Genomic DNA, 144,179 nt, shown 5'->3' with positions numbered 1-144,179 from the left:
AGCAACTAACCTCTGCATAAAGCACCTAACTTTTTGACCAGAAAAGTTATTTTTTCATCATGGATAATAGGCTTAGGAGAAATGCTCAGAAACTATCTGAGATATTCCATTATCCTGTAACAGAGTCAACCAAATTGATACCTGACTTATTTTCTAACTTATTCTTCCATCTGGGGATGGATGCCTCATAGTGTCCACAGGACATTGGTTACAATATTCAATTATCCCTATAGCTGTGAAGATTTTCCCAAGGTTTTCTTTAGCTTTGTTTGAATTTAAATGCAGACAGTATTCAGAGTTAATATTGAAAAATCAGGTTATTACCTGAGCAGTGAAACTGACTGAGCTTGGTTTTCCACAGATTTGTTTTACTTTCCTGTAAGCTGTTGCCATCTTCCTTCTGTGCCCCGTGACACTCTGGGCAGATAAAAATCATGGGAGTTGTGGCTGATTGGAAGCCACACACAGAGGTGTAGGGAACCCAGGTATATTAGAGTGAGTTGCGTGCCTTTACCTCTGCTGATGTCTTTCCAGCTTCTCTGTTGCTTAAAACTCATAGAAAGTGCCACTTTAGTTGAAATTGGTAGCTTAGGTAAGGGAGCTAATGTCCGAGAGAGATGTAATGCATAATTGCATAAACCTTATTTTGTAAGGAAATAAAGCTAAAAATTACCTGGAAGATCAGCTTATTAGTTACAGCTTTGTATTGGGATACAAAAAAGTTCAGGTCTTATTTTAGCCTAAGATGCTCTCCATTACCCAGGACAAGTCATTTAGTCTCTGTGTACTTTAGTTCTCCATCTGTAAAATGGAGATAATTATACATTCACTCCCACATTTCTAAATCTTATCTATTTTAACTGTCAACTTCTTAGGATAGGCACAATCTCTCATTAAATGTTTGCATTGTATATAAACTGGAATTCTGTCTGACTGGATCCTCCAGGCAATACTTAAACATAACCAACTACTAATGTGTATTTGACATTTGACTATGACTCAATCAAAGTCAGATCAGGACATTTAGATGTGGTTTTGGCCATTCCTTTATCTTATTAAAAAAAAAAACCAAACAAAACCCAACCAACACTGCATATACCACTCTCCCCCCAAAAAAAGAAAAAAAAAACAAACCCAAACCCCAAACAAACAAAACAACACAAACACAAGAAACACAATGGACCTTTGATTCAGTAAAATTTTAGCTTCAGTAATAACTAGTATAAATTTCAGAATTTTACCTGCACTTAGTGAAAAGTAAGATAACTTCACTGTTGTATCTATATCCTGTAAGGCACTTTTTCCCCTCGCTGAGTCCTAACTTGACCTTGCTCCTTGTGGTGAAAGGCTATGCTTTCTCTGAGGACATGAAGAGCAAATTTAAAAACAAATAAAACCCTAAACAAATCAAAATAAAGACAAACTACTTCTTTAAATGATCAGAGAAATGGTTTTTGCTAACAAGAACAGTCATAAGTGATCACAGCTGGCACTAATAGAAATTCAGTTGCCTGGTGTATTTTCCCCTCCCATCTCTGGGCTCAAGAGTCTTTGCATAATTTCTTAACTTTTTTTTTTCTTTACATTACACTTAAATACTATGCACCCGTCTAGCAGTAAAAGGTTATGAACTATTTTATTTTTGGATTACTGATGAAGACTGAGCAAAGGCAAAATAAGAAAAAAAGATGGATCTGGAAAAGATTAAATACAGGCTTTAAAACATTGTGCTGAGAATAGCTAATCAGCAAACGAAGGTGTGTGCGGGCTCTGTGCAATTAGCACTGCTTATAGCAGTGTCAAGTTGCTCTAACGCAGGCTAAAGCCTGTGCTGGCAGCCAAAACGCAAGCTCTTGAAGGGCCTAAGTTGCACAGCAGATGCTGTAGGCCTTGTTCAGGGCAATTTCACAAAAGGGTGGGCAATAGCTTTCCACATTCACCCTTTTCTTTTGGTCTACGCAAATTAGTCCTACATATGCTACATTGTTGTATTGTTATAAAGAGACGTTTCTTAAATGTGACTGTGACTACTAACTTTTTATTTTGACAGACTGTTGATTCAATATATCTCAAATTGCTGCTTGGTATGGGTTTGAATTTATCGGTCAGAGAGGCTGCAGGCAGAACAAGGACTATAATGTGACTAAAGATTTTGCACTTGATTCTGTTCTCGTCAAAGTGGCTAGCTAACCCGCAATTAACTGCTGTGGTTTATGGTCACATCCAAAGTGGAAAAAGTACTGCGTGCCTCTGCATACTGGACCGAGAGAAAAGGGGGTAAAGTGTGGTCTGTCTGTCACCTGTTAGGAGTTGTGAAGTCATGGCACTGACAGGCTGAGGTATTGTATCATGTATTTAGTCAAAGGCTGAGGCAGCTCTGCCCGGGGAACTCATTCGGTGCCTCAAATAACTTCTTAGCTGTACAGAGAGAGCCCTGTGCCTAGGATGAGTGCTCGATACATTGAGGGAGAGAGATCGTTATGCCCAGAAGCTTTTGACAGGTCTACTTTCATAAGAGAGACATAGTTAACCTGTTGCATGTACATCAATTGGGAAATTATGAAATCACAGCACATGTATTGTCGTCAAATATTTAGCTGAGATGGTAACTGCAAAAAGCTTTATTTTTCATTCTACTTGTAATCTCATAGCAGATGAAGGTGCACACTACATTATATCTTCTGACATTAAAAGAAAATTACCCACCACCACCCCCAAACATCCAAGGGATGTTTGTTCTACTGAGTACTCAATTGTTTAGTAATAAGCTTGAAAAACTAACAGCTGTTGCAACCTAGTTTGAACCCAGAATTATTTGGCTGTTTGAGGCTAACAGTAGATAAGCTTTGCGTGCTTAAATTTTTTTCATTGGCATGAGTGGTTCTAAGAAAACTGAGCTGGACGTGGTAATTCTTTTAAATATTTCATTTGTGTGTTTATTAAATAATTAGCAGGCCAATCATAAGCAGCTTTGAAGGTTCAAGTCCTTAAGGAGAGTTTGATCAGAGTATTGATGATATCTACTGACATCAGAAGAATCAGTTTATGATATACTTTATGTCTAGTTCCTGATACATGAATTATATTGCTTTTGGATATTATCAAACCACAGCAGCATCAGGAAACTCTGCTAAGCTACACAATCTGAAAAGATTATCATGACCTCTGGGTTCTTGTATTTCTAAAAGGAATTTGTACTGCTGCCGCTTTGTCTAGTGTCAGAACTGAACCTGATATGCAAGGCCATATGAACACCCTTCTTCATCATTGACATGTTTTGATCCTCTTCAGTATTCTTAGAGGGGCAAGAAAAACCAATACATTCAAATTATTTTAGGAGACGATGGCAGGAATGAAACCTGTGGTACGGTTATGATATAATCATGTCAAGTCCTGCACTTTGATCTTATGTAAGCAGACATTTGTCAGCAAATTTGTCTGGATTTCTCCTACCCAGAAAATGAGTTGATCCCTTAGAAGCCAAACCTCTAGAGCGAACTTCTGGTCAAGTCCGCTTTGGCAGATGAGTCTGTAACACTCTCTGTTTTCTGCCCTAGAAGAATTTGCTACAGATACAGAATCTTAGTCAGCCCTTAGCAGCTCCAGTCGAAGCGGCAACAACGATCTGCAAATACACATCTCCTTCTCTAGTGGTCTTCACCTTCCTAAAAATTTCAGTTTTGCTGGGGCTTTTGGTTATACTTTTCTTCCACTGGTACTATTTTCTAATGTTTGTTCTACTTTTGGAACCATGTGTTAAAAGTGAGTGAATCTGACAGATTTTCCTCACTAATTGATCAGCATCACTAACATGATTACCCAGCAAGCATTTCAAACTGGTTGATGCCAGATCATCTTAAAGCTTCCCATCTTCAAAAGCCTGTCATTCTTTTCACCTTTTTTGTTAAGGTGTTTTACAACCAGCCTGTTAGCTGAAGTTAAGGAGGCTCACCTGGTTTGCTCAGTAGGGTAAATCAGTCACAGCTGAGTGTTGTATATGTATGCAGGTTCCTAAAGTCTATAAAGCCACCAAACCAAGGTGCATCCTGGATTCTTGTGTAGTTGTAGTGTGTGTTAGCAGCCTTGTTGGATTATAGTCAGTTGTAATGTATCTCCTCTTAGCTGGCCAAACTAATCAAAGGCTTATTGTATTTAGTATTTATCATCTTTTCAAGGAAGCTGATATGATTTGGAGGCTCAAGATTGTTGCAGTAGTTTGTATGGAGAATATATACTGGATGAAGTGCTTGATCAGCTTTGTGTTACCAGTTTTGTCATATCTAAATTTTTACTTTCTGTGACTTCACCTATGAAAAATTCTGCAGCAATAACTTAAATGTAAAAATGCAGAGACTGCTTTCAGAAGTCATTTGTGCTAGTTAAAGTTATATGTTAGACTTCAATTTCAATTATGTTAGTTAGATCTATGGTTACTTCGTTGATGTGGCTGACTAATTTCAGCAGTGATTTGCTACAAGGTCTGCGGAAGGTATGTTATCTAAAGTTGAAATTTTCTGCCATTGATAAGATCTCTACAACTTTCTGTATAACTTTATGAAGGGTTGTATTGCTTTTAGACTTATTTTTATATCTAAAGATAGTAAAACATCATATAAAGTTGTCATATACTTCCCGCGTGGTCTGGGAGACAATGAATGCTGTGGCTGTGATATCGTTCTCTACGTGCAGTGACTTTGTGGGATTTACCTGAACTAGTACTGACGTTGGTGGTGCGATCCGTTTCAGAGAAGCTCATTTGCTTTAGAACTTCATAGTGGGTTTTACCTATGTTCATACCTGTGGTGGTTTAACCCAGCAGGCAGCTAAAACAACTACATGGCTGTTTGCTCACACCCTCTTTCCCTCCCTTCTCCCCCCCAGTGGGATGGGGGATGGAATCAGGGGAAAAAAAAAGGTAAAACTCATGGGTTGATATAAAGACAGCTTAATATGACAGAAAAAGAAGAGAATAATAACAACAGAAGAATATACAGAACAAACAATGCACAGCACAATTGCACTTGTGGTGTTGAACACCGAAGCTTATTCTAAACTCCAGTAGCTGTGACATTATATAAACATATCATCCCCTAAAAAGACTTATTTTCCTTATGTTTACTCCAAGTTATTTAATAAGTGTTCACTATTCAGTGTTTTATATGAAATAAACCAGTGCTTTTCATCTAGTTAATGGATCAAAGCGATGTTCAAAGAAAAAAAACCCCTTTTATTAGCATTTTGTAGCAAATTCAGCTGACACAATAAGAAAGTAATGGAGGTGGAAAATGACTTGCCCTTTCATCTTTGAGTGTAACTCGAGGTTACAGGTAACATGTGCGAGTGGTAGGATTATTACTATTTTTAATGGGTCTGTATAGAGATCTTCTATATATCTCATAACCTACCAATTTACTTGTGGGCTGAATCCACTTAAAATAATTTTAGGTGAACAACTATCTGACTAATAAAGAAGTCAAACATAATATTACTTAATCTGAAAGCAAAACCCAATGTTTTTCACTCTTCAAATGATGTGGAATAATTTGAGCACGTTACCTTTTTTGGCAAAATTTACTTAGTATTATTGGTTAATTTTGATCATATAGATTACCTTTTTTTGATGATGTATCTTGAGGAAATTACCCAAAATACAGAAGGTAAAAAGCTGGTTGCTAAATAAAGCAAAACTAAATAGAATAAATGTTACAAAACTTGCCGGTACAAGGTTTGGGGATTTGTGTATTTTTATTTTCGTGGATTTTTGGTTTGTTTTTTATTTCTGAGAGCAGTTTGAGAAAGGTTATTTTGTTTAAATCACAGTTTTAAAGTCTGTCATGATATTTCCATGCATACTTGTATATAATCTCTATGAACTTTTTTCAGCGCTATTAACCAGCGCTTCTATTTTTGTCTGGCAGGTTTCAGGTGCTCTGGGTTTTTTTCTTATAGGAGAAAATGGATTCAGAGGTTGACCTACCATATGGAAATATATCCATCGTTGTGCCTGATGTACGGATACATTACTTATGAAGAACCTGCTGTCCTAGCATACAAGATGAGTTATTTGTTTGTATCTCTTGCTCTGATTCTTTACAGACTTGGTCATTCAGGCTCCTGTCTCAGTCGTATTACTGGGGAGCAGCATGCGCTTTATGATGAGTTTTGTTTGGCTGTCACAAAGTATCCCAGCTAAGAAAATCAACAAAAAAATGTAATCTGTTATAACTACCTGTAACTGTCAGTATAGAGAAAAATAACTGACAGTATAGAGACAAGATCCGTAGTTAGTAAAGAGATGCTCTTTTTTTCTCTGATTGACCCACTGAAATAGGCTCTTACCAATTGAAGGTACTCATGTTTTTCATGTATATTCTTGATAAGATGCAACAACATTCACTAAGTTAGGGGCCGAGATCTTTCTATTATTTATTATTAGACATTAGCTTGGTACAGCTCTGTGGAGTCCAAATAAAACAAGTGTCAGGCTTAGTTCACTGTGCATTTGTCTTATGCACTGTCAGTAATCTTTCTGTCAGTGCTACTAATGCCTCAGGAATCACTAAGAAATTCACTGTGTAGCACTGAGCTACCTTAGCGTAGGGGCTGCCAGATCTTGTGATACTTAGAAATTTTCTAAGGAGGAAGACAAAGAAATGGTGGAAATAGAGTTGTAATTTGAATGAATGAAATCCTTGGCAGGGGTTATGAATACCCTTATTTAGCTGATGTGTGCCTTTGCGTGATTACAGGTATATTTGGAGGAGCAGAAAATTAAGTGCAGTGGATGTCACAGTGTTTATTCTTATTTCAGTGGTTTTCGTCATCTGTAATGTGATTTGTTCAAATGAAAATTCCTTTCCACGTTTTGCTGTCACCCTTTCAGTGATTACTAGAATCATTTTCAGATGTCTCTCTCCCATTGTTATGCTTTTACTTACAGACAGATAAAACTGTGGGCAGTACTGGAAGAAAGGAGAACGTTTTTCTTATTTAAGTATTCTTGAATCTGGAAGCCTGGTGTAATTATAATCTCTGTTTCCAATCTGGTGAAGTCTGCACACAAAATACCAATAAATCTGATGGAATTGATCATTACGTCACAGAACTGGGGCTAAAACATGGGTGGCTCTTAAGGGGGAGAGCAGAGACTCTTTTCTCCAGCACCTTCTTGCCCATATGGTTTTTGCGGCAGGGGCAATCACTAAAGGTAAGGTGCACTCCTACTGTGCAGCGCAGAAAGAGCAAATGGAAAACTGTTGAGAGAACAGTCAGAGCAAAATTGCTCTATCTTCCTCATAAACGTACGCATTACTGATGAGTCCAGAGATTATCTGTGCCTTATTTTTTCTTTGCGCCTAAGAGAGACAACCTAGGTTTAGAGAACTGCCTGGGGATGTCATGAGCATATGTTTCCGGTGTTGTTAGGCATGTTCTACTGCTTGTTGAATGAAATTCCACACTTGGGGGGGGGAAGTCAGTTTTTCTCATTGAGTCACCAGCTGTTTAATGTCTCTTCTCTGCGTGACTTTGTTCAGATTAACCTGTACTTGTATGACCATGTTGGGTGCGTGTGTGTCACCGCCTTTAATGAGCATGCATTGTGCAACTAAAGCACGCAATTGGCTTATTGCAGAGACGAGTTGGAGGAAGCAGCCCAGAAAATGTGTGGTCACTGAAGCGCAAGGTGAACTTCAGTGTAGCGGAATCAAAACTTATAATGAAGATGATAATACGTATTTCCAGTCTGCTGAAAAAAATAAGGAATACATAACATACTGTCTGCAGAGGGCAATACAGAAGGCCAGGGGAGGAAAGGATTTTTATTGTTTTGTGTATGTTTGTTTTCTCCAAATTCCACTCTGAATTTAAGCAAAAAGCTACTGAGTTTCGGATGTATGCACAGAGTAGGAAGCAGAAGGGAACCCCAGGGTCATGCAGAGCAGGGTGTGAAGCCTGGCGTTTGCTGGAGACCTGGGTAAGGGGAGTTACTGCGGGAAAGGAGGTGGGAAGAGAGGAGAGATTGTGCGGGCTGAGCTTCTTACGCCGTGCACTGGAAATGGATTAAACAATATGGGGACTAGTTCTTCAAAGCAAAGGGTGGCACCTACTGCTATTTTTCTTGTGCTGTCTGTCTTGGAGTATATTTCATCCCACCAGGCATATGCTATCTTGTTTTTTGCCACTGATTTCTGAACCTATTCTTCTGCTCTTCTTCCTGCTTGATTGTACCCTGTTTGATTTCTGGGCTTGTTCCTACTTTTTCTTCTGTCCTCATCTGCTTCTTGTCACTGATGTTCTCATGGTAATTTAGTTTGGTTTGAAAAGACTGATGTATTTTCTTTTCCTTTTTTCTTAAATATATCCCCTTATTTCAGGATTTACCCATTTCTCCCCTACAACAGGTGAATTTACTCACTTTTTTTACTTACTACTATATTGCTCTTTACTTCCAAAACTGGAAACTGTCCACGCTTCCTTTCCTTCCCTTGCCACCTTCTTGAAAGATTGTTATGGAGACACTTTATAAGGGCAACTCATGAGGTGTTTTTCTGTATAATCAATCGTCAAAGGGCAGCCATGGCTTCAGACCTGTCCTTTTGGAGATCCAGCAACACAAATGCACAGCGTTTTCTTTGAGTGTGACATTGGAGGTGAGAAGTGTGTACAGTGTACTGAGTGTAATGTAGCGTATAGAGAATAGCAAATGAAATTTGGAAACGCATTTTGCATATTACTCGAAATCTTATTATGGGGAAAAAAGAGAACATTGCATATACATGGAGCCAAGAGTTTATTGCTCTCCTAATCAAAATCTTAATCTAGTCAAAATACAACAAGGATATTATTAATGCAGTAATAATAGTGTTACCAGAATAATGGTGAACTCTGACTATGTTAAGGCAGAGACGTCTCATTAATAACTGTTATTCTAAAAAACTTACTAATACCAGCCCTTTTCTCTGGTGGTGTGGTCATTCTTTCGATGACCCTGAGTTCTAGAGTTGATGGACTTTAAGGTGACTTTTCTGTCTACACTACTGCTGGGAGGACCTACTCTAGAGGGAAGGGAGGCAGATCTGCTCTCAGAAAGGTGCAATTCCTGTCATGCTGCAAGGGGTAGGATCTGCTCGGGTGGAAAAGGTCTCAGAGACCCTGGTACAGCTCTATCAGGAGGTCAATCATACCGATGTCAATATTGCAAGGGAAGTAGTGCAGTGAGGTAGAAGAGAAGGGATAAGCCCTGGATAGGTGTCTTGTCCTCTTTGATCTTTCTGCCTTTTCTGGTGTATTATTCCTAACACCTACCCTGTTGTTTTTGCTAATTGCAAATGAAGTAATGATACAGTTAACAGTTAATCTTCCGTGTGGAGATTCATGGCTTCTTGTTACCAGTGTGAGAGCCTTGTTACGCCTCTTCCTCAGTAGGCTAGTTATGTCCTGCTTTTGACTAGAATGAAGGATTTTTCAAATGGAATTTAGATGTATGGCGTATGGACACACTGGGAACATGCATCTTGCAATCCTCTCCTCTAAAGCCCCTCTGGCACCCTGGGAACTGAAAACCAAAGAGGTAAGTGGCTGAGTTGGGAAAGAAAATCCTATGCTGTGTGACAGACAGTTTAAATACCAGAGACATTTATGCATCTAACTCTGGACAGCTATTGTATTTCAACACTTCTTAAATCCCAGGGTAAGGGGGGAGAAGTGGATGAATCAAGGAAAAAGACTAAGCTGCTTAAACTCAAGTAAACAGCAAAATCGGGGAGATGAACCTAGTGTAAAGATATATTTTATCAACAAGACAGGCATTTTCCATCTCTTATTACCCTGTATGTTATTAGCCTTATATTTTTCTCCAGGACTCTGGAGGAAATTTTAAAGTATACCCGATGAACCTTAAGGCTTGGATCAATATACACAACAGAATGTTTAAGAAAAAGCTTTAAACTAAGCCTTAACCTTATTGTGACATCTACTAGAAGAAACAGTTTCTGTTGGAAGGATTGCTTGCATGCTTCTCTTAAATTGCTTTTTGTGTACTATGTTCTATGCTGTTATAGGCTGTTAACATGAATAGTTTGAGGTCATGGCTATGTTATGAAGTGGACTACTCCAGTACGCTTTTATTTTCAGTCTGCTTGCACAACAAATGCAATTTTAACATTTATGAATGGCAGCTTGTAGTTATAAGATAAGAGTCGATAAAGACAAATAACTTGCATCATTTTATTTTTTCAGTCCTGTTGTCACAGAAATAAGGTTTTGTCCTCTGGTGAATACACTTGCCACATAATAATTAGCTCTCAGAAAAAAATCATCATAAATATTTATAAAACATTGTACCACTTAAAGAATTTTGTGTTTTACAAGATAAATTCTGATACCTTCCAGAACTTGTAGCTCTCTGCAAAGCAGACATAAGCCAACATGAATTCACAATGAGAGGTGTTAATGTCCAGGTAGCAGAGCGGTAGTGAGACTTAGGAGGGAAGGGTATCCAGGTCAGGTGCTCCTCTGAAAAGTGTCAAACATGGCAAATACACACCTGAATCCTGTGGGGTGGGTGTTGTGATTGTAACTGCTGCCCAGGGGGAGGGTCTGCATGTCTAAAAAGATGGGCTAAGCAGGCATCTAAAAAGATACGCTAAGCAGGAGTAGTGGAAGGGGCCTGGTGAGGAAGGAAAAGGTGTGGATGGACATGCCTGTGTGCTGGAAGGACTGAAGCCTGTGGGAGGCATCCTGGCTGTTTGGAGCGCCCTGATGTCTTCACTATAGCAAATTTCTACGTTAGTGGAGCCTCATGTCGTAGTACAGGCATCTGTTAGCTTGCAAAGGGAGTACAAGTGAAGTCAGATTTGACTATGGTGAAGGAACTGATGATTTGCAGATGTTACGTTCGAGGAGGAGGATGATTTTTTCTTCCACAGTAGAAGAATGTGACAAAGGCCTCTCATTAGTTACAAGTTAGGAGGAGGAGGAAGGAGTGCTTGAAATAAGGTAGATGTAGGGTGGAGAAGAGAATGCATCTTTTCTAATCAGATACCTATGAAAAATAGGAAAAGACTTCCAAAATCTTTGAGGGTTACAGGATGATAGCAATGCCTCACTGGTTTAGAAAGCCACAAAGACCATGATGTTCTTCATAAGGAAAAATGGGAATTCACTTTTTGCCCTCTCAACACCCTTGTTCTTTTAGCCCTTTCTATCGCTCTGCAGGTAAATAGCAAACTGGCTTGGGAAACGGAGTACTTGCTTTTTGTTCAGCGGCTGTGCTGCATGGACTCCTTGCTTTGGTTTGTTGTGATGATGAATGCTGCACAAGAACGAATAGTGGAGAGATGGGGAGTTGGCTTTAGCAGTGGGAGGCGAAGGGGAAGGGCAGCAGAGCCAGTTTGTGCTGGCCAGGACTGACTGTGGTACTCTGGCATAGTGCACGGACAGCGTTTGGTGGCAGGAGGTCTGATGTGCTCGTGATTTCACCTTCAGGCCTCATCCTGAGCTGTATTTGGTTTTTTTGTGAGGTGCTTTTTTTTTTTTTTTAGTCAGTTACGGGACTTCCTTAGTGGCTTTGGGGTGTCCCTGAAAATGTAGCATCCACATATCTTGCGAGACTGTCTCAAGGTGCTCTCCAAGCACAGCTCTGTATCCTTTCTTAGAGAGGAAGCCTGTTAGGCACAATTTAACTGTAAAGAAGTTACATAGTAGCCCAAAGTTTAAGAAAAGGATGTTTTTCCCTACTCGATGTAGTTGTCTCTTGCAACTACACGTTATCAATAATTAGTTCTCTAGAAATGTTGCCTCATTTTTCTGTCTTTATTGATTTAACTTTCTTCTTAGTGGACAGTCTTTTTTTACTGTAGCCTTTCCTCCACCTCTATCTTTGTATTTGCTTTTCAAGGTAATTTTCTCTCTCTCTAAATATGTATTCTCTGTGCACCCTGAAGTGTGCTATTACAATGCAGTAAACAGATATCTTCATGATGGTACAAAGTACTAGCAATTACAGCAGAGAGCCGCTGAAACCCTGAGATGCCTTTCACCTCTCGCTGAGTAATGCAGCATGTTTAAAACGTAAAATGGACAAAGAAACTATTACAGACCAAAGAAATGGCATCATACATAAAAGAATATATACTTATGGGGAGGACCCCCCCCCCCCCCCCCCCCGAAATATTTAATGTAATATTTTGTCTTCTAAATGAAGCAACCACCTCAGAGCACATACTATACAAATACTATGTTGTTTACAACTATTGGATTGCTATTTCAGGAAAACTCTTCTGCATTGGTGTCATGTGGAACTGTACAACATATCTGGTGTGAAAGAAAATGTGTTGTTAAATCCAATGAACTGTATGTTTGAGAAGCCGAACCAGTCACAAGAGAGTTGACATTAAGATTTCTGAGGTTTATTTGCTGGCTGACAGAACTGGAAAACAGTGAACTTTCAATCTGAGTCTAAAAGTCAGTATATAGGGTGATGAGTAAACAAGGACGAAGGTGAACAATTTAAGAAAGGGAACTCCAAACAAACAAAGTTTACATTAAAAAAAAAATGTTGTTAATGTTGACCTAAATTCATATGGAGTAAATATGGGAAGAGAATTTCTTTACAAGCTAGACGGGCCTAACAAGGGGATTAATGGGGGGGAAAGGATGAATCTTCAAGGATAACGTGGTGCTGCTTATTGTTCTGTGAAGACTGCAAATACACAGTGGCAAGAAGGATGTGTTCAACCTGGAGATCAGCCAGGGTGGGAATTCGAACAGTGGGATTGTGGTTGAAGGGAACACATGGAGACTTTAGGTAAACTGCAGCACATATGTGTGGAAGGGAATTGATCTGTCCCAGTCTGACATCAGCTTCTGTCTGTTTAGAGGACTACACTTTCAGCTTACAGTTGCTTCTGTGCTTCTGAGCTGCTTGTGCACAATCCTAATGGTAAAAGGCCTGTTCCTTCTCCCCTTCCAAACCTTTGTAACTGAAGCCACAAAAGCCTGAAGTCCTGTTTGCCTTCTCCCCACACCCCCATCCACATTGTTGTGTGGACTTTCTTCAGATCCCTGCTGAAAAATTACTTCTATGAAGCTATGCATGAAACACTGCATGTTGGTATGAAGGGGTTAATAAGAGTGGGGGTCCTTGGTGCCCTGGACCACACCTGAGGGTTGGGTGAGGCACAGGTGTGGGGAAGGCTGGCAGCCTTCATCTGGAACAGGCAGCAGGGAGAAGGTTTGCTGGGGGTAACTCCTCCGGCAGAGGTGAGCTGCAAAAGGACTTCTTGTCCTGCTGGAGTTGTGTGGGAAGTGGGAATCCTGCAAGGAGCTGAGCTGCTTTGGGAGCCCACCTGAGGGAGGTAAGCCAGCAGCTACATGGCAGCACAAGAGGCCAGACTGACCAAGGGGTAAAATACCTCCTTTTCTGAAAACTGGATTAGAAAATACAGAGAGAGGAGGAGATGGATATCAGTCCAGGTCTCACTGTGACTTGCTTCTGTTGGTCTTATATGTTCTAATGTTTTTCAATATTGTTTAATGAAGCAGAATCTGGGCTGGCTACTGTTCTTTCTAATGCCCACCTCCTGTCAGCTTGTGCAGCAGTCAGAAGTCTGTGTGGCAATTCTATGACAAGTCTTTATTAATTTGCTTTCTTGTTTAAATCCTTTTTACCTCAGAGGAATAGGGTGGTCACAGTTTCATCCGTACCGATGCCTGAGTCTCTAAAATGGGAGGAGGGAGCCCTCTCTGCAGCAGCACCAGCATGTTATTGGTAGCGAAGAGCAGCATGCACTGAAGCTCAAACAGAGCAATGTTCTGTAATTCTAGCCCTTGTGAGTAGTGCGTTGGGTAATTCTCCTTCCCAAGCAACACTGAGCACAACCAGACATGTAGACCAAAAGGCTGAGTGTAGCTCCTGAGACACTGACAACTCGGCTGGGCCAGTTCCTAAGTCAATAGCAAAAACAGAGAGTAGAGACATCTTTGAACCAATATTTTAAGCCCAAGGAATCAGTCTGGTGGTGTGATCACAAGTTGAAGGAGAAATTGCAGTCATTTTTAAATCCATTTATACTTTAATTCTAGCTGGGAATAAATCCTTTTTAGATGCTTCAGAGAATATTTACAAATCAGCTTCAGACTGCAGTTCCCTTACTGTCATGCTGCTTGGGTAATACAAATAATCATTAAGGTAGCGTTGCTCTAGGTGTGTCAGATCAGGTATACGCAGTGCTGGGTGATGAGCTCTCAGCTGTGCAGTCTGATGTCATCCTAAGATCTGAAACACAGTGGTCCCTTGGATGTCTTTCGTCTGTCCAGTGTCATTCAGTGTCAGATCCTGTGTTTTGGCTATGACTCCAGCTCTCACCCACGTTACTTTTGTTGTAAGTCTTCATGTGTTTGTTTTCCCCAGGGAAGAGGTTTCCTTGCTAACTTGTATACCAGGCAACCGTGACAATCTTGCTGTATAATACCCAGTTTCACTAGTTCAGGCTGGCATGCCATCTGCACTATCTAAAGGTCAGTTTGAGTGTTACTTGTAATTCTGTGGCTTCTTAATAAACGGCATTCTAGTGGTACACAGATTCTTGTTCCCTGATAACAGTAGCAGTAATCAAAATCCTGTCTTCCCCCCCTGCCAAAAAAAAAAAAAGGCATCTCTCACCTGGAAGAAACCTCTATGTCTTATCGCTCAGGAGCTGCTACTGCATTTCTGAACACTCAATTTCTTTGCTCTGATCTCATGAATTTTGCTTGATGTTGACGCATGCAGTGCTTTCCAAACTCTCCTGTCTTGATTCTAACAGTTAACAGCGGCCCCTTGTGATGGCAAGAAGGGCTTTTGCACTCAGGGTTTCCGTGTGAGCAGCCCGGGTTGAAGAGGCTCCCGAGCTGCTGCCGAACGGAAGGAAGTATGAGGTCTGGGAGATGGCTCTGCCTCCTACCTGCCAGGGCTACAGCTGCCCTAGGGGCAGCAGCATCGGTCAGGGTGAACAGCAGAAGGAAGGAAAGAAATGACAGAGGGAATCTCAGAAGTCCATCTGGCTGCAATGCCGGACCACCGCCTTGTCCCCGGCATGCTGAACTCCTGCTGGGATGTACTCCAGAAAAGCCTAGAGGTAGAGTTAGGGAAGTGAAGCACCTAAAAGAGACAGAACTGGGCTTTTAGAGGGAGGGTGAGCAGGGGTATTACCCAGTCTCGCAAAGAGAAATGGTTGGGAAGGGAGTGGCTGGCCAGCAGTGAGTGCTGTTTTGGGGCTCTGGTCCCTCCAGGAGCATGCATGGTAGGTGTCACAACTAGAACTGAACCCTTGAAAAATCTCAAAGATTCCTGTTGTTTTTTTGTTGTTGGTTTTACTGGTCCAGCAGTGTACTTTGAAGGAGGGGCACTTTGTAGTGGTGAGGTCTGGCTTATCAAAGGACGATGATATTGAAGAAATGTTCCATCTTGCCAAGTGTAATAAATGTTTCTCCACACACCATGAATGTACCTGTGTGTTTTGAGCTGTAGGAGATGCTTCTGGAATTCTCAGGAGGAAGCACCAGCAATGGGTCATGAAAGATGAACTGGAATTTGAAAGGTCTTTGGGCATGAGTGCCCGTGTTACGGTTGCCAGTGTTTCCCAAACCTGTGGCGTCAGTACTGTCGAGTTGCCCTGTGATGCTGTTGGGTGCTGATCTGGATTTGTCACAACATTCCTTTGAATGAACGTGGAAGTGAAATGTAAAAATATTGGTGGATAAAATCTTGTCAAGTCATAAGTGTATCTAACATAGTAGTTGTTTATTATTAGTTGAATAGAAGATATGTTGAGCTTTGTAAATCCTACTGAAAAGACACTTCACTGAGTTTGGATTAATTTCTATTATATAGTAATCAAAGTGCTTAGGAGGAATATTAAGAGGGAGCAAACTCTTCCTTTAATCTATGATATTCCCTGAAAGGAAAAACAACCATAATTCAGTTTTATTTTATGCGTTCTTATAGTCTTATATACTTTGAGATGCTGCATTACTAACTTCAGACTGTAGAGTTTGATATCATCTTTACCTGTTTTATTGGCCTTTGTAATGTTTTGTATTTAAAGTTAGTTGAAGGAGGGATAGAAGAAGGAATGATTAGAGCTAACACTTGAAGTAGTAACAGAGGTTTTAAATTACAACTAGTACTTTACCCGTGACTTTACAGTTTAAGATTTGAAACTGCAAATTAACATATTGACAAAACTATGCATGAGTGTTTGTAGCAGTGATTTCTGCAAAGCTTTGTTTCTAGTGGAAGAAATTACATTTCTTCAGTGCTGTGTTGCCTTAGAAAAGTGTAGAAGGAACTTTGTTGTAGGACATGGCTGACAGTATCACCATATAGTAACAGAGATGAAAAGCAATTTCAGAAACAGGGCGGTAAAAATAACTTCTCCCTGGTTCAGACACCAAACTGAAAACTTCATTCAGCACAGCTGCATGAAAGCTCCTGTATCTTGCTAAAATGAACATGAAAAAACCCAACCCCAAAACACCCTTGGGTCAAGTTAGTTCATCTTGAAAGGAAATTATCTTGTTTGTTTTATTTAACAAAATGATGAAGGAACAGAACTGAAATAATTCACAAAAACTGGGAGAAGGCACTAGTACAACTCTGCACCTTTATTCAGTGCTCCAAACTGCTGAAACAGTTGTGCTTTTTGTGGGAAACCTGGGTTAAAAACTCCGCTTTACGTAAAGCAGATTTTTCCATTTTTCACTTTTGAGGTCAGACCTGGCTGCTGCATAGATCTGTCTTTTGGGAACATCTGGTTATCTTTGGGCAGTAATTCTAATATTATTACCTGAACCTGAATTTGTGTCCCTGTACCACGACTGTCTGAATGAAAGCAGAAATGTGCAGCTTTTGTCCCCTGATACTGACTACACTCCTAATGTCACAGTGCCTGTGTGAGATCTGCTTTTAGACTAGATAACACCGAGCTGTTTGGATGAATGTTTTTGATAATGACCATGTTGGCAGGTGCTCTTTTGTCTCTTATATGTAGGAACAAAGAAAACATGAAAGGATTGTACAGAGAATCTGCAAATGCCCAGACCTGCGCTCTGTGATTTGGTTCAGGTTTCATTTTAGAAGCAGCAGACCAGATTGCCCAGTTCGACAATCTCAGTTTACCTCTTTGCTGCTTCTGCTATTAGTATTTGCATTTTTTTCTTAAATGCTGCATCCATGGGAACCGGGTACTTGGTTCATCTTGCTCAGTATCCTGTCTTTGTCAGTGGCCAGCCTCGTGGTCCTGAGGCAGTTTTGGCTGTGCCCCGGGTAGCATGGGCGTCTGATCCTTACGTGCTTTAGAAGTGTCGAGTCAGTGCCACGTTGTCTTTGATACTGTTTATTCTCATTCATTATTATCATTTTATTGTGTGATTTTCATGGTAAGACATTGGAAAGCAGTGAAACGTTTTGACTTTTCCCACAATGTACATAGATGCAGTGGGGAAAACGTGCTAGTCTTGCATTCTCCAAGGTTCCTGTTACAACTTGATTTTCCACCAGTTTTGTATTTATAGAACCGTCTGCTTTTCATGTGTTTTAAAATAAACTTTAATTTTTGATGTCTGAAAATTCTTCCTGAAACACTTCTGGATAACCTTACTCTGCACTGTACTTGCCAGAGTTTGTTCCTTCTTATTTTCCTCACTCTTGTACAACTTCAGCCTCCTGGAGTTCATAGCCTTCCTTGCTGTACTGCTGTACCATGCCAGTCTCCTTTTTGTCTTTCAAGTCTTGTTGAGATTAATGGTACAAGCTTGCCAATATGACATCTTTGGAAAATCTGTGCTCCATGATAAGAATTGCCTTTTAGCTGCCTCTTGGCCCTCTTTAAAAAGCTTGCTCACTTTTGTGGTGTTTGGATGTTTTTGATCAAGGTAGTAAGAAGTTTTGGCTGTGGATGCTCCTACAAAGTTTTAAAATTAAACTTTCTTTTGTTAAAGACTGTCTTCAACAGTATTATTACTCATTGGGTGCTGCGTATCACAAAGCACAAGTTCAAGAGATGCTTTTACTCTTAGGGGCTCATGGGATGGTTTATGCTGTGGAGGAGTCACTGACTGGGACGAGGTTGAAAGATGTTGCACATCATGAGGGTGTGCATGAAATACCAACACAAATGGGAATCATGGAGAGGATAGGTACCCTACCAATCTTGAGGTAAGGTACTATACAGTACCGTACAACCTTGTAGTAAACGAATGATATGTTGGAAACATAGAGCAATGAAGATACTGTGAATTACTCTGAAATGCTCCGTTCACCAGAGGATTCCTTCTTGAAGTGATTAGGGTCAGATTTTGTCAAGATGATCTCTGTTTTTCTTCATGCTTCCTCAGTGCCAGAAACCTCATTCATCTCAGTCACCAGGAATCTCATTTTGCCTCTGTTTATACATAAATAGACTTGATTTGATTCAGTAAAGTAAAAGGCTTTTTCTTGATTTAATGGGAAGCAAGACAGAACTTCTCTATAAAGAGTGGAGCATGATCGTTCTTGTGATCCAGAGTGATAGAGGCAAAGATCATGTTGGGGTTTTGGGGTTTTTTAATGGCAAGGGATTAAAATTTTCTCATCTTTGAGAATCTGTAGGTGTTTGGCCATTAATGGATGTTGATGTGTTTAGCTATTCTTAATGGCAAAGCCGCCTTAAGCATGGTATAGAAATGAGGTGTTTTCAACCTTGTACCCCAGTCCCGAGACATGGACTGAACTGTTCGATATCCCCTCCATACTTACAGCATCCTTTTGTACCGACTCTCTCTAGAGAGAGAGATAAAACTTGTTTGTTACTAGCTTTTCTTAAGACTGTTGTGAGAGATCAGCCAAGTTGGGCACTTGGGATTTTTTTAACTGAAGGCCATTCTTTTCCATATAGGGACCTAAGATGGATTGATTTAAACAAGTTTCTAGCAGAGTGGTTAAATCGAATATGAATGTAGGGGAAATTGATTAGTTATAGCCAAAAGGGAGAAAACACCCTAAAGATCAGGGCTGCTTAAAATAACATGCTTCACTCCAGATATAGAGAAATATTCTCTGGCATTTAAAGTACAGCGTAACTGGTACATTTTCCTTGTTTGAGGGGTGACTCAGTGATATCTGAATCCAGGTACGGTCTGAGCTGAATGTCAGCCCCTTAATGTGAGACTTTTCTCCACTTTTTTTTTTTTAACAGTAAGTGTGAATACCATTGCCTGCTGGGAATATAAATTCAGCCCGCCCTCCTGTGTGCTCCTGCTGTGGGGTTAAGAGGGGAGGAACTTTCGCTGATCTGCAAAGTGGCTGCAGACTGTTTAGCAGGCTTTTGGCACCAGGATTTATTAACCTCAACTAGTACTGAGGAAGTGGAGGGGAAATGAAGTGCTGTCCCCACGAGACCCAGGAGGCTTAATCATGAGTCTGTCTCACTTCCTTATAATGTTAAAATACTGATTGTGGTATTTTTAGGGTGGCTGATAGGAAAGTCATGGCAGCAACACGGTGATACATAAGGATTCTAGTAGCCCTGTTAAGATGAAATTATTTTCCTTCTCAGGAAGGCTATCAAGGGCAGCCCAGACAGGTTTGCTATCCCCAAAGTAAGATGGGACTTGAGGAACACAGCTTTGCATCTAGCTCTCAGAAAAGCTTGCACACTGAGCAAGAATTAGCCCACGCTAAATCAGAGGAAGCCTCTAGACTACAAATTTAAGCGTCTAAAATACCTGAGACATAGTCTGCTAGAAGACTTCGAAACTGTTGGTAGAATAGACTGACTTGAACTTAAAGCAAAACCTCTCTCTGCCTCAGTTGCTCTCTACTTTCAGTAGCTGTCTTCCTCTGATTTTCAAAATTCCTCATGCTTTGCTTCTGTGTGTACTTGGGTCTGAGCCGATAAGTTGTTTTTGTTGTGGGTTGTGAGTGTGTGGAGGGGTTTTTGTTGTCTTTTCTCACTGTTGTTTTGTTGCTTTTGTTTTCTTGGGAGACAAGGTGCATCTTTTGCCTTTATCTTTTCTGGTTGCCCAGGTGAGATGGCTTTCTGGCTTCCTCAGCAGGAGCTCTCAAGCTGGGTAATGAGTGAAGGATGTGGGTTTAAACACTTTAAGTCTTTAATCTATCATCTCAGGCAAAGTAAGTGTTCTCCTGCTTTCTAGGTGTTTCTGAACAGCTACATTGAATTTTTGGAGGAGAGTTCTGTGAAATTTCAGTGGGACAGAACAGTGCTTGGCTTTAAAACAAAGAAGCTCAATACATACAATCAAGCTCCAATTATTAGGATAATGATATTTTTACCTCTTCTCTCTGAGCTGAGGTCTTCCCCCACCCCCTGGTGAAGCTCAAGGCAGAAGTTCCTATTACCTATATGGCCATTGCAAGATATTAATTGTTTAAATGGGAGGCATTTGAACTCTTATGCTATAAATTAGTCAGCTTGAAGTTCTATAGAAAAAGATATGAAATTAGAAAATGGAGACTTTTTGATGCAGCAGCACAATCTTTCCCTTTTATATTTCTTCAAAGTTAAATGCAAGCTCTGAAAGCAATTCATCCTGCTTAGCATGTTTTCCAACTGGTACCCTGGGGATTATGTGAATGAGTCATACTATCATTAATTGGGCTTCTCAGTGCTTTTTCTCACACTCAAGGTTTCTACTCCAAACATATAAGAAAATAAGAAACTGAGAAATTATTATCTGCAGCAAAAAGTTTAGAAAGGCATACGGCTCACTTTGGTAAATCTTTTTAAATGAAACCGTTTGCTCTTGTTATAATAGTCATAATGACATGTTGTTACTTATAGCCTTGAGTCCTGTGTGGCTGCTGCAAATGCCCAACTTTTTTTGTGTAAAGTTTTATTAAATTTGTGTTATGATTGGAATGCTTCTGTGGATCAGATTTAACAATGGATGTTGGGCATTGGTTATCAGTAAGCTCTTGATTATCAGCAAGTCCAGAAATTTATTTACCTTAAATGAGGGGAAAATAATTCTACTAAGTTTCCTCTTAAGCTTTTGTCTCTAAGATCAAAGCAAAGAGCTCACCTTACCTGCTTTGCAGCTGTACTGGATATTGTGCTGTGCTGCTCTGATTTTTTTCCCCCACCCCAGTGGTGGAAGAAAGAGTAATGCTGCCAAAAATTACATCTGCTTCAGTGTGCTTGGTTTAATGGGGACTTCATCTTTCTAATATTTTTACAAAGGCTTGTGAGGGCTTGAAAGCCATTTAACACTAAAAATTGGTAAGAGCTATGAAAAGAACTGAGGCAGCCACCTCTTGGCTGTCTGACTTTTGTGCATGGAGTGCGTGCAGAGCTTTGCTGTGATGTGCACAGGCTCCTTGCGCGGAGGCTTCGGGTACCTTGGCTGGCAGTTAGCTGCGGTTCAGTGTGCAGAGCCGTGACCTGGACAGAGGTTGTGAATACAAAGTCAGGAGTCATCCTAGGCACTCTGGTGAACTGCACCTATTCAGATTTGTATCCCTCGGGCAGTGCAGGAGCTCTCCTTAGACTTGGTTGCTTGGGCCAGAAGGCAATGGGCAGAGCAGGGAACGGAGGACAAACAATCTGAAGTGTATTTTATGCCAAAATACAACCCGAGGCCAAAACTTGGTGCACCCTGACTGTGTTCCTTCTTATAAGTGTATAGAATTGTTTTGGTTGGAAAAGACCTTTAAGATCATCAAGTCCAACTGTTAAATGTATACTTCTATCCTGGAATTCTCAGACTAGGTGTGTGTTAAATACTGACTGAAAGAAGTTTTTCAAGATTGTTTGTTATTTTTTTTCTATATCCAGTACTATTAATCTGGTAGAACTGCAGTTTGTCCTCTGCTCCAAGGCAAAACGGTGGCATTTCATACATGCCAAATAAAATGTAGATGGGACAGAACGGCAATGAGTTTGACTCAAGTCTGCTCATTAAAACTTTAAATTCTATTAGCTCATAAGTTTTTCTGAAATAGAAGAAATAACTTGCATGTCCTCCTGTACAGGACAGACAGGGAGGGAAGTGAATCCAGCAAAGGGCCACTAGAATGGTTAAGGGACCAGAGTGTCTTTCATACAAGGAGAGGCTGACAGAGCTGGGACTGTTCAGTCTGGAGAAGAGAAGGTTCTGTGAGGAATTTATTAGTTTATAAATACCTGATGTGAAGATGTAAAGAGGGACAGAGCCAGGCTCTTCTCAGTGGTGTCCTATGGCAGGACAAGAAGCACTGGGCACAAACCAAAACAGAAGAAACCGCATCTGAATGTGAAACTCTTACTGTGAGGGAGGATGAACACTGGATAGGTTACCCAGAGAGGTTTTAGGGTCTCCACCCTTTGGAGATAGTCAAGAGATGCCTTCTGAACTCAACTGTTCTGTGATTCAGGGTAGTGCTTTAAGACCTTTTAATATGGATATGCCAGCTACTCAAAAGCTGAGAGATGAAGTTTGTATTTAGCCACTTGAAAAATCTGTATGAGGAATTAAGTAAAGCATATTAACAGTAACTATGAGGACTTCAGAAATTACTTATTTTTAAATGTTTGGCTCATAAATCATCTGGCCAATGCTTTTGAATGTGTTGGACTACCATTGAGTCAAACAGCAATGCTCTGCTGTGTCAGTGTTTTATTTGGGTTAAAAATGTCATCAGCTTGGTCCCATGTTTTGTTGTAGGTTTGTGTGGGGAAAACAGGTTTAATCACACTTAGCAGACTTGAATTAGGCAGTAAGAGCTACTGGTATGTCTACAAAAGGAGCATGTGTTGTTTAAGATGCTCTTGCTTTACTCACCAGCTGCAAAGCTGTTGTGTAGTTGAAACTGCCTGTTATTTCTGTGATTGCTCTGATGCCCTCTTGTCTTCTGCTGTGAAGTATAACCTGGGTGTTGCATGTTGCCTAGCAGCACAGCTCTCATGAAGAGGGGAAGAAAAAAAAAATATTCTAATACTTTCAACCAAGGTTTTCTTAAGCTGACTTGGGAGTCTCTTTGTAGAATAATGAGACATTGTTCCTTTTCAGCATGATGTTCTACATTAGCCTTCACAGTACTATGAATAAAAGTATGCTTGTGTTGAATTCCTGTCCTTCATGCTTATTAATTTTAAAAATCTGTTTTCAGACCTTTCTGCTGCAAATGAGTAACTTAAATGTATTTGTAGGCCAAGCTTTCATCTTTACTGGGAGTCCTTATCAACTGAGAAATGATAAGATCTGTGTAGTGTCTTCCTCTTATTGACTTCTGAGGTAAATTCCTACTGAGAAGCAGAGACTAAGAAATCTTGAGCAGAGCTGCCACTAAGCTTAACCTCCATAGCTCAAGATCAATCTTAAGCAGTGATCCTAACTACTCTAGAGAGCATGATACCCTTTCCTCACAGTTCCATAAGATTCTTCTAAAGCTATTAAATAAAAAAATGCTAACACTGTGCCCAATGTACAAAAAGCTCTTAATTATCAGGGTGAATATTGCAGCTTACAGACAGAACATGGTTTTAAACCCATTGATTTTAGCATTTTTATATACTTCATGACATTCTTACCTGTACTACAGTAAGTTAACACTGAGGACTCTCTGTGTGTGGCTCTCTGTCCTGTAATCCATCTATTTCCATTATACAGCTGCCAGGCTGGGAGTTGTTCCATTCTGTGCATAAGTTGCACTCCAAATACAAATCCTGTTCCCTTAGATGTTGAAAGGCCTAGGCTTAGCTCTTGTGTCTGAGAAAATCTGATATTGTACCTTTCCAGGCTACAGAATTTTATGAGACAATAGGAAAAAAAATGGTGGTAGAGCTCAAATGATTCTGGGCTACATAAAAAATTCACCAATGTGCTAGGAAATCTATTCTTAACTTAAAGTGTCCCTCATGCAAGAGGCAGAAGACAGTTACCTTATTCCTTTAGCTTACTCCCAGGGTGAATTTATGCTAGAGGACTTTGTTCTTTTATCTAGCAGCTTTTCTAACTAGAATATACAGGCAAACTGTATCCTGTCTTGACTTCAAGATAAGCTTCTAATGTGCACTTAATGCAAGAAACTACAATAAAATATAATTGCATTAAAAACCCCAATGTATTTATCACCAACTCAGAAACTGGCACAGAGATTTCAGCATGCAAGTGCAACTATTCATTAAAATAACTATTCAGGTGATTAAGAAAAAAAAGAAACTGCTTTAAAGAGCTTGAGTTTTTTTCTGTATGTATTTTTGGGACTTCAGAAAAAATACTCAGTAATTTACATAGCTGATATTGTATGTTTAAAGAAAAATGCAAACTACCGAGAAAGCTACTGAAGTTTGATACCCATCAATCTTTATTCATACTGGCCAGATTACTTTTTAAAACACCATTAAGTAGACACACACTGCCATCTAGTGAGCATCTCTAACATAGCTGTGGTTTGATTTCTGAGGAGAAGAGGAAAATGTGTTGCTCAGAGCAAGTAACTTAATACAGTACAAAACATTTACAGACTTAAAAATGCTGCACTGAATGCTTTGTCAATTGTATATTATATAATAGAGATACACAGAGCAAAGCTAAAGTATTTTATTAATAATTTATTGTCAGTAAGAAAGACTGGCTAATGGTAATTTTCAGTAAAAACCTTTACAAGACCATTGGATCACAAATATACAGACACTATAAAAACTGTGTCATGGTGGTTTTGGTTCTAAACTGGTATATAGAGGGTCCCCAACACACTTTCCAAGAAGGGAAAAAATGTTTACAGTTCTAAAATACAGCAACCCATTTAAGACATTTCCATGTAGCTGACCCAGAAAAATATCAGACCTAACCTATGTACAATTGGAATTGTGTGAATACTTTTTTTTTTATAATGAAATGTCAAACCTTAGTTTTCAGGGGAATACATACAGTGATGCCCTGATTATAAGTCAGGGTGCTAGTTTTTTAATGGCACACTAACACCACTAGTTTCAGTGGAAAAGAAATTCACAAAATATCTACAAAAATCTAGTTAAAACTATTAAAATCAAAGCTGTACATAAAATTTACAAAAAGTAGGAGAAAATTAATTGCATTAGAACTATATAAATATATGCATCATGCTAACATGGAGAAGTGGTATGTGATTTTTTTTTAACATAGACAATGTAAGTACAAAAGGGATGTTCAGAAAGGGCAGAGACAATGGAAATCTTGGAACTGTCCAATTACAGTAGGTCAGGAAATGGAAATAGGCTGATTTAGTAAAATGAACTGCATGATCCAATGCCGCCATGCCAGTTTAGCTCACTGAAACAAAAGCATTTGCTGTGACTGGGAAAAAGAAAAAAAAATAAAAAAGCTCTTGAAAGTTGTTCTAGAATTGACAAAGTTTGTTTGAGTCCAGGCACTTTTGTTGAGTGTGTCAGACTTCTGTATGTTGCTGGGAATCAAGTGGAGGAATTTTCACATCTGCAAAATGACCATCATCTCCACTCTCATAGTCACTCATCATGACTTCAGACTCCATTTCACAGCATGCTGACACATCAGAGCATGAAGCTGTGGAAGCGTACACAGACATGGACATGTTGTCTACAGCGGGTGCTTCAAAGTCTCTATTGTACCCTAATGCATAAGGAGCATAAGGTTCTCTGTAACTGCCGTTGACACCACTGGTTGTGGTCTGAGGTTCTGACATGTCTGCAGGATAGTGATGCGGAAGGTACTGATTAAGGTTAAATCTCTGCCTGCTTCTTGTAGAGGAACCCAAGCTACCTATGGCCGGCATGTCTCTGGGTGGCTGTATTGACTCAAACTGGTCGCTGTATTCTGGTGGTAACGGTGGAAGCTCATCAGGTGCAGGGAAGTCATCAGGTGGAGGTGGAAAATCACTTTCTATGTCATAACCGCCAGGGTAATAGTCTGTATCGATGGCGTTTGGATCCGTGTAGAGGGGAGCTGACTCCTCAACCACTTCATAATTTGGATACTCTTGGATACCTGGCAACTGAACGCTTGGCATCCAGTCTGATGTATCCCAGTGATAACCTGAAAAGTTAATTAAAAAAAAAAAGTACTATTAGTATCTTGTCTTCAAGTCAATCTGAACTGAAAAGTCAACACATATATTAAGACAATGCAATCACTGTGATTAGGACACTAGTTAGACAGCAGTTTGCCCCAGTTCCACAAAAGACATTCAACACGACACAACTTTACATTATGCCATGCATTAGATATTGCATCATTCACACTTGAACTTGTACACTTTCTCAGACATCTCACCTAACGTGGGAAGAGCTGTAGGTCACCTATGGAATGTGCTGTCACAATACATAATGGCATAGAATTGTTCACTGGATAGCAAAGAACCAACAACCTTCCTGGTGCAGCTAAATTCTTAATCAATTGTTGTCAAGTAATTACAGTTAAGGTGATTACAGCTGCCTGGTTTTCTTATGAATATGTTTAGCATATATAAACCATGCTTTTCTTATATAAAAGAAGTAATTTCTATTTAGTAAAGTATCCAGACCATTTAAAGCAACTTTGCCCCTTAACTGAATTGTAAAGTTCATTTCACAAAATGCTGTTAGCTCTACAGTAACTTCCACACATCTGCTAAAATTTTTGATTATTAGTAAAGACATTCCACATTCAAATACAAGAACAAAACAAGAACAATCAAGCTTAATCATGCATAAATGACTGAACTTGATCCTCTCTTGCAAACTCCCCTTAAATAAGTTTGTATTGGTCTGCTGGAAACTAGATGTAAGCCTCATCTCATTTTAAAAAAAATAAATTGTTTTTCTCATCTAAACTCCAAAAAGGAAAATACTACAGAATTGTAATAAGGTACAAATGTAGTAAAGAGTAATCACTGCAAACAAATGCACAGCAAGCAACTGATAGTAAGTCTGTGTTAAAACCAAGTATGAACAGAAATATTTTGGTGAACATCAATGAACTGCATGCAGAAGTCACCTCTTGAATTGCTGAGGTCAGGAACAGCAAAAGATTCTTTTAAGTGGCAGAATGAGAAGAAAAAGGAGAAAACATCTGTAGTTAGGAATCAAATAGTAGAACCAATGGGAAGACAAACAATGACTGTCACTATGATGTTCATGCTGCTTTTGTCCCTTATTACTAGGCAAAAATATGCCCGTTTACTTAACAGTACTAAAATGGGCAATTTTTTTTTTTCCTCCTGGGCTCCTTCTTTGTTAGACTTGAACTGTAGAATAGCTACTGAGTTAATGTAGCCCACCCGGGACACGGCTATATAGTGGCAAAATCTAGTCTGTAGAAATCTATCAGTAGATTTAGGACTTGTGCTAAAAAGGGTAACAAGGCCTGGTCCGATTTTTTTCTTTCCTTATATCCCCTTGCTTTTATATGCAGGGCTGCACCTGTTAGGACTTAAGACTTTGAAGTATCTCATGCAAAGATGGGAACTCTCCCTTTAGAATCTAGCAACCATACACTGTGCACCAGGACACCCGCCTCCCTTTGTACAGCGATCCCAACAACTCATGCTCAGCAGAGAGCTGTCCTGTGTTATCTGACAAATTTTAAACCCTTCTCTCTTCAGGAATCTATATTCCCTATTCAGGTCTGTAAGAACGATGGGCGATGCCTATCTTAATACTAGAATCTTCTCCTAAGAATTGATAGTTGTATCTATTCTTGGAAGACTAGAAGGAAAGAGGTTGACTCTTGGGGGGGGAAGTCTCTTTTTTTTTTTTTTTTTTTTTTAAAGTTTGCCTAGCCCAGACAAAAGTCCACACAGTCTGTTGTTATCTGTGATCTGAGACTCCTAAAACACGTCTGGCCTCATCTCCAAGAGAAGGTTGTGACACTAGTCTATTTAGAAGATGACATTCTTAATTTTTCTAGGGAAACTGGGTGCACAACTAAAGCCAACAGGCCTTATGATTTACATTACTTTTACCAAGGAGTGGGGAGATCTTGGTCTTGTCCTCTGCTTCTGAGGCAAAGGCCTTTAACATAAAATACAGAAACACAAACTAGAACCTGATGTGCCCATCTTTCTAGGTGCCAATCTGCTAGAGAGCCTTCCCTCAGGAGCAGCGCAGACAACACAGGCCTAAAAACTGTCCTAGGATGAGACTACAGTTCATGCTTGCAGGATACCTGCTGGACAGAACTGCTTGGGGAGAACTAAAGGAAAAGACCATCTGTCCCAGAGCTTGACCTTGCTGAAGGCTTGAGCAAAGATCTCTGCTGCTTGAACTGGCACTCTCCAGAGGGTGCTCAAAAGCAGAACTCAGGTTTACCTAATATGCTTTAAAGAAGGAATGCTTATTAAAAGAAAAAAAATCCAAGTGTTAAGGAGTAGCTGAGCAGGACATCTTTCACCTCTCTACAAATATTCTGCAGTGCATAAAAAAGATTTGTATTTATCTTACAGTGGTACTAAACCACCAGGCAATACTTTCAACTTTGACTTGAAAACTACATTCATCATTTTTATTTTCTACCAATTACAATCTCAGAGAAAATCTGAACAAGTTATTAAATATTTCCCGATAGATTTTGCCTCTTTTAGTCTTATAATTCTCCCTTTGACATGTACCAAGCATTACAATTTTTTAGCACTGAGGACTATGGTCTATAGGTACACATTAATGAAATGCTCTTGTATAATTAGAAGTCTTCGCATTTGTCTACTTTTTTTTTGTGAGTGTCTGCATACATTAGACAGGATGTACTTCAATTAGCAAACCAAAGAGAAACTTTAGCTACTATAATGAATTTTATGTTCTTAAAATGGCTTCTTTTTAAATAGGACTTAATAAAAAAGTAGGGTTTCCTAGTCTGTATTAAGAAACAGGAAACATACACTGTGGATGTTATTTCAGAAGTAACCTCTGCAGACTCACAGTCATGGAGTGAATTACTTGCATATTACTGGAACTTTAAGGATTTTTAAATCAATTAAAACCATAGTTAGCATTTGTAGAGATTCACTGGCACCATTATTTTGTAAAGAGTTTGTGTTTTCCAGAGTGGTCAGTTCTTAAATGTTAGCAGAGAAGAAAAAATTCCTTGTCTACTTCATCTCTCTCTAACTCCCAAATACATACTACACACACATAAATAAATGTGCGTGTACACATATACACCCAAACATACCTTTAAGATACTGATGTAAGGCTGGGTAGTAAGTAATTACTTAAACTAATAGGGATGTGCACGCCTATATACCTCAGCTGCATACTAGAAATCATTTTTTTCTGCTAAAGAGATTGATCTAAGACCAGGGAAGTGAGTACTGGTATCAGACTACTCCCATTCTGCTCAGCTGGACAAGGTGCCAACAGATGTGGGTGAGAGAAAAAAAGAAGCGGGGGCTGCTGCTTTTTCATCTACTCTAGTGTATGTAATTGCCTTTGATGCTGTCTCAATTCTGCTGGGAGCTTTAGCGTGACTATTTTCAGAAGAGACTAAGCACCAAAATCTTTTTATGCCAATACTTTTTTTTTTCCCTTCAAGAAATCACTCTGAAACGTGTCCACAGGGTAGCTACTGCATACACATGAAAATATGAACAGATACACAATATATTCTTTGCTAAAACATCAGAAAGTCCAAAACTTATCGGAAAGTTATAACAACTCCCATTTGCTAGGACTACATTACTAGAAGACAAACGTGCATTATTCTGCCAAAGCAGTAAATAAATATTAAAACAAGCATATACCTTCTTTTTCCACCGAGTCAACAACAGCATTGACAAGGTGTATTACAGTCACTACGGAAGCTTGTAAAAGGTATAAAAGGAGCAAATTAAAACAAACCTATAGTTAGTATCACTTTAAACAGCATACACATATACAAAAAAACACTGTAAAATTGTAGTTCATTACTATTTTATAAAGCAAGATTATTGGTGTACATATACATTCACTCTCTTATCTAGAAAGCAGTTGCATATAAGACATCAAATACATCTCTAAACTTGAATTTCATTCTTGACAAACATGGGAAAGTACTTGTAACTACTCCTGAAGCAAATTCTGCACAAGCACAAAGCTGCTTTGTGTTAGAATTTCTGAAATGTTGCTTAAAATATACTATTTGCATAATACTTCATTTAGATAGCAATAAACTAGGCTTTTCTAAAGGCTTATGTTGGGTGAATTAAAGAGTATTGCATTGGGCTTCCCCTTTAGACTGCAAATTATTTTTTCCCCTCCCTCAGGGTAAGAAATTTTCACTGAAATGAACTAAAAGGCTAGAATATGAAAAACATATACTGAAAACTGTTGCTGACCTACTTGTGTGTGAATAGTGGTATCACAGTAGGAATACCAAACTCAGGTTGTGATATTCTTATTTAAAAACGTCCAAAATGCATGTATTTTTTGTCTTCCCTTTTCCAAGATACTTTTGGAAGGGAGAATGATTTACAGGGTAGGATGAAGTAAGCATTTGTTTGCATGGCTCAGAGATTAGATTTCAAACTAATAAATTCAGAATCTACCAAAAAGGAACGAAGGAACAATATCTATGATGCTACAGCTATTTCTTTTAAAATGATGTATTAATGAGTAATCAATACATGACAAGAAATACGAGTAAGGATGTATGAAATATATGGGATGGAGAGGAGGGGAGAACAACATGTACTGCACAACACAACACCACAGGAAAAAAGTTGAAAGTTGACATCAGGTCTACTGATGAGTACTGTAAGCAAACCATTTTACTTTCACCAATCATTAACACAGATGTTTCTTTTCATGCTGGTAAGAACAAATCACTCTACTTCGTTGAGAAGCAGAATGCTCTTTTTTCCTAAACTAAAGGAATTTCAAATTCCTTTTTACGAGAGACAAAAGCAGAAATTGGAATTAAGAGTCAAAACACCTTAACTTAGTGAATTAGGTTATGAGACAATTGTGGCTTTGTCCAGTCAGTCTGAAATGTTTCTGAATACATAGATGTATTCATATCAACTGTAAAAGCATCTGTCATCACAATGGAAAAGTAAAATATTTCCAATTAATTATAATAAAACCCACAAATACATATGCTGATTACATTTGGATGGATTGGTGTTGTGATCAGAATATTTTTATTTTTATATTGGCTTTTTTCAATGTATGAATTTTTCAATGAATTCATTTTAATCATGGTGAAAGCCAAATATACTGTTCTGCTATAACAAAATTCCTTTTTTGTGCAGCTTCCTTCATTACTAAAGTAATCAAACTTACAAGCAGTCCCTTAAACTCTGCTCTCACTCAGAACTGATCTGATCCATATGGGAGCTGAGGTTGCAGCAAGAAAAAGAGAAGGAAACAAATGAAACTGTAACACCACAAAGCTTTACTGAAAGCTGAATGTCAAAGCGAAAGTAATATTTGTGCAGAGGCCACTTTTTAAATTCACTGTACTCTTGTGTAAAGTGATAACTAATGATTATGTACAAGAGTTTCTCTAATTTGAACACACTTCTAACACCTTTTAAACACAAGGCTCTGAACACCTTGTGGTGCATTTTCACTGTTAATATTCTAACAGCAGAATGAATATATATAATTTTAAGGTATAGTAATTAACATCAGGTGTAAGATAGGCAAAATACTTCAAAAATTTAACAGATCTAGGTATTAACATAAGTAAATACAGATATATATTAAATAAGCTATTATTTAATATATATTTGATATATGTAAGTCCTATTGATACTCAGAGATGCAAAGACAGAACAAAATGAATGTAAGTGGCAGTACAGAATGATTGTCTTTTACATACCATTGTCATCACATGATTCAGACTGGAAGGAGCTGAGCGACTGGACCTCAGACATGCTTTCTCTAGCACTGTAAGGATGGGAGCTTTTTTCATCCAGAGGCTTTTTTGAAAGGCAGGGGTCAAGATCTACTACTTTAGCTGAAAGAAAAAGTTTCGAGAGAGACGATTAATAGATTCTAGATTAAAGAGTCAATAAAATTTAAGGCTGAGATCTACACATTGTTACAAAACTTAATAGTGCACAAAGCCCGATCAGACTCAAAACCCAGTAAAGTCATAATGCCTTTTCTACCCTAACAGGCACAGAGACTTTGCACTCATATTAACATTGTACCAGCACACACCTGTAACAGAAAAGTAATAAAATAAGAACATTTCTTACTGTCATAGTCAAAATCCCAGCTTGGTTTCTGTATTGAATCGCTGTCTGAAGGAGAGTTGGAAGGAGGTGGAGGTGGCAAATTTGGTGCTACGCTGCAAACAGCTACAGCTTTCCGGTGACCGTGTACAGAATCTGGATTAAAAGTACTAAACTCTGGGTGCTCGGGGATAGCAGACCCCTCAAAAGAATTTCTGTCAAGATTGTTCCTGGAGTCGCTTGGAATGCTTGGAGTGTATGAAATGGGACGAACAGGAACCTGTGGTGGGATGTCAGAATAGATGTTCTTATTCAATTTTGCATCAAAATAAGGTCTTTGCAAGAAAGCTGTTGTAGCTCCCAGTTGCTTGTCTTCAGGTTCTGGCTGGTGCTTCTTCTTTCTACTAATCACTTTGCGGCAAACGACAAAAATCACAACTAACAAAAATATTCCTGCAATGAAAACAATAATCCCAATCACTTCGGCTAAGCTAATGTTCCAAGATGTTGAAACATATTTGTTAAGAACAATGTCTGTGCAGTGTTTTCCTCCAAATCCACGGCTACAATTGCAGTGATATGAACCATAAGTGTTCTCACAGAGGGCACCATTAAGACATGGGTTTTCAATGCATTCATCGACATCACTCAGGCACCTACCAGAAACAGAGCAATGACAGTTAGCTTACACCAGTTTGAGCTGTTACCTGTTAAGTAATACTGTTAAAAATTCAATACATGTGGAACACTACCCACCTTTCTCCACGAAAGCCTGCTTCACACTCACAAACAGGTCCATCCAAGCTGTCAATACACTTGCCGCTGTTTTTACAGGGATTGTCTTTGCAATATGGACCCAGCTGGCACCTGTAAAGGCAAAAAAAAAAAAAAAAAAAAAGCATGAATGAACCATTACCTTACTGCAAGTTAGTAGATAGTGTGGGATTCAGAACTGTAACATAGGGGCTGGCATTAACTTGAACTAACTTCAGTGGGTTTCAAAGTCTGAGTTTTAAGCAGGAAACATATAAAATAGCAGAAAAAGTGTTACATTTATAGCCTATTCACTAAGGGGTTCATCGGTACAATAAACCATACAAACATACCTTTGGCCTGTGTATTGTCCTCGGCACTGGCAGATAAAATCATCACTGACTGGGATGCAAGTACCACCATAAAGGCAGGGGTTGGAAGCACACGGGTTGACACTTACATCGCAGTGAGTTCCCATAAACAAAGGTGCACACTTGCAGTAGTAACCTGAAATCAAATACAGGCTTTTTGAAAGACACACATGACTTTACTGGATTTAAGATAAAATCCTCCCTGCCCATCTACGGATTTAAGATAAAATCCTCCCTGCCCACCTACCTGTTTGAAAAGAGAGAAGATGGGAGGAAATAGAAATATTTTTATCAAAAGATGAAGGGAAGCCTAACAGTAAGGTTTTTTTTGAATGTGATTGAAGGGTAACTTCCATGTCTCTCACAAAACTTAAGCTTGTCACAATGATTTCAGAATTTTTAAAGGAAGACTCTAGGGTAGGCAGTTAAGAGGATGGACCTCAGGTGTTGACACTGAAGATTAAATCCACACTTTGTCTACTTCATACTCCAAGAAATTGAGTCTAGAACACAGGCAGATACAGCCTTCCTACCTGCTCAACAACCAGCCTTCTACAACTCTCTGAGAAAGCAAGAATGACTCATAAAGTTGTTTTGTCCTTCAAGGCAGGGAAGTGAAAAAGCAGTTTTGAAAACTAACAGCAGAAGAATATAGCACAGCTTACCTCCATTTGACAGTGCATTGCAGATGCCTCCGTTCTGACACGGGCTGCTTGAACAACCTTCTGTGGTAGTCAGTAAGCACCCAGGAGTCACATCTACAGATTCTTCCATGTGTGCATAATTTCGTGGCTTACTGTTCAAGGGCAGCTCTTGTCCATTAAGTACAACAGAATCCATACACCCTCTGAAACCATTGCTAACCTGAGGACTTCTACCATGCCTTGTACCTTGCTGCCGAATATGACCACCAAAAAACACGTGATTATCTAGGTTTAGTGTCCTAAGCGTACCAGGAGCAGTACCAGAGGCAGTATGCACCCTATCCAGAACAAGTCGTGCGTAATTTCCGTCCACTTCAAGAGATACTGAATGCCACTGGCCATCGTTAATCTGAATGCTCTGAACGGAGACAATCCCAGGTCCACTGCCACAATCAAATTTGTATTGCAGCCTTCCATGGTGAATCTACAGAGGAAAGCCACAACATCAACAAATGGTCTGCACACTTAAAGAGGACAAAATATTGATGCCTATGAAAGTTTATGTTTGCTGGAGAGACAGGATGACGGTGGTGTTCATAAAAGGCAGTTTAATAGCATTGTATTCCAAACAGTCATAGTAACTGTGAGTCATTCTATATGGTTCTTTTAATTAAATAGATACTTTGTACATTTTTTTCCTCTAGTACAGTCATCAGAGATAATCATCAAAAGATTACAATACTTCAAGACTTTAAAATACTTCAAGACCTTTCATCTTGTACTTTAAGTGACTTTTTCTTTTTGGACTTAATGAGTATTATAAGCAAATAAATTTAAAGTTGTTATTTAATTCTGTACAAGTTTGTCACCTGGATGTATAACAAACTCTACCTTGAAGGTAATTCTCAATTATAACAATTCTGCAGAGATGTTATGATTCAATCTTTTAATTTGGCACAAAAAATAGTAAGGAGATGGTAAGAAGAAGAGAGGAAGAGATATGCACTCAGAGATTTTAAAATACCTCTAAGATACTGTAGTCTGTTCCTCGAGCATACATAACAACTGCATGAGCAGAGTAAGTTCTAAGTCTCATTGTCAGCTTCATTTCCTCTTTGTTCTCACTTTCCATGAGACGGTATTTCACATAGCTGCTCCCAGTAAATGTCACAGCAGAGCCCGCTGATGCTTCGGAATACAGAAAAGCATAAAATGTGTTAACACAGGACTGGAATCAAATTTATATTTAGAAAGTAATATGGTTTTACGAAGAGATTTTTAGAGTTAATTTCTTACCAGGACACTGTCCAGTTTTGCTGTCTTGGCAAACACAGGTGTATTTTCCTTCCTTTGGATCTCCTAAACATTCGGTACCTTCAGGGCATGGGTTTCCTTCACACACGCTATTCACCAGGGGGCATTTCCCTTCTGTAAAATGAAATACATTATTTTTGTGAAAAGGGACACTTAAGTACAGTAGCTGAAAGCAACTCAAATTATATTCCTAACTATCAGACAATGAAACGAAGTAACAGTCATGGGACGTGACTGGCACAAACACAGACTAGACAAATGGTGTATATAGTGGCTGGTGTTCATAGTTATCTTGATTACTCAATTCATTGGTAAAATTTGGAAACTGTTGTTGTGGTTTAAGGTTTACCATTGCTATCATACAGCATAAAAAACAACATGTAGATATTAAACGTGGACAGAGTGGGTTGGGGAGAGCAGGAGAAGAGCGTGTCGGTATTTGAGACAGAAAAGGAATGGGCTTTAAACATTTACTTAAGATGTGCAAGTTCACCCAGCAACGTTAAGTCATGATTTTAATAAGCAATGTTGTTTTCCTCAGATCTAAAGACAAATTAATCTTCTGATATAAATCTGTATACTTATATGTATCTTAATGAATATTCATTCCCCAGTTCACTCTCCCATTCCCAGCCAAGTTTGGAAGCTGTGTGGGCTATTCCTCTAAGCAGAAACCAGGAAGGATTCAGATTCTTTGCAAGAACTTACCTTCATGCATACAAGACTGAAAATGGCTGGCAATTTAGAACAGGCAACAAAAAAGGAACTTCTTTCATAAATAGGAAAATGAAGGTGTAACTATAAAAAAAAAAAAACCCCAAACCCTCCCATGTAAACTCTTTATATTATATGAACTCTTAAAATGAGGTAATGAGAAAAGAAAGAATTACTCCTTACTCTGAATAAAATTAGGCAAATGTTGCAGTGAGGGTTACAGAACATTCTTAGTCTTGTCCTGTAATACAAATTTTCTCCTGTGGATTATGGCTGTTCAAAACCAGAACAATCTTTTCGAGGATACTGTTTTCCTTACTACTTTTCTTACCTTTACAAAGACAAACTGCTGTTCTATGATGACGAGGAGTGACAAAACTCAACCTGGCTGTGCTGTGGGTTGACATGACGTTCTCATCCACTGTTACTTTTTCTTCACAAAATTTCAAAGGACAGTCTATGCCTGCGCAAAGCTTATGGAAAACATCGATTATCCGGACACCTAAAATCTCCTCTAGGTCAGGCACAGAGGAGTTTATCTTGTGGAGCAAAATTCTCATTGGGTGCTGAGAGCTGCCAGACTTTTCAATATTCAGGAGGACATCAAGGTTTGAAGGAGGATCAGAAGGCTGCAAACTAACAATCTGGATGTCATTTCTCCTCACGCCCAAAATGTTTCTTAAAGCTCTCTGGAAATTGCGCCAGTAATCACCGATGAATTCTTCAGGGGCAAGGTTTGCAAAGCGTATTGCAATGCTGTGATTTAGTAAATCTTGTGTGATTTGTCTGATGTGTACAGTAATGTCAGCTGCAGTTGTAAATTTTCCGTCTGTAACAGTGACATTTAGGAGGTACTGTCCTACGTCTAACCTTTTATGTGCTATTAGTTTGCCACCAGTACTGGAAACAGAGAACAAGGATTCCATTTTGGGGTCCAGACTGTATGTCAAAGTATCATAAACATCTTGATCGGTTGCATGAATTTTTCCAATGACACCACCTGAATATTCTTCCCCAAAGGCTGTGATAAAGATTTCTAGAGGCAGAATTGCTGGAGAATAAATGCTTTCCTCAATAACTCTAATATCAATGTAAGTCAAAGATGACAACGGTGGTTTTCCATTATCTGACACCTAAAGGAAGATGAGGGTAGAGTTAGATTTTTGCTTTATCTCAAATTCTACTGTAGATATTTGTATCGTATACAGTAGAGTGGTATTTTTCTGCAAAAAGAGTTCCTGCAGGTAAATGCTTCATGAAAATTTCATAACGCATGTCCTGACACGAAAGTTAGTACTGAAAATTTAAAAAGCTTATATAAGCAGACACACACAAATATGTTTTCACTTCTTGCAAGATTAAAAGCCTACAGTGCTCTTAAAACCTGGAAATGCCAGGAAGCTGCTAACGCTTCTAGCAAATACAGAGGAAATGCACAGTAGCTGGTTTCAGACAGCAGATGGTGCTTGAAGCTTTTTTATTTCAAGCGTGGAAATACATTACAAACTTGAAACGAATCACGCACTAGAAATTTACAACATGCTTCACCACAGTTATTAGGAGGTGGTCTTGAAGACAATATAAACACAATATGCCAAACAGTACTTCAAAAGGAAAAATAATATATGTAGAAAGTTATGATTAGTTATGTTGTCTTTCATAATTTATGATCGTGGAGAAGGAAAAAACCCACCTGTACTGCTATTTGCTTCAGACAATTAATTATCTTTAACAGAATCAGCCTAATTTAATTTTAAAGCCTTTTTAAACATCATGTCCCCTGGCCTCCACTCTTTTTTGACAAAAGCATACATTGTTGTTGTATGAAAAGGGGACAAAAGAGTAGAAAAGTGAGAAAAGAGCATTCCCTTGGGTTCACTTTCTATTTCTCAGTTCTTGTTTCCCTGTCTACCTTTTTCCCAGAGCTCTTTCCCAGTTACTGAAAATGAGACTAAAGAAATGGGCAAAGAAGAACTGGAGACATGTGAGGGGACAAAGGGGATACACAGGGCTCAGAAGGTAGAAGATATCCTGCACCGTTCAAAAGATTTTACAATAATTTTACAATGACTACAAGTAGTTGGTACACTCTGAAGATCTATGCAGAAAAGCTGCTTTTCATTTTTCATACAAATTTAAGTGAAAGAAGAAATATTCCAGGCACCAGATTATCTCTGGATGTGCACATAATCATAGCATTTTAAAAAAGGTAATGCATGTCTCACAGAACTACATGCCTTCATCCGTTAACTCGAGAAGACAGGCACGGCTAGAAATTTGCCCTCTAGTTACCCAAACATAAATAAGGAGAGAGAGCGCTCAAGTTGGCAAAGTTTTGTTTTGCCTAGATTTCTGCCTGGAAACAAGACAAGGCAGGCAGTTTAGCTACAGGAGAAATGCCCAAGGGAAACAAGAAAGGGCTTAAAACAAACAGGCAAGCAAAATTATAACAAATGGACAGCAAGTTGGAAAGAAGAGCCCCAGGAGAAATGATTTTTCAATAGTGCAGATATTTAAAAATCTGTTGTGGTTTTAAACTGAAGACTTCAGAGTGTGGCACAAAGGACTGTATGACTCATAGTTGAAGATTTCACACACTAATGCTGTGAGACATTTGTTAATGGATAATCTATTTCTTTTGGAAAGAGGGAAAGCAAATGTGAGTGGCATGCACATGTAGGTGGCTGCTGGGGAAAAAAAATAATCCTTATTCCTATTACAACCGCAAAAATAAAGTAAAACAAAGGCTTAATGTTAAGTAAAGGTTTTTGGCGGTAGTGAGTGTGTGGGGTGTGTATGGGAGGGGTTGTTTGTCAGGTTTTGGGGTTTGGCTTTTATTGTTGTTTTTTTTCCCCCTCAAAGTATGCCTGTAACATAAGACGACCTCTGCCAGCAATCCATTCAGAAAGCAACTAAGGTGAAAGCTGTCAATACTGAAAAGCACACCAGTGAAGGTCAGTTAAAAAACAAAACCAAGTATCAAGAGATCATACACAGCCATTAACTTGTGAGCTGCAAGATGAAAGTGCAGAAATTAAAGATACTGTAAACTTGAGAAGATGCCTTCCTACAGCTTTTGAAAAAATCCTTCTTTTAAATGAACAGGGGAAGAATATTTTTCCACAAAAGTCATGTATCTATTTTTGTGCGTATCATTGGAACTGAAGTCTTGTGATATGGAAATGCTAGTTTTAGTCTTAGATGCCTTCATACTCATGTATAGTGACTCACTAAGGAGAAGATAATAGCAAATTATAGCACTGTGTCTACTTAAAAAGCTATCATAGTATAAGATGTTAAATGGCAATTAAAAGACAGTGACATATTTCCAGAATCCAGGCAGGGAACTTGTAAATCAAGGGATTAGACAGGTTCAAAATGCTGAGATTGGGTAGTACAGCACACAGAAAAAAAAATGCACATTAGTATAGTCTGCTTTACAATCTCTAAGGAGTCTTTGTTCTAAATGAGTACATTTGTTTTAAGACCCTTGTTTAGCTACCGGATGCCATTAAAATAGCCCTTATTCATTCCCTAGAAAAAAGGTAGTTTTCAAGTGCTGTGCTAAAGAAAAGATAGCTGAAGTACTGACACGCTGTTTACAAGCATCCTACAGCCTAGGAAGTGGCTTGGAAATGAAAGAATTGCATGATTCCACCCAGAGGAAGGTATTAAATAGGCGTCTCATACTTAAGAGAAGGCAGGCACATTAGGAAGGGCCAAAGGTGCAGCTAAATCATGAAATGTGACAAAGACAGTGAAACAGTCTACACAGAACAGACGTAATTGCCTGCGTATGCGTTCACAGAAGTATGTTTTAGAAGCAAAATAAATAGAAATTAGTTATTGCTTAGAGAAAAGACAGAATAAAACATATGAATCTTGTATCACCCTGATTGCACATACAGGAAAAACATTGCTGGCTCCTCTTCCCTAAACAAAAAGGTGACTTTGGGGAATTGGTGTAGAACTTGGAAGCCTATTAGGGAAATACGACAAAGCCCAGCTCTACTGCTGTTTTGGACTCATGCAGCCTAGGAAGGCCAACACTTAGTACCTTGAAGGCTAATCAGTCCCACCACTAATTAGCAGATCACTATTGAAAAAAAAAAAAAAAGCTAACAGAGGAATGATATACCACCCTGCCCTCTTTTTAATCTCAATTCTTAAACCCTAAACTAAACTACATTTAAATGGAACCTTTACCTATGCTGGTTCTTACACTGATGGCTCCTGATAACACGTTTTAGTGACTCAGCCACATGACAGTACCTATGGGTATTTTTTTTCCTTCCCCAAAGAAAAAGAACAGATAGACATTGTGTAAATACACGACGATTATTACCCCAATGTGGACAGTACTGCTCTCAAACTCTGCAAGTGCGTGTTTATTCAGAAATTGTCTGCAATACTACGTATGAGAATAATTTGGAGATTGAAAGAAATTCCTAATGTAAAAATAAAGGTAAGAATTTTTCTCAAAACACAAATCCAGAAATGAAGTTTAAGAATTAAGGCCACCTATTTTTAGTCTACCAATTTTAAGTCCCCTGTTCACAGCTGCTTAATTTATAACTGAATTAAAAAGGCCTGGATAAGATTAAAAAATTTGGTTTAAACTTTTCTTACATAAGGTTACAAAAAAGTATTTTAGAGAACTTAGCTATGTTAACGTAACCTGGATTTTTGGACATGGACTGGTCTTTTTGCACAACAACGGCAAATGTAAGCGCATATTATAGTATTTCAGGGTAATTTTTGAGTTTTATGCTGTATTTTCCACTGTGAAATTCTGAGATCTCTAAGTATTGCGCTGTGAATTTCAATGCTATGACAAAGGTCCACTGACCTGGTTTTCCAAACTTAAAAAAAAGATGCTTTCAATCGCGACTGGAAAAAGAATGTGGCAGTACAGAAAAATATTTCAGTATTGCCGTGACGTGCAACTGTCAATATCCTTGGATCCACTGTATCAGTGTATTCCAGCTCGCAGCTTCAAGGGTGAAAGCGATAGGGGCAAGAGGAAGTCTGCAGCCAGTAGTAGGTGGCCCAAGGGACCTGTCCCCTGCTGGCTTTTCCAGAATCCCACAAGAAAGGCAAAGGGCTTATACAGACCACTCAACCAGTTAACATTTCCCTTACACCTTAACAATGAGTTTAATTCAGCTTACTGTTACACCTGTGCAGACTTCCATTTAAATCAACAGACATTGTCTTTGAAGACATTACCACAAGGGACATGCCTCAAATGATTATTTGGCACATCAGGATCTTGTAACAGAAAGATAAGGCGTAAGCAGGAAAAAGTGGTGGATTGGGCATGAGTAGGAAAAGTCAATACTTATAACTCAATAACATATAACTCAATACTTATAACACAAACCAGCTAGAGGTAGCACATCCTACCTTAACATGAAGTAAATAGTGATCCCTCACTTTGCGATTCAGTGCAGCAGTTGTTGTCAGCACCCCCTGCTGGTTAATCTGGAAAGTGTTCTCTTCGTTTCCACTCAGGATGGTGAAGAGAAAAGGAGGGCCATTGTGAGAAGAATCCTTGTCTGTCACCACTAGCTGTAGCACACTAAATCCAATAGGCTTATTTTCCTATAAATGCATAACACAATCACATTGGTTCTGTTATAATTGATCATATAGCCTGATGTTGATTTCTTTTTCACAACAACAAAATACCAAATTACTGGCAAACCAGTTAATCAGTATAAGAGAAATTAAGATGACAATATTGTTTAAGGAAACCTTCTGAGAATAATGACAAAAACAGTAAAAGGAGAAAGGCAGTACATTTTTAAACTTTTTTTTTTTTTAAATTTGCCTTATAGTTTTAAAAGTAGCTCAGCCTTGAAACTTTACATTTTCCACTTTTGGTATAAATTAAGATTACTGTAGATTAATTACCAAGTTGTCAAAGATTTCAAATTTAGCTAAAACACCTGTTAAGAATAATCCAATGCCTTTGTCAGGAGGACTAGAAAAACACACTCCTCCATCTGATCTCTTGTGTCCCTAATTAGTGTCCTGACTACAGTTGTGGCTGCTACTGCCACAGTCTGGTTACAATATGAAATCTGGGTTTTAAAATTTGCATCATAAAATCCCTTCAAGTTTGCATCATGTGCATGCCTGATGTTTCACAGACACTTCACACACTTTTGGTTTATCGTGTATCTGATACACACACACAACCTTACCTAACACTTGTAACACCTCTCCTGGAATATTTGTGCTAATCTGTACTGACCAAATTTTTATATGTATATACACGTCCTTTAAACGCAAAAAAAAGTAGAAGCGTTATTGTGAAGTACAACAACAACACAATGCTATCCTTTCACAGTTGTAAAACTCGTAATAACAAGCATACTCTTTGTTCTTGAGAGAGTAAGTAGGTAAAATTCTGTCAAGTTAATTATCAGATATTGCAGCTGAAACTTTTTTTCCCCTTGAGCAAAACAGACAAGGACCTTCATTTTAAAATACAAATATTTACATTTGGACACCAAAAGTAATTTGATTTTCATAATAGCTAAGCACATTTCCAACTGTGTCCAAATATATCCATCTCCAATATATTAAGAAATGCACACCAGCATTCTTGGCAACTCCTCCAGTTTTGTCTCTGCTACCCTCATACAGGCTGATATGAACGAACTATAAAACACAAGGTCTTCCTTTTTCATTGAGTAAGGGAAACATTACAGACACTGGCTATATTGTCTACAGTTTTAGGGGATACATTAACATTCACTTCAAGAAAGACTGTAACTGGGGAAAGCAAAATACCTTTCCCCCCACAAACGTATAAAACTGTAGCTTTAGGGAAAAAAAGAAAGATCCAGGACATCTTCCTTGCATACTCTCTATATGCTAGGTAGAGATGAATCACTTTGTCCTCTTTTGGAAAGCTACCTTTACAAATCATGTACATGGTCTCAAACAGAAGTGGTATGTTAGGATGGCACAGTGCACCAGATAACATTGCCCGATCCCCACTTATCTATTGTACAAGGCCAGGCACCAGCACCAGCAAAAGGACCCAAGGGATTGAGCTCACTTACGCTGCCAGTATAAAGGTCTTAATGCAGTTCCTTTGTTCCCTTCCATTTATTCTCTACTGGATTCAGGAAGACAAGAAGTAGAGATGGTGCCTCTGCTATCTTTGCTTTAGCAGAGTGTTTTCTGAATCAGGCAAGTACATGCTAGCCATTTGAGAATATGGCCCACTACTACCCTCCTAAGGTGCAAAATTAATCAAAGGATTGGTATGTAGTAATATGAAATACTACTCCTGTTTTAACTGCTTCTGATCCCAGACAGGGCCAATAGGAATTAAATCTCAAACTATGTGCTACAGTGCACAACACTTGCTTCACACTAACAGGTACCTGAAGTACCTTTTCCTAAGCAGTAACTCTAAGATTAAAAAGAAATAGCAAAATTATTACATATTTTTACCTATGTTATGCTAAGAACATTATAAACATTAATAAAATATATAATATATATACACATACACACAGTCAACTTGCAATGTAAATTTCTAAATAGGTTGCACAATGTGTAACACTCAGCACTTACTCAGGTTAGCAGTCTCACTGATAACCTTAAATAATTAAAAATACAGAAAATTGAAGCATTAGGTTTATCATCTTGCAGAATTCTTCAAGTCACAAATTAACACACAAATAATATTACTTATTTGATTACTAAAACTTCTCCACCTGTATTTATGTTACCTGGATGATAACGCTATAGTTTCCTTTTGAGAATACCGGAGGATTGTCATTTACATCAGAAACATCAATATTAACTGTGGTTGTGTTAAGTTTAGGTGGGTTTCCGTTATCTGAAGCTTGAACTGTCAAGGTATATCCTGAAATCTAAGGATAATAATAAAAAAATAAAAATAAAACATTCACTAAGGAGCAAAAAGTAACGAACTTGGCTTCTGTTTTAAGGAAGAAATATTTCAGTGCAAACCCCCAGTAAAGCTTGCCTTCATATATGTAATTCTTTCTCTTCCTCCCTGCTCCCAAAAAGCACTGACATAAATAGATGTTTTCAATTTATTACAGCTATATTAATTTTGGAACATGAAATGGTAATTTACAAATATAATTAAAAAATGGTGGTCATCAATTTTGTATCGCTAAATTAATCCCAACTGCTCAAAAAGCATCAAAAACTTACCTTTTCTCTGTCTAGAAGTTTAGTCACTTTTATTTCACCTCTGGTAGGGTCAATTGTAAAAGGATTTCCCTGATTGCCATCTATAATTGTGTAGTGAATGCGGTTGTTTGAAGGTCCATCGGCATCATCTGCCATAACCTACAGGGACAGTACAGTCTCATTTAAAATAGGTTGAAATAGACTCTCTCACTTTTCAGATAAACTCATCCTGAAGATGAGCAGAACTGTTTTGATCTAACATATTTCATAGTTCTCAGGAGAAACATCATCTGAATAGAACATACCAACATCACTTAATTTCCTGAATTTCTTCTCATGAGGAGAACACAAATATATTACAAAATATCATCTACTCTCCCATAGCATCTCAAGTCCCTGGTTCTGAAACTTTTTCAAAATAATTTTTCATTTCACTCAGTGGCAAACTTATCCATTTATGTCCATCTTCAAATCAGTATTTATTCCTTCAAGACTAAAAGCATGATTGTCATGACAGAGTATTTCAAAGTAAAAAAAACAACAATACGTACTGTAATGACTGATTGTTCAAGCATAGCATCTTCACTGATTACTGCAGTGTATGTGTCTTGGCTAAACACTGGAGTATTGTCGTTGATATCTGTTACATTAATATTCACTGTTACAACATCACTTAATGAAGGTGTGCCTCCATCTGTGGCTTCCACTGTTAAGTAGTACTCATGAGAACTTTCATAATCCAAGCTCTCAATGATAAAAATGGCTCCTAGGGAAGAAAAATAATAATAATTTAAAAAATCACACAAACTCTGCTATTATTATAGTATTATATATTCATAGAATCATCACAGAATGACAGAATGGTTTGGGTTGGAAAGGACCTTAAAGACCATCTAGGTCCAACCCCCCTGCCATGGGCAGGGACACCCTCCACTAGACCAGGTTGACCAAAACCCCATCCAACCTGGGCTTGAACACTTCCAGGGACGGGGCACGCACAGCTTCTCTGGGCAACCTGTTCCAGTGCCTCACCACCCTCATAGTAAACATTTTCTTCCTCATATCTAATCTAAACCTACCCTCTTTCAGTTTAAAGACATATTACCCCTTGTCCTGTCACTCCATGCCCTTGTATAGAGTCCCTCTCCAGCTTTCCTGTAGGCCCCCTTCATACTGGAAGGCTGCTCTAAGGTGTCCCTGGAGCCTTCTCTTCTCCAGGCTGAACAACCCCAACTCTCTCAGCCTGTCTTCGCAGGAGAGGTGCTCCAGCCCTCTGATCCTCTTTGTGGCCCTCCTCCGGTCTTGCTCCAACAGCTCCATGTCCTTCTGTTGGGGGCCCCAGAGCTGGATGCAGTACAGGGTGGGATCTCATGAGAGCAGAGTAGAGGGGCAGGATCACCTCCCTTGACCTGCTGGCCACGCTTCTTTTGATGCGGCCCAGGATATGGTTGGCTTTCTGGGCTGCAAACAGACATTGCCAGCTCATGTTGAGCTTCTCATCAACCAACAACCTCAAGTCCCTTCTCCTCAGGGCTGCTCTCAATCCATTCTCTGCCCAGCCTGTAGCTGTGCTTGGGATTGCCCTGATCCGTGTGCAGGACCTTGCATTTGGCCTTGTTGATCTTTGCACAGGCCCACCTCTCAAGCCTGTCAAGGTCCCACTGGATGGCATATTGCAACTTTTGATTTTGGTCTGACAAATACTCAGCTTCTTCAGGACTCGATTTGTCACTGTAAAGCTGGAGCTACACAGTGAAATGATTAGGCTTTACACATGAAAGTAAAAAAAATGAGAAGCTACTGCCAGTACCACAAAAGACTCGCACTTTAAAACCACCTGGCTCGCATTTTGTAATGAAAAAAGAATGAAGAAAAATAAAAAAGTTTTTAGAAAGTGTTCTTTTCTGAATTTTCAATTAATATTAATCAAAAATATGAAATGACCTTTAACTTGACTTTCCTTGCAACCAGAATTAAGGTATGGAGTATGCAGAGGTAGTAACAGAAGTGTCTGACCATGAATTTTGATTGATAGAAATACCCGAGTTAAAGTGTGTGATTTTAACCAACTACTTAAGATAGTGCAGTCCCCAACATACACATTGATTTGCTGCTGGAAGAGTGTTTTCCTGGAGCCTTTTTCCTCCTTTCTAATGTGTGAAGTTTAACTGGCGAAATACTTCTATACCATACTATCAGCATGCACACTAGAAAAAGCAGCTGCAAGAATTATAATTTCAATTACACTGACATAATTAACTATTATTAACTTTTGGGTAGAAATCTTATTTAAAAAAAAGAAAGTATACCAGAAATTAACTCTAGGAAAAGAACTATATAAGGAAACAAAACTAGAATTAAGGCATATATTGATTTTTAACAAAGAATTGTCACTAATAGGCAAAAATTCTCAACAGAACCTAAATGCTTCCTGAGACTAAATCTAACATGCAAACCGAAAATCTCCACTGTCATGCTGGATAAACGATTGAACAAAATATTCCAACCTCTCTTTAATGTCATATCAAACTCTCCTAGAATTACTTTGTGGACCAATGACTCATTTTCCCAATCAATTTAATTTCTGATCTTATTTTTACCAAGTCTGGCCACTCATTCTGATTATACAGCTTTTGTGAAAATACTATTATGCTTCTATCATTACAGAACTATGTCTTTTCACCCCCTCTGCTCCCAGGGTGGGGACTATTCCAGCTAGGAAACTCTTACTCTTGCCAACTAAATGAATCTAACCTAAATAACAATAAATAGCAGCAACAAATAAAGTTCCTATTCTACATTATACTGCGCTCCTCTAGTAAGCATGCTGGCAAAATGGGTGAACGGACAGTAAGTAGCACTGGCTTTACAGCCAGGACGATGTACACAGATTACACATAACCTGTTTGGTTGAATTACTGTAGAACATAGTATGACATTGTCCTTGGTTAGCCTAAGGTATATTCGCAGTTGTAATCTGTTACCTGTTGTTGAATCGATGCTGAATTTTCCATGTTCGTTCCCACTGACTATCGAGTACGTGATTTCAGCATTGGCTTCAATGTCCCTGCTTGCAGCATAGATCTGGAGAACTTCAGTTCCTACCAAAATGTCTTCTGATACACTTGCACTATACTCCCTATGCTCAAATACAGGTGGATTATCATTTATATCCAAAACAGAAACTATAAGACTACTTGTTGAAGACAGTCTTCTGGGTAAACCTTCATCTGTAGCCTTCAAAATTAGAGTGTACACAGCTTGTAATTCCCGATCCAAAGGCTTCTCCAGCCGAATGATTCCAGAGAATTCATCAACAGAGAACTGGCCCTCTGCAGAGTTCACCAGTGAATAATGGATTTTATGATTCATCCCTGCATTTTGAAAACAATTCCAGAATATGAAGCAGCCGTTAAAGTACACCAACATAATAAAAGATCTGATAGCTACAGAAATAAAGTATGCTTGCTAAATATTATCGGTCACGATAAAGTAAATTTCAGCAAGACTTAAAGGCTCTTGTGAAGGGCAGAATGATTTCCAAAAAGATGTAATCTGATTTAAAAAATTAAGCTAACACTTCATTGCACTGATTTTCTGCCACACCAAAACCATGAAGCGCAGTTCTGCTTCAGTCACAGTACTAGCTAATATGAAACAATTAGTAATATAAATCTAATTATAACTTTAGTACAACAGCATCTGCTTAGCAGGCTTATAAAAAACACGGGAGGATATGGGAGAGTTAGACTGCATCAAATAACTAGACTCAATTCCAGTATGTTTATTTAAGAACCATGTCCCAAAATTAACAGGAACATAATTTCTGGCAACATTTCTGTATAAAACAACCAACCAACCCACCCATACGCTTTTGGGCCAAGCATTTTGCTCCTCCTGAGCCTCAAACACTAGTGAGGTGTGAAAACATCTGCTGTTACCTTCCAATTCAGCAGCCTAGCTTTATCATAACACAAAGCAGGTTGGTTGTTTCATGAGACTGAGGCAACTATTAATTAATATTATTTGATTAATAAACTGATGATATATGGAAATCATACACCTTTGAAAAGGCCTTATGCTGTTGTATTCCTCACAGCAAAACCTAAGAACAAACTCTTTCTAATGTCATTTTCAGTTCATGTTCACTTAAATACTTGTAACTAAACTGTGAAGATAAAGAGGCAGCAAAAATCTTAATAGGGTAGCATATACTTAAAGCTACAACTGACCTGGGTTCTCTTTATGGTATGATCATTGATGGCTAGCCCGAGAAGCACACATTCAAAAATCAATGAATGCACATTTACACAAACAGACATGGCTTGATGTTCATTTTACTTACACCAGGAGTAAAAGGATGGACATAACTCATCATAACATTAATAGCTTATCACGCAAAAAATATCCTATATTTTGTTTCTTTCCCCTCTTTTTATCTCCTTTCTTCCAGAAACACAAAAGGGATGTTTTCCAAGCTACTTACACATGAAAGTCAGGTGTTACATGATTCAGTAGCCCTAAGTATATCTTTCAGGAGTCTAATCCTGAGAGGTACTGAACATCTGTCAGTTCTACTGAAAGACTTAACACCTCTCAGGATAAGACTAAATAAACATTACTGTAACTTTGAGACCATGACAAAAGTATTGGCCAAAGAATGCATACCTGCATCTGCATCTGTTGCCTGCACTCTTGTCAAAAGGGTTTTAGGCTCTGTGTTTTCAAATACTGTAATGGAGTAAGGATCAGCTGTAAACTCTGGGGCATTATCGTTCACGTCTTCCAGAGTCAGAATAATATTAGCTTGACAGAATCTTCCTCCTCCATCTGTGGCTTTCACTAGAAGATAATAAACTGCTTGCTGCTCACGATCAAGTGGCATTAATGTTTTCAGTTCACCTATAAACAGAATAACATACATAAGTTGATGCGAGTTGCAAGACTTAAGTATCCTTAACATGTTTTCCTCTAAAATCTTTTTACGTAGAAGAACTAAACAACGACAATTTAATCAGTGGCTAAGTCAATGCCTATACTGCACTAATGAGCTCCACTTTTGCCAAAGCACATCAGTGGCCTACCTTTGCAGCTTTAAAAGATTAAATACTAAAATCCTCTGCCTTTTTTTCAAATGTCTCTGAAACAGAAATTAGCTGAAGTAAGACTACCTGACAGTGCAGAGAGAGATTATGTGTATCCATGCATGAATCCATGTGTTTTTGTGTAAAGGAAATGAAAATATTAGAACTCTGACTTTAACAAAATGTAAGGTAAAATCCACGTATGGTTTTCCTAGGCTATTTAGTTGTGTTTCTTCCACAGCTATTGAGCTCACCCTCCTGTAATATTCAATGAATAAACAGAGCTATTCACACTATCAAATATAACTTGCTGCTACAGACAAACCTCTAACACATACTTTCTTTCCAGCGTGACAGAAAACACTATGACAGGCACAACATATAGCCATTGCCTCCTTTTAACCAATTCAAAAAAGTATTCTGAAATATTGTTTATGAGTATTCTAGCCCCACCAATTCTGAATTTACATAACAACATTCTAGCACAGCACACAGGTGACATTCACAGTCAAAAAACCCCATGAAGTAAGATCCTTCTCATTTATTTTGCCACTGAAGTATTCTAATCTCCTTCTCCATATTTCGACTATATCTTTGTATTTATCTTATTTAATTTTTTCTATATTGTTTACTATTCCCTTCCTACTGCTTGTCTACTGTAGCCTGCAGAGCACAGAATTTTGGCATTAGCTTTGGCCTATATTATAATCCAGAAGACATGAATGCAATGAAAACCAGAGTCAGGCAAGTTAAAATTTGAAGTCGTTTATATAATGCTGCTAATAAAACTGGAGGCACTTTTGGTGTTTACTATGGAAAGGAAATTTGTTGCTCCATCTAACTTCACCCCATTTAATATGCCAAACAGAAATCTGAATGAAGATATTTTCAGTTTATAAACCATTATTGCTACTACTACAATGAATATAAAAAGTACAAAATTTATAGCATACTTTTACTCCTGCCACTGCAGCATAATTTCTGGCTTCGGGGCAATTACCCGATTTACTCTTTAGTTCCTCATATATTAAAATACTTGCCTTTTCCCTGACTTCTATTCAATATATTATTAGTATTTGTGTCATCAAAACTCACATTTTAAATAGTTATATAATAAACTAAACCTTAATGGAAAGTTTAAAGTCTACTTAAACATTTATGTATGTCTTAATGTAATAATAAAACATTTTATAAAATAAGGTGATGATTGGAATTTTGTATAGTGTCTAAAGCATTATTACCTGTGTCTGGAGTGAGTCTGAATTTTTCTGCTCCTGTGCCATGCAGCGTATAAGTAATTTCTGCATTGGAACGAATATCTGCATCTGTAGCAGATACCTGCATGATCAGTTTGCCAGGAAGGGCATCCTCAGGAACAGAATCAGTGTATAAAGCCTGCAAGATTAAAAGTTACACTGAAAGACTACACATGCGAAATAAGTAGAGCTTGGAGAGGAAGAAGGAATGACAGAGGAGATACTATGTTACCAAACATTCAGACGGTATATTAAGTGAACCAGAGGATGCAGTACCTGAAAAGGAAAAGAACTTACGATTTTCTAATTAATTACCTCACATTTATTAGATTTTTCAGAAAGGTAATTACTACTGCAACTATAGGGACTCTTGAGTATCACTGCATAGCTAAGAACTCTAAACACTTGTAACTGACTAACTGATAATTAAACGTATTCCTAAAATATGAGTTAAAATTTTTTGGTAATTTAATTTTTTCCTCTTTTGGTAAGTCATCTTTTCTAGGTCTGACTCGATCTAGAAGAAATCGATAGTTGCCTTTTTTTGTAATGGCATGAAATAAAAGCATCCAGTTTAAATAAAAACTAAGAAAAAACACCACCCAGAATTTAAAGGGACTAAGCACTCTTACAGCTCACTCATGTCAGGGTTGTGCATTTATTAGAAGACTGAGCCTTATAACACCAATATTAACAAATGAAAAAAGCTAAAAACATTGACTTACCAGTCTGTATAACTGCAATCATTTATATAGAAGTAACCAACATAAAACATTGACTACGAAAAAGAATCAAATGCTCACTGTATCCTATACTTGATCCTTCCCAGAAAAAGACAAGATTTTGCCTTTCCACCCGGTAACATCAAATCTGCATTCAACAAGATGGCTATGAAAAGTCCAAAAGTGCCAAAGTAAAACAAAAAAAAAAGTCCACCTGTCCAGGTTTTTTTTTTTTCCCATTATTTTTCATGTCCATTTTTGAAGACTATCAAATCTGGTAAAGTAGATGGCTTTGTAACAAGAAAACATTTATGGATTACAGATTTTCGGTGCTGTTGAGCACAACCGCAGGATAATATTCCAGTCTTTTCAACTCTTATCACAGGAAATGCCCAAATACATCAACTAAATGATGGTCTACAGCCGCCTTTAAGGCTGCTTCCTTCAGAATATAAAGCAAATAAACTATCACAGCTGCAGCTTAAAACAATTCCTTTTGGAGAAGTATGCATTAACACAGGAGAAATGTACTATAATTCTCCTCATACTCTTCCAATATCCATCGACTGTTACAATTACATCAATTAATTGGTTTTGGATTTTTATTTAAGAAACCTGTCCATGAAATAACTTTTCTTTGACAGCATTCTATCTTAATAGTCCAAATTTCTGTTACCAGCATAAAAGGATTACCTATTTGTCACTCTCCTGAGAAACAATTTCAGAGACAGTTTACATTTTACAAATGTAAGCAGCTGGACATGGAAGATACAAGATCATGCCTACCTTTTCGCAAACAGGACTATTGTCATTAGCATCAAGGACTTTAACCTCCACCACAGCTTTAGTTGCAAAGGTCCCATCAGTAGCTGTAATATTTAGAAGGTAATTATCCTTTTCTTCCCTGTCCAGATGCTTTTTGACATAGACTTTCCATTCATTCTGTATATTTTCAATAGCAAACTGTCCCAAGGGATCACCTCCTGAAATACAAAAAGAAACATTTAAATGCAAGAGAGATTGCCATTATTACTCTATCAACATTAAGTTATAGCTAAAGAGAAAAAATGTAAATGCAAATAAGCAGCCACTCTCTGTGGCTTTATAGGGAAATAGTTTCATTTTCCAGGCAGAAATAGTCAGCAGATGCTCAGACAACAAATTTAACTGCAGTCAACAGAATCTATAAGAACCAATGTAGAAATTCACGTAGCAGTACACACAACATCATATAAAGCCATGTGCTAAATAACAAAAACAGCGAAATATTCCACTGGAAATTAATAGTCTATTATTTTTTTAAATTTCTTTCATTCGTTCTTTAACTACATCACTAAGTTCAGTGTAAGTATATTTTTTAGATAAAATTTGATATATAAGTAAACAAATGTAGGAAAGCATTTTAAGTAAGGGAAACGTGAAATGGAAAGCCAAAGACCTGTTTTCTAAAACTCATTTTTTTCCCCTGAAGTTTTTTAATATTAAAGACACACACATTCTTTGTCTGCCGCTCTACGGTTTCTAGTACTTTTCAATAATTTGGAAGATTGAAAGTTCTCTCTCACATCATTCCAGGACCAGTTAAATGATTATTCTGACATTACTCAAAAAGATTTACCTGTAATGTAGTAAGAGACTTGTCTATTGGCTTCTTCTGTATCAGCATCGGTTGTACTCAAGATGGCAATTACCCCACCAGGAGGGTCATCCTCACTGACTGTTCCTTTATATATCTCTGCAGTAAAGCGTGGAGGATTGTCGTTTACATCCGTAACAGTAACTTCAACCACAGCCATAGAAGACAGTTGAATTTTTTCACCCCTATCAGATGCAACCACTGTGATTTTGTATTTGTCTCGTTTCTCATGATCAAGTTCTTTAAGAGTGGTAATCCAGCCAGTTTCCATGTTTATGGCAAAAGACTCTATAATGTCTAGTTCTTGAGAAGGATCCAGGCTGTAACCAACCTGCCCATTGAGTCCTGAATCTAAGTCAGTTCCTTTCACCTGGATGACTCTTGTTCCAGCTGGCATGTTTTCTACAATGAATGCTTCATATGGATTGGACTCCAAAACTGGTTTGTTATCATTTGCATCTTTTACCTGAATGCTTACCTCTACTGAGGAAACAACATTATAATCTTCATTTGCATACTGTGCTTGAACTGAGAACTGGTACCATTTAGTTGTTTCATGATCGAGGCTCTTGTCAAGTTTCAACTCTCCAGTCTGTCGGTCAATCACAAAAAAATCATCTCTGTTGCTTTCAGGAGTGTTCCCTTTAATCAGACTATATACTAAAGTCTGATTATGCTCTGCTTTGATAACATCTATCTCAGTCCCAATTGGAATGTCCTCAGAAACTGTGTAAGAATAAAACGGCTCTGAAAATTTTGCAAGAGGCACTTCTGGTGGGAGTATTCTAGCATAGACAGGAACAACTGACTCTTTTTTGGGGGATCCACCATCGACTGCTCTAACAAAGAAGGTCAGAAACTCATTTTCTAAACCAATTAAGCTTTCTTTTGTAGTAATTATACCAGACAACGAATCAATTTCTAAATTCTCTTTAACATTTTCAGACTCTGCTTCAATAGCATATGTGATGTCTGCATTTGTACCCTCATCAGCATCAGATGCCCAAACTTTAATGACGGAAGTACCCCGTGGAACATCAGATCCAATATTTACTTCATACTCTGTTGCTCGGAATTGAGGAGCGTTATCATTGTCATCTGTAAGTATTACGTTAACAGTACAGAAAGCAACTTTTCCTCCTGAATCTTTGGCCATTAAACTAATGGCAATTACTTTTTCTGCTTGTGTTTCACGGTCAAGCTTTTCAGAGGTATATATCTGCCCTCTCTCATTTGTATAAAATCTGTCTTTGGCAAAGTCATTCACAATGTGGTAAGTGATGTGGCCGTAAGTACCAGAATCTTCATCTGTTGCTTTAACTTCAGTCACCAAAGTATGCAATGGAGCATTTTCAGCTAGTTCAACCTCATATTCATTCTGGCTGAAAACAGGACTGTGCATATTGGCACTGGTTACAGTTATATGGACTTGGGCTGAACTTCTGAAGACCCCATCAGAAACAGACACGTTAAGATGATAGTGGGACTTTAAAGTCTGCCTGCGTAGGTTTGAGATGGTGATAATGCCAGTTTTACCATCAATTACAAAATTCTTCTGGTCATTGCCTGTCAGAATGGAGTACTCCAGCTTGCCAACATCCGAACTATCTGCATCTGAGGCTTGCACACATGTCACAAAATGCCCTCGGGGTGCCAGTTCACTAATTTTAGCTTCATAAAGCAACTGGTTAAAAAGAGGGGGGTTATCATTGAGATCGGTTACATCAACAGTTACAATGGTATCACTGCTCAAGGGCAGCATGCCACCATCTATGGCCCTTACTAGTAACTTGTGTTGTTTAATTTGTTCATAGTCTAAAGTTCTTGCTGTAAGAATGAGTCCAGTGCTGCTGTCTATGTGGAAGTAGTCATGACTTTCACTATTATCCTCCACCAAGTGATAGGAAATTCCCCTGTTTGTTCCAGAATCGGCATCTGTAGCACTCACTTGTACAACGGACGTTCCAATGACAGATGCCTCAGAAAGGGTTGCAGTGTAAGACTGCTCTGTAAACACAGGAGGATTATCATTGATGTCTTCCACTATTATATCTACAAACACATCAGCATGTGCCCCAGTTAGGGAGTCTGTTGCTCGAATACTCAGTTTGTAGGCTGGATGAGACTCAAAGTCAAGAGGGGCAACAACATTTATAACTCCAGTGTTGAAGTTGATCGTGAACTGATTGAAAGGATCTCCGTCTGTGATGCTGTAAAACACCTTAAGTCCTTCTGGGCTGTTTGCTTGTACATGTACCACAGGACTATGGAGCTGAATGTTTTCTGGTATCTCTGCGCTGTAGAAAGGCTTTTCGAAAACTGGCATAACTTTACTCATAACTGTGATTGGGACTATAACTTCAGCAGAAAAAGCAGGGTCTCCTCCATCTTTTGCCACTACTGTGACGAGATACTCCTTATTTAACGTGTCTAGTTCAAACTTCTTCTTCAGTGAGATTTCACCAGTGGGATCAATTTGGAAGTGTTCATGATGTTCTTTGAGATAGTAATGCACCTCTCCATTTCTGCCTGTGTCTTTATCTACTGCAGTGACATGTTGAATAACATGACCTACTTCAGAATCTACTTTAACAACAGCGTAATATGGAAGATTGACAAAAAACGGAGCATTATCATTTACATCTTCCACTGTGACTTTAACTACTATGTGTGCAACCACTGATGGTTTATATTCTTCTGTTACTTCTATGACCACATCAAAAGATTCCTGCTGTTCACGATCAAATGGTATTCCTGTTGTTGAAAGGACTCCTGAAGTCGGGCTTATTTTAAATCTGCTGTCTGGATTTAGAATATGGTAAAACAAAGGCTCATTTATTTGATTCCCTATAGCAGTAACAACAGCTATTGTTTTTGCTTCTGTGGAATTCTCCTGCACTGTTGCAGAGTAAGAACTCTGTGTGAACTTCAGCGGGCTTGCTTTGCTTTCTTTCACATTAATTTTTACAGACACAGTGCTTGCAAATCTGCCATCAGATGCTCTCACTGTTAATTCATATCTGCTTCTTAACTGAGTCGTATTTTGTACCGTTATATCTCCATTCTTAGGGTTTATTGAAAATTTTTCTCCAATGTTGCCTTCAATAATGGAATAAATCAATTGTGAAAAAATGCCCGAATCAGCATCAGTGGCATTTACGGTTATGACTTTCACGCCTTTATAGGTTGGAACCAAAATGGATGTCTCATACAACTCTCTTGAAAACACAGGAGGGCAATCATTGATGTCAATTACATAAATAGTAACATTAGCTGCATATTCTGCGTATAAACGTGGTATCCCCATATCATGTACTTGCACTGAAAAGTGGAAAATATTTGTCTCCTCATAGTCCAGACTCATTACTGTCCGAATGGCACCAGTGCTAGAATCAATGGCAAAATACTTGCGGACAGATGGTTCAACAATTTGATAAACAAGCAAAGCATTAGATTCTTTATCGGCATCTGTAGCTCGAATTACTAATGGGATATTCTTGTCAGTCAGAACCACACTGTTAATTGAAGCTGATTCACTGATGAGTCCTGTATATTCAGCTTGCATAAAAATTGGTGTATTGTCATTCTCATCCCGAAGATGTACCAAAACTGTTGCATTAGTGGACAAGCCAGCCATGTTTGTGCCTTGCACAGTTAGAGTGTAAACAGGCAAAGTTTCAAAATCAAGTGTCTTCTGAGAAACAATGACACCCGAGTTCGGGTTGATAGCAAAGGCATCACCTATATTGCCATCTTTTATTTCATAAACTACGGAGGACTGACTGTATGCTGTAACCATTCCAACAAAACTGCCAATGCTGGCACTTTCACTGATTTCTGTAGAATATTCTTTGGCTGTGAATTTTGGTGAGGCATTATCTGAAACCGTAACAAATATATGCACAGAGGTCACTTCACTCATTGGAGGATCTCCTTTGTCTGTAGCTTTTACCATCAGGTTGTATTCTTCCTGGTTACTACGATCTAGTTCCTTTGCAATTTTAATCATACCCAAAATGGGATCTATAAAGAAGGAATTTCCAATATTCCCTGTGAAGAAAAAGAAAAATAATTAAGAAAGAGGTATACAGAACTTAAAGGATGATCGCTCATTTAGCTATATACCAAAAGTGATCGCGTAGCGAGAGCACAGAGAATATTAAAGTTTCTTAGTTTTGTTTAACAAACATTTGTTAGCCTCTCTGGAAAGTTTTCTGTAATCAAGAGTTAGCACTAACTCTAAGTTTACTTGTGGAAACATTGCATGAAACATAGTTAGCAAAGCCACTCAAGCCTTGAAAATAAATGCAAAAAAATTGGTTCATTTTCCATTAACAAACCTTGAAAAGATAACAAGTATTTTGCAAGTTTCAACATTATAAATTATGTATTTTCTTCAAATTATCTTTGTCATTGAGTTCATGTTTAAGCCAACTTAAATATCTACTGAAGCTGAAAGAAAATTATATTCAGAAGTTAACATTAGTGGAATACAAGCTACATTTTATGATCTAAAGTAACTAGACTGCTTTGAAAAAAAGAAGTTTTAATGAATTCACACTTGTGAATCTTAATTGCTTATGCAAGTATTGTTTAAATCACTGCTTCAAAATTAATCTTTCTGAACTGGACCAAAAGTTATCTCTCTCCTAACTTCATATTAATACATAGGCAATTTATTCCCTGTGATAGTATTAGAAAAAAATACTACCTGCTGAGGATTGCCAGCTACCAATTGATAAACATTTGGTTTCTTTATATTTTCAAATATATAACTGAACTACACTGCACACAATATTCAGGGCATGAATAAATAAGCTAAGATTTAACATTTTACTTCCTTAAAAAATTACATTACTAAAGCTATGTTCTCAGCATGGAAAAAATTCATTAAGAACTTCTGAGTTATGCACATCAGTAGGCAAGATGGGGGGGTTTTTTGTGGTTTTTTTGTTTGGCTTTTTTTTTGTGGAGGCTCTGAACACAGTGGCATTCTTAGAATATCCCATTACAAATCTAAGCAGCCATTACAAACATTTATGGAATGTTCCTTCCATATGCTTAGAATGTCAATTATAATGCTTTAACCTCCCAGTAGATCACAGTTCTGTAAAACAAACCTAAGGAAGTCATACATTTACTCCTACAAAAAGCTAGAAGAAAGGAAGAGAACAGGGCGTAACTTCATTCTAGACAGCATGCACACACATTTTTTTTCTTGCCATCCTTTGGCATTTGTAAAACAAGCACTATTGAAATGAGAAAGGCAAGAGAAAAAGTTTCATGGACATTAGTGTCCTGCCTAGTAAAAAGGTCTTATTTCTACAAATAACAGAAAACAAACGTATATTTTAAGCAACTTAAGAGACATTTAAGTATTTTTCCTCTTCAGAGTATCATAATCACAGCTTTGTTTTAATACAGTGTTAAAGTATGTTTTCATATCAAAATAACACTTTGGGAGAAGAAAAGGAAAATATTTACAGTAAGCAATTCCTATGCTTTACAAAGCAACTTATGTCAAATAAAAAAAAGCATTTGCGCATATCATCTTGCATGCAACAGTAACAGAATAACTTTTTACCTACTGTTCTCTTTAATATACAGTTTCTCAAGCTAGTTACTGGGATTTTTATTTTAAATTACTTTCTACCTTGAAAGTAGTACCAGACGTAGGTAATGAAATTTAAATAACTTTTCTTTCCCAGTCATAGTGCCTAAATAGTTCAGGACCTTGGTAATGGCAGGCTTGTATCTAGATTTAACGGATTGAACCAAAATTCCCTTCCACCTGGTAAGTGAACTCAGTCAATGTCATCCTGTTTTCATAGTATTTAAAACTGCCATCATTTGAATGTAATTGTTGTAGGCATGTTCAGAAACATACCTTAATGCCAAATTGACCAGCTATTAAAGAATTTCTTACATACTTTATTGAGCTAGAATAGCAGTCGTAGTATTTAAAATCAGCCAGAGGGAACCATGCAAAGCAACCCCTTTCTTGCAAAGTCTACCGAAGTTTAACTTAAAAACTGAGGCTACTTAGTGGTTAAGTATATGGATACTTATAAGTTATTTCTGAGCTCCTTTTCTTTCACATTGTGCTAAACATGACAGCACTTGTCTCAGGCTCTTACTCCTTTCATCGAAACCTTGCTTTGCCTATGGCATAAAATATCAATTACATTATCAAAAAAGAATGCTTTTTTTAGATCTGAATTTAATGCTTCTGTAACTTCTAAAGAACACACCCCTCTTAAGGATTTAAAGGTAGCTTTTTCTTCTACTACTACTAAAATGTTCCACATGTTTCTAAAGGATAACATAAATAGCTAAGGGAAGGAGACAAATATCTGTCATTGTACTTTTAAATGCTCTGAGGCTACATCTTAAATACATCTCACAGAATATGACATACACCTGTACTGCCCTTTTTCATAGCTTTTTCTTTTTTACATGTCTACTGTTGAAACAAAGTATCAGCAAGCATCATTTCAAAATAAACAAGATGTAAGTCAATATACCTGATTCAATAGAGTACACAATTTCTGCATTTTTTCCTTTGTCCTTATCTAATGCTGTAACCTGGAGTACTGCTGATCCAACAGCTGCTGACTCATATACTCGTCCTTCATAGGAAGAGCTGGTGAACCATGGAGCATGATCATTTGTGTCGCTAACATTAATGATGATTCTAGCATAGTTGCGCTTTACTGGAACATCTTGATCTCGAACCTGAAATGGTTAGCATATTACTAGTAATTAGCACTGTTATTTCAGTAGTGTATAAAATATTAGTAATAATTCAAGGTTCAAATCTGTACCAGTCACAAAGACTGCCTGCATGCAAATTAAACATACAAATAAATGTTTGAACTAAGGGGATAAATTAAAATTATATTAAAAAAAAATCTGTTTGTTGACTGCATAAGAAATTTTGTGTCTATTTACCATTACTGTGAGAATATGCTGGTTCATGGTCTCATGATCCAGTTTTTCTGAAGTATAAAGAGAGCCAGTTCCAGGGTCCAGACGAAATTTTTTAAGACTGATGGGATCAGTGCTGCCCTGCATAGTATAAATCAGTTTATTCTTCTCATCTCTGTCTGTGGCACTGACTTGTAGAATTTCTGTCTCTGGTATGGTGTCTTCAGGTATTACAACTTCATATTTTGAAGCAGAAAACTCAGGCCTGTGATTATTTGTGTCTATAACTTTGATATACACCTGAAATGATACAAGGGGAAAGAGAAAACATTGATATAGTTGGGAAACAGAGATGAAAAGAGGGTATTTCATTAAAAATCTGACCATAATACTGAAATAATTCCACTGCAAGACAAGGGTTTTTTTCAGGGAAGGGGAGAGATCTAAAAGGTGAAGGGAAGAACGACCTCACTAAACCCTAATCTGCCTCACCTTCCCCAAAGTCAAACCAGAAATCTATATGACGAAAAATGCCTTAGGTAAGTAAGGTATCTTAAAGGGAATGATTTTTGTCTAAAGCAAGATGAAAAAGAATTCCTTAGTAATTGTGGAATTTAATGTATTTTTTTTTAAACATGGATCCCAGCGTGGGTAAAAATCCTTTTTATTCATGCAAATTTGGAGTTTTAAGCAATGTTTTCCGACATTTCCATCCAAGGCAGCAGACGCATTGTACTCCTCCTTGCCCTCACATGGAAACAATCCTCTTTCATCTCTTTACATTTCCAAGTCTATGCAAGAATGGAAAAACGGTGGAATTCCCACAGAAGTATATTATTTTAAAGAACCACAGGTATCTCTTCTTCAGCAATGTATCACAATCTCAGCATAAGTAACTGGTCACCAACACAATTTCTCTGAATTTATGCTTTAAATTGCATTTTCCCGCAGAAATTCAGTTGGGTTAACCTGTGTGCTATGTAGGCAATGCTCTTTTTGAATAATAATGTTTACTGGAACCACACAAGATCCCTGCACACCTACTTGCCTTTCATGGCATCAAACTCTTATATGAGAAGAGTAAGACACAGCCACCATCACCACTGATAACATCAGATGAGTAACAGTAATGAAGAGGACTTGGCAGGTGGACAGCAAAGCTCCAAGAACACATGGCTAAATTCAAATTCTTTATGTGCTGCACATACAGCCATGCTTTTAGCTACCCAAAGGTTAGCTGGTTCCTATAAATGAGCTAAGTACCATCAACAGGTGTTTAAGTACTTATGATATCATAAGTGAGTTAAATTGTTCTTTGAAGATACTTATTGCTTTCCATTGATACCTGGTGGAAGTATCAGACAAGGTAGCATGCAGTAGAAACTAGATGAGATGAATCCTGATGGTGGTAAACAATAAGGAAATGCCATACATCTTGCTACAGGAAGAGAAAACTTCAACTTCAACCTCGCAAAACTAGTATCTTATGTTAAAACTTGCACCAAGGAAAAATACGTGTTAAATGCGTCAAAAGGAGTCATACCATTTCGTAAAATATTTATTTCAAATGCAGTTGTATTATCCCAGGATGCAGCTACTACCTAAGCTCCAATACAAGTTCTTCCTAATGGCAAATTTTAATACAGGCTGAAAACATTTCAATAACTTGCAGACAGACATAGGCAGTCCTTGGATATACTCTACAAATGCTACCAAGGGTTTAGGAGACTGTTAGAAGGATTTTATTCTAAGTAACAACAGAAAGACTTTTGCATCTAAGTAATGAAGTCCTGCACCAACCCTGGAGGCAGCACAGGGCAGACTGATTAATGGGAGTGAGAAGCTGGGAACACAAAGAACTGGGTGTGGAACTCTGGGGATAACTTTGTATTTTAACACAGGAAAGTTCTCCCAAAAACTGGAATATTGCCCACTCTTCTAGTGGAAATAACTGTCACCAGAAAGGCTATTTTCACTGAGAATTTCACTCAGATAATAAAGAGAACAGATGAGCATATAAAAGGGAACATAGAAACAGAGTTGAAGATGGCAAATGTGGAATCTCAAGAGTCAGAAGCCAGATATGGAAAAGCCACACAAGGAATAAAAACAGTTTTAAGTTTATTTGAAACCCCAAAACAACCTGCGGGAAAGCAAGATCATCAGTAAATAGAAAGAGCAATTAAGGAGGAGGAAAGCCCATCCTAGATTACAATTCTGCCTCAGTCTTATTCACCAAGAACAATAGGGAGCATGGCCCTGCACAAAAGAAAATAAAAATGAGACACTAGCACAGCAATGGTGCTGCAATAAGCTGCTTAACGGAAACAAATCACCACGTCAAGGTGGGAGCCACCCCCAGGTTCTGCTGGACTGCAGGAAAAAAAAATAAATTAGATATAACATGCACTGTTAATAATACTGAGCTCTACCTTCAGACAGTCTGGGTGGGGAGGGGGGGCATGTGCGTGTGCACATGCTAGTGTCCAAAGCCACACACAAGCCCCTAACTTTTTTAGTAGATGCAGTCCTAGGCATTGCAGGTTACTGAGCCATAATCCAATATATAGTACATTTAGGAAAATATTCATAAGCATAGGTAGTTATTCAGTGTTTGAAACAGTCTGTTAGAATAAATACAAACTATCACTGTTTTTTATAGGAAAATGCTGCCTCCCATGATTTATTAGATTTCTCAGACAACAGAAGAAACAGAAAATATACTAATTGTTTGGCACATCAATAAAATCCCTTGCAAGATGTTGCTATGGAAACTAAAGAGTTTGTTTTTGTCACGGATTAGAAACTGATTAAAGATAGGAAACAAAGAGCTGGAATAAATATTGATTTTTCAGTGGGGAGAAAAATTAATAGTAGGTGACCTAGGATACATATTAGGTCAAGTTTTTAAATATATTCACTAACAAATTCAACTGGAAAATGAACAGCATGAATGAAAAAATGTGACTTAAAAAATAACATATCTAAAGATTGTGATTAGAGAGGATGTAATAAAGCACAGGGTTGTTTTTTTTTTGTTTTGGGGTGATTTTTTGTGGGTTTTTTTTTTTTACTTCTACATAAATAAAATAGATTGTAATGTATCTTGGAAGAAGAAATACTGAAGGGTCCAATACAGTCACTTACATAGCATTTTAGTAGAGACACCTGCTCACTGAACACTGGTCCTCAGGAAAATGAAACCAAATGAAGATGGCAAAAAAATTTTTTAAAAAATGCAGAAAAACTCAACCCTTGATACAAATCAAACTATACAAATATATTTTGTATAACTCAAAGGTTAAAAGGCCATATACAATTACAACATTTAATTCATGGATATTATGCTTTTAAAATGAATATGTCAACGATATTTTTATTCAATCCCCCCCCCCCCCCCCCCCCGGATAATATTATGTTTAGACTCACAAAAACAGTAAGTGAAAAGATAAAGTGTCAAATTTGATGGATTTAAAACAAAACTGTTACTTAAGTTCATGTTTATTTCTCTCCAAGTGAGGGAATACAAAAACTTAGGTCAAACCCTCAGCTGAGAGGGAATGGAACTCCAGAGCAACTGCATTAGATGACTCTTTGGAGCAGAGGACATGGCCACCTCTGCTGCTGGTACTATACAAAATGAATACAGGAAAACAACACTTCTAGAATGGAGCACCACAAAAAACTGTGCAAAGTACTAAGTTAAATGCCAGGAATGTAGTGACTGTGAAATGAACACTGGTACCTGCAAGACTAACCACAGAGCTAGTGACCCAGCTTAACTGAGAAGGACTTACCATCAGCTTGTGGTATGAGTTAGTGAAGCAGTTTAAATGACCCTACCACTAAACACATGAGGAGACATCCTCCAAAACATACTGTTGGGCTGAGCAGATAAGGAGATAGCTCATCAAAATGCACAGCACTATTAAATATGAATTATTAACGAAAATATTGCTAAGGAATGAACATAATGACTCAGTCACTGCGAGTGGCTTGCTCAGGTATTCCATTACTTGTCAAATTACTTGCTCAGGCATGCAGTTTTTCTGCATACTGGTAAACGCAGCTGCAAAACCACAATTTGATCTATTAGTGCAATCATTTTAAGTGTGCCTAAAATCCAAAGCTTATCTTTGACTCAAGTGAAAGATGTTTTATCTACAAACTTTAGGATTCATTTCTCACCCACTGATGTTGTTATTTTATGCCCCTCCTCAGATTCTGGCGGACAAGCGTAACACGAATCAACGTGCAGCCTTTTGGCTAACTGCATGCAGGACTGCTTTAATAAGGGGACCAAACAGGTAGGGGGAATTATCCCCCTCTGTTTGGCACTCACTGGCGGGACTGTAGATCCACTACAGTTTTGGGCCCTGCAGTGTAAGGGAGAACTTGACAAACTGAAACGAAGCCAGTGAAGGACCATTAAAATCAATGGGGATCTAAAAGCACTCCACCTGCTGTCTAAAGGGAGGGCTGCAGGAAAGAGGGCCAGATTCTTCTCAGAGGTGCATGGTGAAAGGACAAGAGGTGACACTCACTAGTTCCAATAAGGGAAACTACATTTAGAAATAAGAAAAATTATTTTCAAGGGGGGCTGTTAAACACTAACATAAAGACATGAACAAAGAGGTGGCACCCCCGTCATCCCAGGCACTTAGAACCTGACAAGTTCCTGAACAACCTGATCCAACTCTGCAGTGTTTGCTCTGCTTTGAGCACAAGTTTTAACTACATGAACTCCAGGGGCTCCTTCCAATCTAAACTATTACATAAATGTACTAAGGAAACCCTACTTTCAAGACAGGGTTCCTTACCGATGCTAAGTGACAGGTGTGAGATGCACAATTTCCTTTTAAATGTAAAATTTTCATGTAAACTGCTGAGGCCTTCAAATTAAGTGAAATGCACCTGAAGTAATAATTGTGAGTGTAATTTTAAAGACCCACACAAAAAAATGTGTTTGTGCACCTGAGAACAAAATACATGAAGAATGTCTGTTATTCTAAAGTAACATGTATAATACAATAAAAACAGCTACATGAAGTCTCAATAAAATTATAAGATTAAATTAAAATTAAATATACTAATATTGTCTCTTAAGAAAGAAGTTGCATATTAAAGAGGCGCACTACAGAAAAGTTTGACATTAATAGACCATAATGCAATCTCTGAAACAAAATGGTCTGGAACTAAACAAACGTGACTGATTTTGCAAGGCTGTGTTGCCCAACTACTCCCTACTCACAGATCTCAGCGAGAGTGATGCAGCCTGGTTATACGCACACAGAACAAAGTGGCCCAAGATTATTTAGGGGAAGGACTTGAAATCTATTAAGTTATTTGACAGCTGAAACCTAAATTTGCATAGGAATGCATTGATTATTAGTAAGTTATAGAGAAGATATGTATCACTGACAAAACATACTCAGTGTGTAATATTTAAACATGATGTTCCTTTAGATTGTTTTAATCTATTTTTTCATTTGCAGGTTCTATCTGGAATTTAAAATCTCCTCCTCTCTTCATTCATAATTATAGTTACATTGACATGTTTATAATCATTTCCATAAACAAAAAGTTATATTATCCAGAGACAATGTAACTGCATTCCAGTTCTAAAATTTCTCTGTGGAGCAGTGTGGTGATAGCAAGCAAAAATGCACATTTAATTGATAAAGAACATTCTATTCTTCATTCCCAAATCAATCCCAAAGCATACTATCCATATAAATTTTGCATAAAGCAAGATCAGATATTCTGCAATAGCACAGCAACAGGTAAAATGCTGCAATTAGCTTTAAACCACCACCTCCCCCCAAAAAAAGGCAGCCCAATAGTTCATATATTGCTATTATATGCTGTGAATAACCTTTTCTATTTAAGGGCAAAACATTATAATCCAAAAACATTAGTACACTGATTTGTTTTTTGAATCATATTCCTTCCTAGTGTGACACTAGTAATCTCTAACATCATCTGTCAAACACCACTACTGAAGGCCTGGAATTTGTTTGTCCTTGTTTTGCATCGTGCATTTGGCATTTAGATGCATGCAAAATTCTAATAGCCTCCATGCCTACTGCTGCTGTATTTTTCAAAAAAGCTATTTAACTGAAGTTCTGAGTCAAATGCTCTACAGATGTTAATGGCCTGAGGCCAGCAAATGCCTTCTAGTTTAGTCAGATTCAATACACTGCTTTTATACAATAAGATTTTCATTTCTTGTCCCCTCCCCAATGTCTTGAAAATGTCATTTCCTTTTTCAAATTAAATGTAAAATTACTTAATCTGCTGTTAATCGAGGTCTGTTAAATTGTTTACTGTATTTCCAATGTTTTTACAGCAATTACTTTGCAAGCTAAAAGCTGCGTATGGCATATTATTGTTCCTAATGTATGCACTCACTATTCAGATTTTTTTTTGCCTGTCACTCCATTTTAACTGTTTATCAGCTCTTAGAAAAATCCAACACAACATCAACACTCAAACTTTAATCTTCATTATTTCAGCAGTGAGTAACGGAATTTGCACACTGGCAGCCATAAATCACACCTTCAACTTTGGTTTCATATCAACGTTTTTAATTCCCTTGAAGTCAAGCCTCATCCAAAATGCATCATCTTAACGATAGGCCTGAGGGATATCTTAACAGATCAGTCGATTTGGGTGGGCCAGGAGTTACGGAGGGGAGATAAGAGTATCAGTTAAAATCAGGAGTCTGTTTGTGCACCAACGGTGGCAGAGTCTGAACTAATCCATGCTCTTCAATCTATATACCACAGTAATGTGAGACTCAAACAGCAACAGCAGAACTTGTGCTTATCCCACAAGCAGGGGGGAAAAGGCAGACAATGCAAAAGAACTCTTTGTGCTTGCCTGTAACAGAAACCACAACCTCTGCTCGTGCCAACTCTAGCTGAGAGGAAAGGAAAGACACCAAAGATAATCATACAAAAAGCAATCACAGAAATAAGAGACGATAAATTTGAGACTACTACTGCAATTCTTCTGCAGAAGACTGCCGTGGTAAATGTTTATAATGTTCACTCAGCTTTACAAGATGCTAAAATAACAAATTAATTTAAAGAAATTGGACAAAAGCTATACTGTGCACTTCTGAGAAGAACTAAATGAATCATGTAGCCCAAAGGAAGAGAAGGGGTGAGGGTTAAAGTATTTTGTGACCTTCCAATTCTTGGTTGTTCCAGAAGACAAAGCACATTATGGTTCAACTGTGACAGCTCAGGGTGCCTGCATAAATTCAGCTATATAAGCAGCAGTACTGGTTAGAATATCTGCAGTTATCAAGACCACATATTCAGCCTTTAGTAGTCCTCAGGCTACCTCAACACGCTCTGCATGGTGGCATTTTTGACTGTGTTCTTGGGAGGGGGGGAAGTGTGTGTGGAAAGCCTCTTGCTGTCTTTCTGACTTTCCTGGCAAAAGAAATTCTTTTAGATGGATTTGGGTTTCTTCTCATTTTTTTTTTCCAAACTAATTCATGCCTTCTATCCAGCATTCTGTAATTGGCAGAAATGAATCCGCTCAGTACTTTTACTACAACTAGGCAATAAATTTACAGCAGTACTCTCCAAACCTTTTATGGTGGTTATCAGTACCAGAAGCAACGGCACCATGGCTATGATAGCAGCAAGTTCTGACTCAGAGACACGTTGTCATGTTTGAAGATTCATGGTCTAGAATATCACTCACAATTGTCACCATTAAAGGAAAAGGCAGCTCTCTAAGGAAACTGCTAACCTTGCCATCTTCTAGTATCAAATTTAGTCTATTTAACCTATCACAAGCCTCCAGACATGCAGTCACCTCAATAAAGTTTCTCTTTTAAATCCTAAACATTGACAAGAAACATCTTTCTCTCTGGCCTAAAGCAGGAAGACAACATATAAGACATTAAAAAAGATGACAGAAATATAAATACTGCACAGAAGTTGAACAACAAGAAATTGCGTTCATAGTACAGATTTCTATGTACAGAAAAGACAGCAGCAACCCACTTAGTGCTCTTTGAGCTTCTGAGAGGTAGGTCAATGACAGGGGCAGGTAACACAGACACACCACTGTCGCAATCCAATAGTCTTAAATCAGTAAATAACTCCTTTGCTTTCTATTTGGAAGAAAAGTGGAGCTCCTCTATGGTGTGAACGGAGCCATGAGCAACCTCAACTAAACCTTGCTTCCAAATATATTCAGGTTCTGGGCTGGGGAAAGAAACTAGAGAGGAAAACAGGAGGGATATACATCATAATCTACTTTACTATGAGTTATTTCCAGTAGTGCCATAAAAGACTTCTGCCTTAAAGTGAACTTATTAGTTCGACCACAAAGAATTGCCGCCACCATTGAGCCTTGGTAGAAAGGTAATTTGGAAAAAAATGGGTTTGTGTAAGATTGCTGCTTTTTGGAGAGTGTTTGGCAATCTCTACCTCCACTGAAGCTAAAAGAAAGTACTCGAGACGATGCACAAGAGATGTTATCATTTAAACCTTGTTTCTGTATGTACACCATGCAGAAGGAGCTGCTCAGTTTCACAAAACCGTAATTGGACATTGTACAATTTGTCATCCACAGATCTTGGGGGAGGGGAAGGAAGGGGAGAAACCAAACAACCTTACAATGGTCATCTTTTAAATTTCAAGCCATTATTTGGTGATTTTGGAGGAGCTGGATAAAGAGGGGTAATTCAAGAAAGAAGTATTAATCCTTTTCTTGTGAGTAAATCATGCATGGAAGGGCTTAGTTTCTGTTTTCATTTACCTGGCTAATGTAGGAACATGATATAACTTAAAAGTTGCTGATTCAGACTATAGCATAGTAACACACAACCTTCCACCTGGACTGCCAAACAACATGGCTCTATGAATATCAGAATCCACTTCTATTTTAGACAGATTCCCTAATTTATATAAACCATATTCATTATCCAGGATGAAAACAATGGTATAGAGAAAATGTAACACCCTTCCCACTCCCCAACTTACAAATTCCTTCATTTATAAGCACTTCATAATAAATGCCATTACCTGAGTGCTGATAGATCTGGTTCCATCTGTTGCCTCTACTGTCAAGTTGTAACTTGATTTCTGTTCTGCATCAAGAGGTCTAGCAACAATGATAGTTCCAGTGCCCTTGTCCACATCAAATCGGCTGTCATAGTTGCCACCTTGTTCAGGAAATTGGGAAAGGGAGAAGTTCATAAAACACAGCACTATTGCATTGTTTTCATGTATGATCATGTTCTGTCTTCAGATGCTTAATGAAGGTGGAACTATATACACATACACTTATATATTCACACTTATTTTAAACCCTTTGCTTTTTTTTTCTGGTAATGTGATATGCTGCTACTTACAGATATTTAAAACTGATTAGTTTTGGACAAAGCTGATTTGTCTGGTTCATGGAAAGTTAGCAGGTAGATTCTTTGCAAGACTCTCTACTTTTTTTTTTTTTAACCAGAATTCAAAGATTCCAAATATCAGGAAACTGAGAATTACTAGGTGAAACGTGACAGTTTATTTTGTCCAGACAGTCAGGCTAATTAGGTACTTTGTATCAAAACACATGAAAAACCCAAATCAGAAATACTGTCAAATTTGTGTCTTTTGGATCAGCGTACAAATTACAACACTCATATGTGACTCTAGACAAAGTTGAAAAAGCTGCAGTACCTCCAAAAGATACTCATCTCAATACTGAGTATCTAAAGAACTCACTAACTCCTACTGAGATAAGCAGGACTCAGATGAGTGCTAAATGTTTAAATGCCCAGTGTTTAAATATGGCCAAGCTCCTTTTTCTGAAGCAAATTATCTTAACTTCCCTTGTGAAACTTTCAAATTACCCTTTGAAATACAGTTAAATAACCATGTAGATCAATAGCTACACTTACTCATTTAAACATTTAATTGATCATCACCATGCCACCCTGAGCAGACTATCATGAAAATACAATGTCCATTAAGTCCAAATATTGTTAGCAGTGATAAATACTGCCATTTAACTACAATTGCTTTAGACCTCTCAAGAAACTGCCTAAAATAGAGGAATCAATTTTTATTTTGGTCAAGCCAGTGCTAGATATGGCAAACCAATTTCTCCTAATTATGTGCCTGTGTTTTTCTTAATATTTTTACAAGCATAACATTCAGATATCATCTGAGTGCCTTTTTTTTTTTTTTTTTTTTTTAAGAGTTTTACGTGCTATGTTTTGTAAATCACTGAGAGCCTTTTATGAAAAACCAAAGCTAAGTGAGAGGGTGAAGTTCCAAAGGTTGCAAATTTATAATTAACCCAAGAAAGAACAGTAAATACTGAAATGGGCCCCCATTCACATGTAAAAAGGATTTCACCTTTAGAAAGTTCCACTGCATGACAGACATATCAGTTTAAGAAAGATGGGCTAGATTCTGCTTCACTGGATTTAAGATATTTGATAATGACAAAGATAATGTAATTTTTCTAGGTTCACTAAAAGCCAACTCCTCTTACTGGCCCAGCAGCAGTTTCTGAATCACACAAATGGATATAAACTGGACAGCATGAAAGGTAGCAGGTTTTTTTTTCCTACTCCTTTCTTTTTAACATGTGTACATGCAAATTTTTTTATTGGGCTTTGTGCAAGATACCAGCTTCAGAAAGTTAGCCTCTAGCTTTTCCTTTATAGCTGGCATGCAATACCGTTTTCTCAGATGTCTCAATGAAGTCACCTCCATTTTAAGGGAAGAGTAAGGTGAATGAGTATGAAACTGTTCATTCAGTTTCCCTGATACAAGGGCACCCTCTCTAACCAATTTTTTTTTTGTTTTGTTTTTTAGTTCCTTATCAATTAAATCACAAAGACCTTGCCTAATTTTTGTAGTAGTGGTGATATCTGGTAGTCCACTGAAGCAGAACTCAACCCAAACTTCTGCATCTGGTACACTGGGAGTGTAACAGGAACAGTTTTGGCCAAAGCCAAAACTGGATGCTCTGAATTGATGCTGTATAAATGTAATGATGACAAAACAAAACAAAAACGAACCTGTCACAAATGCAACTGTGAGCACTTTGATTTCCGAAGGGTTAATAAAATAAATATTTTATAAATGTACGCTTTCATTTCAGATCTCATAATCTGGTAATAAATTATGTGATCTCAGCAGATACCTTCTGCTGTACAGTTCAGGTCACAAGCCATCTGAAAGATGTAAAATACTTCACTAGCAAGCTTGTCTCCTGGCTCAGCCAAAAAGAAAGAAAGCATGGAAAGCAAGCACAGAACACAAAGGAAAGCTGTCAATCAAATTAATTCATGCTATTAGAAACAGTAAAAGAGGGCAGTAAAGTGACCACTTGTAAGAGTAGCCGATAACTTCACAACATGATTGCATATCAAAAACTTTCCAATACACTTTTACTAAGAAAACAGTAAAAATAAAGTGGTTTATTTTACAGTGCATGGACAAATTCTGCTCTTCCCCCTTGGGAGTTTTCTATATATGTCTTTCTAAAAATAGCAGGAAAAGCTTATCTATTTTCTGCGTTAAGCACACAATAAAGATTCTGTAAAAGTCCAAACTGTGCTGCATGCTTAGGAGCAAATCAAAATATCATCATCAGAATTCTGTTCAGATGTACACATTGTTCAGAGTGCACAGCAGCTGAAGCAAGCTAAAAAGAACAATAAAAAAGTACGTCCCCAATCTAATTAACAAATTTTGCTATTAAAAGACGCCATTGCTGTACTCTGTGGAAAGTCACAAGACCTCCGAGGCCTCTTCTATCCACTCTCATCTCCATGAACCACTCACCTTTTTCTGACAATATCCCTTTTTAACCTTTCCTTTAATGGACTCATTTTGGTCTACAGATGTTTCTGTTTGCTGTTGACTGGATAACCCTGTTTGAATTGGAGAACACAGAGCCCTCTCCACTCTCCTGCTCGCTTAAGTTATCTTTATATTTTCTGCTTTTCTACTCCCACGTCTATGGGTGTGTATGTTTGGGAGAAGAGTAAAAGAGTAGCCTCAGTTCCAGAATACCTCCAATGGAGAAAGCTTTACCCCTATGAGAATACAAGGGGACATCTTGAACTCTACTCCCTCTACACAGTTGCAAAGATCTCTAACCCCTTGGTTTGTCTAAACGCAATCACTTTTTATTCAAGTCTGATCTGTTTGGACAGGAACTCATTTTTTCCCCAGAATACACTAGAAAGAACCATTAAAAAATTCTATGTAAATATTTAATACATTAGGAATGATTATCAGTATTATCACAGGTTGTTCACACATGAAGCATGCATTTAGGGAAGAGTTATGACTCTTCTCATGTGTCTGAAAGTTTTCTGAGAACACCCTCAAGTATTTGGCATTTATACATCCCTGCTACACGTGTAAGTTTTACAAACTTTGTTTTTAACTGTTACTGTTCTCGGCATCCCTTAGGAAATACACACCAGCAAAACAGACCTTTGAAATAATTAAATTTTAAAGAAATAATTCAAAAAATGCTTTCCCCCCACAACTTAAAACAATAATCATGGCTAAAATTTTCAAGGTTAGAAAGATCCTTCTCTCTTGTGAATGTGGCAAAAAAATCACAATCTGATAGGGCTATCTTAAGACCAGAAACAGTTCATTACAAGATACCTGTCCTGTAATAAGGCTATGCTATTCTCCTTGATTCTAAAGCACATAACACATGACTTTTTAGTATCAGCTGTACAGGGAACATTCTGTGTATTCCTGGTGCTCACAGGTCTAGTCAGTAAGTCTAAAATTAAAAAGTACTATTAATTTTGTCACCACAGCATCAATGTATAGTCATATTACTGATTAGCATTCTCCTTTCAATGGTAGGGGCTAAGGTATGATATAGTAGTAAGAATACATATAGGAAGAAGTTTGCTGGGTTTAGGAACATTGCAATTTTTCCTTTTAGTACTGAATTGAAGGACAGCAAACTGAGAAGCAGCCCAGAGGACAAGAAATCCATGTGAACCATATAATCTCACTTTGGGTGTACTATCGGGACAGTTGCAAAAAACTGGCATTTTATTTCTTTCCCTATCCTAGTCTATGAGGTTGATTTGATTAGTATTAATTTCACTGACACAATATTCATAAGTAATTTCCAAAACTGCAACACAGCAGATATTTTGCAATGTAATTTTAATCTTTGATATATAGTGGCATTGATAAAAATTTAAGTCATTTTTATTTGTAATGAAATAAGGGAGAAAATACGCATCTACAGCTGAAGAACGCCAAAACAGTGCATTATTTAGAAGAGCGATTAAAAAACCAAGCTACAATGAGTACCTCCAGTATCTCAGACTCCATGCATTTGTTTCAAATAATAAAAGCCCTTAAGGCATCCTTACCCGTTATGTCAAACCAAAGTGGTGTTCCAAGGGGTTCAACAGCTATTACGCCAATCATGTGAGCAACTGGGTCGCTTTCCATCACCGTAAAAGAAAAAAAAGCCTCCTCAAAATAAATGGGCTCTGTGGGTGGCACAGGCTTTGGAATCCATTCTATGTGAAGCCGTGTAGTTGACGATTTTTGTGGACGACCATTGTCTACAGCTTTAATCTGTGAAACAGACACATCTTTTAGGCTAGAGGATCACATAAATCATTATGTCACATAAACGGAAAAGCAGTAATAAGCTCCAAGCATGTTTGTTTGTGTGAGATATATCCAAAAAGGTTAAGTGTCTCTCAAAGTGCCACTTGCCCTTCATTATCTGGGCAGCAAATGGAGAAGTATGCAGCACCTGATAGTAGCACAAACTGTTACCATAAATTCACTTTTATTTTGCTTTCTTCCTGAAAGAGAGTCAAACTGATTGTTTATGTTCCCTCATCATGTTTATTATCTGTCAAGTTCTGGAAAAGAACAGCAGCTTCTTGATTCACTTTCTCAATACAAACATCTGAAATCATCCTTTAAAAAACCCCCCACAAACCAAAACAAATAAACCCATGAAACAATACTTCTGGATTTGTTGAACCTTTCTTCCTTCAGATACTGCAGTCACTCATCTGCCAGCTACTGAAAAGAAGTAATGAGAATACAGATAAAAGAACACTTCATGTATTCACGATATGCAAGATTTTGACTCACTGAAAGGATATCATAATCCCTTGCTGCAGAAAATTTCTTTGATGAAACCACTCCAGTTTTCGGTTCAATAAAGAATTTGCCATGTTCATCACCATCTTCAATGCTGTAAGAGATCTCTGCATTGGGGCCTTCATCTTTATCAGCAGCAATAACTCGATAGATTGGCTCTCTCCTAGCAGTTCTCTCTCGTTCTGGCTTGCCACGCTCTGGAAGCCGGATTTTGTAGAACTTTTGTAAGAATTGAGGCTTATTGTCATTCTCATCTAAGACTTTCACAATCACCCGTGCAATTGTTGATTTTGCAGGAATACCGTTGTCTGTTACTGTTACCTATTTTTATTAAAAAGGATATGGTTAGCACTTAATTCAAACATGGTCCTTTCAACAATGCTCTTTTTACATCAGATTTTCCTACAACTGCTTACGAAAACTGCAAAATAACCCCCTAACTTCAGTTACTTAAAGACAACTGTGTAAAGCTATTTGGTGAATATTTACAAAAGGCACTACAAAAGTTTATTCAGCTACTATCTTAATATTTTGATGCTTCATGTATGGCATGTAGGAGTCAACAGATATATATTAAATCTATTTCACAATTTTGCAGCATTGTAACTGAAATAATAACTTGAGTACAGGAACAGCACAGAAGTATAGTATCTCTGGTAACAGCTTCACTGTAATAGCTTAACATACTTTCAGCCTAGTGTTTCCTTGCAACTTTTCAATTTGATAATTTGATTTTACACCTCAAATGATGCAATTCATAAGAATATAAGTTTCAGAATTTGACAGGCCTATGCACTGAAAATCCTCCGTACTTTGAGACATAAAATCACTATCTTGTTTGAAAGAAGCTTAAAAAATTGCTGTTTAAGACACACAACAATGTACTTCCATGGACTAAATGAAATAGGAAATGAAACCAAGTCTGCTCCTCCAGCAATAATCAAAATTTCTACTAAAAAGCCAGGAAATTAGTGTGAAATCTTCTATAGTATTAATTCTAGGACTGATCTGATGTTATTGGCATGGGTAGTGAACAAAAATATAATAAAAGAGTTATGTTAATTACAAGTCAGAAAACAGAAAAAAATCCTTATCTACAGGAAAAGGATCAAACTGATGAAAAAACTTATTTCATTTAAAGGAATCTTACCTTATTACCTTAACTCTTATCTATTTAATCCCTTCATGGTTAATAAGGGGTTAAAGATAGGGGGTTTATATTCCTGCTTCCCTTAAGAGCTTGGCTAGTAGAAGAGTTACAGAATCAGGCCCATCACTTTCTAGCTGCACCCTGCTATCCACATAAAAGCTAACAAGCTCGGACAGACATCAGGCATTTTCAAGGGAGAGTTTAGCTGCTATTACATAAAGCATTTAAACCAAACATGAATTCTCCACTGATAACAGCATTACCTGATCTATAGCAGTTTGGCTAAATCTCAGTTTCTGAGGAGGATGTTTTCCAAAGAACTGGCGTTAAAGACACAAGGAATAATGATGGCTAAAGACATTTTTTTTACTTTGTCAGTCTTTCATGTTCTTTTCCTTTCTTTCTCTTTGCTGTTGAGTTGGTTTTGGTTTTAGCTTTAAAATTTTAATCCTTGTGTCTCATGTTAAGAACAATTTAATGACCTGGTTCAGCACTCTTCCTCAGCCTTTTGTGGTCTCCCCTTCATTTTCTTTTTCTCACTGCTCTTTTTTTTTTTTTCTCCTCTCCTTTAAAATTATCTTCCTTGACTTAATTTACCTTTCTTAATGTTACACAGAAATACACAGAGATGTCTGAGGGTCACCAATGCCAGCTCTGTTGTAATTAGAGGAAATTGATAAACTGAGATACGCTTATCTAATTCTACTGGATACTTGTCAAAGCTGTAGAGGAATGCAAAATAAAATTAAAAAAATAAAATCAAACACCCAATGATCCTAACAAATTCTATGGGAAATGTACACTGCAGTTTCATTTTGGTTTTGAGTTTGCGAGGAAGATGCAAGCCTTCGCTGGGAGGAAGCTCCATACAGAAGTCAGTCACTACAGTAGCAGTAGGAAAACATTATAGGGAAGATACACAGTTGGACTTGATCTTAAAGGTCTTTTCCAACCTAAATGATTCTATGATTCTAAGATCAGTGTTGTGAAGGGTGTTAAACAAAAACAACTCCATTAACCCAAACAGAAACCCCTACACACCACTGATACAGGATATTTCAGTTCCAACAAGCCCACCCCAATTTGGGGAGAACAAATGTTTTTCTTTAAGAATGCGGGCGGTGAATTCCTTCGGTGGTTCTTAGGATGCTCTGGGAAATCCAACTATGGAAAAACATAAGGATTCAAGGATAACATGGATACAAAATAATGAAATGAATACTAATAGAAGACTAGAATTGAATCCTTGATGAAAAAAATGAATTTCCATTGACATGAATTGGGACATGATCAGATACTCTATTTTTTGCCCTGTCTCATCTATTTTAGGAAAAAAATTATGGAAATACAAATGAAATGTGGTATAACTCACAAGCATGAAGGAAATGGAAAAGCATGAGTAAGTAATTAACCACAACAAAACACATGAAATGCAAAAAGAAATGCAAATACTCATGCTCATCTCTAACAGAAGGTAGGATTTCCACACACATGAATATCTGTTCCCTTTAGTACTTGCAACGGAACACAACCACGTATCTTTCAGTTTGCAAAAAACCCCAAAAAACCAAAACACATCCCAAAAGTGGAAATTCCAAGGGGCATGGAATAACTTAGCCATTAACATAAAATTAGCATTGCCCTGAGCCAAGCAGAAAAAACTGGCAAATTTGAAGAAAATCTAGTTTGATTTGAATGCAACGTCAGTTTTGAAGGCACTACTGACATAAGCAGAATACTAAGACGAGAGACAATAACATGAAGCTAACCTAAAATAATAGCGTTAAAGAGTGCCAATTGGCACTCAGAAAATAGTTACAAGCTGGGAATAAAAGAATGGGGCATATTAATTACTATTATATAAGCAGGAGTGCAATCAGGGATCAAATTTGATAGCAAACAAGGAATAAACCCTCCAACCCATCTGGTCAATATTTCAATGCTCAATTAATTAGCCAGATGCTCAGCACTTGGCTCATAATATTGCCCACCATTCTGTGCATTTCTGGGTTTCTTTCCAACCTATTTTCAAAGGTGTAAACATAAAACTAACAAATGTGAAAACTGCTACTTTGGGCCATGCTGTCATTATCGCTCTGTAGTTAAAAGTTCTTCCGTTGGATACTTCACAGACTTTTATTTAAAACTTTAACCACCAGCTGGGATTCAAAATGAAGAAAGAGTGAAGAATTATAAACGATACCAGCAGGCAATAACCAATATTCCAAACTAAAGGGCAACCAGCTTAATCTGCTATCTTTACAGAGAATCCTGAAACCAGGAGGATTTCTGCACCATTGTGTGATACTGTAACCTTAAAAATAAAAATACAAATCTGAGTTTCATACATGTCATCTTGTTATAACTTAAGGTTAAATTAGCAGGCATGACTGCTAGCAGACAACTGCCCACAACATGACACTGCTAGTGTGATCTCTGGCATAAGTTTTAGCCCAGAACAAGCAGCACGCTCCCACACGTTTCCTAGCTGCAGCCTGAGCATACACACAATTCAGGCACCATTCTTGACAGGCAACTTGGACATGGTCACTCTGTTCCAGGGATAAGGTATAAGCAAAGCCATACTGTGCTAGGTGGCTTCAGGGTCAGAGAATGATCCACAGATCATTTTATTTACCGTATAAATCTAACAGAAAAGCCAGCACAATACACATAGGAGTAAAAGTCATGAGATACCAATTTTACAACCAATATACACAGCAGTGGTCAAGAAATAAGATATAATTGACATGACGTGCTTTGGGAAACTTACATAAGCAGATTATAGGAGGTAATTTAAAAAGAGAATAATATAATGACTTTACAATTTACAGGAATAACATGTCTAGTACTAAATCAGATTTACCACTTAATTAACTTTGCTACTACTACTACTAGCAACACACTGCAGAGGAAATGCCACCCTATTTGCACTTAAGTAGCAAGAGTTCTTTCCAAAGTTGATACAGAAATGAAAATAATGATAAAAATTTTATCCAACAGCTGCACTAATCCAGCTTGCAATGCACCAAAGGGATAGAAAAGGGCCAGGAAGACTGCATGTACACTGGAGTTCTGCAAAAGGATAGTTTGTGCTATCAAGGAATACATTCACCTCCAAGTCTATGCAGTCCTTGCATTCCTATTAGAAAACCTTTCTACAGATTTCACTAGTTTTGAGTAAGTCCAGACTTGTTAGTTTTGCCAACTCACATTGCAGTCTTTTACGTATCACCCAGAAGCAAAGGCACAATAAAGGTTCCAGATAAATGTTAGTATCTAAGCATCACAGTGAATATTAAGTCTTCTTTGCAGGTGAAGTACAATGCTGTCACATTGCACGACAGCATTGTGAAATAGGAAGACTCACCGTTGTCTACGTGTTTTTCTTTCATGTTGTTTGACAAAGAATGAGAATAGCCATTACATAAATTCCAGGTGATCAATTAGCTAAATAAAAGAATTACATCGCAAATTTCATGCTCTTGGAGTCTGACTCTATAATACATATTTTGCAACTCATCTACTTACGTGATTGATAAGTAAGTTATGCAGAAAAAAGGTCTACTCGCAATCTGTATTCTCAATGTTAAAAAAGATTCTGTGCTTCTTTTTCAGAGTTCTATATTCAGCAAAAGGCAGGCTGAAATAGCTATTGCAATAATTACACAGGAAGATTAACAAAAAGGAATCAGATTCCTTTTAGCAATCATGCCTTTGTACTGTTTGAAAGAAAAATCTTGATTTACAGATATAAAAAACACAAAAATTGCCTTCTATCTGTATCTTAACTCTTTTCTCACGAGAAAGTCCCAACACGTTGTTTTTATAAGGTAGGTAGCTTTCTGCATTGCAATATAATGAACATAGAAGCAAATTACTTCTGAAATCCAGGTCTCTAAATTCTTCATATGGTAATCAAGTATGGTAAACTTAACTCTCTGTAAAAGAGCAATGAACTTACAGTGGCTGTTTTTCAGAGAACTACAGAAATTATTTACCTCCAGTATGTGCTCTCCCTGCTGCTCTCGATCTAGTTTTCTAGATGTGGTTGTAATTAGACCTGTAAACATAAAAGAATAATTAATCAGATCCTTCAAGAAAATAATATGAATGAAGGTTAGGTTAAACCAGGAGTTACTGATATCCCCAATCTCAATTTCCTCTTAGGTGGTCTCTTCTATTTTTGCAGAACTTATGCTTTCATTAAGGGAAGGGGTGAGGGGTTTCCAGTCCTTAAGGGCTGTGAAAATATTATTTGCAATCTAAAAGCTAAGCTGTTGTAGCCCTTAAGACAGACACACTTCAGTTTTCCAACACATCTGTACATGTCATGCTTCTGACAGCAGTAACGTATGTAATTCTCTCATATGAAGTCTTGTTTTCAGAGGGTGTTCACATACCTTATTCAAAGGGTGCTTACACACATTATTTGAATAGCTACCCATCTCTTCAGGAGAAGCATCTATTTGTATTTTTAGTGATAACAGAAAAAGGATGATCTAGAGAGATGCATTAATGGTGGAAACCAGAGCAGCCTATGTGCGTTGGCTTGATTTGGCAATGACAAGGAGTCAAACAGTTGCTGTTGGCAATAGCAGAGAATGAGCACACCTTTTTGATGCACAATGTTAGGTTTTGTTGCAAGAATTTGCTACACCTTTGATGCAAGATTAGGAAGGCATGATGAGTCTAGCTTTAAATGAAGAAAGTCAAAGAATAAGAGGTGACAAAAAGACAGTGAAATCTAAATACCAAAGGATTTTATTTGAATTAATTCTCCCCAACAGTAGGTTCAAAAATTTAACTATTGAGTTTCATGAAAAGTAAACTCGGTCAACTCTCAGTTATAGCTGAATGGCTTGCTATGATGTGGGTTAACTGTGCCATGGATGCAGACACAAGAGAGAACTCAATTTCTTCGCTGCACAAATGCTATTAACCTGTTTGCAGGTACAAGCTGGCCCCACAAACACCATCGCAGTGTTCACATGGCACTGAGCCTGCACTAGTAAATCCTGCTAGACCCAGCTTGGCTTTTCATGGAGCAAACACCAAGATTTGGATTTGCCTGACTTAAGCCACTACTGGCCACAGGATCCCCTATTCTCTGCAGCAGGAATCCAGCATATGCTACATACAGAAGACGCTGCAATGTCACGAGACCTTTTACCCAACTATGCCAGAAGTGACAGAAAAGCACTGCCATCTTGATCCTTAATTGTCAAACTGAAAAACAGGAAAGCAATTACCCAATTATGGCCAAAATAGAGATCAAAACATAGGCCACATACTTGATGTTCCTTTTTCTAACTATAGCATACGCTTTTTATTAATAAGACCTCTTACAAGCAAAATTAAAATCCATTTATAAAGTTTTCAGTGTTGATCTGCTACAATAAAAAGCCTTCAATTTTGTCTCACAGCTGATAAAAAAATAAAGAAAAGTAATAAAGATTTCCATTTCACTTAAAAGAGAAAGGCCAATAGAAACAGAATTGTGTACCACCCGTGCATAGCTACTCAATGCTCCTGTCAAAATACAGTTGCAATCTACATATACCAATAAAATAGTCTGTACTAAATAATATGAACAAAACCTATATAAGGCAATCTTACAGCTGTCAAACGGTCAAACAAGTATTCTTCAAAAAATAGATAGTGCAGATAATGGCCGTTTCAATTATGGTGAAATCTGCCCTTGTTTTTCCAGCAATTTGGTTTGCCATTGTATCAAATCCATTGTATACCTAGTATTCTAGACAAAGATCTATCATCTTCTACTTTATCTTTTTATGCTTTTACAACACGTAGAAGATATGTATGCTATTGTTAGGATACATATTTTGGTATTATGAAGTAATTGCCCTTAATTACAAAGAAAGTGGGAATGAAAATAAAAAACACAAAAAAACCCAAGGAAAATGTTGCATTAGTACTGTGAATTTAGGAAAAGAAGGAGAGAAAAAAAAAAAAAAAAGAATGTGATAACTGTTTTAACCTCCTTGAGGTAATACCTTCCCAGAGAGATTACAGAGCTGTGAACAATGACAACTGAAAATATTTATTGTCACATATTCTAAACAAAGCTTTCTCCTAATTTCCTGGCTGGGGTTGGTCAAGCCACACCTTTTCTTTTCACAGGCTCTATGGGGAACAGCACAGAACTGTTAATTGGAAGTGAACAAATAGCAGAGCCGATGCCTCGTCTGCTTCTCTTGAGCAAAGGGTCTTGTAGGTGACTTCAAGAAACACAAGCTTGCCTAAATACCTCTATCTCTGGAGAAAACCAGCACAAGCCCTCCCATGAAGCATTAATCCCCTGAGAATCACCACAGTTGCAAGGGAAAAGGGTAAATTTCAGCATAGCCACTAAAGGAGTTGGCTGTTGAATAGCTGGCTGGAGGATGGGGAGGATCCCAAAAAGCACAGGAATAATAAAGTAATTCCAGCAGAAATATCTCGTTATGCTTGCATTTCTCTGAATATTCTACATTCAGTCTACACCCTCTGACAATATTAGATTCCATCTCTCACAGCAGCAGCAAGTACAGAATTGCTAACACATGAAAGTAGAAAGATAGCACCTTTCAACAGTTCCCTATCTACTCCCTCCCTCCCCGCCCCCCCCCCCCCCCCCAAAGAGCAATCAAGACTGCAGTCACCACTAATAAATGCCAACTAATACTGGGAGGGGAGAATAAAATAAAAAAAAAATGCTTTTGCTGCAAGCACTCCAGACAGAATTCTACCACGTAGAATTCTACACTACTCTACATACTACAGTTTGTTAAAGAAAGTCTAATTTCCAGATGTAATTTCTGCTAATGAAGTTGGTCAATACAACACAAATGGCTAAGCAGAAAATTATCCAGTAAGAACAATATATATGCTTTGATCCGTTAAAACTTCCAATCTTTTCAACCAAGCATGCCACGCTTCTGCTAAAACACTTCAGACTAATAACAGAAGGGCTTAGTGTTCACCATATATATCCTGTACATTCAGCAGAAACTAATGCCAACAAAGGATATGTAATACTTCTGGATTTAGAATCACATACACATGCATGACATTCTTTTTATTTAACTCTTTACTGCTAGCCACTTTCCTATGTGAAAATTTCACTTCAGGGAAGTGTTTCGCTACAGTTTAAGACTGTAAAAGGTTTGATTATGGCAATGTCTCAGTTTTTCCATTTTGTCCAAGTTTTTCTATATTATAAAATGCTTAATGCTGCACCAACAGATTTCATCAGTTGTTGAAGAGCTTTTCTGAACTAAGGCCATGACAATAAGGTCAAGTGCTCCTGTGCAGTGTGGCTTTTGTGACTACCCATTAAGAGGGCTGGGGAGAATCTCTGGACCTAATGTTAAGTCAGCTCTCTGCAACAAGAGCCACCACTCTGCTCTTTCTACTGAAAACAAAAGTTCTCAGACTTTTTAGATTGAGCTCCCTCTCTCTTCTGTTACAGTCTGGAGGTCTCCTTGCCTTTCCCCTCCCTCTACACAAATAAATGAATAACCACACCTTTGCATACACCACATCCCCACATAAGTGACAAATAAAAGATGATTTCAACTGACGTCCAAAGAAGTCAGTAACATAATCAGTTCTGAAATGCTTATTATGAGGTGGGGAGAATCTGTTTGCTACTGAATGAGAGAAATGGCAGCGTGTGCGAGAAACAGATCACTGTGACAAAGCATTCCTTTTCAAAGCAAAACTGACTTACAGAGCATTGTTCTGTAGTCAGATTTTCCTGTTTTCCTTCTGCCTCTTATCACACACACTCCCACCCAAACCAACAGGAACAATGAGCTCCAGTAATTCACATCATGGACTGTTATTCCACCTGGAAATTAGTGCACACTATGGCAAGATGGGTCAAGCATCCTTGGGAAAACAGAAGATTATAACAAACACTTCTAAGATAACGATGAGCAAACGGTATCTCTAGCGAATTCATGCAACTTCTTCTATTCAGTAATGTTTCAAAACTCACCTCATCAGAAACATTTTCATAACAGCAGCTTAATTATTTAAAGAGACTTTGAATAAACCACAGCTGTTCTGCCTCAGTAGCTGGAGAGGTACTATAATGAACTGAAACTAACTGCAAACATCCATAACAAAAGCTAAACAAAAAACCTCAACTGGGTAACAAATACAATTGTATTCTCCTTTCCTTCCTCCTTACATTCTGGGGATATCTTCTGTCTATTTGAGGTCTACTGGAAAATCAAAATAGTTATAACTGTATTCAAGTAAAATTTACTTCGTATTTCTATTTTAAACTGTATTAAACACACAAAAATGCAACTACAGCATTCAATTACATAAATATAAAACTGCTACATCTGGAACAGAAAATCACATAAGGGAATTGACATTAGCAGGGATTTATTTTATCCCATATAAGCTTTCACCTCAGTGCAGTTACATCACGTTACCTCTGTATCTGAAAAATAGCACATCAACAACTTCCATTCAATGCTGAAATGGCAATCTCTTTAAAAAACCCCATAGAACATTAGGTGGGCACTGTGTTAAGAATGTTAATTCCATGCTATTAGCTATCTTCATGGTATGGATGATCTCAGTGATGGATGAAGTAGCATCAGAAAAAGTGGTCTTTGCAAGGGGAGGAGGAAGGCTCAAAATTTTTGTCTTGCTGCATATACATCACGCATGCCCTACTACGGGCATACCCACAAACGCATGCATTTGTGCTTTCACAGATATACACAGACCTTCCAACTGCACATTCAGCTTGAGATGATGAAGGTTCTGGAGCTGGGTGGGAGTTTGGCTGTTAGCCAGGGCTAACCCACCACAATCCAAAAGACTAAAGCAGATGCCAAGTCTACTAAGCTGCCTCCAATGAATTTGGACTGATAGGCTTGATTTGAATGTAGTATAACACTATTTGAATTGTAGTGTATGAAAAGAAGTAAGTTTCTCTGGTCTTTGAATGCATTGGCACTGAAGGTTTAAGGAAGTATGGAAAGCAGCTACAACAATTTTTTATCACCAACTTCAACAGATACAAGACACTGGAATTAAATATAAGGGAGGACACATTTTGTTGATGAGATTTTTGTCTTCTGCGTTGAATGCAAACCATAACCAGTCAGCAGAAATGGTTTCTCTGGACTGCATTAGTGCAACTCAATCAGTTTACAACTTTAGATCAGTTTACTTACAGTGTATTATTAAAGCTCTTGTTCCCCCACTTCAGCCTCAAAAATTACTAATGAATGTTAAAAAAAATTATCTTGGTATTTTCTTTATAAGATCTTAATATATACATCAGTGTAAGAGTTGAAGGAAGTATGGATTTTAAATTCACATGTGGCTGTAACAGTATTCTAGTTTGACTACTGCATAACACAAGCCTACAGCACTGGGCAAACTGCAGCATACATTCTTTAAGTCAAAGACCAATTATGTCTCTTCAAGCAATAAAGATGCTGTCACACCTCAAGGCAGGATTTCCTATCAATCATCCCCTTTTAAGAAACAGCACATTATATCCAATTAAAGACAGCTTTCCCTTTTAGACAGGGGAACATATCTTTCTTTTGTCCGATTGACTAAAAAGTCCACTGGAATCAGCAATTTCCTGCTCAAAGTACTTAGTGTGATCAAGTCATGTCTTAGACATCTCTGATAATACAGCGAGCATCAAGTCTCACTGTCAGGAAGATCTCTTATGACATTGTTTTAAACTGCTGTCAATATCTCAACACTTTTTGAAATATAGACAAAATGACTGATAAGTACAATAATCCATGGTTGTTTCATCACTGCCACAGAAAGATGACTATTCTTTTCCAGTTTTCTTTCTTTCAACTGATTTCAAGTTAGCTATGATTTACACCTAACTTGTCTTACAATCAGTGACCATCAGAAAAGGGCCACATTTCCTATCTAAAGTTGTTCAGGTAAGTTTTTGGCAAGACTGTAATGAAATCTTGTCTTCTATGTAAGCCAAGACAAGGCTTCACAACCAAAGTAAATAAACAGGTTAATAAAAACAGGTCAATGAAAAGTAATAGCAGAGGGATTTAAGAACAGATTTCAGCTTTGCAGCTCACAAAATATATACTCCATGTCTTACCAGTCACATATAGACGATGATTATAAGCTAGACAGTGTGCCATTGTAATATATCATCACGAAGGCAGGCTGCTGAGTTAAAAACCAAACAAGATCATAGTCCTAACCAGCTATGATACTGGAGAAAGCATATCATAAAGGACCTGAACAGCTTTGGTTTATGTGGTCCTAAAGATAGTTCCTTCGCAAATTGACTTTTCATTCCTAAACTATTCCTTGTCCTAAGCACCTTAATAGTTCTCAATAAAACCAGCAACAGAATTGTCACCAGTAATTTTCAAGTGCTGAAAATACAGTTGTAAACATGTTGTCTCAAAAGAAACTAGCAATATCATTTACAAGCCCATTAAATGGCTGCAAATGCCTCTTCTGCTCAAGTAAAACATTTAAAAGCAATCATTTGTGTTCTTTCAATAAAGACTGTAAAAATTATTCCACTTTTCAAGAGATATTGAGACCCCAGGTTCCTCCTTCCAGTCTCTTAGCTGAATACCCTATCCATTAGCTACAAAGTTATGTTGTTGCTTGCCTGTTCGCTCTGGCCTCTTGAGTCTTACATTTTTTTGCTATACAGTTGTTTAGGTAGAACAAAGATCACTTCCGCCTAGCATAGCTTACAGCCTGTGGCTTAGCAGACTTGTCTAGGCAGTTTAAATCCACTTTTGGGGCTAAATGAGCAGCTTTCCACTTCATGTATGAACTTTCTGATCAGGGTATTTTACAAAAATGAGTTACACTGTCCCATAAATAGCTTTAGAAAAATTAAAGGACACCTTATGCAGTACACTCTGCTGAAATCAGTGTTCCCTTTCTATTAAGCATAGCATGATTGCGCTCAACTAGTACAGTCTTTCACAGCTTCGCTGCCTTTCCCTCTTCAGTTACAGTCTGCAGCAGCTCAGGCAAAATCCAGCAGGATATTCTCACAGTGTACAGGCGCCTAGGTAAACTCCAGACTAAAATCCAAAATGCTTTATGGAACCGCACACTCTATGTACTCTTCAGATCATCTTTTCTTTTTATTTAGGCACTTCCCTATTCCTGTTTCAGATGCTGATGCAAATGCTCTGGATTTCATCCACAAAAAACATTTTTGGCACATTTATCCCAGCTGAATAAGTGTCTTGCCCTTTGAATGGTACTCCATGAAAACTAAAGTAATAATTGAGATCTCAGCCCTACCCAAGTCAGGATTGTGTCAAATGAGGGATAACTAGCCTAGTCCATAGGGCCGTGCTCATGTCAGCACATTACACATTTATTGAAGTACAGTAATATCAGTGTTTATGAGTTTGTTACTTGTTGCCAAGACGGAATGTAAGCTTTGTATATGGGGTCAAAAAGGAAGTTACTTAATCCTATGGCTGATATTTCATACCACCAGTCACCACGTTAATCAGTAACCAGGCAATTTAACTACTCAATCCTACTACTACAAAGTATAAATGGCAAGGTGCACATCTGAAGTTGAGTCACTTCCCCGATTTGTTTTAACAGCATCCAGGTACAAAGATGTGGAATTTGCTGATCAGAGTATTCATTAATCATTTTAGTGATTGCAAGCAGGGAGCAAAGACAAGCTTTCACCAAAGATTATTAACGTATGGTATAAGGAGGAAAAAACACTTTACATAAACCACTAAGTCATCCAATCCAATAAACATTGTAGAGCTTCAATTTCAACTAGATTTCAAATGAAGTAGCAAATCTGTGTTTAGTGATGATATAATTACAGAAAACTGCTCAAATGTATCCTACAAGAGTAAACCATGTAGTTTTGTATACTCTAATTAGTCACAGAGTACATTATTTTCAGCCTGGATGTACTAAGACAGTGGTGTAACTGCTTCTGCAGTAATTCTTTTACTAGTAAAACTATTTGGGGAACAATGAAAAGAAATACATAAATAATCATGCACCCCCAAAGAGCTATATTAGAAAAAGAAAACTAAGTCTAAGCTCCTGCATTCTGAGTGCTTAAAAGCATTTACAATGTGTTCAGTTTCCTTGTCAATCATCTTCTTTTGGTAGTACGAGTTTCTCTCAGACATAAGAAGATAAAAAACCAGAACTGTAAGTCATAAACAGTATAAGATGAAAGCACAAAAAAGTACTTAAGAAACAACAAAAAAAATAGCTAAAATGATTTTGAATGGAAAATAAAACAACAAAACCCAAGTATGATTATTGAAAGGAAACTAGTAAGTGATGATAAGTTTCCTCTAGAATGAACTTTGAACTTGGTATCGACACAGCACTATAAATTTTTGTTATCTCTTTGTGTACCTTGCAAAAATACTCTTGCCCCCAGCACCATTCAGTATACTAATGCCACACCAATTCAAAGCTCAAATGCCTTCAGTAATTAACTCTTATAAGTAACCTGATCTTCACCGCTCACCTTTATTATCTTACTTTGAGACATACCATCTTCAATAAATAAGTACAGAATTATTGCCATAAAATCTCACATGACCTTGAACAATCTTTTCAAACCTAGCATAATCTTACTGCATTTATTGTGCTTAAAGAAAGAAACCCAATACTCCTTTCCAGACTTGGCTTTTTTTTCCCCCCCCTCTGAATAAAGAAAATGCATTTTTCAGCCTTTAGTAGCCAGCACGGAGTTGTTAATATGGTTTTAAAAAATCATGATCAGTTGAGAGAAGTATTTATGACCAATTATTAAAGGATTAAGGTTAGTTTTGAGGTCACTTCCTCTGCCACAGAAGTTTTACAATTTCATGATTAATCTCCCATAAAACTGTTGCAACACACACACGGATTAAGGAAGACTGACAAATTCACAAAGGAAGAACGTATACAGTCTTTGGAATTCACTCTGCTGGCAAAGCTCTTTACAGTTGGTAAATACTGTCTCTTAAGTGCAAAGCAGCTAAACAAAATTTCATTTTAAACTTTTTGCATTGAGTTAACTGAAAGTACTCATCAACAAGCAGATTTGTAGTTACAGCTGAATAGGAGCAACCATAAAGGCAAATTGCAACTACACCTCGCTACACAAGCAACCTAAACATTAAACCAGAGATTTAAAAAGATATTACAGTGAGATAAGAATACATGATTTCAAAGAGTAGGTTTCCATGTTGGCTATTGTCTTGATGTCAAAATTGCTCTTATGTAATTCAACTGTTTTTCCTAAGACTGTTTTTTAGTCACAAAACAGTGCTTTGGTTGCAATTACAGCATATAACTAATGACAGAATTAGTTGAGAATGACTGTAAGTAACATGAGAAAATTTTGAATTTTTGAATTAACTTTTTGGCATTTAATGAAATTCTACAAACTCATCTGAGAAAGTCATAATGTTTTATTTAACTAACATTACATTTTAAAATATAAAAATGTGAAAAATAATATTTAACTAATTTGTAGAGAATGGATATGAAACTAGCTAACTGTTACAGACAAAATCCATTCCCTCCCAATTTTCAAGATACACCTTATAGAAGAGGGAAATTCACCTTGCAAATGTTCATTACTGTATTTTTTTGTGTGTGTATGTCTGTATGATTTATTTATTTCACTATTTGGTTTTTATTAATTCAAACAACGAGGATTTCCTTAAGAAAGTTCATCAGTTGCCAGAGATGGTTGGTCTTGCTTTATCAACTTCAGAGCCGGCTATCCTATTTGAAAAGACAGTCTTTAATTTTGAAAATGTAGACCAGATCAAGAATGTGTCTCCTTAAAAAGCCAATAAAGAGAACTATACTTCTATTGTTGAAATGCAGAAATTTTTGAAAGACTTGAAAAAAATGAATTAAAAATGTAATTTGGCAGATTTTTTTTTTAGTATTTATCACAACACTGACACTAGATATGGGGTTTTTTTCTCTTGAAGGAACTGAGGCAGGAACTAAGAGTAGCATGCTAGAAAAAATATCATATGATCTAACACTATGAATAAAAGCTATTTATTTATAAGAAGAAGTGCCTTATTCCAGTGTTCTCTGTATATGGATAAACGAGGTACAGATTAGAGCTTTGAGATATTTCAGGGTTCTGGGCAGCTTTAAGCCTCCAAATAACCTTCTTGGACTTTCCTTTGGCTACTCATTTAAATCTTTCATATGAAAGGAAAGTTGAGGCAACAGTATAACAACTCTGTTGGATACAATTATTCTTAATATCTTCTGTCCTTTGATGTTAAGAATGGTTTATGGATGACATATGTATTTACAAAAGTACAGAGAAAGTTCTTCAAATGACACTACGAATATTAGAATATTTCCAACACCTTTACAGGCTTTCTTTTGAAACCCTCTAACTCCCTATACATCTAAACCCCAAAATATTAGTTTCCAAGTGAGAATTTGGAGATTTATACAATATTGCTGTCTTTTTTTCTCCCCTTTTGTTTTAATTGTATGTTATTTCCTGTGTTTACAAGACAGAAAACTACTAGAACAAGTCTGCAGTCTTTTATCTACTGATTTAAAGGGAACTGCTTTTGTAACTGAACCATATGTAAAGACCTCCATGCAACATTTGTGACAGAGATGATCACAAACTGCTGCCAAAGGTCTTGTCTCAGCTCTCAGAAAAGCTGAAGAATTTTATAGCTGGCTCCTAGTTACCCTTTGACTGTGACTCCACTGTGAATTCTTTTTTCAGACAGAAAAATTGTATTACTTCATAGAATTGGTTTGGTTTTCATGCAGAAGTATATTTTTACTGAGATTGATCTTTAATTTTCATCACTCAAAAATCAAGCCTAGATGTGAATCAGGGTGCTAATTCTAAGCAATTTTCTCTTAATAGGAAATTAATCAATACTAATGTTATAGTGTTGTTATATACACAAACTCCATTAAGTTACACTACTCAGAGAGCCTATCAAGGAAAGGTTGGTATCTTTGAAAGCCTGTGTGAAGGTGGTACTAAGCAAGCGGCTCATAACAGTATCTGATCACCGTCTCTTCCCTGGCTAGAATTATAATTTCACACTTTATATATTCAAGCTCAAAAGAACGTACAATATAGAGGGTGTCTGTCTCCATCACCATTTCTACATCAGAATAAGGGAAAATTGAAAGAAAATGTCACTTTCTTTTAAACTCCTGCTTTACAACATAGATCATGCTGATTATGACCTGAGTTTTTTATGTAGTTCCAGGGACAGAAAAAGGCGAAGTGAAGGACTGCTGTGCTTCCCATTTTCCCAGCTCCTGCTATTTCTCTTTTTCCAAAAAGATGTAAGGACAATAAATACATTTTAAAATAAGAGCCCTAACACCACCACCTAAAATTTTTAAAAAGTAATCTCTACATAAATGCTTGCAAATAATTTTTAAAATAGCTGCCTATATTATAGCAAATTTTCCATCTTATCAAGTCCTAAATCCCTAAATATTGTAGAGTGGATGTGAAAAAGTTATTAGAAATTTCACAGATATGTACTTGTTTTCCCATTTCCAAAAAAGACCAGGTTGAAAACTACTAGTCTAATAGCACTTCAAGTACTTTAAAAACGAAAATAAAAGTAGCTTTTTGCAGAATTAAGCTCTCTTTCCAAATGTATGTCTGTACAAACTTTTGTCTACTCATGTAACCCCTTCTGGTTGCAGGAGTTTAACAAACATTTGGGTTGATTCTGGTCACATTTTCAGTGAAGGTAAAGAAAAAGAGATGTTCTAAAGACAATACCATCAAATACTTTATTTTCTCTGCATGTGACAGGTAAACATTTGGTCACATGGAGGCTGCTACATATGCTTGGAGCTGTGTGACATGAATGAACAATGACTGAACCTGGCATTGTTTGCCAGCTACAGAAGTAACAAGAACATTTTCAGTGTTTGGGTCTTTATTTAACTTTAAATCACATTAGTGTGCAATGTAGTAATACTGGTTTTATTCAAACTCTAAAATATTAGGTCAATTGGGATTAAAACCCACAAGTAGTTAAACAACAAAGATTTCCTTTGTTAAAACAAAGCCAATACTACTGTGCGGTCACTGGCCCTTCATTTCCTCAGTAAGTAATTCTCCAGTGCCATCGGAAACCCATGGAAGTTGTTTGCAGCTGCACTCATTTCCTATTTCACTTCAGTCAGTCTCCAAATCACACACACACAAAAGATACTGATTTAAAGGTTACAAACAGTGTAAAATGATAAAATCATGTGAGGTAGATGATGTGCCCGTGAGCTATTAGCATTTCATAACTTCACAAACTCTAATGATTACTAGAAACTAACAGACAGTGAGAGCCACAGACACAGTTACCAAAATTTAAATCCCACTGTTCAATTCAACAAACATTTTATATTAAAACAGCATTCTATTTTAGGACTGCATATATAAACATGTCTCTAAATCAACACAAAATTTGAAGGTTGATGTTAACTTTGTCATGCATGTGTTGAGGTGTGGTATAATTTATGAAACAAGAGCTGCCACAACCCTATATTTCCACAGGATCAATTTGGTGTAAGTACTTTCAAAAACTTGAGATAGTGAAAAAGACCATACAAAAAAAAAAAAAAGAGCAAAAGTTATGTCAAGTAATAGTAAAGCCTATAAAAACACTTATCTTGAGATTTAGTCACTCAGACTAGGAAAGTCCAGAGTCAAGACTGTCACATCATCTTGACTTGACTGTCTTGCATGCATGCATTAAGTGCACAGACTCAGGCATTATTGGAGCACAAGATACAGCATGTTCTGAAATGGTTAATTACTCAGTTTCTGTTGGAATACCCTATGTAAGAAAGGCCTTATCTAAATGGCCTAACTCCTACACCACAGGATTACTAATTTGAAGAAAACTGCAAAACATAGGAAACAATTTTATTGGCAATGTCACTCTCGGGAACTGTAAGTATACGTTTTAAATTGGGGAACTAGTTTGCATACTACCCTTACAATTCTTAATGGTTGCAACAAAAAGCTCGTATTTAATGCATGTCACAGTCTCCTGTCTCAGAACGAAATGGCATGTTTTGATTGAAAGCTCTTAGTAAAATGAATACAATAACTCTCTCTTGAACTGGCACTAACAGATCCATTTCTAAACAATTAATCCAATATAGATTAGAAATTATATAATCATAACTCATAAACAGCTCATAAATATACACTTATATACAATGCTATTATCAGCTATTATTAGTAGATGCCATACTAAGTACCTGTTCTACTTTAAGAATTACTGCAATCCTGCTATCAAATGTCATGCTTCCAACATTCCTCCTCAAAAGCAGTAACAAAAATTTAGATATTATAATATGAAAGAATCAAAGATGGGAAAAAATATAAACTTGTCCACTCAATACGATTGTGCTAATGTAAAAATAAAAATATTCAGTAATTTAATGCAAACAATATCAAATTGTATTTTGTAAATATAACCATGGAGTTTACATCAGTGATATGTTAAAACTTTTGAGTCCTACAATTAGATTGGAGTTGAATCATTGACTTTTAAGTGGAACAGCTCATTACTTGTTCCCTAAAGCATCCATTTTTTTGTTCATCTCACTGCTTTCTCAGACAAAACATCCAAACGCATCCAATGAAATATGGAAACTAGCAACTACGACTATTTTGATAATTAAGTTTCAAACTCTTTGACCCTGTTACAAGGTGTAGTTACAAGATGTAAAAAGAAAAATACCTAAATAACTCAGAAGCAAATAAACTACACTCACAAGAAGCAGTGAAATATTACTAAACTACTATTATACATACCAGAAAAAAACATTGTGCATTGTGAGCTCCAAAGCACAAACCCCAGAACTTGTTTACTGTTATATAATCCTTTGCTTTACAGGAGCGTTGCTAAAAACGAAAATCTTTTCTGATCCTCAGTGCAACAGCTCTAGGGTTAAGTGGTGAGATTAACCATAACAGTCCCAGGACATGTGTTCTGAATAGCTATCAAATTCTGCCAGCCCCAACTCCTTCCACCTAAACATATTAAAATGCCTTGGAAGTATACTGTTTTTGTCAATTTTTTCTGTATTTAACTACAAGCTATTTTACAAGAAGTTAAGCAGATACAAAGTTGTTACCATAATTTACATATTTGTCTACAATTGTGTTCAGGTTGAGCATGAAAGTTGTGCAATTATTCTTTGCTCTGATTCTTTCCCAAAATAGTATTATGATAACTATTTTTATTCCACCTGGCCAGCTCATATGTACAGTGGGTTTTTTTCGTTACGTGGAAACTCCATAACCAGAGAAAATCATATTTCATTTGCTTTAATGAAAGGCCAGGTATATCCGAAAAGATTACAAAATGTCCTGTGATACACCGTGTTATATATCCTGCTCCAAAAAGTGAAACAGCATTTCTGCACGCAAATAAAAAACTTAGCAGTGTTTAACTAATTATTTTATAATTACTTAAGATGTTTTTAAGTGAAGGGGATACTCAAGAAACTGATGACTGTAAGAAGCACACATATACTATTTCAGCTAGTAGCATTTTTGAGAAACAGATCAGTCAATAGTTCTTGTGAAAAGAAATCTCTTCTTTCTGTGAAAGATGAGCTATAACCTACATAGGCCCATGTCAGTCAGTTTCACCGTCTTAAAATTCAGGATTATTGCACAAAGACACAGACCTCTTAGTTTGGATCCTATACAATTCTAGAAACGAATTAGCTACTTCCAGAGAACAGAAAGTACTATTTTACTTGATATAGGTTACGTGTAGGTTATTGCTATTTTATAATCTGTATTACTATTATGTGTGGGAGTTCTAGCCATGGATCATAATACCATAGTGTTATATTCTACAAAGAGACCGAAGATGATGGATCCTTGACCGGGAGAGGAGACAATAACATATTATCAGCTGAAATGTATTTTTAACACTCACCACGTATTTTAGGAATCCCAACACTAGCCTTGCCTTGACTCAGACTGAATGACATTACAGTCCCCAATTCACCTTTGAGGCTGCACGGCAGCCCGAAGTAACAACGGTAACACCAGCTTAACTCCTACAGTTCAAGACTTGATTCATATTCCAGCCCTATCTCCCCTTTGGCTGGAAGGGAAACCTGGGGCCCTGAGAAGGTTTCTCTTCCTTTGACAAATACCTCACAGTGCCATAGCCTCACAAGGTCTGACAAGGGTAACATACCTGCAAAACAAGATGGGATTTGATCTCTCTAATTCTAGCCAAATGCACTCTCTTCAGCTAAGCCCTATTTTAATCGAGGGAGATTAAATACACTGTGTTATAACTACAACAATAACTAGTGCCTTTTAAAGTGATTTTTCAACTCCTTAGCATCCCAATTCTAGTGAAAGTGCTTTCACCCCACATAAGATCTATTCAGGTTAAACATATTTGATTTCTAATAGACAGAAGAGAGACTTGGAAAGATACAAACCTGATAACCTCAGTCAAAACTCATCTTGATCACTATGCTAGTGCCTACTACAGATTGACAGTTTCAAACCAAACAGGTACAGGAAAAACAAGACAGCTCATTAGATCGCATGAAATCCAGTGTCCTATATAATAGGAAGACAATATACATGAGCTAGCTATTCTGTTTAATAACCACTGAACTTATTTGAGTGCACTCTGGGAACACGACAGAAATCAGCCATAGAGGTTTCCTTCTCCTCTGCCCATCACTTTTCCTCCTCTCTATGTTTATTATGTCTATCTAGCATTACAACTTTAACAGTAATAGACATCAATAAATTTACCTATCCCTGTCATTTGAATTATGTTTTAAAAAAGAAATTCTCCTGCTGAATATAAATCAGAGGGAGATCCTTTCCTTCTTAGTGCTTTTATTCTGAAATATACTTATTTAATTATTTCCATTTGTGTGTGGTTTGCTTTTTTTGTTTTGGGGTGGTGGGTTTTTTTTTTGGGGGGGTGGGGGGTGTGTGTCTGTGTGTGTGTGTGGTTTTTTTCTTTTGTGGTTGGTTTCCTCCCCCACACTTTAATACAGAGCTGAAAAGGACTCCAGACCACACTGTTTGCTTCTACAGTATGCATGCTACAATCAAGGCAGGTAAGAAACTCTCTTGACAGAAAATCTTTATTAGCTTTCTATTAAGTGTTCCTTATCACTTCACCATCTAGTGTGTTAAGCTCCCTTTCTAATATAAATGAGATCAGCAGTAAGCTACTGATGTGGAAAACTACAAACTGTCTGAAGACAAGTCACAACCTCCTGCTGCCCTAATTTTTCTATCCATTAAATAGGAATAAAGATGTTTCTTCATCTCAAAACTTAGGTAAGAGAGGCATGCAAGTGCCTTTTTCTAAAGCAAAGTTTGGAAAATGCTGCATAATGACACAGAAGGCAGAGAGGAGTAGGAAAGGACCTTAAGACACAGGAAGAGAAAGTGAGCTACAGAAAAAATAAGGAAACAACAACCAGGAGTACTTGGCCAATTATGCAGTAAAGACTAAATGAACGAAGAAATATCAAAGTAGCAGGCAAACAGCACTTTTCAAAAACAGACGGTGAGGAAGTACACAGAAGAGCAGAAAATTTTTCAGTTTTCATCATATGTAAGCAGAGAAAGGCAAATAGAAATAAAGTGCGCACACACACAGAGTTTCTGCATTCACTTTAGAAGACCTTGTGGTTAAATTTTTGTTTTACTTCTTAGGCTGCCCTTGTTCTAAAACCAACACTTCTGTAAATATAGTATTTAGATACGGGCTTTAACTAAACTATAGCAGCAGCAGATCTTTAGCAATTTCATATCTCCCTTTTTGCAATGTCTTCACAAGCAGATGCAGCACATGCTGACAAGTTATTGTCAGAAAGAACCCAAACAACATACCCGTGTTTGCACTCAGAGTTTTGCTGACACAGCAGTTACAGCTGATACAGCACGCAAGTCTTTCATATCCCGAGCTGAAACAACTATGAAACAGAATGAATGCCGTAGTGTCAACCCAGCCTTCAAAACATATTTTTTACCCAATTTTTGCTCCTTTAAATCCCCTGAAATTCCCTCCATGAATGAGCAAGAGCTAAATGAATAAGACTTCTATTGCTCCTTTCTACTTACTGGGTTTGTTACAGATTGAAGTCACTCTCTACACGACCTTTAGCCTAAAAATCTCTGGATTGTCTGAAGAAGTTTCTGGCAGAGTGCATCAGAAGCATGTCCTGTAATTTGTACTGTGAAACAATACCTAAATGCACCATATGAAATGCTAAGCTGCACCCAACCCAGCAAAGTATTATTTAATTAAAACCAAACCCTTCTTTACTATTAGGAAAGATTTGTGGGGGAAAAAAAAACCCAACAACAAAAAACCACGCAGCCAGTATATGTACTATTTTCTCTATGTTCATTCAGAAGCAAGGGATGGTTGGCAACCTTTACACTCTTTTCAAAATCACTGTGTGGCTTCAGTTAAAATGGATTATTTTATTTGTTTCCTGTCTCTCTGCCCTACACACATTTCAGTATTTGTAATTCACAGTTACTAAAAGGTCACTTGTTTCTTGTGTTTGTACTTTCCTGTTAAAACTTCAGTATGCTTTTTTCCTGAAGCTTTCCAAACCACCATTGAACTCAGACTCTTTCTTTTCATTACATAATAAGCACACCTACAAATTATCTTCCACATTTCATATTCCTTACAACAGCAACAGTTACTTACAAAGATAATCCCTTTTGACTGTGGGACAAGTGAGTTTGCAGTTACATGGCTTGCATTGCTTAGATTAACACTATGCGGGGCGGGGGGGCGGCGGGGCGGGGGGGGGGGGGGGAAGGCTGACAGTGAACCTATGCATGAAAATTGAAAGACAGACTCCTAAAGTCAGCTTGGATGAAACTACGCTAAAATAGGTATTTTTACTGTCTATTTATTGGACTACAAAAGCAAATGGGGATTGACCAGTCTAGAATGGAGCTACTCTAAAGTTCTGAAGTAAACCTTCCCAAAACATGTACAACATAGACGTCAAGTACTTTGAACCAACTGCTTCACTCTTAAATCCTCTTCTACTTGTTTGTATAACTTACTAATATTGACACAGTATGAGATACCAGGTTAACTCTAACTATTATGAAAGCATGGTTACAATGTTAAACCAAAGATCTTGATTTTGCCTGGTTTATGTATTTACACAAATACGTCGATTCATTCATATGTAAAATAAAACACCTTATTGTGCTTACCAGTTTTGGGGTTTATTGAAAAGAATCCCTGTGGATTTCCACTTGTAATCTTGTAGGTTAATTTTTCACTTGAGCTAGAATCTGGATCAAATGCCTCAATCTGAATGACGGATACATCTTTAGGTGAGTTTTCCATGACCTCTGGGTAATAAACTGGTTCTGTGGTCTGAGGAGCATTATCGTTAACATCCCCGACTTCTATGTAGATTTCAATAAAAGATGATAAAGGTACAACGCCTTGGTCTGTTGCATAAACAGTTAACCAGTAATGTGAAGTAGTCTCACGATCCAGACGATCTGCAGTTTCAATAATACCTGTTTAACAGGAAAAAAGAGAAATAGAAAATGCTCAATAAATATGCAGAAGTGTGTAAAAGTAGAAGGAGCAACAAGCTTAAATAAATGAATAAATAAAAATAAATACAAGTTCAAAATAACTGACACTGATTCTACAGTCCGTGTTAATACACATGGACACACATATTGAGGCTAACCTGTAGCCACAAAAAAATAAAATCACTACAAGTTTTCAGCAATTATGCATTAGATATTAAAACAATATATTACTTAATTGCCTTTCCAACATCCTTTGAGATTTATCAGATCAATTAGCACTATTCATAAAAGTTATTTTGTCTAAAAGATTAAATATAATGAGTACTTCACAGTCTTTTGGGACTTGAATGACCCTCTTTACTCATCACTGATTATAGTGAATTTTATACCATATTAAACTACCTGATTTAGATGCTGAACTCTTGAACTGTTTACCATTATTCATATTAATGAGCAACTACTTAAGTGTGAAACATTCTTATCTATGTGCCCAAATGAAATATTTAACTGAATTTTCTTAATGGGCTTATTTGGGTTCACAGAGGAATTTCTCAGAAAATAAAACAGAAGTTATACCTGAAGCTAACCTTTGTAGCATTAGGACAAAACAACAGCTGCCATTACTCTGGCAATGGAAAGCAGCCTTTAGCTCAATTTTACACACATAAAATGAATTACCATTTAAGGAACAGCTACACAATTCACAAACTTAATAAAAATCTGTCTGCTGAGTCTCCAGGAGCTTCTCTGAGCCAGAACTAAATAAAGAATGAGAGACTCAAGTTTTTATCCACTGTGAAGGAAATACAGATCTATTTTTATAAGCAGCTTACTCTACAGTTAAAGTCATAATATGCATGTTTCAAAAGGGTATGTGACACGGCCTAACCTATATGATGGGGAATGAATATTAAATGGATTCATGGAGCAGTGGCACAATAAAACTTCACACTTTCCTTCTGATCCAGTCACTTTTACAGGTTGTCCTATTTGAGATGTTTTCTAAATAGATCTTAACATGAACCTGATACATGCCAGGGTAAGGGACCATTTCTGTAGAAACCTTGAAGGACTTTGTCATGACTCTTATTGTTTGTTATAGTGAGCCACACCAAGCCTCACTGGGATTGGAGCTGAGATGAGTCAAACTGTCACCATGACAGCTGGGTTTGGACTCTAGCTACAACCACGTAACGTGACTGTGTGATGTGGCCCTTCTCCTGAGCCCAGTTACCACACAACATATATATACCATCAGTAAAATAGGTCCTCAACAAAAATATGCCACTCTGCTTTTACAGGAGTTCTTCAGGAAAGGAATTAACTCTAAGTATCATTTCCTTCACACACCAGACACTTTTTTTTTATGCATTATACCACCCGAGCAAAATGAGGTAAATATTGAGGAATTACTCATTTATTCATTACTTTCTTTGTCTTGTGGGAAGCTGAATAGAAGTCTGATCATGATCATTTGAAATTTTAATATGTCAATAAGATCACTTCAGAAAGGCTAGAGGGGACAGCATCTAATGCTTAGACCTGCAAAATACCCATATATAGTATTTCAAGCAAGACAGCATTTCAGAACTACCACCAGATGTCAGTGTGGAAACTGGTTTTATATAGTGTCAAAAGCTTCACAACTGGGATAAAAAGGAGGGGCATTGGAATTTGAAAATATACATGCATTACATACAGTCTATAAAAGTTTTCTTGAAAGCAAGCTGGTGACTTTATAATTTCCTATTTTTTCTTTCCCCTCTCAGAGGATCATCACAAAAAACCCTAAGCCAAAGTGTTAATTTTAAGGACACTAGCATTTTACATTTCCAGTCTCTTCACTTCAGTATTTATATTTTGTTTGATGGCAGTTTTACTCTTTAAAAACCCATAATAATCCTATGTAGTGACTGGATTTGTGATGTGGTTACCGGCATATTTGCTGATTGTTAATGTACCTAAATTTGGTCTTTAAAATGGACATGCCACCTTGAGAGCCCAGTTGCTTGCATTCTATTTTAGTGTATCACTAATGTTACACCTTTTGCACCTCTCTACTTCAGCCAGGAGACTTGCTTGGGAGTAAAGAAATTTGAATTACTGTGGCCTCACTTCTAAACCGAAATGCTGGATGTGGCACACAGGCACTTCATCTTAAGCCTGGGTAGACTCCACATATGCCTTGGAAAATTTTGTAAAACCTTCATGTCCTACCAAACATAAGACTAGACTGTATTCATTCCCTTTTAGGAAGGCTTCCAGCAATGCTGCTCTGTTGCCTGCGATCCACGCAGAATGCACTGGGAAGGCTTATGTGCTGAATTGAACAACCGTTATAATTTTACACCTGTCCTGCTTTCTTAACAGTAGCTACATCAGAAGTGGCAGATTAATTTTAAGATAGCCTTGCCTGATTTTCAGGAAACATAGAAAGAGACTCCGTGGTAATGGAGCTCTCCTCCTGCAATCTGCTCACCTGGTATTTAAAAAGTTCTACCACCTTTGTTATCAAACCCTACCTCAAGAAAAAAAGAAGAGACTGAACTATGGTGCTTTTGTGGATTATCGGTTCTCAAATGTCTGTTCTCTTAAGTCACATAGTTCACAAGGGACAAAGGGGGAAAAAGTACAACACCAGAAAACCAGTAACAACAGCATCTCAAAAAGAAATATGTAAAAAGATTATAGGATAGTGACTAACAGTACAATGCAGCACACATAGACAACTTTATTTTTCGGTTAATTTTTAATTTCAAATTAGATCTGCATATATGTCATTATTTCTGTATATTTTACACCGACTTCTGCAGAAATATTCAATGAAAGGCTTGTAATCTGTCTGATCATCTGTCATGCAACACAGATATTTACCCAACAAGGTAGCTCTGGTTTTCAGAATGTCTCCTATTTTCTACAGGGTCACCCACACTCTAACTGTGCATTAGTCAAAGTAACATGAATCTCATTCTTTAAAAGTATTTTTCCATTTTTCTCATGTTTCTCACCCAACAGATCCTGAATTGTTGGGTGAATATTCTTCTGTATGTGCTGTTTATAATTCCAAACTGAAATAGAAAGGATCTAGGAAAATGATTTTATGATCGGTCAAATATGCAAAAACGTCTATATAACTGTTCACCACTAATCAACAGATTAATTCCTGAAAGAACATTTCCTAGAGGCATAAAGGGTACTTAAACCTCCACGTACCCCACTTACAGTTTAGAACAGATGGAATAGACAGGTATGCGTGCAAGTTGGAGAGCTTAGAGACAGCATCACATGTAAGTGGATTACTTTGACAATATTAAAAATGAAGACTCAAAATAACATTCCTCCAGTATAGTGTCATGCAAAATGTGACAGGAAGATAGGGAGCAAAAGTTGCCCTTCACTCTTTGCACACTGAGGAGGGTGGAGGAGAGGCCACCACACCTAGTTCTCCTTCATCACTCAAAGTTGCAGGCACGGTGAGGGAAGAGACAATTGATCTATTAATATAACTCACCTTTCTTCCTGCTGTTTCCACCCAGCAATAAAATGGAGCAGATACTGATCCAGTACACAATGCCTGGGGGTGGGGGGAGCTCTGACTACCAAAACCTGAATTTCTTTAAGTTCTGCATCAGCACTTATGTCACAAAACACAATCAACACTAAACCCACACAACTACACGGAGTACTTGGGATTTTCTCCCCTTTTAACATTACTGTACGATTTGACCTTACATCAGTAATTACAAAACACCATCCTTTTCTCATTATTCTAGTTGAAATTGCTCCTGTTTCTGCAAGTTTAACACTAAATCTTTCCTGATTTTGCCTGAGAACACTAACAGCTTCATCTTTAATTTCTATGCAACAATGAATACAAATGCATGTAAACTTCAGCAGTCTACCTTCTAAAAAAAAAACCAAACAAAAAACCAAAAAAAGACACAAAACCTAAAGCCAAGTCCAAAGAAGAATTTAACTACGACACTAAGACCTTTTTTAATTATTATTTTTAGAAAGATAACAATACTTCTATCAAATCACAGGTTTAGAACCAGTCCTTGAAGTATCATTGGTTGGTGTGCCAACTTTCTGCTTTTGCAAATGTTGACTATAGTGGCCTATTTTACATAGTAGGGTAGCATAATACTGTATGGTGTTTGAAAGCCAGCACTTGTGGAGTTCATAAAATTCACTGGCATCTAGTTACAGTGGTTCTCAAGACAGCAGAGAGAAAATGATGGCAACTCATGCATCAAAGAGAAGTAATAAAACAATCTAAGTAAGAGTTAATTTGTTTTAATCTTGCAATTGGCTAGATCCATTAAGCATCAGTAAGATGCTGATCAATATAATCAGTTTCAACCGCGTATTTTGGCTCCTAGAAAGTATTTTCACTTCATTCTTCAAGTGGTGTAAAGCACATTTAGGGAGTACAGCTTAAGTGCTTCTATTACATCTTCAGTGCTGTAAAAGCTCCATCTCTGGTCTAAATCTTCTCCCATTCACAGAAAAAAAAAAAATCTTTAATCAGTAAATTTCCCATCCATTCTCTATGCTGAGACAGTTTGGTAATTTTAACTTTTAGAAACCATTTGCTTTTTATGTAGCAAGACAAGTAATCTTCCACAGCACACCACTAGAGAATCCTTAGCATGTGTGGTAATCCCAAAGACTTGTAAATATGATTGTTCGAAAAATATGGTGAAGTGTGGACTCCAAAAACATTTTTCACTTGGCTGGATATGCAATCTTGAAGCCTTTCAGGTGGTCAGGATAAAAAGGAATTCATATTCAGTCACTAACCACCAGAGGGGAGTACAAAAGAGCTCTGATGAAAAGTTTCTCAGTCATCTGCAAGAGGACATCAGAGCTGATTTTACAATATTCATATGTCTGAAGTTTTAGACTAGATGTTGTTCCCACTTGATGCAGTAGAATTTTTCTATTAATTTCATTAAAAAAGGCAAAAGTCCTAAGTGAATACTACGGAATAGAATTTGGACAGAATTCAATATGGAGGAACAGGCTGATTTATGAATACAGTAACTGAGGAAAAATCAGAATGTTAACCCCACTCTCGTCACTACAACCAAAGTCACTCTTAAAACAAAAATAAACATATAAAGCCACCTCAACTCTGACGGTCTTACAAACGCCAATTCTATCTCATTAACAAATGCTCAAACTATAATACCCCCAATTCCCAGGGATGATCCTCCTTAAGTGTGCTTATCCATGAGAACTCTCATTAACAATATTAATGATTCTGTAATGGAAATCAAAACCTGCAATCATTTCTCAGCAAAGCATGAAAATGCAGTTTAGCAGAATTTGCCCTGGGAGTGACGTTTGAAACAAACTAAGAAAAATCCCTGGCCTGGAACATGATGCTTGAAATCTGATTACAAACTTAATTAATCTAAATTCTAATAAGCTGGGCAAATCAAAAAGCTTCTTCAGCTGCTTTAAAAGCCATCTCTGGGGAGGGGGGAGCAATATTTTAAGAACTGCATGAACAAAGGTTTTGATCAAATATGACCTTCAATGAACAACCAATCCAAATCAAAGTTTTAAAAGTGAGTGGATTAAGCCTGTTACAAACACAGAGGCATGCTGTCCCTCAATGGCACTAGTCTGTCAAAACAGACTGCAACTTTGTCTTGAATTCTAAACAAGTGGTAAGTCTCTGCAGTGTAAACTATCACCAAGATCTGTACAATCTTTTGAATTAAAAATAAAATTGGGGGAAATGCTCAGCACATACTGCAGTTTACTACTTTAATCTCTGCTACCTCTAGATAAGCTGCATGTATTTTCCAGAAAGTTATTAATATTTATGAAGTTAGCTTTTTATGTGAACAAAGGTCCAAAGAACCCCAACTCCCAGAAGTTTACTGTTCTTCTGGCCAAATTTCTGCTTTACATTTTGTGGAACTTTGCTTAGTTGTTGTTAAAACAAAGCAAGATTGTTGATTAGTGGTTTGGTTGTTTTGTTTTTAAAGTGAAGTCTTACTAAATATAATACTATCATACTTTGGCTTTTAGTGTTAAAGAAACTTAGAACAGACAGTTTTCAGGCTGTTACTAAAAATCTCCAGACTTGCAAAACCAGAATTGGCCAGAAAACAAAAGCCATTTTACAAAGCCAGTATTTTCCACTTTAATTAACTTTTGATTTCTGCCCAGGTCATCTTATTTAAAATAGCATCCATTCTAATCCATACTTTGTCTTTTGCTGCAAGTTAGTGACACTGCAGTTATTCAAGACTATCCAGATCGAACACAGATGAACACGGATGACTTCCTTGGCAGACTTCTTGTTCCTACTCGTCTCTTATATGTTCTATTTTTGCCTTTCCTGCAATCCATCTCTCTTTCTTAGATTATTACCTGCCACGACATAAGCATTTTCCTGAGCTGTATAAATACAGCAGCTGACAGGATAAAAAAAAAACCAAACAAAAAACCACAAACCCCATACAGACACACACCCCCCCCCCCCCAAAAAAAAAAAACCCACCCAAAAACCATGAAAGAGCATCTGGTATAGGAGAAGATGCAGTGCTTGTCTGCTTCTCAGCAGTCCCCAGAGGCCTCAAAGAGGAACACATCCATAGTCTTTCATCCTCCTTTTCCCCCGAGTAACTTTTAGAGGCACAGTCAAATCAGGACAATTGGCAAGTGCAATCCTGTGTGTTATGTATGGGTTTTTTGTGTTGGGTTTTGTTTTATTTTCCCCTCCACGTTATGCTCTGTCAGACATAGTAAGAGAAAACAAGGTGACTTGATTAAAAAAGGCAAATTTATTAATAGTTATGGCACCTATCCACACAAGATAAACTACAGCAGACTGGAGTGCACTATTTACAAGTACTACACCCATCTGTAGCACTCTGTATAAATTGTGATTCCATTGCTAATTGTGACCAGTGTCATAGCTCAGATTATTTCCACTTTTAGAGCAATTAAAAGCAAAAAAAATCCTCTAGCTAATTTATCTATATTTCTGTTAACAACTTCTTAACTGTCTTCTCATAACTTCTGGCCATCACTGTAGTCTGATGTTGGGAAATGCCTTGAAGCAGCAGCCAACTACAGCCACAACCCTACATGCCATAAAGAGTTCCATAAACTGAAGGTTTTGAAACATGTAACCTATTGAACTCCCAAAAAAATATTCTTTCTTTCCCTGAGGCTGCTGCGCTACTGTAACTCAGGCCTCTACCAAGCACCAGTGTGTAAGGGACAACTAAGCCTTAAGCCTACAGTTCTTCTAAAATAGCTTCCAATGCTAGTATCAACAAAATTTAGTATTATTTGATCAGTCAAGTAATAACCACTTGGTAAAACCAAAACAAACAAAGGCAGCACAGTATCACACAGGTATTTATTCTACACAAACCAACTATCTTTAAGCACTGAAGATTTCAAGCATGTCCTGCCATAGAGACAAGGAACTATTCAGCACTTAAAATGTCAGTTGAAAAGACCAAAATCTCCATCCTGTGAACTCCTTGAAACAATCTCCTTCTAAAGAAGGAATGGAATGAGATTCCTTTTGCAGAAGTGAAATGTCAGCTCGTCCACTCTATAAACAGGGCAGAATGCCAAGAGAGGCACTGTACTCTAACTCTTGAAATACTAAAGACCTGTGGCAGGCAGTGTGAACTTTTAAAAAGTATATACAATCTCTCTTCTAAGAGGAGCAATATTTTTGATAAATAAACTGAGCTGGAAGAGTGCTAGCCTTCCTTACCTGTATTACATATGCACTTTGAAGAGGAAGCATTATGTGCTTTGTTCCACCTCTATGGAACAAAGTGCAACAGCCACCCAGAGAAATATGATTTGCTCTTCAACTCCATAGCAATTTAAAGCTTATCACTGACAATGCAAGCTACTCACATATCAGACTTCTTGCATCTGAACATTCACACAGACTAAACTGTACTGTTGCAGAATATAAATAATCCGTGGTTGCAACCCTGAAGGAGAGCAGAAAGTTTTAGCAACTATTGCCTTTGAATCATACATAAACAAGAGGTGTTCACTGCTCTTCTCTCCCTTCTTCTCCAGAAGCATTAATTAGGCACAGCTAGGAAGACTGTAACCTAGCAACAAACCATCGATACTGTGTTTTGCATAACTCATGAAGAATTCAGATTACTTGTTTGCAAACATGCCTGAGGAATATGAATGTGTATAACTAATAATTCAGTCTAGTTTGAAATAGTTTCATTGTTTCTTTTTCAATGATTCTTCTATTTTGCTTAAGTAAAGCTGAATCTTAAATTAACACATTGTGATTTACTTTTTAAATAATTTGGTGGCTTTACCTTTTACGTGCATCTTGGTTAACTGTACTTTAATTTATAAAAAAACCAACAACAAAACACACAACAAAACCACACCCCACAGACAATCACCCTTGAAAAATTCTGCAACAAGTTATGTTTGCAGGCTACTAAGATCTAATTAAATTAAGATTTTCATATGCACCCCAAAAAGTCCTTTGATATAGCATCTAATATCTGTCATCAATATAGACATCCCTTCTAACAGTTACAGCTTGTCACATATTTAGATATGCAACTCTTGTTGCTGGTTCAAGGAGAAATTTTCTAACTAATCAAGGCTAAGAAAATTTTAAGTAGCATCACTAGCAGCACCAGCAAGCTGATGGAACTGTACTGAATTTGCTCAAGTTCTTTAACTGGTAAATATCATTTCACTGTGCAGCTGTAAGACCTTCAAACCTGTCAAGTCCATCACTGCTTACTTTCTTTCCAGGGACTAGTCATTGCAGGCTCTAGGAGGCGGAAGGGGAAGAATATCACTGCAGAGCATACGTGGTCTCTACAGCACACAGAACCCTTAACAGAGTATAGGAATCCTCATCAGAGCAGGTTTGAGATTTTAACTGAACAAAACCAAACTGAATAAAGTAAAGCCTCAATCATAATAAAGTGATGACCTGTTTTATATCAAATTTAACTTCACCGAACTGTCTGGATGTAATGAAATATCTAGCCAAATCCAGTTTTGTACCAATACCTTAAGTAAATTTGATATGAATACAAGTTTTTGAACACTCCCAAATTCTATTAAATAACCTACTGCATTTGAAATGAAAGAATTTCTGCATATGACACTAATACAGAGAGAATAATTGGTGAAACAATCAGACACTATCAGCATCCAGTCAAACCTGGCAGACTCATTTCTGTAAATGCATAGAAATTACCAATACATTTGTAATAAAATACTTTTTGGGGCAAAAACTTGGCAACCAGACAGCCCCAGCATGTGGTCAAATCCAGACCTTGACATAAAACTTAAAACACAGTTTTAAGTGGATCTGACAAAGTCAGATCCATTAACCTACAAAGCATCACTTCTGTGCTATGAACAGACAGCAGTAATTTGAATTGTGTTCAGCCGGAGGGAGGAAAAGGGTCACTACTGATCTCTGCTACATGCAGCTTACAATCAAAGTACATACAAAGATTTGAAGAAATATAGAATGTTCACTAGTTAAGAACAGCTATCACTTAAATAAGCATCTAAAGATAGTATGAAGACCTAGAAGCAAAAATGTGCATAAAGTTAAAGCTCTGCACCAAACACAGACTATGTTTTAAAACATTGAGACAAAAGGTTTTTCATGTCTTAGTTAAATGCATAAAGTAGAACAAAACACAAGGCAAAAGAAAGAATTGTAAATAATTAGACCCAGTAACATTTTGACTTCCAGTTCCTGCCACGTTGCTTTCTGTACATTTGTAGAAAAACAAGCCAAATGAATGGAAAACACAGTGTTTAGACCATTTATAAAAGAAAAAAAAGTTCTGAAAACACGTTCTTAAAATTGTCTACATAAAAATACATCCAGAAATTATACTAGGTAGTCTAGGCTAAAAGTAATAAATCTGCTAAGGTCCACAAAGATTGTGAACTTGCTTTCAGGAAGCTGGGGGATGACGAGGGTGAATTTTCGCAATTAGAAGATCCCTGATGGGGTTGCCTTAGAACTCAACTGATTACTTCCAGTTCAGAAAATCTTTTCGGACAATGGCAGACAGCTCCTATTGTCAGCCTCATTTATGCTTATTTTAATAGCTCCAGCTTATTTCTGTCAGCTAGGCTGCTTGTATGTCAGGCTTTTGGACAGGCAATGTAATTGCTATACAGAGGAACAGTACCATGTTGCTAAAGCTTGATATGGAGAGACATAAAAACCCCCTGATGAGTACACATTAGGGAAATGAAATGGTAACTCCTATGCCAATAGGAAAAATTATTGTAATACAACCACATGTGATCTACCTCTCTTTGAGGAGAGAGCAAGTAAAGCAAGCTTGCTGTTAACATGAGCAGTCATTCAGGATTTGAGAGAAAGCATGCTGAAAAAACATGACCACACTACTACATCAGCATTACAGCAGGTTTATAAAATATTAGTGAAAACAGAATAAACTGCCAGCAGATTCTGGGCCAAGCATGTGGCCTCTCAGTTCCCACAAAAGCAGCTCCTCTTACTGTGTTACATGAGCAAGGTTTGCAGGATCTGAGGCAAATCATTGCTCCAGTTATCCATCCCCTTATTCAGGACAGATTTTTGTCTTCATGTAAAGACACAATTGGTTTCTATGTCCCAAGAAATACAATTACACAGTATCTCAAAATTAGAATAAGTAATTATGTTTAAGCAAAAATACTTTGGGACAATATTGTTACACTATTCAGTTACTTTTAAATCCTGCTCTTTTACTGCAGTTCCATAAGCAACAGAGAATTTCTAGTGAAATGCAGGTAATTCTGAAACAAGTAAAGGGTTCCACAGGTCTACTGTTTGTTTACTTATGAACATCAAAGACAAAGAAGGAAGCTTAATCAAATGTGTAGGTGTACTTACATGTGCATAAGAAATGCAAAGGATGAATTCATATGTTTTGTTACAGTTTATAAGAATTTCTTTTACGCACACAAACGAACACACGTATGCTCTTTAGAACTATGGCTTTACCCTGAAAAAATCCCTCCCACTTCACTGTCAGTCTTCCTAGTACTAAGGAATTGTTGACAATGCGAGTGGTCATATTACCACTCCAATAATTTAACTGGGAAATTGGGAGCCTCCGAAGGGGAAATTCCTCTGCAAATGGCCCCAGGAATTTCAAAACTAACTGGAGTTGACAGATTAACCTAGGTCCCCCTTAGGCAGAAGAAGAGGCTACAAGGAAAATAATGAGATGCATGGGAAGCCAATTATGCACAAGAGCAACACATTTAATTGTACAGAAACTGGTTTGTTGATCCAGAAGGATCTAGTTGTTTAGACCTCTGCAAACTATTAAAATACCTGGACAGTTCTGCAACAACTATATTCACTTTTTGTCTGTAAATCTCAAAGTTTAATGACCATCTTAAATAAGGAAAATTGTTCCATGTATCCCAAGAATCTTTTTCCTGCATTCACAGCATTTCTCTCAGGTTCCCTTTTTGGTTGCCATTTGAACAATCGCAGCCTACCTCGTATTACTTCTGCAAAAGTAACTTTGAAAGCCCAGCAAGTTCAACAGAGCAGTCCTACTCTTTAGTAAGAAGCAGTTACAGCTGTGCTCCACAGCAACACTGGCTCATGACTAAGCCACATGCAAAAAATTATCATTTAGCATGTGCATGTTATACTGATCTGTTTTTTGGACTGCTGCAATTTTGCTTCAAGCTTTCAGTCTCCGGACTATTTTCGGTTGCAGAAACTGCTGGTTAACAATGATAGTTCCCAGACCAGCTCCGAGCAAGAAAAGATACTGATACCTATCAAAAGGCAAGCAGTGTGTCGAGAAATACTGGAAATGAGGCTATTACTGTTTTTTGCATTACTGCACCAGGCAGCTATATATACAATGGAATTTAATTACTGTCAACAGAAGCGCTGCTCCCAAGCAGATTTAGGTGGACAAAGAAAAGCTAGTTTACCTGCAAAATCTACCTGCTTTACAAAGCAAATCAAAGTCATGACATTAAAGCATCAAAAGTGGCATCAAAAGACATTTTCATCCTTGTTCTGACAAAGTCAGATTTATTAACCTACAAAGTATCCATTTATTTATTCAGACTTTATTTCTGCTCATGTATCCAGAGGGGATTCCACACCAATCAGTACTTGTTATACTATTTTTTTTTATTTGCCTTTGCATACAAATCAAAATAAGCAAAAGGCCATACAAAGAAATGTTTCTGAGTAAAAACTTCAGGACAGGAGAGTCATGAAGGCAAAGAACTTTGAGATTAAAAAAATATGGTCATTCTCTTTGGTTAAGATTACTGTATCAAGTAAATGAGAAATCCTCCATTTGTAAGCAAATACTTACATCCACACTGAAGAATCAAAACGTAATATCTAAAAAGGAGACTTGCAACTAGAGAAGTAGAAATGACTTATTAGATGTCAAGCATATTTATTTGTAGGTGCCCTGGATGCTTGTCGGGAGATGGGTTCAGTCCTTTTCCCATAAATAATGGATAACTGCCTACACAGTTTTAATCAACATTTTACAGAAGAAAAAAAAAAAGTAGCCTAAATTAATGCAAGTTAACATTTAAAAAAAAAAAATCTATAAATTTAATTCACTCTATATTTATTGCTTAATAGTAGAACCTGCAAGCATTTGGATAAACAGACCACAGAGTTTCTTTGTTAGAACTTCTGTTGGAAACCTCTATATTATTCTCCACAGAAACATTTTTCACTGAAGGTAACTGCACTTTTAGTAACAATACCAAAGACAATGAGTGATGTGAATAACTCTCCACCAAACAAGAAGTTTGTCATAGAGCCATGATAAAAGTAGATCAACTTTGTCTACACTAGTACACTTAGGGTAAATGAAAGAACACTATGATATTGTGGGTAACTAGTAGACCATTTAGGCACAAAATGCATTTTGCTCCTGAACCACTGAAGATATTTTTCCTTGTTTAAAAAATTCACAGACTCTGCAGTGACTAAAGATGGAATCGCACCAGGTTTCCTTCTCAAATCTCTGTATCTGTGCATGACTGTTCTCAACCCTATATTCCCAAATGTTGGCCATTCTTGCGTTTGACTAAACAACTCAGTTTCCAAAGGATTTTTTGATTACCCCTGGAATTACAGGCATAGCATGGCACACATTTCTTACTCCATTTCCTCCTATCATCACATGCTGGATCAATATTCACTCCCAGTTTAATCCACATAATCTGCAGTAATCTTGTTCTCACTGTAATCATCACTCCCTTAACTTCTTATTAAACAACGCGCATCAAAACTGATGTGTCACTTGAGTCAATGACAACTTGACAACTCATCTTTCGCTAACAGTTTTTGAACCTTCTCATACACTCCTCCCCTACCTTATCTGTATCTGGAAAGATTCAAGTCAGCCCAAAATTTCACTACAACATTTCACTGTTCAGCATGAACATTTTTAAGTAAGCAAAAAGCTAATTAAAATGTGCAAGTTCTAAGATTTTTATTTTTTTAAATATTTGCAAGCACAGTTTGCGATCTCTGGGCTTCTGTATTTACTTAACACACAAGTCCCCCTTCAGAAAGCTGGTTAGGAATGATGTGAAATAGTGGGGACTATGAACTGCTTTATAATTTTTTTTTTTTTAGGCATGTTCTCTATATCCATACATAAAGTAATCCACTTCTAAACAAGTTGTCATCTCTTCTTACATATTTCTTTCTTTAAAATGGTCTGGACAAACCCAGGCAACCCAAAATATTACTGTACTAGTTAGCAGCACAGGTATGGAAGCACATACATATAACCAGCCATCAAAGAGAGAGGCATAAAGTAATTTTTCCATTTCTGATTAATCTGCTAAAATTGGAACTGTAATATTCAAACTACCTTCAAAGTGAACTATGATACCAGATTTCTTATGCAAAGGCATAGTCACCTTTCCCTCCCTCCCCGAAGTAATTAACATTCCTTGCACAGGCAGCTGGACATTTGTTAATCATTAACTGTTTGTGTAATAAAGACAGGGAGAGAAACTGTTAGCCATTCCTTAGAATGGTACACCAAAAAGAAAAAAAAAATTACTATTCAGTGAATAGTGTAAAAATATTTACAGTAACAAAAACCCTGTTGTATTACCATAGCATGTTCAATATTTTGCTAACAATATCTGGTTTTGTGAGCAATGCTTTCCATGTTCAAACCTAAGTAATTAACTCAGGAATTTAATCAATAAAAAACTCAGTACTTTTAACTAAAACAGAAAGAAAGAGGTATCTTTTAAAGAGATGAACTATGCTGTTAATCTCTTGAATAGTAAAATAATACATACAACTGGAATTGCAACACCAAATATAATAGAGGCATAACCAATGCACACATTCCAATCTTATCTAGAATCACTTTGATTCACTCTACCTTGCTTTCATTACAGGAAGGGCACAGCAAGGGCATTCCTCTCAGATCAAACAGAAAATTCCACAGACAGAAGTTTCCACATGTCTGATTCGTTGCAGATTAAACCCTTATCATTAGACAGCAATCTCTAATTTTCATAGAGACAGGATATACCCTGTCATGGTAAAACTACAGGCAAAGGTGACGGGGGGAGGAATAAAAAATTAAAAAAATCTGTAGAATGGAGATGTATTCCCCATGAAAAGGCTATGCATGTAACCCCCGCAGCTTTGGAGAAATGGAGGGGACAAGGTACCAGCATTAAAGATCACATACATAATTCCATCCATACATTCCATCATAAGCTTCTTTGTACTGCAAGTCTTTCAAGCTGAACTACCAAACTCCCTCTGTGCATAAATACAACCAGGACTACAGGCAACACATGAGAAGTCTGTATTCATTTTTAGCATATTATTCACTCATTCTGCATTCATTTTTAGCACATCATGTTACCAAAATCTTCATTTCTTTACCCACGTGACTGGAGCAATTCTGTAATGCTCATTTACCAGTAAAACTAAAATCAGAAGGCTATTCTGTAACTATATTTCTTACATTTTGAAATGTCTAATACAATAATCTTTTAATTCTTAAGTCCTCTCCAAAATGTGAATAAGCACCCTACAATCAGTAGCTTCAAAACCAAAACTCAGGAATTTTCATTTTTTAGTGTACAGAGGCCACTTCAGGCTTTTTGCATCAGCAAAATAAAAATGGCCTTTTGTGTAAGCACCCAAAATGATTAATTTAAGAAACATGCAGATTTGGGAAGCAATCCATGTCAGTGAGGATTATTCTTAGTAGTAGATTGGGCAATAAAAATGCAACTACTGAATTTTCTGTGTGTAACCTCCCCAGTCATACAGGCAGATACTCAGTTCTGGTATCAGCAATGCCACACTGACAAGTCTGCACAGACACAGAACTCTGAGCCGAAAGAACTATTAATGATCGCCACTACTGGTAGGTTAGGACAATTTATATCCATTAGCTCAGCAGTTTGCTCTTTAACCCTAATGCCTATCAAAATTATGCAACTCTATAAAAAACCCCATGAAAATATTGACCTATCCTTGTTCACAAATAATATAAAATTAAGTAGAAGCAGCTATTAGAAGCACGGATAGAACACAAGGAGTTTGGGAATAAAGTAATTATCTATTGCAGTCCTGTTACTTTGGACATTTCCGTTTTCCCAAAAATCCCTCTTTGATGGCACTGGAATGCTAGAGATTTTCTTTTGTTAAGCCACATGGAGACTGACGAATTGAAAATTCATTTTTAGTCACGTTCAGATGACCAGTGTAATCAAGTCACAGATGCAACAGGAATGATAGAGATTGCAAAATGGACCTGCAAACCATAGTTTCAGCAAGGCCCAAAGCATTTTTAAATCCAAGTTCTAAAGCTGTAACTACTGCACGTTATAAGTTGTGGAAGTTCGCCAAATGCTCATGTAGGTTTGTCCTTTTTTAAATACGTCCAAATGCTGTATGATTAAAGTTTAAAATCTTCAAAGAAAATAATAAACATTACGCAATCATTTCAAGCTCCCCTCCTTTGACCTTAATATGTACTTCAAAAGCTAAGCAGATGCTTAGTAGGAAATAAATCCCCAACTCAACAGATGTACCAACAGCGATATGGCAAGATGCACCTTCCATAGCTTTTGGCAACCCTTCCCTTTTATTATTCCTCTGCTCACAAGTACTTTTCAAGTCAAAGAGAGGCCTAAGCAAGTTAATAGGCCCTTAATATGTACTCTGCTGCCTGAATGGATTGCTGTTAATCTTGGGGACCCATGTGGCTCAGCCCCGTTCATCTACAGAGACATAGCCCCCAGGCAGTTCTGTTTTCATCAGACGGAGTTGTAACCCAATCAACACCTTTAACAACAAACCAATCCCTTACTTTCAGCATCCGTGCAGAGGAGGAGGGGAGCCCCAGCTTTTGTATGGGATCTCTATTTGGCAGCTAAGGTGATGTTTTACTCTGCAGGATATCTAAGAAAACTCTCAAACTACTTTGGAAGATCCCCCTGCCAACAGCAAAACACAAGATGAATATGCTTGTCTAAAACTAATTCAGCTTCCTCCAAAGACACATTCTAAAAACTACATTAACAACCTAATAGCACTCTGCAGTTACCACCTCACAAATGCAAATTATATAGTTCCCTTCTAGCCTAAGAAAGAAAGGTAAACAGCTAGCTCCAGGCTGCTCAGAACCTTAGTCCAAACCCAGGCCTCCTTAACCTCCGTCAAACTGAAACTCAGCATTAGCTCTGAATGCCAGGCTTAGCTCTAGCAGGTTTGATAGACCTGAAAATAAACCTGAATGCAACAGCATCATCCCACAGGTTAACCCAGTGGCACCACCAGTTCCAGACCTCAGCCTGAATGTAATCACACCCCGAGTACAGTAGTGCAAAGCTGTGAACTGTACTCAAGATCAGATGGTCCCTGACAGGTTAACCAGGTAACCTGTTCTGAACCTCAGTACTTATATGCATATGACTAAATTCATGTGTCAGGCAGCCAGGCTATCCGTACCAGCAATAAAGCAAAATAACACACCCTCAAAAGTTAGTTATCTCCTAGGAAAAAGCTTTCTGGATTGCCTTTTTTTTTTTTCTTGGGTAGCAACAAATTTAGGATTTGTCCTCAGTCTAACTGATAGTGGGTCTCTGGCTGTTACCTTTATTTCTTTAGACAGACACGAACTGTGCTGAACTGGGTGTATACTTCTTAAAAAAAAAAGTTTTTCAGTTTCTCCTAATACTAGAGGGGATCTAAAGATACAACAGTTATTCTTAGTAAGCTGCTGTTACAGCTATTTGTACTGACTCATAAAAGAGAATCTATGTGCCAAATGCCTCATTTTTAAAACCATAACAAATTGGTGGAAAATATATTTTAGTTGCATGAAATTCTAAGCAAATGTTTTTTAAACTCAAATTATTACTCAATTTAGGCACAGTTAATTTTTTTTTTAACATAACTAATTTTTTCTTGCACAATGGCCTAAATTTGGCTTAATGCCACTGAAGAAAAATCCTGTAAAAACAGAATGAAACCATACAGATCTTCCTCTGTCAACTTCATTCTTATTCTCAACATCATAGTGAACACACAAACCCACGGGGTACCATTAACTAGAAAGCAGAAAATAAGATAATACTCCATTTTAAAAATAGTCTAGACAACAAGTTTTTTCATATCTGTAATCAACAACCATAAATATGCCTCCTCAATTTAAGTGTCCCACACAGATACAATTCTCTCCCCCATCTTGCAGACTAAGTTCGGATTTCAGCCCTGCTCCATGTACTGCATGCTTGACTATCACTTAAGCTCTGGTAGGGAAGAGAAGTCATCAAAACATGGAATAAATGCTTTAAAAAACAGGTTATTGTGTTTGGGTGGGCATGGTACTCTAAGTGGCTTAATTATTTATTGTCACAACAAAAACTTTCTTCTAGTGGGCTCTGGAAAAGTTTGATAAGGACTCTTCTGCAAAGGATTCATAAGAGTGCCGGTGGGAGAGTTAAAATGGGTAGATCTTGTTTTCCAGTCACATCAGTTCAAGTTGTTCTCATGCTGCTCATCTTTCTCAATTCAATACCAAAGGGAGGGAATGCCCAGGTGTGGCACAAAATAAATATGCCACTAGAAAAAAAAAAATCAGCATTAAAATATCTTTCCAGAGCAGTTAACTACCAAGTTCATCTTCACTTGCCGCCCTCCCCACTCCCTTTTTTTTTTTTTTTTAAAAATACTGTATTATTTTTACTAAACTCTCCTCACAGAGAAAGATAAGGGAATGATTATTTCTGCATCTCTGACCTAAACTTCCTGTTTCCAGAATAAGAAGAGCTGTATTTTTTATTATTATTTAGCAGAGATAGACTAGTATTTCTTGAACAGATATGCTCCCAGCACTTCCCAAAAAACCCCAACAATCCAACATACACTTTTTTCCTTATAAGCACAAAAAAATGCCTCTCAAACTCAGAAAGTGTTACTTGAAGCCCTTTAAGAGTTTTAATTATACACTATTCAAACAAATAGATGATGATTACCCTTGTATTATTTTCCAAAGTAGTAATAAGCTTAACAGTTTGTGCTTGAATTCCAGGTTTTGACCTGGAATTCTGTTCCAGATGTCAGTGTGGCAACTGACCGGCCAACTCCAGAATCCAAGAATAATCTGCGTAAGTCCTTTGATTAAGAAAAAAACCTCCTCTCTGCTGACTAGAATTTCATTCAAATCTCCAGTGTACATATTAGAATCATGTTTTAACTCTCTCAACTGCTAACTGAAGTGCTGATGCAGCCCCTCATTTATAAGATTAACCTTCCAAATTAACATTCACAAGCTTAAGAACCTACCTCTAACTTGGAGTTTATAGAACCTAGTAATCATTGTGCAAGGGTTTTTGGGAGTGGTTATTTGTAGTTTTTTGTTTGGTTGGTTTTGTTTGGTTTTTGTTGTGTTTTGTAAACAAACCACATGAGAATAACCTTAGAATTCTTACTCCAGCACATTTATACTGCAGCCACTGAAGAAAGTTTGCTGCTATACCTATATGGGCAAATCATTAACTTCAGTACAATGTAACATGGCAGCACAGAATTCAGCGTAGGGTGAAAAAAAAATTGTCTGAAAATCTAATTAGATACCTGGGAGATTAGCCTGTGCTCTGAGCTTCGCTCATGTCTGCACCCAAACCAGCTAGGGTAAAAATTTTCCTGTGCAAAAAGCTGCAACCATTTAGTATTCCACAGAAACAGAGCATCTCCTAATCCAGCTCTCTCTTCAAAAGTAGTTGAAAGAACTACTGCACTTTGCAAGGAGGAGGAGAGGGTCTTCTTCCCATTTACCCCTCATTTTTAACTGGTCAAAATAGTCACATAAGGAATTTTAATGCCAAAACCTATGCGTCAATGAGAGTGGATCTGTGGACAGAAGCTAAGCAGGAAATGTCATTGTCGCAACTTCTGTAAACAAACTCCGACTAAATCTTACAGCAACTCCTCCTCATAGTCTATCATATCAAACCCACCAGGAATATTCTTTCCTGACTATCAACATCACCTAATCAATTACAATTATTAAATTAATGTTTAACAGTTTTCTTACATAAAGATTTGCTCAACATTTTTTTCCTGTTAACAGTTTTCAGTGACTTATAACCTATCTGACAGATCTGCAAGGTCTTGGAATAAACACAGCACACTGTTACCACACGGCTTTGACAGCAGCACGTTTGGAATACGTATAGTAGAGAAATGGAAATTATTAGGAATATTTTGCTTTTTTTTTTTTTTTAAATTGAGGGAAACTAAGTTCTTGTATATTCTGGTATTTATATTCATGACTTATACAGAAGGGGTAGCAAACTAAAGTATATGGAAGATACAACTTCAGCATGAAGCATTCACTGAAATAGTGTGAAGAAAGTCCCCTATTTGTAAGGCTGCTTAACTACAATTAACAAAACCAAACCATACTAGTCCCAGTTTCGATTAAAAATGTCTCCCCTACCTTCAAGTGGTTTATCGCTGTATCAGTACAACAAACAGAAAGCGTTTCTAGGCATTTGAACTTGATTCTCTACATTGCTAAACTGCCTTTGGTGCCTGTGCCAGCTACCACTCTTCCAAAGAGCACTGGGGCACAGTTAGGAGTCGGAATGCAGCAGATAGCATTCCCAAGAGCCACCCTGCCTAAAGGTATGAGAGTTGTTCCGGTAGATGCAGGCCAGTTGGCTTCTCTTCCAGACAACACTGCTGGTTTAACAGCTGTCCAATAGGTACTTAAGTGTTCTGCTTTATTGATGATCATAGTATTTAATCTTTGCTAACTCAACAGAGTGGTGAAACGATTTGAAAAGCTCAAAAGTCAAAGATCACCAAAGAAGCAGAACCTGAAGCTACTCCTTATGTATAAGTGTTAATCATATCCTGCATTTTAATTAATGCAATTATGAGAACACTACAAATAAATGTTAACATGCTTATTATATGTTACCAATGCTCCGTACCTTTTAAGAGTATAATTCAGTACTTTGCTTTACATAGTTAAAATCCTATTCATTCTCTTTAATGAATTACTGTCTTCCCAGCTGGAAATGGTTCTGGTAATATTAAAAATAGTGTCTCATAGCCATTAAGCTTTATTGATGGTATTTTATGCACACAGAGATAGCGCAATAAAATTAATTTTCTTCCACATGCCCCTGTTAACTTTTTTTTTTTTTACTTGCTCCTTTAACATTCTTTACCAAAACAAATCATCTTTCCTTATCACCACAGCAAGGTTACACTTGAAAATTACATGGTTCCAAGGGAAGACTACACAAGACAAATAAATCTGCTAAAGGTTACAAACCACATCTGACTCAAGAACTCCTCAAATATAAAATAACGAGAGACTGGAAAAGTATTAGAAGAAAGTATCACATGTCTACCCTGCTCTTATTCTTCCTTACACTACTGAAGACAGCATATCAGGATAGACAGACCTTTGTTCTAATAAAGTGCAGTCATACTTAGGTCTTTTTAAGTCAGCAAATTGTTCAATCATCTTAAACTTTGTTGATATTGTTAGAACAGAATTACTGTTATTCTCTAACACTCATGGCCTAATAACTTGACCTTATTACTTGTGTTTAATCCAGTAATATAGTTATTTGTTACCAGGAATCTTTCAGTAACCTGAGTTTATTATGCATGGACTTCAGACTGCCACATCACCCTCAACACCATTTGGGAACTAGGTTATATGCTGGGAAACATCTTCAGTTGCAGAAGTTTAGAAAACACCTGCTGGTAGCCTTGCAAGTTGAACTAGCTGGGAAGCTTCTGATAATAACGTGTAAAATTCAGCGTGGTTCATTAAAATAGTTCAAACAAACTGTCATCAGGGGAAACCTATACTGCACATGGCCTACATATTGCAACCTGCATCTAGGTGGTACAAGGGTTACAAGTCCAACTGCTCTAGTACACAACTGCTTAAGACACAACCGGACATGCAGAATTCATGACTCTTGAAACTTCCTTCATTTCTGAACATCAGCTTCCAGGATGGGCTCCCATCTTCTATACACACTGCAATGAGACCTTTCTTTGGCTAAATAACCTAGGGCATCTACACTCCCAAAGTCTGCTGGCTCCCTCAGCTATCAAAATTTTGAGCACTAGAAAGAAAACCAAAACCAAAAGACGACAACCTTGAAACAAGACAAAACCCGGCTCTCAGTAATAGGCTAGAAGCCCTGATATCTCAAGGAAAGGAGCAGTCTACTTGACAAAAACAATCTTTGGAGAAGGCCAGATATTGAGCAAAACTTGTAAAAGTTTTAATTTTTACAGCTAGAAATCAGTGTGGAAACTAGCTCACCATGTGCTGGTGCTCCCATGACAGCATTACATCCAGCGCAGTGGGCAACACTGAATGGCCTTGTTCACCTACACAAATGGAAGTAGTACTGGGAGTTCTGTCTAATACCATTTTTGCATACTTGAACTTCCATCTTTCATTTCACCTTTTGAAGAGTGTAAACACTTAATGGAAATGCTCTATCCTTATATTTGACAACCAAAAAGCAATCAAGAAGACATTCTCCTTTTCCCTGCTTGCCTGCTGGGATGAGGACTGGGGCAAAGAAGGAACAAGTTTCAATACAGCGTTGGTTCCACATAGCTTCTGCTTTAGGTTCTCCTCCAGCACTTGCTTCTATCATTTCTTAGAGCTTTTCCAAATGGCAGTAGCAGCATGGCATTGACATGATTTATCTCACTTTTATTGCTCAGTGCTAATGGGATTTAGATGTTGTGTGTGGGTTTTTTGTGGCACGCTGGGATCTGCATCAACACAATGCATTCTATTATTAATACATCCCAATCTGCTCAACTCCTTATCAAATTCTTTGGGAAAATATTTTACAGCTGCTTTAGTAGGCAATTTATATAGCCAGCTGATCATCTCAATTTGCAGACTTTAGTCTGGCACTCACATAACAAGCTACCTTAAATTCCAAATTCTCCTGAATACACATACCTAAAGCATAAACAAATTGCTTTGTGGTATAAATTCACTGCACAGAAATCTTGTTTTAACATTTTTCCCCCTCATACCATTACAATACACCGAGAATCTCCCTTTATTATGTAATTTTAATTTTATCTCTGGTCAATAACAGTCACAATGCAATACTTCTGAATTGATCTCTTATCTCCTTCCCTTACCCACTTGGCTTCCAGTTAAAAATTTATGAGCATGAAGCCGAACCTCAGAATAATCTCATTAGTACCATTTATTTTCTTTAGTCATACTTTCGATCTCTATAACTTCCTGGGGAAATGAGTTTCATGCCTATTATACTTCACGTGAAAAATACTTCCTTTTACCTTGGTTACCTGTTAACTATGTGCCCTATTTCTTGCATTGCAAAAAACAGGCAGTGATATGAGGAAGGTAGTACAGAAACTACTGGTATTTTATATATGCTATTTATATCATCTTGCTTTCCTCCTTTCCTGACCATTATTACCTTTTCAGGCTAAAGAATACTTACATGAAAGCTAAAATATGACTGACTACCAAATTCACCCCAATGTACTTTTTCCTATGTCTTCTTGAAAAGTATGGAGCAATTAGGCAACAAAGTAATCAAAGCAACTCCTGAGTTTGGGAGTACGGGTGCATTAGGGCTCCCTGTTAAGAGATTTACTTCTAACAGTTTGGACAGGACTTGCAGAAAACAAAACCTATGAAAACCAGCTGACCCAAACCAAAGGTAAATCTTAGAAAAAAGTACACAAGAATTAGCAGCTAAGATATATTAAATTCTCTGGTGAAAACTCCAGAATTACAGGTACAAATATCAAACACTAATACAATTTCCTACCTTTTAAAATGTAAAGTTAAAAAAAAAATTAACATGGAAAAGATAACCTGAAAGCCAGTAAAAATACCATGCATGGAACTAGCTATTTGATGCTTCTATCATCCTCATCAATCATCGTGTCTTTCTGCAATTGTGATTACTGTCCTTGATTCCTAAGAAGCAAGGCATAAAAGGATTCCTCTTAGCCACCAAACACTTAAGTGTTGACTACAATTAACTTCCTAAATCCAGTTTATCTGTCTTTGAACTGAATGTGTAGTATGATGCTTTTGAAGCCATCAGGAAGAGACATGTAGCTCAAGGGTAAAGTCAGAAGAGCCCTTTAGCAAGCTGAAAAAGTTACTGAGTTGCTTGTCACATCTCTTTCACAAATTCTTTAACGTGCTTTCTTGGCTAATTATCAGTCTGCTCCCTGTATCAAGGCCAGTCCATTTTGGAAAACATGACAAATATTCAGACACTGCAGTATAAAGAGTGCCTTCTGTAACAATTCTGACTGCTTCTTAGCAAAAAAAAAAAAAAAAAGTATTGAGAGAAAATTTAAGCTACATCATCAAGCTTGTAGATACTCCATGTTCTTTCCTCCATTCCTTTAGATCAACATCTGATGGAAAAAAAAACCCCACACCTACCAAACACAAATACATTCCTCCTCAGATCAGTGGGCTAAGTGGAATTTGTTCATTAAGATTAAAAACTAGCAACCCCTCTTCACCACCACCCCCTCTCCACCACCCCAAACCCCTCTGCTTTCATCCCTGAAGAACTGCAAGCACTAAATACCAGATATGAATACAGACAATGCCTCTGCCCCGCCTTGAAAATACAGAGCCACTGTCCTGGACAAGACTATTAAATAGAAGCTGGTTTTGCCCCAAGGTCTGCCAACTTTGTAAACCTGGCAGATAAAAAGGAACTCACTTAAACTCACACCAATTTTTCAGTAAAGCAAACTAGCCTTGTGCCAAAAGAGTAAAGAGGCAATGCAGACAACTAATTACGCCCCAGTAGTGGTGTCACAAAAATACACTTACCTGTCCACATACACATAAATAGGTACACATATGTACATATTGGTGTAAAAAATATTTCTTCACTCTTTCATTCTGATTACTGTTATCTATCACTTGCACAATAAGTTAGCAAACTCAGACTCATTCTGTAGGACAACTAGATACATTTCTAAGCTACTATAACACACAGTAAACTTGAATGTACTTACGTCAAAAAAAAAAAGACATAATGATACACAAATGAATAGTGTGCACACATGCCAAAAACCTAAAAGTGAAACTATTGTCTTGGAAAGTACTCAATTCTCCTTTTTTACACAATCTTAACTATGTGCTTTGTTAAAAGCAAAGCTGAGAGATGCAGTGTTACATTTCAAGCTCTGGAGTTGGTTCTTTAGCCACTAACTACATAATTTAATAACTGATTTTCTATAGAAGAAAACATACTGGCAGTAACAGCTTGTTCACCTAAACCTTGAAGAGTAAAGTGACTTTGTGAGTCCATATTACCCACATTCACAATTGTGGGAAGCATACAGAACATGCAGAATGGCTACTGGATGAATCAGATATGATTGCCATGTTTTTATTCTCAGTTACAAGTTCTTTTCTTTAAGAAATCAATCACATATGTCATAATTTAGCCATAGCTGAATTTTGCAAAAGATTCCTCCTCAATTTATTTTAAGGCACTTAAATAGCAGCTTAATATGAATGTTCTATCCTTATCAGAGACACAAATGAATGGGTAGCTACACAGATGTCCAAACAAAGTGTTAGAAGTCAGCACTAGAATTTTATCGAAACCATAATTATGTTTCCTCTGAACACATGACACTGGAATAATTCTCACAGTTATTAATAAGTCAACAGTTCAGTCTCTTTCATTTATATGAGTTTTTTTAAAGGCTGCATTTGTCCTTTCTTTGACAGAAGCCTTCCCATGAAGAAAGGTACTGCTTACTAACTTATAGATGAGCACCTATAACTCTGAAAGATAACTATCAAAACCAGCATGTATGGCAATATCACACGCGCGTATACCTCCAGTAAATGAAGCAAGAAAGATGTCACTTAAGATTAAAAAGCATGAAAATCCCTGCAGAAAGCAGTTCGCTGCCTTAGCTTCACAGTCCCACTATCCACAAGACAACAGTGTTCACGTGAGGCAGACCTTCATTTTACATCAATACTATTGTTATTTTTGCCAGGTGGCATAAATTTTAAGATCTAAGAATGGCTTTAGGTAGGCTGGATAGAAATGAGGACAACTGAGGAAAATTACTTATCAAATGTATACACAGAATTTCACTGAAGCATTAGACAGAACTATACACGTTATTGGCAACATCTTTTTGTCCTAACATCTATGCCAACTGTGACAATGCTGCTTCTCTTATCTCTTTGCTCGCATATGATTTTATTTATAATATAAAAATAACAGAAAGTCACCTTACCTTTTTCTTCATCTATTCGAAAAACTCCTATACCAGATCCATCTCTGATGGAATATCTAATCTCCCCATCTCGTCCTGCGTCTTCATCATAAGCAGATACTGTCATTACTGAGGAGCCAACAGGGGCATCTTCTTTTATAAAGCCTTTATCTGCAAACACAGAGAACCGTGGAGGGTGCAAGTTTTCGTTCACATCAACTATCTCAACCTCAACATAACAGGTAGAGGACAATGAAATGGGTTTTCCTTTGTCCTTGGCCCGCACAGTCAAGTTATAAAGTTGTTTCTTTTCATAATCCAGTCTTTGTACAATACGTAGTGCTCCACTTAGTTTGTCAACATCAAAGGTGCCCTCTCCACTGTCCAGAAGACTGTATCGTACTTGACTTGACTGGCCTAAATCAGGATCATAGGCTTCTAGCCATGTAATAATAGTTCCCTCTGGAAGATCTTCTCGAATTTTCACATGATAATTTGAAGGAATAAACTTTGGAGGATTGTCATTAACATCTTCTACAGACACTTTCAAAATAACTGTTGAAAATAATTGAGGTTCTTCAGTAGGTTGGTCCCTAGCCTCTATTTTCAAGAAATAGACGTGCTGTTCTTCACGATCCAGAACCCCTACAACTTTCACAACTCCTGTCACAGCATTAATAGTAAACTTGTCTGTATCAGTTAGAAGAGAATATTTCACTTCTCCATTTGCCCCCAAATCTTTATCAGTAGCTTCAATCTGTATTATTTCACTATTTGGCTCTTTGTTTTCACTCACTTCAACAAAATAGCTGTCTTGCAGGAACTCTGGTGGGTTGTCATTAGCGTCCAAAATTTTTATATCTAAAAGATGCCAGGCAGACTTCTGTGGTACTCCAAGATCATAGACAGTAATATTTAGAGTATATTTATCCTTTACTTCTCGGTCAAGGGGAGATAAAATTTTCAGCACTCCTCTTTCCATATCAACAATGAAACTACTACCTTCATTACCTCCAGAAATAACATACACTAGCTTTCCATTGAAGCCAGTATCAAGATCAGTAGCATCCAAAAGTATTATGCTGGAGCCCACAGGTTGGTCTTCTCTTACCTCAATGCTACTGGGGAGAGTACTTCTAAATTGAGGTGCGTGCAGATTCACAGAGTGAGTGTCAAAGAAAACATCCTCAACTTCTCCACGGCTGTGCAATTTATTTGCTTGTAAGAGCTTCTCTGCAAGCATTTTGGCTACACCAGTTTCTTCACATTGCAAGTTGACCGGTTTGCGACTAGTAGCTACAGTTATGTTGATATACAATGGTTTTGCAAAGTTTTCTCCATCTGTAGCCGTAATTTTCAAACTGTGAAAAGACATTTTAGCACCCAGGCCATCTAATAGTGACTGTTTGAGTGAAAGTACTCCAGAATTTGGATTTAGGCTAAATAAATCTAGTTCATTTCCAGATTCAATTTGGTATCTCACTAACTGGAGTTCATCAGCATCAATAGCAGATACAGTTGTTATTTGTTCTCCAACACCAAGATCCCTGGGGATCGTTCCCTCACAATTTATTTTCTCAAATAGAGGTATATTGTCATTCAGGTTATTTAAAATAATAGTAACAGGAACTTCAACTTCTCGACGATACGGTATACCCCAATCAGAAGCTCGAATCCTTAAATTGTAAACCCTTGGCATCAATTCATAATCTAAGTCTTCTGAGGTACTAATAACCCCACTGAAATGGTTAATCACAAACGGCAAAGGATTTAGGTTTGCAATGCTATAGGTCACATAACCATTCTCCCCTTCATCAGGGTCTTTTGCACTTACTCTCATGACACTCGTACCTATTGGCACATTCTCATCGAAAGAGACTTTATAGGATGTCTGAGTAAATTCAGGAGGATTGCTGTTCATGCCTAGTACCTTAATTAATACTTTTGCAGAAGCTCTTCTGTCACTTGTCACAACTTCAAGTTCAAAATGGGATGCGTATTGTGCTTTTATGGGTTCTAAAGTGGTAATAAGACCAGTGTGAGTGTTTAAATTGAATTTTACTTTGCCAGGTGTATTTTTAAATACATATTTTAAATGTGGGTAACTAGGCAGAGCTTTCACCATTATCACAGGTGTGTTTGGAGGGGCAAATTCACTTATTTCAGCTCTATATATCTCTTTTTCAAATCTGACAGGACCAGACTTAAATTGTGGTGATGTCACATGAACAACTTTTACAGAAGAAAACTGGGGGGGATTTCCTTTATCTTTAGCTTGAAGGGTAAGGTTGTATCCAAAAGGGTGGCTCTCCCAATCGATGTGACCAATGGCTTTTATTCTGTATTCTTTACCTCCTGGAACAGATCTCACTGTTTTGAACTGTTGAAGCGGATCACCCGCAACAATATTTAATGATGCTATTTCCCCATTTGAACCCTGATCATTGTCTTCTACAGTTACAATCGCATAAGTTGGATCTTTGTCTGATTCTGATGGAGTCAATGTTACAGCTGTAATAACAGGGGCATATTCATTTGCTTGCTCTACATGAACAGTTAGTTTTGCCATACTGCTTATGCCACTGCTACCATACAGCTTCAGCCCACGGTCCACTGCAAGAATTTCCATCTCATAACGCTTAGTGTCCGAGTAGTCAAGTCTACCAGTTAGAACTACCACTCCGCTAGTTGGATGTATAGCAAACACATCTGTTCTTTCTTTAAAGCTATAGTAGAACTCTCCATTTGTTCCTATATCTGCATCTGTTGCACTGACTCTTGCGATGCTGGTCCTTATTGCTGTGTTTTCAGGCAAAGAAACACTGTAAGACGTTGGAGAAAACAAAGGCCGCAAGTCATTTGTATCCAGTACCTGTATCCTGACCTTCGTGCGTGTTTCAGAATTTGTATTTTTTTCAACTGCTTTAACAGTCAGCATATAATGGTCTTTTACCTCTCTGTTAAGGATAGCTGTGTTTCCTCCCTTGGTCCGTACTCTCAAAAAGCAAAAGTTTCCAAGAACATATTCTTCAGCTTTGAACAAGTTCTCATTGTCACCAGAAATAATTTTGTATCTTAGGTCCCATAATGGATTTGTAATGTAAATGCCCATTTTCACTGGATGCCCAACATAAGTCTTGGCTGCAGAATTCTCATACACAGTGGCATTATACTGTGCTTGTGTAAATTGCATTGGTGGAGTGTGATGTGGCCTTTGATTTCCTTCACAGTTTCCAAAGTGCTGCACCAGCAGCATCAGCAGCAACAGCATAGTCAAGTATCTTCCCATGGCAGCAATTACAAAGAAACCCTGAAACAGGAGAGAGATGTATTAAGACTTATGACTGTTCAAGTATTATTCAAACAACATTGATGTTTAGTTTAGAATTCATGCTTGAAAAAAAAAAAAACCAACCCAAAAAAACCTTTAAGTTACACATCCAGTTTATATCCTTTTTTGCAGGAAGTTTCAACATGATTTACAGTAACAGAAAAGCAGATAAAGTAAAACTCCTAAAAATGTCAAGAATGCACAAGACCAAAAAGTCTAAGAATTACTACCATGACACAAGGACAAACAGTTAGCTTCAGATGAGTCAACTCCATGAAACAACATGTTAGAAGAAATACACCCACACTGTCTGCTGTGAGCAAAGTAGATCTGAACTAATATGGAGTAGTGAACATTCAGTCCAGTCTTCTACTTCATATGTGACATTGTCTTCCGATAGAAAATTCTTCTCCCTCATTTCACTTAGACTGCAAAATGGCCAATGACATGGAAGTAAACTGCAAGAATTGGCTTGAAATTACCATGAATTCTTCAAAGCATCCTATGAGCACCTGTTCCAAGAATTATAAAAAAAATATAGAGATAATAATTCTGTCTGTATTGTATTCTCTCCAGCTCTAAGTACCCTTATAAGAGTAGTGGATAGCAGTGCATATCATAAAATCATTTTAATCAAGCAACACTAAGTTGTAAAACCAATAAAGAATGAGACATACTCCTTTATTCCCCTCTCAGAACAGATCTAAAACAAATTAGTATCGAGAGCTATGAGAACAGGAATCCATCAAAATAATTGCAGGAACTATTAAGACATGTTTCTCAAATGCACTCCAAAGATGACAGGGAAAGAGCCTGGAACAGCAAGATGGACACAGGTGAGACATCCTCACTGGCTTTCCCTTTTGAAAAAGTCAGTGTATCATTTCCAACGCCTAAATCCCAGCAAGACTGCAATAGGAAGAAAGGTAGGAACCTCAGGAACAAGACCTTTGGGGCTACCTTCTTCATCTGGGTTTATCCCCAAAGTTCACAGGATAACAAATCAAAGCTTCAGCATGCTTCCTCAACAAGCCCAAGCATGCAACAAAATTTTTTGGGGAAAACTTCTTTCCAGCAAACAGAAAGCAATCTAGCTTTGATGTGATTATGTAGTACACATTCTTTTCTTTCACCTTCCCTATTTATCCCAAATATTTTTCCCTTACCTCTCCTTTAGTATCTTCTTCCCTAGCCAATCTGTTACACAGCTCATACTAATTCCTAATGATACCAATTTCTACCTATACGCTTCTTTCACTCTTCTTGACCTTTTCTCCCACATTTTACCCCTAGTTTGTCCCCACCCTATCTTTGGTGGTCAGTCTCTCCTCAGTGCCTATCCCCACAGTAGTTCTGTTCATCTCAGCTCAAAAGGTATCACATTATGTTGTCTCCTTCCTCCACTCATGTTTTCTCTTACAGTTATTTCTCTCTCCCCTAACTCCTACCTGCTCAGGTAGAGATACAAGAAAGATTACATCGACTGACATTCCATGGACTGCCTCTGCCAACTAGAAAGCATTAGAGCAAATTAATCTGCTTGTGTCAACAGTTCACTACAAAATCTCAGAAGAATCTAATTCAGTCACAGCCATTAGTAAGTGAATAATTTTGATAAGAGAAGAATTTAAGACTCAGATCCACACAAACTATAGGAAATATTGGAGAGCAGTAATGAAAACTTAGCTAGTATCCTTTTGGCGAGAAAAAAAAAGTGCATCTGTATCCCATAAGTTACATGATTAAAGCTATAACCATAGCAAACAATAAAAAGTGAATGAGCAAACAATAAAAAGTGTATGAGTTTTTAAAAGTAGGTCACTAGCTGGAACCACTACTTACAAGGTCTTAACACTAGAGGAAAGATTGGAAGGGCAAACGAGTGTGAGGTTGGAACAGACACCATTTCAATGGGTTAACAGTATTATTCCTCCCCTATCTACTCTTATTACCAGGCCATGATTTGTCCTGGGAATAAACAGACACTTGGGTCTCCAGGGCTTCATCCCCCTAACATACTGCCAAGTAAACAAACATTTTCATAAAATAAACAAATAATCCAAACACATGAAATCTCAAAAAACAACTAAAACCCTGCAATAAATAACCGATATCAATACTTCCAAAACTCCAAGCAATTTAAGATGCCATTAGACTGTCCTAAAAGACATGTTAAGAAATTATTACATCGTTTTTAAGTAATCAACAGAAACAAGTTTTTTTACTCCATCCTGCTGGAATTTTGGAAGCTGTCTATTATCAAAAGCTACTTAATAATCAGATCTTATGCTGATCTGATCAGATCTTTCCCTCTTTTCTCCCTCAGTTACACTACTATTATTTTTTTTTTTTTAATTTATGTTGAAATCCAAAACCCAGCTCCACCTCTGATGCTACGGCATCCCATAACTCACTGCCTATACTTATGTTTGGCAACAAGCTGTCTGAAGTGGTGTATTTATTATGTAAAACATTGTACCTGTCCACCTTTTATCATTTGCTCCTCACATCTCAGGCATGTTAGACACAATGTGCACCACGCTATAATGCATTAGAGTGCATTAAGATATCCAAATTCCTCATTAAAATTCAAAGTTGAACACGTGTAGGTTTTACTATTACTGTAAATATTTTTCCGTGCCATAATACCTTAAGCACTTTTTGTTGCTTTTCCGTAATAAATTCAAGTGGAGTCCGCTCAGAACTGGCAACAGGCAGCCTATTACACATGATGATGCAACCACCAGTAAGAGAATCCATTCCTCAGCAGCAACTTCTAAGGTTTGCTGAGTCACAATCGAGAGCTTAAGAGTATCTCTCAACTGAACAGTTAACCATGCTAGACAAAAACAAGTTAGTCGCTTCTGTAACATGACACTTTTTCCATCTTGTCATAATTTACAGAGCTACTGTAAAACTAAAAAATGGTGATCCAGGATTATCCAAAAATCAACATAATAATCTTGATAAATATCTAAAGTATTAAACAATGCCAGTTGTAAAGACAGTTAACTACTAATGGAAAGTATGAAAGTGTTAAGATAAAGTGATAACGTGTCAGATATAAACTCAAATAGCTCAATACAGTGAGCCAGAATGACTGAATTTCAGAAACATTTTAGCCAAAGGCTACACTTTGAACTCCCAAATTTTTTATTATCTTTGGAATATGACCAGTTTAGGATTTTCTGCATCCATTTTCAACACATAAGGCAACTGTTTGCTTAACAAAACATCATAGTCTTAAGTTTATAAGAAGTACACACTGTATTTATTCTGAAAAGCTACTTTCAAACAAACTTTGATTTCCTATTTGGAAGTTATTGTGTGGATAATTTTTGTTTATGTGCATATCCAGATCATTTTTATTTATATGCATATTCTGTGTTGGGATACATAAGATAGTTCATATTTCAAAGTTAGTATTTTTGAAGTGTTAGTATTTTTTCCCTATATACAAATTATGTTAACAGTGCTTAGTTTTGTAAGTAGTAAAACTATCTTCACATTAAAGGTATAACAAAAGGCAAAGTTTTGGGGCTAGCAGCCTGAAATTTATCACTTACAAATGAAGGCAATTTGGATAAGACAGTAGTCATATAAAAAACTGTTTCTCTTAGTAGTATGTTTACAGTATCTAGAATTCAGAGTTTATAGTCTGAGATTTGAAGTTTTTAAGCATAAAATACATAATTTAGTAAATGGCAATCTCAATGCCAAGCAAGCCAACAAAAAAAAAGAAAAAAGAAAAAAGCCCAACAAAACAATCTTATCTTCTACATAATGTGTCACTGGGAACGTACATTGAGAGATTTACTTCCCCAGCAATCAAAGTCGCAGGTAGAAAAACGACCTAAACGAGGTCGCACAGCCCAAGTCACGATGCGTCTTAGTCCCATTGCTATCCCTTTTCTACACGCAAGATGTGCCAGCTAAGTCCAGAAGGGACCTCCTGTAAGACCAAGCTACATTGTTTACATTAGCAGAAGGAGATTGTGAGCATGGCCTGCTACACTGCTCTAGGGGAACATCAGAGAGCATTTTGAGGATTCAAAGAGATTCTTTACTGCCGTTTCTACAAGGCTTGTCCACTGAAATCTTTCTTTCACTAACTTTTAACAAATGCAGTGGGGGTTTCCCCTCCACACGTGCACCAGCTTCCTTGATTTGTAATGTTATTAACACTAAAACGTCTCTGTAAGTCAAAACATCACCTATTTAAAGGTCTGTTTTGATCAGCATAGGCAACTAATGCCATTTGACACAAAATGCCCTGTGAAAAGTTATTACTGCAGTAACTATACTGTCATGAGAGGGTTCCTGTTGTAGGAGTCTATGAGAGATTGTGCGGCTTTGTGGGCTGTATTAACTGTACTTACATCTACTCTTTCAATTGTTTGAAAGTAATTATTTATGTAGTCTGATTGGAGGAGAAAAAAAAAGTCAGGTTTAGCTGTTTCAACGTGCTTAAGTTTCAGTGCTTAAGTTTTCATGCTTAACTTAACAGTGTCTTTTGCTTTTCTGGTGGGGGGGTAGGGTATTCGGCTGGTTTGGTATCCAGAAAATTAAACACACAATGAAAAAGTATGGTAACATTACTTCAGTAAAGCTGGTAAGTTATTCGGAAAATGTACATTGTCACAGAGATTAACGTAACAGTTTTAACTTGTGACTAAACTCCAGTAAGTTTTATGCCTGTATTCTCCACATTATGAGTTAATCTCATGAGATACTCTGATTTATGCTTTCAAGATCTTTGCTGTTAAAAGGAAAATGTAGCAGCTGTATTCAAACAGCACAGATAGACTCTGAATCTGGAGTGAAACAAAGTTTCACACAAAGAATTTTGCCTATTTACCTGTATGGCAGTTATTTGCTAGTGTGTCTAATTCTGAACTCACCAGTTGTGCAAGGAAAAGCAGACCTCCAATCTCTGTGAATTAAAGAGTTTGATCAAAATTTAACATGGCACCTTAGAGTTTGTGATGACAAAAATAGTTTTACTCAGCTTTAAGTGTGTTTTAAACTTTAAAAAAAATTAAACTGTGTAAATCTTTGGAGGTATAAAGGGATCTTACATTTGCTTACTTGCAGTGATAACTTAGCCATATAAAGTTCTTTTGCATGCTAAGTTATAAAACCCAGGAGATTATCCTACTACAGGGACAACTACTAAAGCTCGCCTTCCAGTCTCCTAAACGTGAAATTACAGGATTTCACCGAGAACAAAACAAAAACTTTAAAATGAAATAGTTTTCAGCGTTAAAGAAAGGTATTTTACTCACTAAATAGCTGAGTATTTCCACATGGCTAGACAGGTAAATAGGAAATACATATCTATGACACAGCATTCTTTTATTTTGCAGAAAGACAGCAGAGGTAGTGAAAGAGTACAGGTAATACTTCCCATGCAACTGCCTAGGAACAACTTGCACGCAAGTAGTTTAAGCCGCAGGAAAACCTGCTGTAGGAAGGCAGCATTTTTTAAATTTATTAATGCGTTTCCAAAAAAAAGTTTACAACGGGGGGACATTACCAGCGGTAAGACACACCGTCACTTAACTGACACCAAGAAATAAAAAAACCGCACCTTTCAAACAAAGCTAAAGCTTTGTTTTGTTTCAACTGCCGTAAAGAGCAAGGAAAAAAAAAAAAAAAGCAGCAGTAGCCGGCTGACGCGTTCAGCCGGGATCTCCGAGAGAGCCGCTGCTAAACGCCGCGCTGCGGGCGCTGCCCGGTATCTTTCGGAGGAATGCGGCGAGGAACGCACGGAGGGACGCGGTGCTGAAGTGCAGACAAAGGAAGAAAGTCACCCCAAGGCACGCACTTACTCGCCGCGATTCGCCCCTGCCGGCTTACCGGGGAATTAAGTTTGCAACGGCCCGTCAGACGCATCCGAAGACACCTTGCCTCCAGGGGAAAGGATCACCGCCGCCCCTTTTCCTCGACGCAACTTAGGAGTAACCTGCCGGCTAAGCTCCTGACGGCTCTCAGGGGACCGCGGCCGCGGCTCCAGCCCCGCCGGCCGCCGCCGGCCGCAGCGAGGGGGGCAGCGGGGCGCCAAGGCCCGCGACGCCCGGCGGCCACCCCGGCCCGGCGCCGCGGGCGGTAGGGGGGAGGGGGCCGGCGCCGCTCCGCGGCCACTTCCCGCGGGCCCCCACACCACGAGGCTGCCGCTCGCCCAGCGCCTCCGGGCGGCCTCGCCGCGCTCCCGGCCTCCCCTCAGAGCCGCAACTTTCCGAGGGGCGCCCGCTCCGCCCGGCCGCCCCCTCCCCGCGCCGCCAAAACTTCTCCCAACTCGCCCGGCTCCCGCCGCGCCGCACTTCCAGCTCACCTCTCCGTGGCTCAGTGCCGGCAGGGCGGGGGCGCGGGCCGGGGCCAGCCCCACATGCTGCCCGCCGCACCGCTCCCCCTTTCTTCCCCGGCCGTCCACGCCTCGCCGGTGCCCCTCCGCCCCCTCCGGGCCGGCGCGCCCCCCGCCAACGTATTCCTCCGCGGCGCTGGACGGCCGCCCCTCCGGAACTCGTTTCTGCGGCGCTCCGCGGGCGCGGGAGCGGCGGCGGCGGCGGCCCCCGCACCCCCGGCCCGTCTCCCCGCCCAGCGCCGGGGAAAGACGGAATGCGGAGACACGGAAGGCGAACCACAGCACAAGCTGGCCCTCCCGGTGGCCCGGCGCTCACAGGGACACGGCGGGACCTGTGTGGAGAGACCCCTCACCTCCGCCGTGCTCATCCCGCTCCAGTCCGGCCGGGGCGGCAGGGACGGGGACGCCGGTCCGGGGAAGCACGCGGCTTCGCGGGGGGCGAAGTCCTCCCTCGGAGAGGCTACTCAGAAACTTCAGAAAGCTGCTGCCGGGGAGTATCTTGTATCCCCTGCCGGGGATGGCCGGGGAGACCGTCCAGACCCCACGGGAACGGGCGGTCCTCGCTGGCGGGGTTCTGCCGTCCGAGGAGCAGCGGGTACCCGGGACAAGCCCCGCGGTCTCCACTCGTGCCGGTGTCAGCGAGTCCCGCCCTGCGGCGACCGCAGCGCCTCGGCGGCCGCTCCCTCTTTCCCCGTGCGGCGAGTGGGAGGGGGCGCGGGCGACCGGGCTGCCGCTCCCGGGCTTGGCCTCACGCCTCCCGCCCTCGGGCCCTGAGCTGAGCTGGCCTGGGCTGGGCGAGCCGCCGCTGAACGGCCGTGCGGAGGGACGTCTCCCAGCAGAGGCCAAAACCGACTGACGGGTATCGCGGCTCCCCGCCACCGTTTTAAGGAGTAGCGCCGTGCCCCGGCGCCGGGAAAAGCAGCGGCAGGGGAAAGCGTGTGCAGGGTCGGGGAGCGCGGAGGCGAACCCCCGGCCCGGGGAGGGGGTACGAGCTACCGCAGGCGGGGGAGCGCCCCGCAGGCATCATGCTGAAGGGATGTCTGTCAGCCAGCCCCACGTTAAAGATTAATACTCCGAAATAGTCCTCGGAGGATTCCCCGCTCATTAATAAGTGATCACGCTTAATAACGATCAAACGTTTGCCTGGGGAATCCCGACCCGGCGGGCTCACGGCGAAGCCTGGCCGCGGGCGGGAGAAGCCGGCGGGGACGCATTTACCGCGCATTAGCCCCGCCACGTCTTTTATTAGCCACATAAATAAATAAAGCCAGCTGCGCAGGGGGCCCTTCCGTAACCAGCGCCTCGCGCGCTCGGGGCTGCAGATCAGAGGAAACCGACCCCTTCAGAAAGCGCCGGCTTCCCGGTTCACCAGCCCCGCAGCCGGGAGGCTCCGCCGCACAGCGCCCACGCGGCGCCCGCTCCCCCCGCTCCCGGGGCTGCCCCGGCAGCCCCCCGGCCCGGGTACCGGCGGCGGGGACGCAGTTCCGCGGCGGCCGGCCAGGGGGCGCCGCGCCACAGCGCACGGGCGGCCGGGCACGGAGCCGGCAGCCAGCCCGGCCGGGCTCGGCCGAGCGGAGCAGAGCTGAGCCGAGCCGGTAGCCTGAGGCGCCGAGCCCGGCTCCGGCTCCGGCCGAGAGGGGGCTGGGTCGGGAAGCGTGCGTGCCGCTCTCTCCGTGAAGGTGGCGGTATAGCGGGGGGTGCCCTCAGCCCCAGGTGCGCATAGCTTTGGATAAAGTCGGTGTGCATATAGATACAGATACTGATATATACAGAAACATACATATACTACACAGTTATAAACTACGGGTTGAAGAGAAAACCTGAGTATTTTCAATAACGCAGCAAACTAGAGGACCGAAACTCGCATTGGGAATCATCTCTCTAAGCACCCTGCTGATTAGTAAACTCATTAAACAAAGAACTCACCAGACCAGCTGGACTCGGCGCTTTTCTCCCAAAGTCCGCTCCAGCTCAGTTCATCTCCGCACGCTTCCTCCCCCCTTTTATTTTTTGTCCTTTTGAGAAGAAGCGAGCGATGCCCCGGTGCCCACACACCTCTAGAGCGTGAACTCCGCCGCGGCCCCGGTGCTCAGCGCGGCCCCGGTGCGCAGCAAGCGCGGCGCCCGTCCCCATCCCCACAGCGCGGCATGTCGGCTCCGACCCATCCGCTGCTTTAAACTTGAACGACGGTGGGAAGGAAAAATAGACGGGGAGGGGAGGGAGGGAAAAAAGAAAAAAAAAAAAAGAAAAAAAAAAAAAAAAGAAAAAAGACGAAATGGAGGGACAGATCCAACTTTTTAAGACATGTCCAGGCAAAGAACGAGCAGAGTTGAGGAGTTGCAGCAGCGGAGTGAGAGTGGGGAGCTGCGTCGGATCGCTGATTCCCTCCCTCCCTCTTTCCCCCGCCTCCCTCCCTCCCTCCTTCCCTCCCTCCCTCTCTCTCCCTCTGTCTTCTTTCGCACTCCGTCCGTCCCCCTCGGACCCTGCTCCCGGCAGCACCACCCCCCCTCCCTCTCACCGCTGCAGCGAGCGCGGCGGTAGCAGCGCGCACCGCTCCGCGCCCCACGGCTCCGCGCGGGGCCGCTGCCGCGCACCTGGGCCGCAGCCGCCCGCCCGCAGGTGAGGCGAGACGAGGCGCCCCGCAACCCCCCCGCCGCCCCCGAACCCTTTCCGCGGCGACTCGCCGCCGCCGCCGCCGGGTAGGGGCCCTGTGGCTCCGCCGCCGCAGCGCAGCACGACTGCGGGCGCCCCGCGGCAGCGCCGCACGGCTCCTCCTCGGCGGGGCACAGCCGCCAAAATAACCGGGTGACTCCAAGTGGGCTGAGCACGGCGATCTCCCACTCTCCCCCAGCCACGCTAAGAATAGTTCTCCTCTCCTCTTCCTTTTTTCCTTTTCCCCTTTTTTCCCTTTTTTCTTTTTTCTTTTTCTTTTTCTTTTTTCCTTTTTTATTTTTCTTTTTCTTCTTCCTCTTCTCCTTTTTCTTCTTTCTTCCTTCCTCCCCTTTTTATTTTCTTCAGAGGAGCTGTATTTTTCAAGGCACAGCAAAGCAAAATGCCAGCTCCTTCTCAAAAATAATAAATCATAAGCAAGGCGTATTTATACTGTGATTTTCCTCATTCGAAGCAAGCCCCAACCAATTACTGCTCCTTGACAAAGTCCAGGAGAGGTGGCACTGCTAAGCGGCAGGGATCAGCTGAAAGCAGGGGCCTGAGTAGATCCGGAATGGTGGGGTTTACAAAATTTTGGGAAAAATTACAGAAACTGCTTTAAAAGTTATTTACCTGAGAGAGATAGTGTAACACAAAAATTGTAAAGTGCTCCGAGATTCTTGGAAGGTAAAATATTCTTTTATGACACCATTTATCCCTAAGGACCTTAAAGTTGTGGCCTTCCTCCAAAAGTCAAATTGACTTCTAAAGACATTGGATCATTATTTCCTATAACAAACACCACTAAAATCTATCAGCCAAGTGACCGTGCAGCACATTCTGTGTTAGGAAGAGCAGATACAAACGGCAGTATATAAATAGTAAGTACATTTCCAAATAGTGCATACAAGCCAATTCAGCCTGGGAATGATCACTTTGAATGAACCTGTCTGGAAAGTTTAATGTCAAAAATCTCTGGCCTTGTAGATTTCCACAACAGACACAGCTGATTGATTTGCTTAGCATCTCAGAGTTACTTTTTGAAGACCCTAAATGGAGTTATACTAAGTCCTTATCCAAGTGCCACTGGGCCAAATGATCTTTCCTTCTGTGAAAACTACTTCAAAGTAATCTTCATAAAGTAAACTGCATTGAAAATAGCATTCCAGAAAAGAGCTAAAAGGGGAACACTTTAAAGGCATTACAGTTAAGGGCTACAAACAAATGTGAACCACACTTCTACTCAGTACAGTTGCAAATATTTCATAATTTTGGATTCATGGCCATATTGTGGTTGATTGCTGAGTTCAGTAATGAAAAGCCAGAGCAGTAGATTGTTTAGACCTTTTTTGTAAACTTTAATTCTCAGTGCCTGGAGAAGTGCAGTGGTGGTTAATTGCACTAACCTATGAGTAGGACAGGAGCAACTCTTAAAAGTAGCTGGTAAAGATAACCAAAATACAGGGGTTTCTGATTTGGATTTCCTGCTATGCACATGCTATGCTGACAATAAGCACTTTGGGTGAAGAATAAAGGGATATGCCATCACTCTCCAACTCCAGGGGGTAATGGTGCTTAGCACTTCAGATAAAGTGTTGGAGCCAAGATGTCCAAGCAAGTGTATTTATAAGTCTTCTTGATATATATAGTTTTACCTCCTACAACAGGTTTCTAACATCATGTATAGTATTGACAAAGTCATTCTGATAGTTACTGAATATTCCATTTTTATTTCATGTTTTCTCTGCCCTTTGATTTTTGTTCTTGGAAATAGTGTCACTAAAGCTGTTATAATCATTGTTGACTGTCACATTTAAAGATTAATCTTCCGGGGGTATCTTTTTGATATGTTATCCTAAAGAAAATTAATACATTCTGTTACATTTAGCTAACCTATGGGAAAGAATACTTGAAATCACACTTCAGTGCCTAGGGCACCACACTCTGCTCTGAAAAACTTCCAATCTTATAACCATTGTAGCAAAATATGTTTGGTGCTCCCTGTCATCTATTAATAAATCCTTGTCCTTATGAAACTACCTAAGCTGAAACAAGTTTTAGCTCAGCTGTCAATACAAAAATAGTTCTCTGGATTAAACAATTTTCAGAGAAACATGGATCCTTCAACTTTGGAATTATTTCCCAAAAACTAAAAAAGAAATGTGGTATCAGACTGCCAGCAAACAATTGTGTTAGAGAACCCTCGTCATAAAATAAGACAATCAGCAAATATATTCCCACATCATCATCATCATCATCATCATCATCATCATCATCATCATCATCATCATCATCATCATCATCATCTGTCTGTAGGGCATTATGCCACTAAGACTCTTCTCACTAATCTACCTCAAAACCTAGCCTCATAGATCTCAACTCTTGTTTGCTGTATATTTAACAAACACGAGCTGATGGATCAACTAAGTCAATAGATCGGAAGTAAATATTGAAGTCAAGTGTCCTCCAGAGAAATTTTCCTGCTACCAGCCCCAGGTATGCACATGGGGAATGGTATTTCAAGTACTTTGGACTGATCTCTCAGCTCCCATTTTGGAAAAGAGAAGTTAATTTCAAATTGTAGGGACTTCAGCTGCATAAAGCTTTAAAGATCGAAATCGTCACTTTGAATTGCACCGGCTCAGAGATGGCAAAGGCGAGGATAATTATGGCTTGGCCTCTATGAGGGTGAAACAGTGGCAATTGCTACACCGAGTGCAGCTTCAAAGAAAGCACTTCTGGACACAATAGCAGCCTGTGACTCGGAGGCAATCAAGGCCCCATAAACATTGAGCCTCTGTGGCAGAGGGCAAATACATCTTCTCAGTAATGGGGTCAGGCGCAGTTTCAAGCAAGTTCTCTGTCAGTTAAATATGAACTGATCTGACACTGGTTTTAGAGTAAGAATAAAATTCTCTACAGTACAAAAAGCTAGCACAAAACCTGTACCCTATCTAAATTGTGTTTACACAGAGAGAAGGAGGCTGATTAGTAGAAGCTCTGTCCCAGCCATTCTCCTTTTCCTCATCTGGCCCCAATGTCTTACGACAGCAATTCAGGAAGAACTCCCAAGCATCTCAATTAGTTGTAGCCTTTGGAAAGCAGAACAAAACAACTCCCAAAAACTTGGTAAGCATCCTCTCCCTGGCCTGCAGTCAAAGATGTATACTCCTTTACCACTCTATTTTGTTTTCTCTCTTGTAAATGCAGACCTGGGGAATAAAAAACAATTCAGCCTTTCTGGCTGTTCTTGCCAAATCTCTGCAAACTTGGGTTGAACCGCAACTGTCCACTTCCCCCTTCCCTTCCCCTTTTTTAGAGGGGAAAAGGAGGCAATTTGTATGAGATACACATTTAGGAGAGTGCTGACATTTTTCTACCTAAATCGAACTTTTGCAAAACCCCTGAAAATCTTTAGGATAGCCTTTGCATGCATCTCTCTATCTGACAGAATTTGAGGAAGAATATTTAACTTTTCATTGTTTAATTATTTTTATTGACTTCCTTTTACCCTAGAGAATTCTTACTGTGTAAAATATCACTGACTATTTGATTAGGTACCCTTTCACAGTACTTTTCAAGACTTTCAAGGCAGCAATGTCAAAATAATAGTCATATATCAGCGTTGGTATAATGAAATGCTAAACAATCTCAGCTTCTTGACAATCCATTGTGTGCCCTGTGAACCTAAAGAGGAGTTTACTGAGGCGACTCAGTCATTAGACCTAGGAGCTACCACTATTTGTGTATATATGCTAAATACACACATATACAATAGTAAAGAAAACCTGGGGCAATTCCATAGAGGGGAAAAAAAAAAAGAAAAATACTTAAAAGATTATTTGATGTTTCCAGGTACAACTAGTTATTCAGGTACTAATGAGAGGAGGACACTCAAATATTTGAATAGTTATTTTCTAAGCCTTTAAACTGGCAGAGACAGCTGACCTGGAAAAGAGTAAATTTCCCCCCCCCCCCCAAGTAGCAGGAATGAGAAATATATTCTCTAAACAGGAGTGAGCTATTACATTTTGATCTTACAAATTACCTCTATGTATGTCAACTTTTGAGAAGCATTTTAGCGTCACTTCAGAAACAAGACACTTTTCCACATCACATTTTTCTTCACCAATCTGTCTCAGGCTGAGGGCTAGTCAAATAGATTGCTTTAAGTCTGCATAATAAATAATAAAAAAAACATCATGTAAGTTTGGTTTTATGACATTTATCCTACTCTATACTGGAACAGAACAAGCTGCACCATTACGGACAGTACTGGTATTTCGATTAAAGGTTTGGATTGAAATTAGGGTAATAGTTTGTGCTAGTGCATCCCAAACAAAAGTCAAACATCCTATTTATCTTCAATATTCCCTAGAGTGGAATGATGACGGTACGTAGATCTGCAGGGATTTATGTCTCGTCTGGATCAGCAAGGTAGGATAAGTCTGCTGCTCCGTTAGGTTCTGTTATCTTCCTACCGAGTGGTGCTTGGACTGCACTATGGAGTTCAAATCCACAGAGTTCACGGTAGAAAGGCATCAGTTCGCTGTCTTGTGCCTATAACATGAGGAACTCTTGAATTTAGATTTAAAAAATTAAAGGACAATTAAGGTGTTCAAAAAGCCCAGAAAAGAGCTAGGCTATAATGGTGATTAAACTTTTATTGTTGTTATTACTATTATTATTATTATTATTATTATTAAGCTGTGTAGGCTAGTATTTTGGCTTTGTGAAGCATGGGTTTAACAATGGAGTTAGGAACAGGATTTCCAGGCTCACCAGTCCAGAGACAACATGACTTTGGCACTCAGTAGGACAAAAAGAGGTGAAAGAAATCTGCTCTCCACTGGGTCTTAAACCTTCTGTTTTCTTGAGCTGGTTCTTCAGCTGTGAATTTTGCAATTTGAAGCTGAGGGCTTTCAAAACTAAAAAAATTGGAGTCTAGGTTATGTTAATATATCATAGTGTGAAAAGATGGAGATAAATTGGGAACTAAATTTCTTCGGTTTTGAGTAGTTGGAATTAGTTGTCCAAGTTCCATTAATCTCAGAGCTTAAGATCTCAGGTGACATCAGTATTATGGAGGGCTGAATGAAGTAAAAGAAGGGCTGTTGTTAAAGTACTGTGTTCTGTTTTGTAGTAAGGTACTGGTCCTTCTGGTTCTAAAACCGGTCCTAAGGCTAGAATTAGCGTTTGAAGAACTGTAGAGAAAAGTAGACAGCCCCAGCAACTGTGGTACTCATAAACATCAGGAACAAGGTTGGTCTCTGCGTAAGCCATGGATTTGCAGAGTATCCATGGATTGGTAACCCAGTTTTAATTTAGTCTAGGATGACTAATGTTGGAATTTAATACTCTGAGTATCTTCAAAATTCTTCAGGTCATACAGAAGAAGGAAAGGCATACTGGGACAAAGTCATTATGTCCCTTTTATTGTGGTCATCAGTCCTTTTATAAAGAGTAGGTTTAGACTTACAGCTTATAAATCTATAACATTAAAATATATATAGCATATAAGTCTGGAACCCAATTGACTTCAGTGCTCTGTAGGGCTCAAAGAGATTTTAATTGAGCTGGCATCTACAATGTCATAAGCGTCATGTTTCTTTCAGAGGTATCGCTTATTCCTCCAGCTTTAATTAATCTTAGGTTATGGTTTGGTTTAGGATTTGCAAATCCAAATAGTTAAAAAACTAGATGACTTCAGAATTTTGAAAAGCTGATAGTTAGAAAGGAAGCTGTTTTACATCATCACTAGGGCTCAATGTTTTAATTCCATAGTATGGAGTACTATACCTAGTCCTACTGCAATTAATCTAGACTTACCTCTAAGTTTGCAGTTTTCAAGGACAAAGAATTGAAACTCAGTGCTTGGCTGTATGCAAAGCTCATAAAAGTTTAGTCTCCTGTGTGTATAAAGTATTACATCCTCTTTTACTGTGGACTCAGAGCCCTTAGATTTCATCCAGATGATGGTTTTATCCCATTCTACTAATATTAGGATTCATTTCTGATTAAGCTTTGTGTACATGTATCCAGCTTCTGGAGTTCAATATATTTGGGAATATTATTTCATCCAATGGAAGAGAGGAATTTCGTGACTAGACATTCCCATCCCACATGATGTCTTACCTACTGTAAACCGAGTTGCCTGATCCAGGAGTACCTATGTGAAAAAGCCCTTTCTTCATTTGCTTACGTGGTGTTCTTCTCTATATTATTAAGCAAAACCCAACTTAAATCAATGAAAAGAATCTGAGTTCAATGAATGCTTATTGGATTTTGCAAGTGCCCGAATACCTGAGTAACAAACAGAAGGTGCTCGGCATGACAAGAAGTCCCCTTTCCTTTTGGCTGTCTGGTTCTGGCACAGTGTCACAGCAAGGATGTGAGAGTCTATAGTTTAAGGAGAATCATAGAATCATAGAACCATAGAATGGTTTGGGTTGGAAGGGACCTTAAAGACCATCTAGTTCCAACCCCCCTGCTGTGGGCAGGGACACCCTCCACTAGAGAGGTGGAGAGTTTGCTGGAAGGAACAGAGAGGCGATACACAGCTATCTGCCAGGGATGATGGAAAGAAAAGGGGCTTCTTGAGTCCTAGGGGGTTGTTCTTTGCTTCTCAAAATGTTACTAATCTATCTGAAATGGATTTAGCGTGTGAAACAAGGACCCTTCCTGCCAGAGCACAGTGGGCAGGGAAAGAAATGTTTATGAACACTTTTTATTTCTTTTCTGTCTTACCTAGTCACTAGGATTTTTTTCGTGTTTAAGAAGTCAAGTCTTCTACTTTAAATATTAATAAAATTTACTTTTCCTGTATTTGAAAGTAATTTACTATCCTTTTTGGAAGCTTGGTGTAATAGAAAGGTCTTGGTCTATCCACTTAGTACTCTACCTGATCTGGGTTTCCATCGCAATCCTTCTCATAGAACTGTGGCATTTCTTTTCTGCTATGTGGAAAGGAATTGTGTTACCAAAACAAAATTTCTGAATAAAATGATTGATATATCTATTCAGCATCAAACTTACCTACTCATTCTCTTTTCCCCATGTGTTCCGTATTACTGAATAGGATCTGACAATCTGTTTTTTCTCTTACTCTTTCAGCACTTACAAAACTTCTGTTTCATTATAAACATAGAGAACATGGTTTGCTGCCTTTACTCTTTTTTTTCCCCCCAAAGTTCTGTATTTTAAATAACTAATACATTAAAAACCTCACAGAACATCCACATTAAAAGCCTCACAGAACACCCAAGATCAATATAACGTGTCATCCTCCATAACAAAGCTATGTCATATTTAAGCCCTAGTCTCCACACTATCTCTAGTACACTATACCATCTTTAGTACTGTTATGGCACATCAAATAGGGTTATTACTATGTAAATTAGCCAAATCATGAACACTATAGTAGTGTTCATTCAGACCAATATTGTATCACTCTGAATGTGTGGAAAAATTCCCTCGTATAAATGGGATCACATAAAGGTCAATGTCTGCCAAATAAAAGCATATATCAAAATGGGATCTAAGTAAGAATCAATATCAATATATCCCATTTTCACATCATAAGCATATATAAATGTGTCAGTCACAAGAAATATATTGTGTCCTTTACTGTTTGTAATTGCAACATCATTGCTTACCTACAGTAAGTTATAGAGCATGCCTTCAGGCATGAATTGCCCTTAAAATAAAATTCTACTGTATTATTATTTTATATTGACAATCTTTATAAAGTTAGTGTTTCAGAAGCTGAAGCTGTATAATAAAACTTGGATGCCACCTATGCTCAACTCCTAACCAGTTTCTTTAGCTTCAGAAAAACTTGCTTTAGGTCAAACTGAATAGAAAGACATATCTGACAAGAAGGTCTTACACAGGGAGCAGAAAGAAGAAAGTAGATTGGTGAGGTAGATTGGGTAGAGTTCAATGGATGGTGCATGAGAAAGAAAGAAGGAAATATTTTCACTTTCAGAAAAGGTACTATGCAAGCAACAGAGGTGACATTCAGTTAAGGTGTTCAAACTTACCATTGTACCAGGCAATTTTTGCATGTTTCATGCAGATTTTTCAATTAGCCAATGTAGTTAGATCTATTTGTACCTTGAAAACAGATGTAGCCCATAATAAATGACTGTGGTGATTCATTCATCTATATGCGTCTTGCACAGATGGAATTTTTCAGACCTATAGATGGAATTTTAGATACTTTGTTCAAGGGTGTTGAGTTAAAACCCCTACCAGATCAATTCCAATATTCTGAATAAATCACAGTGCTACTCAAGAACTGGAATGAAGAATACTTCAACATGTATTTTATCCAACACAAACTGATTAATTACTACCCACAGGA

General features: G+C 38.1%; 1 protein-coding gene across 4 annotated transcripts; it reads right to left on the bottom strand.

Annotated features, from left to right (window-relative positions):
* Nucleotides 1-24,302: 24,302 nt before the first annotated feature.
* FAT1 (FAT atypical cadherin 1) lies at nucleotides 24,303-135,568 on the bottom strand. 4 transcript variants are annotated; one of them, XM_054823691.1, is made up of 29 exons: nucleotides 135,092-135,568; nucleotides 123,492-126,780; nucleotides 97,292-97,606; nucleotides 79,017-79,078; nucleotides 73,857-74,186; nucleotides 73,112-73,322; nucleotides 68,769-68,908; nucleotides 59,743-60,018; nucleotides 59,316-59,526; nucleotides 52,774-56,841; nucleotides 51,942-52,138; nucleotides 50,419-50,572; nucleotides 48,762-48,995; nucleotides 47,078-47,467; nucleotides 44,645-44,859; nucleotides 44,115-44,252; nucleotides 43,661-43,804; nucleotides 41,313-41,510; nucleotides 36,238-37,039; nucleotides 35,175-35,306; nucleotides 34,903-35,066; nucleotides 33,900-34,362; nucleotides 33,217-33,370; nucleotides 32,867-32,977; nucleotides 32,135-32,766; nucleotides 31,753-31,890; nucleotides 29,693-29,752; nucleotides 26,953-26,988; nucleotides 24,303-26,013 (listed from the first exon to the last, which is right to left on the bottom strand). In XM_054823691.1, the coding sequence occupies exons 2-29, from the start codon at nucleotides 126,757-126,759 to the stop codon at nucleotides 25,388-25,390; spliced, it is 13,869 nt and encodes a 4,622-aa protein (XP_054679666.1). In that variant the 5' UTR covers nucleotides 126,760-126,780; nucleotides 135,092-135,568; the 3' UTR covers nucleotides 24,303-25,387. The 4 variants fall into 4 exon arrangements, with proteins under 4 accessions (XP_054679666.1, XP_054679665.1, XP_054679663.1 ...); XM_054823690.1 differs by lacking the exon at nucleotides 135,092-135,568 and adding an exon at nucleotides 133,136-133,248; XM_054823688.1 differs by lacking the exons at nucleotides 29,693-29,752; nucleotides 135,092-135,568.
* Nucleotides 135,569-144,179: the final 8,611 nt, after the last annotated feature.

This window comes from Grus americana, chromosome 4, assembly GCF_028858705.1.
Source record: "Grus americana isolate bGruAme1 chromosome 4, bGruAme1.mat, whole genome shotgun sequence".
NCBI lineage: Eukaryota > Metazoa > Chordata > Aves > Gruiformes > Gruidae > Grus > Grus americana.
The sequence above is the reverse complement of the archived record's forward strand: the minus strand, read 5'-3'. Positions and strand labels throughout refer to the sequence as shown.

Excerpts from the sequence above, each read along its gene's own strand:
- FAT1 (XM_054823691.1), bottom strand. The coding sequence starts at position 126,759 with ATGGGAAGATACTTGACTATGCTGTTGCTGCTGATGCTGCTGGTGCAG. Across the intron at positions 60,019-68,768 it reads CCAGATCTATCAGCACTCAG|GTGTATATCAAAGTTATAGA; the intron begins GTAATGGCATTT and ends GTATCATTTCAG. Across the intron at positions 35,307-36,237 it reads AGCAGTTTGTCTTTGTAAAG|AAGGGAAATGCCCCCTGGTG; the intron begins GTAAGAAAAGTA and ends TTCATTTTACAG.